The sequence below is a fragment of the Vigna umbellata genome, chromosome 8 (genome assembly GCF_029865625.1).
Source record: "Vigna umbellata cultivar VRB3 chromosome 8, Vumbellata_1.0, whole genome shotgun sequence".
Taxonomy (NCBI): domain Eukaryota; kingdom Viridiplantae; phylum Streptophyta; class Magnoliopsida; order Fabales; family Fabaceae; genus Vigna; species Vigna umbellata.
In genome coordinates, this window is record NC_142172.1 from 48,294,860 (window position 1) to 48,421,171 (window position 126,312).

At 32.2% G+C, this 126,312-nt stretch overlaps 19 protein-coding genes, 1 non-coding gene and 1 pseudogene across 38 annotated transcripts in view; 9 read left to right on the forward strand and 12 right to left on the reverse strand.

The window, feature by feature from the left end:
* The window catches only part of LOC124835041 (uncharacterized), a 4,539-nt gene extending 4,371 nt beyond the window's left edge, over positions 1–168 (forward strand). For all 3 annotated transcript variants that reach the window (XM_047309903.2, XM_088095691.1, XM_088095690.1), the window contains one exon: positions 1–168. This exon is cut by the window's left edge and continues 355 nt beyond it. The gene's annotated coding sequence lies outside the window, so the exon portion shown is untranslated.
* A 1,468-nt stretch (positions 169–1,636) lies between these two features.
* LOC124835033 (Nitrilase/cyanide hydratase and apolipoprotein N-acyltransferase family protein) lies at positions 1,637–4,334 on the reverse strand. The gene is made up of 9 exons (XM_047309887.2): positions 4,116–4,334; positions 3,850–3,986; positions 3,419–3,547; positions 3,174–3,232; positions 2,692–2,804; positions 2,519–2,611; positions 2,157–2,259; positions 1,957–2,039; positions 1,637–1,818 (listed from the first exon to the last, which is right to left on the reverse strand). Exons 1-9 carry the CDS (start codon positions 4,302–4,304, stop codon positions 1,777–1,779), a joined length of 948 nt encoding a protein of 315 aa, XP_047165843.1. The 5' UTR covers positions 4,305–4,334; the 3' UTR covers positions 1,637–1,776.
* Positions 4,335–7,234: 2,900 nt separating this feature from the next.
* LOC124835034 (uncharacterized) lies at positions 7,235–8,993 on the reverse strand. The gene is made up of 3 exons (XM_047309889.2): positions 8,777–8,993; positions 8,384–8,616; positions 7,235–7,978 (listed from the first exon to the last, which is right to left on the reverse strand). Exons 2-3 carry the CDS (start codon positions 8,485–8,487, stop codon positions 7,255–7,257), a joined length of 828 nt encoding a protein of 275 aa, XP_047165845.2. The 5' UTR covers positions 8,488–8,616; positions 8,777–8,993; the 3' UTR covers positions 7,235–7,254.
* Positions 8,994–15,498: 6,505 nt separating this feature from the next.
* Positions 15,499–17,414, forward strand: LOC148194856 (uncharacterized). Its single transcript, XM_088097812.1, has 2 exons — positions 15,499–16,243; positions 16,654–17,414. The coding sequence occupies exons 1-2, from the start codon at positions 16,164–16,166 to the stop codon at positions 17,189–17,191; spliced, it is 618 nt and encodes a 205-aa protein (XP_087953938.1). The 5' UTR covers positions 15,499–16,163; the 3' UTR covers positions 17,192–17,414.
* Positions 17,415–20,405: 2,991 nt separating this feature from the next.
* Positions 20,406–22,094, forward strand: LOC148194857 (uncharacterized). Its single transcript, XM_088097720.1, has 2 exons — positions 20,406–21,055; positions 21,434–22,094. Exons 1-2 carry the CDS (start codon positions 20,976–20,978, stop codon positions 22,020–22,022), a joined length of 669 nt encoding a protein of 222 aa, XP_087953846.1. The 5' UTR covers positions 20,406–20,975; the 3' UTR covers positions 22,023–22,094.
* A 4,181-nt stretch (positions 22,095–26,275) lies between these two features.
* Positions 26,276–31,624, reverse strand: COX10 (cytochrome c oxidase 10). The gene is made up of 7 exons (XM_047302040.2): positions 31,333–31,624; positions 29,252–29,381; positions 28,938–29,075; positions 28,660–28,793; positions 28,036–28,161; positions 27,440–27,543; positions 26,276–26,872 (listed from the first exon to the last, which is right to left on the reverse strand). The coding sequence occupies exons 1-7, from the start codon at positions 31,572–31,574 to the stop codon at positions 26,502–26,504; spliced, it is 1,245 nt and encodes a 414-aa protein (XP_047157996.2). The 5' UTR covers positions 31,575–31,624; the 3' UTR covers positions 26,276–26,501.
* Positions 31,625–34,412: 2,788 nt separating this feature from the next.
* LOC124828684 (transketolase, chloroplastic) lies at positions 34,413–38,205 on the forward strand. The gene is made up of 7 exons (XM_047302039.2): positions 34,413–35,043; positions 35,561–35,651; positions 35,732–35,837; positions 35,953–36,235; positions 36,339–36,487; positions 36,582–36,735; positions 36,977–38,205. Exons 1-7 carry the CDS (start codon positions 34,564–34,566, stop codon positions 37,934–37,936), a joined length of 2,223 nt encoding a protein of 740 aa, XP_047157995.1. The 5' UTR covers positions 34,413–34,563; the 3' UTR covers positions 37,937–38,205.
* A 938-nt stretch (positions 38,206–39,143) lies between these two features.
* Positions 39,144–42,886, reverse strand: THFS (10-formyltetrahydrofolate synthetase). Its single transcript, XM_088096999.1, has 5 exons — positions 42,568–42,886; positions 42,184–42,333; positions 40,607–41,782; positions 40,024–40,170; positions 39,144–39,721 (listed from the first exon to the last, which is right to left on the reverse strand). The coding sequence occupies exons 1-5, from the start codon at positions 42,727–42,729 to the stop codon at positions 39,446–39,448; spliced, it is 1,911 nt and encodes a 636-aa protein (XP_087953125.1). The 5' UTR covers positions 42,730–42,886; the 3' UTR covers positions 39,144–39,445.
* Positions 42,887–43,853: 967 nt separating this feature from the next.
* EDA3 (DnaJ/Hsp40 cysteine-rich domain superfamily protein) lies at positions 43,854–48,098 on the reverse strand. Its single transcript, XM_088095597.1, has 6 exons — positions 47,927–48,098; positions 47,722–47,801; positions 47,038–47,206; positions 46,469–46,561; positions 44,407–44,540; positions 43,854–44,313 (listed from the first exon to the last, which is right to left on the reverse strand). The coding sequence occupies exons 1-5, from the start codon at positions 47,988–47,990 to the stop codon at positions 44,410–44,412; spliced, it is 537 nt and encodes a 178-aa protein (XP_087951723.1). The 5' UTR covers positions 47,991–48,098; the 3' UTR covers positions 43,854–44,313; positions 44,407–44,409.
* A 2,918-nt stretch (positions 48,099–51,016) lies between these two features.
* On the reverse strand, positions 51,017–52,561 carry LOC148194858 (high mobility group B protein 15 pseudogene; annotated as a pseudogene).
* Positions 52,562–59,703: 7,142 nt separating this feature from the next.
* On the forward strand, positions 59,704–65,163 carry LOC124845731 (high mobility group B protein 15-like). 5 transcript variants are annotated; one of them, XM_088097442.1, is made up of 7 exons: positions 59,704–59,813; positions 61,177–61,380; positions 61,883–61,961; positions 62,512–62,674; positions 62,762–62,887; positions 63,965–64,359; positions 64,488–65,163. In XM_088097442.1, the coding sequence occupies exons 2-7, from the start codon at positions 61,211–61,213 to the stop codon at positions 64,830–64,832; spliced, it is 1,278 nt and encodes a 425-aa protein (XP_087953568.1). In that variant the 5' UTR covers positions 59,704–59,813; positions 61,177–61,210; the 3' UTR covers positions 64,833–65,163. The 5 variants fall into 5 exon arrangements, with proteins under 5 accessions (XP_087953568.1, XP_087953569.1, XP_087953566.1 ...); XM_088097443.1 differs by lacking the exon at positions 59,704–59,813 and adding an exon at positions 59,938–59,955; XM_088097440.1 differs by lacking the exon at positions 59,704–59,813 and adding an exon at positions 60,061–60,314.
* Positions 65,164–66,124: 961 nt separating this feature from the next.
* On the reverse strand, positions 66,125–69,283 carry LOC124819663 (leucine aminopeptidase). The gene is made up of 4 exons (XM_047291219.2): positions 68,166–69,283; positions 67,321–67,554; positions 66,736–67,062; positions 66,125–66,548 (listed from the first exon to the last, which is right to left on the reverse strand). Exons 1-4 carry the CDS (start codon positions 69,141–69,143, stop codon positions 66,258–66,260), a joined length of 1,830 nt encoding a protein of 609 aa, XP_047147175.2. The 5' UTR covers positions 69,144–69,283; the 3' UTR covers positions 66,125–66,257.
* Positions 69,284–69,370: 87 nt separating this feature from the next.
* LOC124819664 (protein TONNEAU 1b-like) lies at positions 69,371–72,781 on the forward strand. Its single transcript, XM_088095664.1, has 6 exons — positions 69,371–69,598; positions 69,731–69,863; positions 70,168–70,256; positions 70,346–70,465; positions 71,623–72,012; positions 72,143–72,781. Exons 1-5 carry the CDS (start codon positions 69,512–69,514, stop codon positions 71,626–71,628), a joined length of 435 nt encoding a protein of 144 aa, XP_087951790.1. The 5' UTR covers positions 69,371–69,511; the 3' UTR covers positions 71,629–72,012; positions 72,143–72,781.
* Positions 72,782–73,303: 522 nt separating this feature from the next.
* LOC124819665 (leucine aminopeptidase-like) lies at positions 73,304–77,049 on the reverse strand. The gene is made up of 4 exons (XM_088095663.1): positions 76,006–77,049; positions 74,465–74,698; positions 73,880–74,206; positions 73,304–73,692 (listed from the first exon to the last, which is right to left on the reverse strand). Exons 1-4 carry the CDS (start codon positions 76,981–76,983, stop codon positions 73,402–73,404), a joined length of 1,830 nt encoding a protein of 609 aa, XP_087951789.1. The 5' UTR covers positions 76,984–77,049; the 3' UTR covers positions 73,304–73,401.
* A 3,261-nt stretch (positions 77,050–80,310) lies between these two features.
* LOC124819662 (protein TONNEAU 1b-like) lies at positions 80,311–83,128 on the forward strand. Its single transcript, XM_088097884.1, has 8 exons — positions 80,311–80,520; positions 80,653–80,785; positions 81,099–81,187; positions 81,277–81,396; positions 82,261–82,394; positions 82,525–82,553; positions 82,637–82,793; positions 82,932–83,128. Exons 1-8 carry the CDS (start codon positions 80,434–80,436, stop codon positions 82,981–82,983), a joined length of 801 nt encoding a protein of 266 aa, XP_087954010.1. The 5' UTR covers positions 80,311–80,433; the 3' UTR covers positions 82,984–83,128.
* Positions 83,129–85,217: 2,089 nt separating this feature from the next.
* On the forward strand, positions 85,218–89,691 carry LOC148194859 (putative protein phosphatase 2C 38). 4 transcript variants are annotated; one of them, XM_088096131.1, is made up of 5 exons: positions 85,218–85,682; positions 85,973–86,510; positions 87,967–88,337; positions 88,926–89,162; positions 89,348–89,691. In XM_088096131.1, exons 2-5 carry the CDS (start codon positions 86,186–86,188, stop codon positions 89,585–89,587), a joined length of 1,173 nt encoding a protein of 390 aa, XP_087952257.1. In that variant the 5' UTR covers positions 85,218–85,682; positions 85,973–86,185; the 3' UTR covers positions 89,588–89,691. The 4 variants fall into 4 exon arrangements, with proteins under 4 accessions (XP_087952257.1, XP_087952258.1, XP_087952259.1 ...); XM_088096132.1 differs by having other exon boundaries at positions 86,161–86,510; XM_088096133.1 differs by having other exon boundaries at positions 85,220–85,682; positions 87,970–88,337.
* A 917-nt stretch (positions 89,692–90,608) lies between these two features.
* On the reverse strand, positions 90,609–90,768 carry LOC148194860 (U1 spliceosomal RNA). Its single transcript, XR_015781807.1, has one exon. It is a non-coding gene; the product is annotated as a U1 spliceosomal RNA (small nuclear RNA).
* Positions 90,769–92,565: 1,797 nt separating this feature from the next.
* On the reverse strand, positions 92,566–95,770 carry LOC148194861 (CDP-diacylglycerol--glycerol-3-phosphate 3-phosphatidyltransferase 2-like). 5 transcript variants are annotated; one of them, XM_088096138.1, is made up of 8 exons: positions 95,285–95,770; positions 95,092–95,189; positions 94,920–94,970; positions 94,706–94,819; positions 94,003–94,059; positions 93,828–93,913; positions 93,356–93,504; positions 92,566–93,003 (listed from the first exon to the last, which is right to left on the reverse strand). In XM_088096138.1, the coding sequence occupies exons 1-7, from the start codon at positions 95,652–95,654 to the stop codon at positions 93,381–93,383; spliced, it is 900 nt and encodes a 299-aa protein (XP_087952264.1). In that variant the 5' UTR covers positions 95,655–95,770; the 3' UTR covers positions 92,566–93,003; positions 93,356–93,380. The 5 variants fall into 5 exon arrangements, 4 of the variants coding, with proteins under 4 accessions (XP_087952264.1, XP_087952262.1, XP_087952263.1 ...); XM_088096136.1 differs by having other exon boundaries at positions 92,566–93,037; XM_088096137.1 differs by having other exon boundaries at positions 92,566–93,041.
* Positions 95,771–103,509: 7,739 nt separating this feature from the next.
* Positions 103,510–114,080, forward strand: LOC124839656 (Ypt/Rab-GAP domain of gyp1p superfamily protein). Its single transcript, XM_088096225.1, has 19 exons — positions 103,510–103,698; positions 103,779–103,934; positions 104,362–104,431; positions 104,636–105,283; positions 105,377–105,562; positions 105,661–105,774; positions 106,927–106,985; positions 107,210–107,276; positions 107,381–107,432; positions 107,536–107,628; positions 107,760–107,843; positions 107,962–108,362; positions 108,987–109,048; positions 109,528–109,597; positions 112,341–112,421; positions 112,506–112,607; positions 113,148–113,272; positions 113,529–113,646; positions 113,752–114,080. The coding sequence occupies exons 2-19, from the start codon at positions 103,885–103,887 to the stop codon at positions 113,905–113,907; spliced, it is 2,538 nt and encodes an 845-aa protein (XP_087952351.1). The 5' UTR covers positions 103,510–103,698; positions 103,779–103,884; the 3' UTR covers positions 113,908–114,080.
* A 214-nt stretch (positions 114,081–114,294) lies between these two features.
* Positions 114,295–117,612, reverse strand: LOC148194862 (Plastid-lipid associated protein PAP / fibrillin family protein). 5 transcript variants are annotated; one of them, XM_088096233.1, is made up of 11 exons: positions 117,248–117,461; positions 117,107–117,160; positions 116,910–116,984; positions 116,229–116,348; positions 115,817–116,008; positions 115,587–115,670; positions 115,401–115,493; positions 115,253–115,306; positions 115,079–115,158; positions 114,721–114,828; positions 114,295–114,556 (listed from the first exon to the last, which is right to left on the reverse strand). In XM_088096233.1, the coding sequence occupies exons 1-11, from the start codon at positions 117,458–117,460 to the stop codon at positions 114,475–114,477; spliced, it is 1,155 nt and encodes a 384-aa protein (XP_087952359.1). In that variant the 5' UTR covers position 117,461; the 3' UTR covers positions 114,295–114,474. The 5 variants fall into 5 exon arrangements, with proteins under 5 accessions (XP_087952359.1, XP_087952357.1, XP_087952355.1 ...); XM_088096231.1 differs by having other exon boundaries at positions 117,088–117,160; positions 117,248–117,390; XM_088096229.1 differs by lacking the exon at positions 116,229–116,348 and having other exon boundaries at positions 115,817–115,923; positions 117,088–117,160; positions 117,248–117,612.
* A 499-nt stretch (positions 117,613–118,111) lies between these two features.
* Positions 118,112–121,513, reverse strand: LOC124834447 (PRLI-interacting factor). Of its 2 annotated transcripts, none has more exons than XM_088096226.1 (3): positions 119,609–121,513; positions 118,627–118,810; positions 118,112–118,473 (listed from the first exon to the last, which is right to left on the reverse strand). In XM_088096226.1, exon 1 carries the CDS (start codon positions 121,201–121,203, stop codon positions 119,650–119,652), a length of 1,554 nt encoding a protein of 517 aa, XP_087952352.1. In that variant the 5' UTR covers positions 121,204–121,513; the 3' UTR covers positions 118,112–118,473; positions 118,627–118,810; positions 119,609–119,649. The 2 variants fall into 2 exon arrangements, with proteins under 2 accessions (XP_087952352.1, XP_087952353.1); XM_088096227.1 differs by having other exon boundaries at positions 118,627–118,822.
* Between the last annotated feature and the right edge of the window lie 4,799 nt (positions 121,514–126,312).

Sequence of the window (126,312 nt, forward strand, 5' to 3'; positions counted from 1 at the left end):
TTCATAGTTACCAACATCTGTGAATGAGTTGGTTTTTTTTTTATTGTTGCTCTTTTTCTATAGTTTCTTTCACAGCGTTTTTTCTTTACATATATATGTCAAGTGTAAGATCGGACAGAAAAATTAAAAAATATAAGGTTCCGTTTTCCCCAATTCCTCGGGGAATCATCTTGTTACTGATTGATGCTCACATGAAAATTAGTCTCACATGAAAATCACATATTGAATTAGAAATAAGTCAAGTCAACTTATTTTTTAATAAACCAGAAATTTTGTAATCTTTAGGTAGATTAAGTACTTATCTTACTTAAATATATTTTCTTTTTTTAATTTATTTTATATATTTATTATATATAATCAAAATGTATAAACCATAACTCATTTATTTATAATAGTACAATTTAAGTGTTTATTTCTTTCACAATATTTCTAGTGAAATTAATGTGTCAACCTAATTGAACAAACAAATAAATTAAGAATCTGAATAATTCAATAGTTGATAAACAATAATATAATATTAAAAAAAACAAATTATCATCTCACATAATCGAAAAAAAACAATTTTAGTAAAAAATGAAAAAAATAAATAAATAATTATTTACGGGGTATTATAGATCTAACTTATCTCCAATTTGATTTATATATATCCATATTTTTGAAAAAACTTTTTTTTTTCAAAGCAATTGATTCAAATAGTTCTATCGTGGTATTCTTATTAAACAAAAGACTTAATTATTTGTTTGGTCTTTATTTTTTGACGGAAAATTTCTAAATTAACCCTTATTTAAAAAAAAAATTCATTTGCGTCTTCATTTTTGAAAAGTACTTCAATTATTTTTTTTTTTTAAATTACTAACCACAATAACATCCTTTTTTTTTATCAATTAGTGATAAATCAATATCTTAACTTTAATTTAGCTTTTAGATATGTTTTCTGATTCAAATTAGTCATATTTTTTTTTTAAAAATGAAATAATATTGTTTCTATACAAATTGAAACAATTAACCTATTATATCAGAGTATACAGATAGAAAAATTAAAAAAATTATAAATTGATTTGCAACATGCATTTTAGTATTTTTTTTAAAATAACCTAATGATAATGATAATATTTTTACAAAAATTAAAACACGATTGAAAATGAAGACCAAGTGGATCATTAAGTCTAAGGAAAATTAATATCTTTGAAGCTCTGTCCATAGAGTTTTTCTATCACACGTCATGTAGTTGAAAGTCTATAAAAGAATAGATAAACAACAAATCAAGAAGAATGAATATATTGAAAATCAAAGTGGCAAGCAGACTTTTTGTATTTATTCTTTCAACAGAGGACGCATTCGTAACTATCACCAATTATATAATTAAATAGTTTTTAATTTGGCACACGAGGAAACAAAAAAACGGTGATGGAAACTACGTCGAAAATACTAAATCATGTCCAGATTTCTTCCAGCACCAAGAACACATGCAACACCATTCTCATTGTTAACATTATAATATCAAAAACTTAAATAAACATACACTTTTCTATTTTTCTAACAATATAATTAAACTTGCAATGCACACTATGAATCTAACCTCAGATTGTGGAAAGAAGTAATAGATCCTGTGAAACATGGAGCATGCACAAATGAATAGAACATAATAAGGCACTTGCTTACTTATTACCACAAAGTCCAAAATTCAATATTTGTATATACCATCTTTAAGTCTACATACAAATAATCCCATATTTTTAAATAAGTAATCCTTGTTGATGGTCCAAATAAGAAGAACTATAGAGATGCAGCTTTCCAGAAGTCAATTGGCATCCTTTGCTGAACCCAAAGAAAAAGTGTAAGCATAAGAACATAGTAATAATGGTACTTACAAATCAAATTTATGCAATGCTCACTACTAGAATCCATGCCTGCATATAATAAGTTCATGGCTACAGATACATGTTAGAAAACTACCTTGTCAATTGGCATTTTCTCTCTAACTGAATCAACAAGTGATAAATCAATATCAGATACTACAATGCCTGTAGACAAACGATCTGAAAAAGGAACACAAAGCCAATCATGGAATTCAGCAAACTTTGGTTTAAACAAAAGAAATGTTGGTACTGCAAGAAACTACATCAAGCAAATTTTTGTACTGTAGAGTTTTTTACCTGGTAATCGGCCAACAATTGTCCCCCATGGATCGATGATTAATGTGTCACCATAGCTTTCTCTTTTATCACCATGTTTTCCTGTTTGAGCAGCAGCAATGACCTGATAGTTCATTTATCAAACCACATTTATATAAGAAAATGGAAAGAGAAAAGAATAGTTTAAACATATTTCCTCAAATAACTTGCAAGTTTCTTGTTCTAATCATAACAAATGCATTAAAGCAAAAAGAAAAGCTATGAATATGGAAATTATAACTGGTTTGTGTGAAGAATTTAACTTGTTCAATCCAATGATTATACCTTCAGCACACTTCAGCTGATGGAAGGATAGTATGTTAAATGCAAAAATGAATTCTTACATAACATTGAGTCTCAATTGCACGGGCACGAAGAAGAATCTCCCAGTGTGCAGCACCTGTAACTTTAGTGAATGCTGAAGGTACCAACAGTACCTGCATGTTGTAAAACGAATGAAAATCTTACATTCTAGACAACCAAATTTAATCAAGAAAGTCATATTTCCACTCATTACCTGAGCTTCATGTTGGAAACGTAACAACTGGTACATCTCAGGAAATCTCAGATCATAGCATACACTTAGCCCCAGACGCCCAATAGGACTGTCTACTGCAACAATATCATTGCCTGAAAACACCAGGAAGATGGATTTTCACATGAAAACATCATCCTTCATTGTTCATATCATACTAAGTGTGCTTATCTTCTCTGGCAAACACTCCCCACTCCCAGTTTCACCACAAAAAAGGACTAATTCTGCTCTCCATTTTCAGTAAGAGGAAATGAAGTTGAAGGAAACAAATATCACATACAATTGAAGGAAAAGTGTATAGTTGGAAATATAATCAGAATCACATGACTAATACTAATCATGTTCCTTGTTTTTTCACTTGTTCTTTTTAGGAGGAAGCAGGCACATGAAAATTTACACTCAGGACTAAGCAAAACAAAGGCTCGTTAATCTTCAATACTTAGTAGAGAGAGTAAATATCCAACCTGGTTCTGTAAAACTACTTTCTTTATATACCCTTCCACCAGGAACATCTACATCAAACCTTTAAATAAAATAAAGTAAAAATTAAATATCAATTGTTTATACAGCCACAATAGCACAAACAGAAAGCAGAAAATTTTCTCAATTAGGGAGGACGTACCCACACAAACTATATATATATCTAGGAGTTGATAAACAATCATATACATTATTAATAGTTGCAAGTATTATGAGTCACCGATCTTACAGGTGTATCTTTCTATAAGAGCTTCTAATTTTCCCAGTCTCATCTACTATAACGTGAGTATTACACAAGTGTTGAGGATCAGATCCTTTCTCTTGGAAGCCTCCAAGTGACAACCAAATGCTGGATTCTCTGTAGTGCATTAGAACATGTAAAGTATTCACATTTTCCACAAAAATGAAAAAAAAAAAAAAGAGAGAAGACAAATTGTTCACACCCATGAGGAGTCTTAAAGTGGATTAAGAACTCAGAAAAGCTAAGTAAACTCTACTATGGGTGACCTGGTGCCCTCTGGAAACCATCATGTTGGTTACAAAGGCCAAAGGCCCTACAATCCTCAATCAAAGAGGGTTTGCAAACAATTGGTTGTTTGGATGAATCACAATTGAAGAGTTGAAATATGAAGAAAATGAAGAGATGGGTATAAGTATGACCTGGCCAAAGAGCAATACTGGTTCATAATTGGTCCATCCAATGGTTGAGCAACACTAACACTGTCCCCATCCTTGGTACCCACATAAGAGAAAGCCTCAGGAAAGCAAAGCAATTTGGCTCCAGCTGAAGCTGCTTCCTTTGCACACCAAACCCAATACTCAGTATTCAAAAGAAAAACAGTACAAAGGAGGATATAAAATAGAAGAGAAAAATATGAGAGAAAATAAAGGGAACCCAGAAAAGAAAATATGGAAAAGAAGAAAACTTTGACAAGGCGAGAGCAGGTGGCGAAATTGGCGGCGAGGTCGCTGACGGATGTCATCTGGGCCGCTGCAACTCGGAGTGAGTTAGGAGAAGGCATGGCCATTGTTGTTGACGGAAGTGAAAGTGATGATTTGATAATGGGAGAGGCGAATCCTCCAATAGCACTCGTTTGCACACAATGCATATGCATTACATTATGTTACAACATCATACATCAGCCAATTCATCGGACAAATATCTTTCCATATATACTACTTCGTATGTCTTGGTTCCAGAGAAATTCCTTTTTATTTTATTTTAGAGCACTGATAACAGTAATTAAATTATTTTCTTCTTAAATGTATTTTTTAAGGTTGAAATATTAATTAGAAGTTGAAAAATCAAATATGAGTATTATGAAATGGAGAAAATATTATTTTTTCTCACAGTGGTTTGGCAAAGAATAGCCTTTGTTCATTATTAACTTTTATTGAAAACCTAATTTACTGGTTGTCCTGGTTAAGTTTTCATTTCTCAACTGTATCTCTTATTGCAAAATTCCATTTACACATCTACTTTTTGTGAGATAATATTAAATGATAATCCTATCTGCTTTAATCTTAAAATAAATTTTCAGTTTCTAAATAAACCTTAACTTATTTTATATTTTTAATAAATAATAGTACTTCTTTTATTTCGTATTAAAAAACATCATATTCTTTTATTTTGTTTTAAAAAGCATCATATTGTTTCAATTTTTTTTAAAAAAACCACAAAAATTAAAATTAAAATTTTTATAATATTGAAAATAATTTTTTTTAGAAAAAACAATAATTTAATTATAATATATAAAGATATTATAAAATTATAGTGTTACACAAAAAAATTATCTTCTATAAAAAATTTAAAAACTCATCTTATCTCTAATTCATGTGTGATCTTTATATATTCTCTCGAGACATGTCTCGAACACAAGACTATATATGAATAATCTAATATCGCAAAATGACACTAGATAACATGATAAACACGTCAAACAATAAATCTTGTTATGGTATACTTAAAACCTATGATTATGATACCTTTTATTAAGAAAATGAATTTTTAACTTAAAACTAATTTTACAAAACTAACTTATGGACTAATCAAACATAAATTTCTTACTAATTTAAGCATTTTTAACTTCAACTATCAAATGCAAACATTATTTACATATGGAGAAACCATTTTACTTAGAAAAATTGATCCATAAATTTCAAATATGGTAACATCTCATTAATGTTAAAAATAGGATCAAAAATATCATTTGAAGACTTACTTGCTTATATAAAATTAAATTTGACTCATTGTATAAGTAGTAAATAGCTGAATGTCTCCAAAAATACTGACACATAACTATTATTATACTTAGAGATGGAGAAATTAACAAGTACATGACTCTCATATTGTGAGACACTTGGAAGGTAATTGATAGAATTTGTACAGAGACAACAAGACAAAAAGAGAAGGATAACTTGATCTTACTTTTTTTCTACATCAATTATTCATGTATGATATATCAAGTTGTTATTCCTAAAATAGTGTACCTAAATTCATATGTATTTTTTTTGTACGTGAGCTCATGGATCTCTAAAAAAGAAATATTTAATTATTATCAAATTATTCATAAATATTTAATCTCACACACAATATATAAATAATATATATTAAGTCTTAAGAATTATAATAACATTGTGAACTAAGAAACTCAGAAAATTAGTTGGCCATAATCTACCATGTAGGTTTTATTAGAAAACTTTATAAAATGAACTATAAAAATCTAATTTATCCATATCTATACACTTTTAATTATGTGATTTGTTTGTTTGTTTTTTAAAATTTTTTCTCTTTTAATCATGTGATTTTCTGTATTAAGATGGTATGACAATATTTCAGTAAAAAATAAAGTGTTTATTAGTCACAGCTAATGAAATCCAAAAGGAAAACATACAAGCTCAATATAATAAAAAAAAAATTATTGCAAAACAATACAAAAAAGATATCATCTAAAACTCTAAAAAAAAAAATACACGTGTTACGATTTAAACTCACAAATACAAATTAGAGTTTGCAACATTTTTCCGAAATCATAAAGTTTATACTTGTAATTTGCAATGCTAACTTCTTTTAAACTAAAAACTTGTTGGAATATAATTTAGAGTAAACAAATCCTATAATTAAAAACACGACTAAAAAAATATAATTTGTGCCATACTCATCAATACCCGTAAAATTTATCTGTGGCTTAATAATACGAGCTTGACCCAAATTTAATTATCATTAATCATGATTTTGACCCATCTATTAAACGGTGTAATATTTTGTAATTGTTATGTATTTTAAATAAAAGATTAACAAAATATATAATTTTTATTAAACGTTATATAATAATTTTATGTAAAAATAATGAATTTTATTTATTTTATCAAAATTTTTTAGAATTGAACAACATTAAAAATAATTAAACAATTCTTATTTTAATATATTTCTAAAAATACATATCACCTCAATTTTAAATTATATAAACCAAACATTAAATAGTTTTATATTGACATAAATTTTTTAGATATCATATATATATATATATATATATATATATATATCAAAAGGAAACTTTCAATATAAACGATCACTTTCTTCTTTTCAAAAAAATAAGATCCTCTAAAATCATATTACATAATGTAACATGTGGAAAAATTACATCCCTACAAATTTATCCAGTCATAAGCATATATAATTTCTGACAAAAACTAGAAGTAGCTGTTTTTCCAATGAACCAGTGAGTAAAACATAGAACTTGAATAGAAGGCAATTGAAGAACTTTTACATTTGATTATAAGGAGAGGAAAAAATATAAACGTCAATCAAACACTATATACTTGGATTTTACAGCATAGCTTTTCCAAACCAAAACATTTCTAGTGTTATTGATGTGTATGAGTCATTGTTCTGATTCTGTACTAGTTACTCTAACAGCTTTATTATCTGGTTCCTTTGTTTCTTGCTATTTTTTCTTTATAATCTCTCATACATAACGAAAACAATGCTTTCTATTTCTTAGATGGTGGAATGCAACATATATAATATAGTAATAAGATTGCATAAAATTGAACAGAATTTATTTATGTTCTGTAATACCCATTTACATTACATCCATTGAGCTTGAACTTAAGAAGCAATGGCCCCTTTGCTGCCATGTCAACATTAGCTAAACCATCATATGCATCTTCTCTCCAACCTTTTCTACATGAACCATCACTCCCTAGCTCAGGCATGGAGATATTTCCATAAGGCACTGTTTGCTGATATTCTTCAATCACTGTTTCTGGATAATAAAACTTGTTCATCCTATGGATCTCCTCTAAAGTAGTGTGCCGTGCCACTGCTAAAATATCCACCATGGAGCGTTTCTTGCATCTCCCTTTATGCCTTCTGCATTTATCTTTTACTTTCTTCGATGGTGGTGGCATTAGTGGACTTATTTTGTGAGCATGAGTTGAACTTGGGAGATTACATGTGTATGCTGTCTGAGATAAATTGGCAGAAATGTTGCAGTTTTGCTGATTTCCCTCTTTCACTTTGTAGTCACAGTCATTTTTTGTAGTTTGTGGGTGGTAATCATATTCAGCTTTGCAGGAATCAGCTTCTTTTTCATCATTATCATCACTCGATGAATGCATCAAGTTAGGACTATCTTTGAGTGGTTCGGTAAGTGAAGTTTGGCTTCCAAATGGTGGCAACACCTCCTTCTCCTTGAGACCATGTTTAAGACACAATTGCAAGAACTTCTCATGAAATGGCCAGTTTTGAAAGAAATTTCTGTGACGAGAAGCAAGAACATACTGTCTGCAACATAATTTATAATCTATCATCACTGAAGAAAATAATTACTTCTAGTCTATTTCCTCTTGTGTTTCTCAACAACTAAATCAAATTAGCCTTAAACAAACCTTTCAAAATCTAAACACAGTTTTCATTAAATTCGCAAAGGGAAATGCAAAAGTCAAAAGCAAAAAGAAAATGAATATTGATGAACAGAGAATAATCATAAGCTTAAGTTGTGTACTTGTGCTGGAAATATTATAAATAACCTACAACACACATGTGCTTCACACCTTACAACATAATGCAAGAGATCAAAATAGAACATGCAATAATGAATATATCAAAGGAAGAAAAGAGATTAAAACCTTATTCGTTATTTGAAATGCATAGGAATGTTTATGGAAACTATTTCAAGCACATTAGTACCTTAATGAGAAGGGTTTAACACCATCTCCAAAACCCGTTTGTCGTAGCAGAGATTGCGGAGCCGCAGGTAGGTTTCGGTTTTGGTTTTGCTGCTGAGACATCATTCAGTACAAATATTGCAACTTTGCAAGTGGATCCCAAACTAATCTCTCTAAATTAATATTCAACCAAAAATCACGAAACCCCAGTTCGTGTCTATGAAAAAAGCTCCATAAAATGACCACGTGAAGTACCTACGACACACAGAAACAAAAATTAGAGACTCAACCACAAAATCTGCATGTGGGTATGCAAAAGATGCTCAATTTATGGGCAAAATAAAAAACAAAACGAAAGGGACGAAAGGTGAAACTCTTGAATGAGTTTGTGAACGAAACACAGAGTCCGCTAAACCTTGAAGCTTCAGAGGAAAAGAGAAAGGGAGAAATGGGTAAGGTAGGGTTTGAAGAAAATGAGTATGGCGAGACGAGAATCACGATTACAGTGTTCGAAAAGAAAAGAGAGAGAAAGTAAGCGAAGCGTGAGGAACTGAACTGTCTGGGAGGAAAGAAGATTGTAATGTGGAATGGTCTCTTGGTAGTGCTGTGTTGATTTTTTCACTTGGGTTGGTTTTATTTTTGTTGACTTCATCTAACTATTGCTTAACGACTAATAGTGTAATTAAGAGAGGGTTATTTTCGTTAATTTCAATTGGGTTTGCCTCACTCGCACACTCAAGAGTTTTGGTGGCAGTCTCCTTAAAAACCCCAAAACAGGGCATCTATTTAAAATTGAAAATATGGAGATTTACAGAAAATTAATTGGGTCAAATATAAGAGGAATCTATGTAGATTTTACAATCTGTCTGTAGCTGTTTAAATATAACTAAGGGCAAAAGAAATTTTTTCTTAGTTTGCAAATAGCAAGAAGTGGTAAAGAGTATCAGTGTTGAAACCAACTTCTGCAAGAGAAAGTACAACCAACAAGAATCTCAGATTTACCTCTTTAAGAGAAGGAAGAAAGAGATACCCATGTGCTAGATCCTACCGTATCTATGGTGATTTTATTTACGGGTGAATTTAATAAAGTAGAATATAGCATATTTTGGAATTTCCAATGCTTTACTATTTCAAATATTCTATCATAGAAGAGATAGAACTTCAGGCCAAATGTAGCAAACTTGGTTCAGTTTTAGCAAGATCTGCATCCTCTCTAGTTTGTACATGGTTGTAATTAATTAAGTCCCATTTCTGCAATAAATTAAAGTAGATTGAAGGGTAAAATGGAAAAAGTCTTGAAACAGAAATATATATATCATCAACTTCATAATTACCTCAAAGCTTAAGCAACGTATGTTTCTCTTTTTTGTTAAAACGGCATTATTGTCTTCGTACATGATTTGTGTCACTTGATTCATATGTTCGATGTTAATGTTGTCTGTTTTTAGTTCATTAACAGATGTAGAATATGTCGAAAGCTTTGCAGATTTAAATATTGAGCACTGAGAACGGCAGTTCAGGCTTCATGAGCTTCACATGGCAAATTTCTTGTTTTTAGATTTTGCAATATATGCATGTGTGGAGTATGATCATATATTTGCATGCATGTGTTGAAATGTGATTTCAAAGTTATTGCAAAATGTTTCGTAGGTAATAATGCTGAGAGATCTTTCGTTCAAATTGTGATATCACATTGCATGAGATTGTGATCATAGCATTTGGAGTACAAAACCATAAAGAATACCTGAGAAATTTTCTTTTAATTAGTCACAAGAAAAAGAAAACAGTACACGAGGTCGTTTTATGGTGTTTCAGTGAACCAGATACATCATAAAAAAACTAAAAACCAGATAAAAATAAAGAAATAAATAATGCAGAAACTAAATACATATTATTATTATTATTATTTCAGTAGGATCTGTAGCTAGCTAATGAAATACATGCATGCATGTTAACCAATACTCCAAATCGTTGAACTCAGTACAGAGACAACTGGTTTGAAACATTCTTATTTTGTTTGGATCCTTTCTGTCTCATTATCAGTTCAACATTGTCTTGTTCAAATCAATCCATATATATACCAGAAACATAGCAGAAAGCAGATATTCAACACTTTCAACTAAATTAAAGTAGAAATACGTACTCGTGATCATAATAGTCTTTGTTAGCTATTTACATTTTCTTTTTGTCTTAACTATTCATTTTTTCAGGGAAAATTAAGGTGCTCTGACTAATCCAGAGTTCATAGTTTGCGCAAAAGTTGATTTCGTATGATTAACCTAACACAAAAGTTACAGTTTGGTTGATTTATCAGAGTGGTCCAAGCTTGAGAATTTGATGGCAAAATCACTTCAAATATCAAAATTTTGTATAGAATTGAATCACATTAGTTGTTTATGGTAGTGTAAAGTGTAAGTCTAAATCGTACATTGGATAGAAATGAGAAACTAGAGCAGTGTACAAAAACGAAAAACTCATTAACCCTTTGCCTTAAGGTTTTAGATAAAGAGTGATGTCGATTTCTTATATAATTGTCTCGGATGTTATTGATCTTCCTGACAAAGAGTATTCAAGTAAGTGAGTTCCGTTAAGACGAACTAACTCAAATAAAACTGTCTCTTACGAATGTTTTATTCTTTTATATTCAAAATAAACACAAACCATTTCTTTTATGTTCTAGGCTTTTCCACTCTTTGAATCCTTTGAAAGTAAAAAAAGAAAATTATACGAAGAAAATGAATCAAGACTTATCTCGAACGTTGACCCTTATAAGGAAACTCAGAAATTCGTTTCTCGAATATATTCTTTGGATTCCTGTGCATATATATCTAACACGAATTTCTTAATAAAACAAGACAGTTTATTTAAGTTGTTTTATTTAAGGTATGAAAAAAAGAATAAAAAAAAAGCATAAGAAATAATTAACTAAGATTGGTGGGTTAAACAAATAACCTGTTAAATGATACTCAATTTTTGCATACTTTTGATGAATACATAACCTGAAATTAAATAAAATAAGTAATTTTTTAAACTCGTTGTCCTAGTTTTGATTATTTAAAATTTTACACAAAGTTTAAAAATATTAAAAATATAATATTCTTATCAAAAAATAAATTAGAGTGTTAAAATAATATGTTTGTCTTATGAAAAATATGACCCAAAGTAATAAGTAAAATTCACAACACAATTAGTATTTGTCAATTATATAAAAGTAAAATTCACACTTTAAAAATAGTAAAAGTGTCAGACAATTTGGTAGCCAATTTAAGAGTCCAAGTAAATGGGTTGACCAAAAAAATTACAAAATAGACTAAATCAACATGAAAGAATTTGTGGTACAGATTAAATTGGAAAAGTTTTTTTTTCCAATACTTAAATTTTAATATATATATATACACACATATAATTTAAATTAATTTAATTTTATTATACTTTCTAAGTTGATCAAAATATAAGAATTAGAAAAAAAATTGTAATTCTTTTAAAAATTTAACTAAACTAGTTCTATACAAATTTTAAAGTTAAATACGTTTTTTTATTTTGAAATTATTTTTAAAAATTATATTTCGTCTTTAAAAATAATCTATACATTTATTTCGACGTGAAAAACATCCTCGTCAACAAACGATATATAAACGTATTTTTTAATGTGTCGAGTTTCATGATGAATTATAATAAAACTTTTATATATAATTTGTTAAGAAAGATGCTTGATATAGCTTTCGTAAAATATTTTAAAATCATCTGAAAATGAAAAATATATTTAACTTTAAGTTAATTTTTATTTGAGAGTAGAAGAAGCCAATTAATTCATTTATGTCCATGAAGAAATTCTTATCCAATCCAAACAATTTGCATTCCTAACGGGTTGTCTAATTAATTAATGTTTATAACATAGTTTTAATTATATTTAATGCATTATATATTATTTAATACTTAATGATAATAATGCCATGTTCATAAATTGCTACATTAAATATACTTACTCCCTAAATACCTTTTACAAGAGAAATTGGAACTTTGTTTGAGTTTCCTGTGCATAAAACTCAATCTAAAATATTTCTTATAAAAAAATCAAACTAAAATATCTGAAGAATTACTGTTTTTTTTCCAGAAAAAATACTTTAGATTATAAATTATTTTTTAAGTTCAGTAAATAGAATTCACAAATTTTCTTAATGTAATAAGTCAGTTAGTTGAATTTATAAAAATATTTTTTAACACATTTTTTTAAAACTAATATAAGAAATATTTAATAAAAATACATAAGTCAAGCCCATGAAATTAATAAAATATTCATATATTTTGAAATAGATAACGTCAAAAATAATATTGATGTGTGGTGAATAAGAAAAACAATTTATAAAAAATGGTAAAATTAATATAATTTTGTTTCACTTAATTTTAATATTTTAACTATCTTTTTTATTTATTTACTTTTATCAACAATTTAAACTTTTTTATTTTGGTTAAAATAGACCACTCGACTATATCTAATTCGATCTATTTCAGGTTAATTATAAACCTTTTCTATTTTAAAAGAAATAAAAAAATTAATTAAAATTTAAATAAAGTTTTGGTATTAATAGTATATCTTAAAAATATATAAATTGAGTGAATTGATAAATCAATTTATTCAAATTCAATCTAAATAAGCCATATTCTTCATGGATCATTCTCAAAATTAGACCCTATGGATTTTTTTTTATTTTTATTTTGATGTTAACAGTTTCTCTCGCAAGAGGGGTAAGCCAAGCCTCATAAAACTTCTCTTTTTTATTCACCTGTCAGTAATAATGGAGCAGACAAGTATCAGATCACTTCTCTTTTTTTTGTCTCAATCAAAATTACCAAACGAACAAATACATCAGCCTCATAAAACTACATATAAAAAGGTTACTGTGAAATTTAATTAAATTTATCTTTATAAAATATTTAAAATTTAATTGAGATAATAAATTTTCACCTTTTTTGGGCTGATACTCTCTTTTTAACTTTTTTTTATCAGAGTTATAGTAGAATAATATATATTTACAACACACATTATAAAAATAGAATTATTATAAAAATATGTATATTTTTTATTTAAAAAATAAAAAATAAAAAGTAATAGTATTAAATAAATAAAAAATTTGTGTATGTTAAAAGAATCTTTTCTCTCTTTTTATTATTATTATTATGCATAAAACATAAATTAATTTATGTTATCCATGTGAACATTAAACATTTTTCCTTAAACATTTGTTAGCTGATGAACATGACTCTCCAAAAGCAAGACTTTGCATTAATTTGACACCAAGATAAATATTGTGCCTTTGAAAAAGTAATATACACTCATTCAATTTTAGCTCACAGTAAGCCCAGCATATATATATATTTATATATATATATATATATATATATATATATATATATATATATATATATATATATATATATATATATATAGATATCTTAACAGCGACTGAGTTGACAGTATTATAGCTTCAGAGAAAGGTCTTATGGAACCTTACCGGAGCCACTGAGAAAGAATACTCAAAAACTACACACACACCAAAGTATTGTACTTTTGACAAGAAATTCCACAAAAAATGAAGTGGTAGTATGACAGAAAAAAATTAAAATAGTAAGCAAAGATATCACACATCTTTGTGTATTCTAAAAAAAAAATGGAAATAATATACTCTCCTTCTGCTATACACACACATATTTCTACTATATATATTACTAATTAAACTCGAGCACGATAAATATATCTATATTAATAAATATCTTTTTCTTTTCCTATTGGGTTCAATTCAAACCAATTCGTTTGTATGGATGTAGGAAAGCATTGCATTTTTAGGTTTTCTGCAGCAAATGTAAATAAGTGCCATGAAAACATTCCAATCTCTCTGTGGGAGTTACATAATACATACTGAAGTAGGGCAATGCATGCTTCTTATAACTATGACTATTCATTGCACGTAAAGATCCTCCTGTAATCATAATTGTTATTTTATCAGATTCTTACAATTTTAGTTATATGTAATAACGCGTTGCAAAATGTACGAGAGACATTCAGAATCTGGTTTACCAGAAAAGTCTTAATTTGGCAGAACTAAGGAAACGAGGTAGTGTAATGTTTTTTGTGGCAATATATATGTATATATATATAGAGAGAGAAAGAGAGAGAGAGAGAGTTTGTCTGGTATTTTATGTATCCAAATCCTTCATTGTATATCGTTATGCATTGTGTTCAACAAACTTACTCATGCACTCATCAGATTATATATCTTTATACGCTCACCACCTTTACACACACATATTCATAGACAGGCACTTTATAAAATAAGAAAGCCACTACACATGATTTTGAATTTCATTGTCAACATTATACAACGAAGGAAATTAATAGCTTTGGCATCGATAATTTTACATTTAGTGTATATATTTTTCCTTTGCCAGTTCTTTGCTTTAAGCTATGTTGGAGACTTAATTACCATAAAACTGAAGTAGCTACAAGTGTTGCTATAGTTAAACTGCACCAGATTTTGCTAAATTTGCTCTAGCCTGCTATGTTTTTATGATGCCAGAATGATCTGAAACCAAAAAGCATTGGAATTAGTTTTCAATGATTGGTTATATCTATTTTACAACTAAATTTTGTTGGTTATGAAGCCGTTGCCAACATGCAAAGAAAACCAAGCATTGGATGCAGGATATCATTTCATGTAGCCATCAGTTAATTCTTAAAGAGGGATGGTACTTTCTCCAGCAGAGGTTGGATTCTGCATACTGATATACCTCTGCCACTTCTATATCTGCAGTTTCAAAGCAAAGCATTTGGAACCTGCTTTTGCTAGCAAAAGCTAATATATTAGATAGACAGATTGTGAAAGTTATACAGACCAAATGTGAAATTAGTTTTGATCAACATATATATATCATACATATAGACAATTATGACCCAATTCATTTTCTGCAAATTGCCTCATTTTGCAGTTATAATAGTTGAATTTGGCGCGTAAGGATAGAAGTGATGAGTGCATCAGGCTTTATGATATGCCAAGAGGGTGCCCTGTTTTGTGGTTATTAAAGAGGCTTAAGCATGCCACCAAAACTTTAGTTTAGTATGAATATATAGCAGCAGAAGCAAACCCAATTAAATATTATTAAAAAATAATAAAAAATAACGCTCTCTTTATTATTAGAAATAGTTAAAAGAATAAAACCAACCCAAACGAAAAGGTAGACGAAAAGGCTTATAGAAAAAAAGAAAGAAAGAAACAAGACAACAATAGCTAAGACACCATCCTACAACCTCGTTTCTTCTCAGTCAGTTCCTCATGCTTCGCTTACTTTATGTCTCTCTCTCTTTATCTTCTCTTTCTTTTCAATCACTCAAATCGTGTTTCTCGTCTCGCCATGCTCGTTTTCTTGAAACCCAAACCCTACCCATTTATCTCTCGCCATTTCTGTGACCCTTTCTGTTCCTCTGAAGCTTCGAGATTTCCCTCGTTCTGCCGTTTGTTTTCCTTCAACAACTCTATACGTTTCATCTTTTGATCGCTTTTCTTGTTCTTTTGCCCATAAATTGAGCATCTTTTGCGTACCCACACACAGTTAATAACTACTTTTGTTTGCATATGTCATAGGGTATTGCACCTGGTCATTTTATGGCGTTTTTCTTCGACACCTTACGTGTGGCGTTCCTGTGGTCATAGGCATAAACTGGAGTTCCAGAATTTGTACTTAGATATTAATTTAGAGAGATTAGTTTTTGGGATCCACATGCAAAGTTGCAGTCTTCCAGGTGAGTGATGTCTCAGCACCAAAATCAAAACCAAAACCTACCTATGGTTCCGCAATCTGGAGCTGGTGTTAAACCCTTCTCGATAAGGTACCAATGTGATTGAAAATGATATACGATAAACATTGCTATGCATTTCAATTTATGAATGAGAATTTACCTTTTTTTCCTTTAATGTTACTATTCGTAGATTGATCTCTTCAACAGCATCGTGTTGATTATTGTAGATTATTTATCATCTTTCTAACACAAGTACAACCTAAGATTATGATTAATCTCTGTCCATATAAACTCCTTGTCTTAATTGTATGCCTTTGCCTTTTGCATTCCCCTTTGTGATTTTTATTTTCTACCTTGAACAAGATTAATGTAATTCCCTTTGTGAATTTGATCAAAATTTAGATTTCGGAGGTTTCTTTAGTTGTTGAGAAACACGAGAGGAGATAGACAACCAAAAACTTAGTTTCTTGATCACTGATAGATTACAAATTATGTTGCAGACAGTACGTTCTTGCTTCTCGTCACAGAAACATCTCTCAAAACTGGCCTTTTGAAGAGAAGCACTTGCAATTGTGTCTTGAAAATGGTCTCAAGGTGGAAGAGCTGTTGCCACCAATTGAACCAGGCAAAACATCACATGAAAAATCACTCAAAGATTGCTCCAAAATGCACTCGCCAAATGATGATAACACCAAAGAAACTGATTCTTGCAATGCTGAAGTGCTGCAAGACATTGATGATCAGTGTAACTTGAAAGTCATGAACCACTTGATATCACATGAAGAGGGAAATCACTCAAATCATAATAATAAACGCAGAAGGCGTAAAGGGAAATGTAAGAAACGTTGGATGGTGGATATTTTAGCCGTGGCACGGCACAGTACTTCAGAGGAGATTGATGAGATGAACAAGTTTTGTCATGCTGAAACTTTGACTGAAGGATGTCAGCAAGCAGTGCCTTGTCAAAATAATTCCATGGCCGAAGCAGTGGATGAGGATTCGTGCAGAAAAGTTGGAAGTGAAGATCGTGTCATGTAGTGCAGATATAACTTTCATATAACATCAAAGGTTCATCGCAGATGCAATCTAATTAGGAATGGAACATAAACACTGCATCACTGTTATTTCTTTTAATATTGCAGAAAATTACTGAGACAAATATGTTAGCTTGATCATGGACTTGCATTTTATGATAATCTGTTTGGATATGAAGCGAAAATGCAGCCTAAACATTTTCAAAGGGTGATGTTTTTTCTTGGAACAGTTGCGTGTTATATATGCAACAGTGCTACCAAAAGATTTGCATAATTCTTAATTTCATGATATAAATGTTATATTAATTCAGGAGTGATTGCAAAAAAGTATTTGGTGGCAAATTCAAGGTATTGTTAAGAAGATTTTAGCAAGTTCAAAATAAGATCTTTTACTTGAATCATGCAATTAACTTATATGATATTAGCGTGAAGAAGTTCGTTTTAAAATTACTTTTATGAATGTATATTGAAAAATATATTTCATTACTTCTATTTAACTTGAAGATTTTTCCTTTGAGTATGAAGTAAAAGTAATTAAAATGTACTCGAAAATCTTTTGTTTAACAATAGATTTTTAAGAGATAAAGACTAATAATATTATAGAAGTTGAAGATCAAGATATACAAGCTTTTAAAAATTGCATTTGGTAATGATTTAACAAGTTGAATAATTATTACACTTTATTTGTTTGTTTATTTTTTTTTAAAATATAGTGTCATAAAGGACTCTTTCACTCATATCTGTAATGCAGTCTAATTTGTGAATTATATTCTTTTGTGGTGATTTCCAACTAAAGCAAACATTGTTCAAAAACAATTTTTTTCATGTTAATATTAAATATGTGTTCTAAATGCTGATAATAAAAAAATATGTTTGCTAAATACAGTGTAGTCTCTTTTTTACCATAATACATATGGACATAGATAAATTATTTGTTTGATAGAAATTACAAGTATAATTTATTAAGGAGACCATTCTCTTCGGCGTAGGATAAATACGAGATAAAATTACAATTACCATTTCAAACTAGTGTCGTTTAATTATCATTTCTTAAAAATAAACAAGTTGCATTTTGTAGTTTTTATTATTTTAAATTAATCATATATATGTTGATACTTATAACTATTTCATGTTTATAAATTTGGAATGTCTAATTAATGCAAAAAAAAAATTATATTGCATTTCTGAGTACGTTTTAGTTATTTTTTTTTTCAAACCATATGATTAATTGTATTTACTATATTTATTTTTATATTAAATACGCTTTAATATATTTAATACGTTTTAATAGTGTGATTACTTTGAAAATGAAGAATGAATTAATTGGTTTGAGTAGCTATATATGTGGTGAATAAGTTCACCAAATTTATTAAATCTTTATATTTAATTTATCAAACTTTTAAACATTGAATATTCATATTTAATATAATAATTTAAGGAAAATAATTTTTTGACATCATTTACTCAAGTTGACAGTTTATTTTCAGAGGTATTTTGACCATTAAAATAAATTATTTTTATATTTATAAAGAAAAGAAAGATTGGAAGGTTAGATGTAAAAATAATAATTTAAAGTATCTCATATATGTCTTAAAAGAACCTTTTAAGGTTTGACCACACAATATAAGAGCATCCACACTGTAGAAGTTATGCAGTTACAAAATTAAAAGTGGAACTGTAAGAGAAGGAAAAGGGTTGTAAAGAACACTCTAGAATGATGTCAACAGAAAATTTTAGTATTGAAAATTCCTTGACATTTCTTCTATATAACGATGATAAAATCAATATTTATACTTTTAAAAACCAGTTATTTGAGTCCTCATGAATTTTCAAAAGAAATGTTATTAATTTATCTTAAAAATTAATTTTAGGTATAAAAAATAGTTATTTGAGATTCTGAGAAGATTGAAAGATTCACAAATATAAAAAACAGATATAACACATTGCTGAACATGACACAACTAAGACTCTGCATTAATTTGAGAACCAGAAAGGATTTATCCATTAACGAGAGCCATAACATTTCTCTCTCTCTCTCTCTCTCTCTCTCTCTCTCTATATATATATATATATATATATATATATATATATATATATATATGTGTGTATGTATGCAAAGGATAAAAACCTCTTCTCTCAAAAGATTATAATAGTATGTAGAGTGTTTTCCATGTAACCTCTCTCTATATATGTCATTATTGAAAAAAGCCATTGGCTGATTATAACTTATTCATGCATAAAGTTCAACATTTTCTAATTTCATTGTCAACATTGTAATGAAAAAGGCTAAGCACAAATGGTAAAATATTCAACAAAGGAAATTAATAACTTTGACATCGATCAAACAGTTGAAAGCATCCATTACATTTGGTAAATCTTATATCATTTGTCTCAGTCCTTCGCTTTATCATATATCAGAAATTTGTCCAGTGTTGCATAACCTTTAACCACTTCAATTTACTGCAGAATAGTTGAAAACTTATTCACCACTTAACCAGACTAGGTCCTCCAAATCTTGATGCAACAACTACACCAAGTTCTGCTAAAATTTGCTCTAGCCGGTTGTTTATGATGTCAGAATATATATTGTATTGATCTGAAACCAGTCAAACATAGGAAATTCGAAATACTAACTTATGTCTGTTTTATGGTTAAACTTAAGCTTTTAAACTCAAAATATGAACGTAAAATCATCATAAGATATAGGATAGGATGTCATATATCACATGTAGCCATCACTTAACGTTTACCTTTTTAAAGAGTGAAAGTCTAAACTATTTACTTTTTCCTTGGAGAGTTTGGATTTGGTAAGTCAGAGTTTCACGTCGAATAAAAATGAAAAAGTAAAACATGTATAAACGGAAAAGTTCTATTAACTAATTGTCTTAAAAAAAAGTGAATTCCGATTGGAATTATCTTTTCAATTCCTTTAGCCATTTATGATCTTATTCATTTTCTGTAAATTGGCACGTTACCAAAATTTCATAGTTGAGTTTGTGGCATAAGAATAGATGAGATCAGTGCACTCATGGTTTAGGATAAGTCGAGTTTAAGAGGATGCCCTGTTTTGTGGTGTTATTTAAAGATGCCACTAAAGCTTTAGTGCAGTATGAATAGCAGCAGAAGCAAAAAAAGTTCACTAAAAAAATAATAAAAAGGCCTTCTTTTTATTACTCTATTAGAAATAGTTAAAAAATTAAAGGTAGAAAAAAGAAAAAGGCTTGTAGCGAGAAACAAACAAACAACACAACAACAACAATAGCAAGACAACCTCGTTTCTTCAACCTCGTTTCTTCTGAGTCAGTTCCTCATGCTTCGCTTACTTTATATCTCTCTCTCTTTAACTTTTCAATCACTCAAATCGTGTTTCTCGTCTCGCCATGCTCGTTTTCTTGAAACCCAAACCCTACCCATTTATCTCTCGCCATTTCTGTGACCCTTTCTTTTCATTTCAAGCTTCAAGGTTTACCTCACTCTGCCGTTCGTTTCCTTCTACAACTCTCTCTGCGTTTCATCTTTTGATCTCTTTTCTTGTTATTCTGCCCATAAATTGACCATCTTTTGCGTACCCACATGCAGATTTTGTGGCTGTCAATATCTAATTTCACTTTGGATGTGTCATAGGGTATTGCACCTGGTCATTTTATGGAGTTTTTTCTTCGGCATCTTATCTATAGAATTCCTGTGGTAATAGGCCAAACCTGGGATTGCAGGGTTTGTGGTTAGATATTGATTGAGAGAGTTCAGTTTGTGATCCACATGCAAAGTTGCAGTCTCCCGAGTGAGTGATGTCTCAACACCAAAACCAAAACCAAAACCTACCATTGGTTCCGAAATCTGAAGCTGGTGTAAAGCCCTTCGCGATAAGGTATGTAATTGAACAATTTATGAATGAGATTATACTTTTTCCCTTCTATACTATGTCATCAATTATTGCATGTTCTAGTTTTAGGTTGATCTCTTCGATTGCATGATGTTGAGCTTGTAGAGTGTGAATCATATGATGATTGTAGATTATTTATCATCTTTCCAATACAAGTACACGAGTTAAGATTATGATTATTCTCTGTGCATAATTAAACTCCTTTTCTTGTTTTATGTTTGCCTTTTGCATTTCTCTTTGTGAATTTTATCAAAGGTGTGTTTTCTTTAAGTTTTATGTTGGAGGTTTCTTTAAACGTTACAGGGAAATAAACAACAAAAGATTATTTTCTGGATCACTGATACATTACAAATTGTGTTGCAGGCAGTATGTTCTTGCCTGTCGTGACAGAAATATCTCTCAAAACTGGCCTTACGAAGAGAAGCACTTGCAGTTGTGTCTTAAAAGTGGTGTCGTGGAGAAAGAGCTGTTGCCACCACTTGAACCACTCAATGGTTTCTCCAAAATGCATTCTCCAAATGATAACAACAGCAAAGAAACTGATTCTTGCAATGCTGAAGTGCCACAAGAGTGTAACTACAAAGTCAGCAACCACCACCCTTCATCACAGCCAGAAGAGACATGTTCTCTCTCAGGTTCTACTAATTTTCATAATAACAGTCCGCCATTAAAAACAGTGAAATGTAAACGCAGAAGGCGGAAAGGGAAATGTAAGAAGCGTTTCATGGTGGATATTTTAGCCATGGCACAGCACAGTAATTTAGAGGAGATTGATGGGATGAACAAGTTTTTTTATGCTCAAACTGTGGTTGAGGGATGTCATGAACAAGCTGTGGATGAAGATTCATGCAGAAAAGGTGGTAGTGAAGATCATGGTATGGCTAATGCTGATCATGATGTCACACCAAAGGGGTTATTGCTTCTTAAGTTAAGCTCAATGGATGTAATGTAATTGGGAATTGAACATAATATAATAGATTCTGTTCAATTTTATTCTATAAAATGATTATTGTTCACTGCAGAATCTCCTCTGACATTGTCAGGTTAAACCATGAAGGATGCAGTACTATTCCTTGTGCTTATTTTAGGAGAGAAATTCTTACATTGCTAATCCACTCCATATTCATTATAAAGTAATCGTTTATATCAGCAGGATTTTAAGGTTATTCTGCAGAAATTTAGTGATAAATATCTTGTAATCTGGTCACAGTTACATTACAGACTTACAATCACCCCGAAAACTTTGATATCATAATCTTTACTTAGAAGAATTTTAACAGTAACAAAATCATTGCATGACGGGGTCATCACAAATCTTTGACCTTTCCTTCTTGGATCCGGTGGTGAGAGTCTCGTTCAAATCGCAAAATTACGTTTGTACTTGATAATGTAGAAAAAAAAAGTGACACACATTTGTACTATTTTCATTAAACTTTCCTCGCCTTTTAAATACGTGTAAATAGATCTTAAACCAAATACAAATAATAAAAATTAAAAACAAAATATTAATTCACTCAAAATAAAAATAACTACTTAATCTATCCTTATCTTATATGAACAAAATAAAATAATATTGTACCTAAGTAAATGGAAAATCAAAACTATTCATCTCTATTTTATCTCTATCAAAATAAAAATAAATATTACTAGATCTAAACTAATAAAATAAGACTCAAACAAAATTATTAATTAACTCTTAAAATTTAAGTTTATCCTAACAAAACTCTTTCATAAATTCAAACTTTTCATCCTTTATTGGACTTTCCATGCGCATCATCTCACACCATGTTTTCACTCCTGACCGATTTTCTCGGCCCCTATTCCCTTGTCCTCCACCATACCAATTATGTTAATCGATTTGTTTTTCATTATCATCCTAAAAATTACTTCGACCACGTCCACCTCGTCTTTGGCCTCTTCGTCTTAGGCCTCCAAGACCGCGACTCTGAGTAATTCGAGTTTCATTCGAGTCAAATTGTGTCTGTTGTGCTTGCTTGGTAGGTTCAACTTGAACATACCAACTCTTTCTCCTCTGTTCGTGGGCTTCTAATGACCCAACATGTTCATCCACAGTGAGAATTGACAAGTCCTTTGATTCTTCAGTGACGCACACGATACTTTCAAAATCTTTTGTGAGGGATCTCAAAACTTTTCCCACAACTTGGTTAGGTGGCATTTGTTCTCCATTCCTGTCGAGTTGGTTGGCCACTTTCTCCACCCGAGTTATGTACTCGGTTACCTGCTCTTTGGGCCCCATCTTCAACTATTCAAACTCCCTTATGAGAGCTTGTATTCGGACTTGTCTGACATTGTTGTCACCTTTATACGCAACCTCCAAAATTTCTCAAGCTTCTTTTGCTTATTTTGCATTAGCTATTTTCTCGAACCCCGATTCATCAACTGCATTGTACAGAAAGTACAAAGCTAGATTATCTTTCACCCGTGTTTTTTTCAATAGAGAAATTTGGGTCATTGTCTGATTTTCATCTTCCGCGAGTTCATTGTACTCGTTCTTCATTATGTCCCATACATCTTGGTACTCAAGAAGAACCTTCACTGCCGACACCAATTGTCGTAATTCATCTTTTCCGACAATTGTGGCACACTCGTTCCATTGACTACTTTCATCATCTCTCTCACAAAACACTCAACCACTCATTATTTTCCTTCACGGTACACTCAAAGCGTAATGTTCTTATACCACTTTATAGAAGAAAAAAAAATCTTAACACACAAATAATTGGACTCTTCAATTCAGTGTGATTATTTTCATTAAACATTAGCAACCTTTAAATAGATACAAATAGAGTCTTGGACGGGCCAACTACAAATAATGAAAATTAAAAACAAAATATTAATCCACTCAAAATAAAAATAATTACTTAATCTATCTTATCAATAAAATAAAATAATATTCTACCTAAATAAATAAAAAATCAAAACTATCAATCCCTATTTTATCTCTATCAAAATTAAAATAAATATTACTAAATCCAAACTAATAAAATAAGACTAAAACAAAATTATTATAATATATATATATATATATATATATATATATATATATATATATATATATAAAAGTCAATTACAAAAATTACAAAAATACGTTTGTGCGTAATGTTGTGACGTAAACATTAAATAACTTACAGAAAAAATCCTCAAGACGAATATAAAATCTAAAAATATTAGAAAAAAAAAGCTTTTTACATTAAAAAAATAGAAGAGGCATAAATTCACAATCAAGACCTTGCAAATAGGACTTTGATGTTTGTATGTAGACCAAGACTTTGTTATAACTTTGTTGAATTTTCACAAGTGGTATATATTTCCTTTTGCTTTTCTTGTAGAGCATTCATCGCAAACCAATTCGTTTTTTAAATTAAAATCAAATTAAGATAATACCAATCTAGTTTAGTGTATTTTTTTAAGTTGAAATCATATTATTAAGATTATACTATTTTAATTTAAAATGCTTTTATTTAAATCACTTTCACACGACTCTAACTTAAAACTGTTTTGAATAAAAACTGTCTTCTTAACACGATTTTGATACATTATTTTATACAATCAAATTTTATTCAATGTCTCACTTTATATATATAAATTATCATATGTTATAAAGGTTGAATTCCAATCATTATTTACAGATAAAATTATGAATATAAAAAGCAATAACTTATAAATATTGAATTAATAATTCGTTTTATGAATAGATATAAAAAGGTTTGCAAAAGTTATAAAAATGTAATTTTATGTTATTATTTAATAAAAAATTATATGTTTGTACATTTATAATTTTTTAAAATTTTGTAAATGTTACCATTAAAGAAAATTTTAGTTTATTGGAATTATAAAAGAGAATTTATAATAATTTAATTCATCTTATTAGTCTAACTATTGAATATTTTGCTGAAAAAAAAAACATTAAATATTTTTTTTTAGTAACTATCAATCTTTTCTCAATTGATCTTATTCCTTCACTTAACATGAGAACAACGCCTTAATATTTGTTATAAGAAAAGAAAGTTTAAGTATCAAAAGACATTGATACATGGTAAACAATAAATATTAGTTATATTTTTCTTAAAAGGATTTTGCTTCCCTTCTGAGACTATTCATCACTTCCAAAATTACAGTTTTCATTTAATTGATAGTAATTTATTTCAGCTTTAGTATCAGATTAGTTGCTTAAAGGGTGTTATCTCATAGGTAATGTTCAACTTTTTTAAATTATTCTTACATTATTCATTTGTCAAAATTCAAATATTACTTATGATGGTTGTTTTAGTTTGGTGGATGTTACTCAAATATGATGATGTGGGTTAGTTTGTTCAAATATTATATATTCATGAAAACACTTGTTTTTAATGGTACATAATTAATTTAGATGCAAAAGATGATTAATTTAAATAAACAATCATTTAAAAAAGTAAAATAATAAAATAATTATTTTAATTTAAAAAATAGTTAAATTTAAATTGAGGATTATTTAAAGATAAAACTAGTAAGATAATTATTTTAATTTAAGAGAACGATTATTTAAAAAATAAAAGTAGAAGTAAAATTGTATACGTAGAAAAATCATATAATAATAGATGAAGTAATTTTATGAAAAAATTACTGTACAGATTTGTTTGTTAAAAAGTAATAAGAACTGTGTTCTGAAATGATAATTAGCTCAGTTTAGGCTGTTGTAGTATATAGTCTGCGAGTGTTCGTTTATTGACCTGCTCAACCATGATTTTCTTAAGTTTTGATAATAAAATAAAAAATAATATTATTATATTAAATAATTAATAATTATATATAATATCATTATTCTTTTGAACTTTACTTTATAAATAGATTTTGAGTATAATTTAACTTTTCTTTAATATACATACTTTTTTTCTTCTATTAAGAGTTATAATATCATATGTTTTGAATACACATTTTTTTTCTTTATCTTTCCCTTAATCTAGTTAAACATATTTTAAAGACAAAATCATGATTTTTAAATATAATAATTAACAGTAAGAAAGTTCTTCATATATTTATCACAAATTTTGAACTCAACAATGACATTTAGATATCTTCTAGCAATAAATAATGCTCCCTATAAATATATTACTGAACAAAGGAAACAACTCAAATGTCATTGTTTGGATTGAGAACTGATAACAAAGACATAAGAGATTAGAAGCAAGTTTTATCCACCCAATCGCAAAAGAATAACATTGAAATAAAAAAAACAAAAAAAGATTGTATATACACTGTTGTATATACACTGTTCGGGAAGCAAATTCTCATTTATTTCAGATCACAGATGCGTCTGCAATTTTCATGGTGTAGAACATTAAACAAGGTTAACAGCTTAAACACCAATAAGAATACCGTTTCAATAAATTTCTCAAATCAACCAAACAAAACTTGGCCCAGAAAATAGTTATCAATATGAAGGAGCAGGCAGAAAGGGAAATGGAGCAACAGAGGCATATGCTACAGGAGGACGTGATTCAGTCCAATATGGACGCTTGGCCTTGATATTCTGATTATCATTATTATCATCCAATTCTAATGCTTCCCCAGAAGATGCAGATTTCACAAAACCCTTTGCATTGTCTTCTAAGAATTGTTCGCCATTGGAGCGACGGTGAATCAGAAGCCCAGTCATAAACACGGGGAGATAAAGGAGACTAGCGTGGAACATTCTCCTTGCTTTTTCTCTGGTACGGTCTCTATAGAATGAAAATGCTGCAGCGCTTATTGCAAGTGTAAGTACCGTGGACTCCAGACAAAACCATTCAGAAGTCACGCCCCCTGTTCAAGGTGCAGAAACATGACCGTCAACATTCTCCTTACGACAAAAAAATTCATATTAAAGGGAGAGTGAAAACATTTTACCATTTCAATAGTCTTTTTAACTAAAATCTACCATAAATTATCATTGTATATCCTCATTCTAATAGATTCTTGACATAGGATTAAGGTTTTCAGCTTTTTGGCCAAGTCAGTGACACAGGCATCAAAAGTTATTTAACAGAACAAGACACTGAATATATTGTCAGTTTTTTCTGTCTGACCCCATGTCCACAGACGAAAAAGGTTTAAAATTCTTAGATTGAAAGGTATATTCTTGTTTGGCTTAAAATTATACTTTTTTTTATTTTGCAAATTACAAAATATTCAATAATACATATAACTTTGTAAACAACAAAGGGCAGAACTTTATTTAAAGATTTCTTGAGAAGTTTTCTACTACAGATTAGATTTAAAAGGCATCCGTATCCTGCCAAAGCATTCAATCAATACCAAAATTAAGATTAAAAGTCTCAACAAAAAAAAAATCAATCAAGTGTTTCTAGAGAAAGGAAACATTTAACTCACAATCATAAGCCAAGAACCCCAAAGGGATTAGATATATAGAGTTCCTTAAGGCCACCAATGCTGTTCTCCGCCCAGATGCATCGGCAAGAGAATACATCTTAAACCTAAACTTGCAACACAAAACGCACACATGCCAATATGTAAAGAATAGTGTACATAGTTTAGAAATAAGTAACTGGAGGAGAAATATATTAAGAGTGTGGTTATTTCACCACCACATGCAGCAATCAATGTACCAAGGTCCATATTTAATGAGGCACAAAAAGAAGTAATTTGTAAGCTAAATGCTAATATAAATTTGGAAAAATTAACTTGTGATTCTCTATACTTTCTTTTAAAAACTGTCTTGATCCTTGTACTTCAATTTGTGATTGGGTCCCCATAACTTCGGAAAAAAAAAGTTGTTCTCTTGAATCGGATTTGATATCAGAGTCATTCAGTTCTTTTTGTTTAACAACAGCAAGAACTTTAGCTTGATATTAACTAGACAAACAATACGAACACCTACAACTTTAACAAATATATAATTGGGGGACACCAAAATAGTTGTATGAATCAAAATTCCACAATAAGCAAACGAAGATACAAGAGCATACCCTCCAGCAGCATAGTCACTGCGACACATATAAGCTAGGGCCATAAAATGTGGTATCTGCCAAAAATACAAAGCAGCTGGAAGAATCATTGCATTTAGTGAAATGTCATTAGAAGCAGCAGCCCATCTGAAAATCAATAACAAAGAGGTGATGGAGGGCAGAAAATAAACCTGTACATGCCTATGCACATGGTGAATGAAGTGAGATAACACTAATAAAGAAACAATAACACACTAATTCCAATTCCAAAAATTTGAAGCTCGTTTTCCAGTAGTTAGGTATTGAATTGCAACATATCACTCATTAACACCATTTGACTAACAATTTTCTATTCCTTCAAGCAAATAAGTAGAAGACAGCAAACACAGGGGGTTAAGCTTTACAATTAATCTGTGCCAATTAAACTACTAATACTTCAACCAATAGAAAATCAATAAATTGATCAGATAAAATTCTTCTTTGGCAATGGAATTGAGTCTCGCCATATCAGTCTTGTGTGGAAAACCTTAACTTCAAATGGATTTATTTTAAACGAAGTAAAAAAAAAACCTAATAGTAACATATTCCTCGAGCATTCTGAAGTTCACAATACATAGGAAGGTATATAAACAGTACATAATTTACCCCAAAAGTGGTGGAATAGCGCCAACAACAGCTCCCACCCATGTATTTACATGATGAATCTGCTTCAAGGGAGTATACACAAATGCATACAGGACTAGGTTGGAAGCAGCGAGCCCAGCAGCTAACATATTAGTCTGGAATAACCTTGTCATAAATTTTCAATATAAGTCTCTCCACTCAAAGCATATCAAACATTTGATAAGAAATCCATTCATAGTGTTACAAGTTATACAAGAAAAGCATACAACGAAGAATGTAAGCAAAATTTGTTTCAAAACCTGTGTTGCTAGCAGAGCTGTACCCGCTAATCCAACAGAGGACGCCCAGCCAATTGCATGAGGCTTTGTGATTCGTCCTGAGGGTAGTGGCCTTCGACTCGTTCTCTTCATTTTAGCATCATTATTGATCTCAAACACCTAAAACAGACACAACTATATTTAATAGATCTTGTGTTGACAAAATATCTAAGAGACTGTAGAATATTCTCTTGTATTCTCCTACACTCTAAAACAGAAGTACTAAAAACCAGAAAACAAATTAATGACAATAGACAATTTAGATTAGGATAATCTCCTCTCTTCCAGGAACCAACCTGATTCAAAGAGTTAGCAGATGCAGCAACCATCATGGTACCCAAGCAAGTCCAAGAAAGTGCTGAAAAATCAACAGCACTACCGCTCCCCAAGACAAATCCAGTCCCAGATGTTGCAACCACAAGCATGCTAGAATTGAGTTAAAAATGATTAGTTAGAAAGGTTGTTTGTTAAAAGAATAGAGTCATACTAGTGAGGATTTATTGTGATAATTTTACAATGGTTTTCTTTTTAAAGAATGATAAATAGTCGAAAGGAACAAAACACATGGATTTGAAGTATTCATCAGTAAAAGAGGAACTACAAAAATAGAGTGTCAATTGAACATATTATTATAAATTTAATGATAGCAGATTCGTTAACTACAGGTTTACCACCCATGACATTCATTGGCCATGTTGAAAGAATGGATAAGTCCTTGTTAACAATTTAGTTTGGTGTATGTATATACATCATGGTTGTAATGCTTATAGTGTTTGACACTTGTGATTTCTATTATAGATGTTTCTGTTTATTCTATCATTCACATTACCTGGTATACGTTATTGTTTTATTTAGTGAAGTGACAAAATGTATCTTTGAAAGGAGATTAAAGATATCTACTACAATTTCATTAAAGTTAAGTTAGATGATTTGTGATACATGGAAGGAATCTTCTAGCTTAAGTCAATGAATGATAATGAATGTATAGTGTGCACTTAAAGTTTAATCTTCAAGTCATTACATGAACCAAGTGGGAGAATGTTAGATTATTTTAATCTAATATTGGTACATGTAATTTATGGAATAACTTCCATGTGAAGGTTTCTAATGTGATGATTATTAGATTATAAATATATTAAAGTTATGGGAATTGTTGTAGAGTTATTAAAATCATTTCCCTCTCTTCTCACTTCATTAAGGGTATATTATGGTACTTTAATAAATATTTCAAAAGCTACCTAGAAGTTACATTACAATTCTTCTGTGAATGAGAAAGTTTATGTTCCTGAACAAAGAAAGGCAAGTACTTTGACAGAAGAAAAAGTCATCCAGGCACATTCTATATCATCAAGAAAGTCATCAAAGGAAGTAAGAAAAAAATATCCATCCAGAGATCTTTTACAATGGATGCAGGTATGTTCTTGAACCCTTCTAACGATATAATTTTGTGAGAATCATAGATCCTAAGGTCCCTATGAAATATTTATTATACATTCCAATTCAATTCAAGAAACTACTCTATTTTATAAGGATATTTTATAAGGACCTGAGAATCTATGATTCTCACAAAATTATATTGTTAGAAGGGTTTAAGAACATACCTGGATCCATTGTAAAAGATCTCTTGATGGATATTTTCCCTTCTCTTACTTCCTAAGAAATCTTAAGTGGACGAGTACGATTACACTCATTAAACCTCGCATCCATAGTACTAAGTCCAAGTATGATTACTTTCGTTATAGGGTTCTCATAGGTACTTAATCCCAGGAGAGTTATGTCTGGTTCGTGAGACTGGTTTTCCATGAGAATCCGACTTTTATGGAATATTGTTTCCCACTTACATATGACTAGTAGACTTAAGACCTCCAAAACCCCTCCCTTGTTGGAACTAGACATCTTGAGGATAAAATTTTACAAGATTGAATATCTATACGTCTATGATAGTTCAACAGGCCAAGAAAGAGTTAGGATATCTTAGAGGGAATTCTTGCACTTTCAAGGCAAAAGTTGGCCCAACTTCCGGGAATTTCTATCGAGGGAGTTAAAAAGGGCGGCTACACCATTTCAGACAACTCGTCAGGTAACAAGCCTGATGTTATCTTGATTGGAACTGGTTCTGAGTTGGAAATTGCTACTGCTGCTGGTAAAGTGAGGATCTCCAATACAGAGAACGAGGCTAATTCATATCCTCTACAAACAAAACGATTCCAGTCCACAAAATCTTCTTCTAATGTTCTTGGAGATTGAGATCGTAATTCTATATCCTAAATCTAAATAGTAATTTATTTGCACAGATACATACAATTAAAAGAAAAAAAAACAACAGGTGAGAACGCAAAGAAAGCATGAATAGGAGTTGAATTGGTGGAAAAGAGACCTGAGACGAGCCTTGGAGAGCTCCCAATAGCACCTTCCATAGTGGCGGCTCAACGATGCAAAATCGGTGGTAGCTTTGGAAGAGACATGAAGTGCAGTTGCAGAAGAAGTGATGAGATGAGGATTCGAAGAGGAAGATAAAGATGAAGATGAAGATGAACGCGCATAATTAAGGTTGTGAGAATAAGAAGATTTGAGTAATTGGGAACAGAAGGAGGATATAGAACTCCTCCTCAACATCATTGGTTGCACCAGATTGAAACCAAAACACCAGAAGCACTCTCACACGTTCATAGCACACGCTTTTTTTCTAGCTTTAATAATTGGGCTCACCCCGAAGTACCACAGATCAATAATTTGGGCTTCGTCATCATAATGGGCCAATGGGGCTTACTTAAGGCTTTGGAGCCCATTTCTTCCTGCACCTCTATAATTTCAATGTTCTTCCATCAATTTGTATTCCGATACAGTACAGAATATAATGTTTTGTATATTTGTTTGTATTCCAGAATATAAAAAATGTTATTCTAAATTGTATATTATAAAATCCAAAATGAAAAATATATTATAAATTGTATATTTTAAAATATAAAATTTAGATTTTAAACTGTATAATCCAAAATTTATGTAAGTGCAAGAAGAAATTTATGAAAATAAAGTGATTAATTATTATTTTTCCGTTATCTCTGAAAAGTATATTTGCCACTCATAGGTGGTGAAGATTTGTGGTTCTCCTTATCTAAATATCTAAACAAAGAGGATAAACACACTCTGTTTTTAGTTTCTTTTTTCTTTATATAAAAACACAAAATTTTCTAATTCCTTCGACGCACCTATCATTCATTCAATATGTAAAATTTAATCAATCTAACACTTAAATTCATTAACTCAAAACTTTCAGTTAGCTGTTAGACTACTTAATTTCATATTTTATACAAATTACTAAGTGGCATAATGATAAAAAAATTATATCTTTTTGGTCAATTTAATTTATTTTGAAAATGAAATCAATTTTAGAAACTAAAAAAAAAACTACACAAAATATAATGTAATATTTAAAATTTTATATTAGATAAATTATAACTCGTATTGAATTTAATTTATTTTAAGAAATTAATTTTTAAATATAATTTAATTTTATATAACCACTTTATAACATCTTACATTATTTATTATTTATTTATTGTAGATTTACATTATTTTTTTATAATTTTCTCAAAATAAAAAGTTTTCATTGTTTGTAAAATTTAGTGATGTCAAAATGGATTGTAATATGCTAGCCAACCCTGCGAACCACGAGTTTGAGCCGAGTTGGGTTTGAAAAAATGAAACTTTTTTTATGCAGGTTAGTTTTCAACTCGGCTTACTTAGAATCTGCCTCTCCGAAGAACCTGTGGTGAGTCGGGTTGGCTCAACAACTCACCTAATTTAATTTAATTATTTTGTATTTCGATATTATTTGTTAGCATATTTTTATTATATTGTAGATGGTAATAAAGAAGAAAATGTTTGAAGAGAAAAAAATATTATAGATTTATCTATTCAATACTCTAATATTATAAATAAACAAGTGATACAAAAAATATCAATATTAAAAACTTATTTGTTTGTCTTTTTTTTTTTATTTTGAATTGGCTGTAGAGTTTAACATTATTTTAGTCTGAAATTTATTTATATTTGAATTTAAAAAATTTGTAATTTTTTATTTTAGAAAAACTTATAGTTAAATTAGTTAGTGAACCAACCCGTTTATAGGTCGAGCCGAATTCGAATTTTTGCAACTTGCTAATAAGTGAGCCAGATTGGGTTGGCTCACTAAATAACCACCCCGTGATGAGTTAGACTAGATCGAGTAACATTATCCGTTTTAATAATTATAGTAAAACTGTTGTAATAATATTTTAATGTTTATAGAATGTTGTAATAATGTTTTATTCTCTAGATTCATTTTTTAAAAATTCCATTGTTAGGAGATTTTTTAAGTGGAGGTAAAAAATATAATTCAACCTCAAACTTTTTTTTTAAGTAAATTAATGTCAGAGTTAAAATGAATTTAATAATATCATTTATATACACATGTAAAAATATATATTCTATTATATAGTATAATAATATGTTGTAACTTTTTATATTTAAATCAATTTTATATCATATTCATTATCATGTTACTAGATAAAATGTATAATATATAGTTTAATATTATTATTAATTATAATCTATTTATTAATTTTTTTAATTTTAAAAAAAATTATAACGTCCAATAAAATAGTACGTAATATATTGGGATAAAATTTCAAACGCCACAAAAGAAACATGGAGTATAAAAAAATAAAATTCTCAATATCTTTTTATAATTACTATATATAAAAAATTATTTAAAAATATAATAAAAAGTCTATAAAATTATTATTCATAAATTTATCGCTTTAAAAATTCAAATTAAATTGTTTTATTTAGTTTTGATTCAGATGTACATAATATATATTTAGAAAATATGTTTAGCTAATTAAGAAAAATTAAATAGGTTTATTTAGGTATAAATGTCAACGTCTTGTATTTCCTAAGCAAATAATAAAATTTATTTAAATCTCTATGAAAGTCTATGTTATTAATATGTTTTTATAATTTTTTTATTAAATTAAAATTACTTAGATTTATGATCGATTAAAAATTAATTATATTTTTTACATTTAAATTGGATATATTTTTTTGAAAAAAAGAAGACTCGTGTACTTACTTTGCTCTACAAAATTTGATTTCATGAGTTTTTGAATGAATTATCCTGTGAATTTATCATGTGTCAAACCAAAGCACGTAACGGACCAGAATATTAATAATGTTGGAAAATAATTTTAGATGCATGTACGCAGACATGAATTATTGTGGAAAGGATGAAAATATTTAGAGGAAGAATAAGATGGGAATATACTATTAAAAAATTAGAAAAGATGGAATAAAGTATAATATGATGGTATAAATTGTTATCCTCGAAATTATGAAGAAAATATGAGAGGCAGAGAAGTGGGAAGAAGATAGCCAGAAGCATAGGCTAAGATTGTCCATAACATGTGGACCGCAAGAACAAGGACTCTATAGATCATCAACACTTTCTTCTTCTTCTTCTTCTTTTTCATCACTTCAACTACTACTACTACTACTACACTCAACAGCCACTCACCTAAGTGGCTCATTTTGACTTTCATTTTTCTTCCACTTTTGAACCTTAAAAGCTATGGCATCCTCATCCTCTCTGCATCTTTCTCAGGCCCTTTTGGCCCCTGCTGTTTACCTTCATGGCTCTTCTTCTGATCGTCTTTCACTCTCCTTCCCATCATTCTCTGGCCTCAAGTCTCATCCTCCATGCAAAGCAACCACTTTCTCTGCAGCTTCACGTAGAAGGGGTGCTTCCACCAGTGTTGTTCGAGCCACTGCTGTTGAGACACTGGACCAGACCACTGAGGTTTCTCTGGTAGAGAAATCCGTCAACACCATTCGCTTTCTGGCCATTGATGCAGTTGAAAAGGCCAACTCTGGCCACCCTGGTCTCCCCATGGGCTGTGCTCCAATGGGCCACATTCTCTACGATGAAGTCATGAGGTACAATCCCAAGAACCCCACTTGGTTCAACCGTGACCGTTTCATTCTGTCTGCTGGACATGGCTGCATGCTCCAATATGCTCTTCTTCACCTTGCAGGCTATGACAGTGTTCAGGTTGGTTCCTTGGTTTTCATTTCTTCGCTAGTTTTTTTAGTCCTTTACTATTCACACTGATTTGATTTTGTGACTGAGAATTTTGATCCTCCTGCTATCTGCATTTGTACATTGTGTTGCTTCACTCTGCTCTTGCAATGTAATTTAGATGAATGATCACATTTTATCATATATGCTAAGTTCGTGAACTTTTATGTTAAATAGTAAAAAGTCATATCTGATATGATTTTTTCATTGATTGATAATGTGAAAATCGTTGGACTCGGTGCAAGAAAATTGAAGTCATGTATGTTGTTATCTGTATCTAAACATAATGATGAATTGATTGGTGGAACAGTTTTGAGTACTTTGGAATTCGCATAGCATTTGTTGTTAACTCTTTTGGTAAGTTGTGAGGTGGTGTATGTATCTTAATATTCCCGAGAATAAATGACTTTTGATGGAAACATAATTTTAAAGCTTTTGAAGTTATGCGATCTTCAATGGCTGAATGTATTGTTTTTGGGTTACGTAATAGGAAGAAGACCTGAAGAATTTCCGACAATGGGAAAGCAGGACTCCCGGACATCCTGAGAATTTTGAGACACTTGGAGTTGAAGTGACCACAGGTTAGATGTTTCTTTAGTTTATGTTATCATAGTGAGCCTTTTTTGCTGAGTTGTGTTGCTTATCCTCGTAATTTGTTTAGGTCCTTTGGGTCAGGGAATTGCCAATGCTGTTGGATTAGCACTGGCTGAGAAACACTTGGCAGCAAGATTCAACAAGCCTGACAATGAGATTGTGGACCATTACACGTGAGAAAACTTTATCTTGTTCAGTGCACACCCTTCTCTCTACACTGTGATTTATGCACCTTGCAATGCCTGTTGTGTTGTCAATGAGATTTTTTCACTTTATTTGCTCTTGCAGGTATGTTATATTGGGTGATGGTTGTCAGATGGAGGGAATTTCGAATGAAGCATGTTCACTTGCTGGTCACTGGGGTCTAGGGAAGCTTATTGCATTTTATGATGACAACCACATTTCCATTGATGGTGACACTGAGATTGCATTCACTGAGAATGTTGATCAACGTTTTGAAGCACTTGGATGGCATGTGATTTGGGTGAAGAATGGAAATACAGGGTATGATGAAATCCGTGCAGCCATCAAGGAAGCAAAGGCTGTCAAAGACAAACCAACTTTGATTAAGGTTAGTTACATGACATGATTGAAGCAAAAACAAAGCATTTTGATATGTTTTTCTTTGGGGTATTTTATCAGTTTTCTTTTCATCTGTGATTACTGTTTCACAGGTAACCACTACCATTGGATATGGTTCTCCAAACAAAGCTAACTCCTACAGTGTTCACGGAAGTGCATTAGGTGCTAAAGAAGTGGATGCTACAAGGAAGAATCTTGGATGGCCATACGAACCTTTCCATGTACCAGAAGACGTTAAAAAGTGTGGATGAGGAGTTAGAGATGTGTTGTTTCCTATTAGTATGATGAGATTTCAGATCTAGAATGTAACTTTCTTTACTTTTTTTTTTCCTTAGACATTGGAGTCGCCATGTCGCTGATGGTCCCAAACTTGAAGCTGAGTGGAATGCCAAGTTTGCTGAATATGAGAAGAAATACAGTGAGGAAGCTGCAGAGCTGAAGGCCATTTTTACTGGTGAATTACCAGCTGGTTGGGAGAAAGCACTTCCTGTGAGTAAAATAACAAACTTCTATTGCGGTATATATGATCAGTATAGTTGCATTGCATGATGCTGGTGCCCTCATAACTAGGAAAAATCTGATTTTTTCCATGATTTGTTATAATCATTACTCTTTCAAGCTGCATCTTCATTCAAGCATAGCCTTCAAAGTGTTAACATAAAATAAAACTTGAGTTGTATCAATTGTTTGTGATTATTGACAACCCTTCTGATTTGATTTCAACTTGCAGACATACACTCCTGAAAGCCCAGGTGATGCTACAAGAAATCTGTCTCAGCAAAATCTAAATGCCCTTGTTAAGGTTCTTCCTGGTCTGATTGGTGGAAGTGCGGATCTGGCCTCTTCCAACATGACCTTGTTGAAATCGTATGGAGACTTCCAAAAGGGTACTCCTGAAGAGCGAAATGTTAGATTCGGTGTTAGAGAACACGGAATGGGAGCAATCTGTAATGGCATTGCTCTTCATAGCCCGGGATTCATTCCATACTGTGCAACTTTCTTTGTCTTCACGGACTACATGAGAGCTGCCATAAGGATTTCTGCACTGAGTGAAGCTGGAGTGATTTACGTGATGACTCATGATTCCATTGGGCTGGGAGAGGATGGACCAACTCATCAGCCAATAGAGCACTTGGCAAGTTTCAGGGCAATGCCAAATATTCTGATGCTTCGTCCAGCTGATGGCAATGAAACTGCTGGATCATACAAAGTTGCAGTGGTTAACAGGAAGAGACCCTCAATTCTTGCACTTTCAAGGCAGAAGTTGGCCCAACTTCCAGGAACTTCTATAGAGGGAGTTGAAAAGGGTGGCTACACCATTTCAGACAACTCATCAGGTAACAAGCCTGATGTTATCCTGATTGGAACTGGTTCTGAGTTGGAAATTGCTGCTGCTGCTGCTGAGGATCTAAGAAAGGAAGGGAAAGCTGTGAGAGTTGTTTCTTTTGTTAGCTGGGAACTTTTTGATGAGCAGTCAGAGGAATACAAGGAGAGTGTTCTTCCTGCTGCTGTATCAGCTAGAGTTAGCATTGAGGCAGGATCAACATTTGGATGGGGAAAGATTGTTGGAAGCAAAGGCAAGGCTATTGGCATTGATCGATTTGGAGCAAGTGCTCCTGCAGGAAAAATATACAAGGAGTTTGGTCTCACCAAGGAAGCTGTCATTGCTGCTGCCAAAGAACTTTCCTAGATCAATTTCTTGAGTTTCTTTGATCTCATCTAAAACTTGTGGTTTTCAGTGGTGGCTTTTGGTTACTTTTACATTATTTCTTTTTTCAGATGCCACTTTACCCACAGTAAGGAAGATTAGATTGCTCTTGCATGTCACTGTCTGTCCGAGGAGCCACTTACATTAAAGGATCAGTTGAATTAATGAACTTGTATGAATTTTTAACAACTATTTTGGCTTGTGAGTTTTGTCTGTCAAGTAGTTCAATAAGTGAAGTGATCCTCACTCTAGCTCTTTCTCTAATTTTCTTTAAATCAAGAGAATCGGGTTCAAGACATGTATAAATCTTGACTCTTGAAACCAGATTTATGCAATGTTCTGAAAGCCAACTCGATTAATGATTCTATTAATGATCATACTAGTTCAACGGGTTGATCTAACATATAATTGTATATGTATATGATTAACATAATTTAAAATTTATGTTCTGGGATTAACATTTAATTTATGATTAACATACTTCTCTCTTCTTAATCTCTTTCTAAATATAAACTCAACCTATTTTAACTGTGTCCAGTCACATATTTGATGAAACTCAAGCTAAATCTACGCATAAACACTCCTAATTAATTTTGTTTTAATACTAATGTGTAGGTACCATTAACAAAACAAAAAAACTGGAGAAAGTTGTGTTTAATTTTTGCGTTTTCAGGTAAACGAGATCAAAATTTATGTATGAATATTTATTATCATATTTTCTTCCGATAACAAATCAATGACATCATTCACCAAAATATGAAAATAATATTTAAATTGCGAAAATATTAAGTTAAATAGAAACATATTTGAATTCACATCTTTCTTTAAAAGTTGAGTACCATGTACAAAAATACCAAACAATTGATCACGCAAAAGTATAAAATCTAGAAAATAAAAACATTTCTTTGACGAAATGTGGATTTATATAGAAATCATAGTGAACTGTGAGCAAACAACATCAATAAAACCGCATTTCATTAATGCTTCATTGGTAACGAGAAAAGAATAGCTGAGGAAGTGCAAGAAAAAAAAAATAGATGAAAAACTAGTAGTAGAAGAAGAAAAATAGATGAAAAATAAGTGGAAAAAAAATTACTATTTAACTTAATTAAAAACTGATCAGTGCCACGCTTGTATAGTTTTATCTCCTCCATTTATACCAAAAATACCAGTGACCACATTCTCCAAATGATGAAATTTAAACTTCTCCATTTGTACGTGATTTCAGTGTGCATAACAAGTATCAGTCACCAGGAGTTTACATCAATTCAATTGCATATCAGAAAAACATACAAGAAAACAGATATAAAATTCTCTCCTTAAATTATTTATCTCATTCATACAGACCCCCAACCATGCAAACAAACATGAAGAAAACATCAAGGAGGAATGCTACTGCCACATGACATTGATGAACATCACAAAGGGATATGTAAATGAGATGAAGAAAGCTTTTGGTATGCCATAGAAGCATGGCCTCGTTGTTGAGGTTTATGAGAGACCAGTGACTTTTCCAGTTGTTGTATCAATATCAATGTCATAGAAGCATGGCCTCGTTGGAAGCCCTGGCATTGTACTCATTGTTCCAACTAAAGGATAAATAAAGCCAGCACCTATACTAGCTCTTACATCCCTTATGGGTAAGACAAACCCACTTGGAGCTCCTTTTGCTGCAGCATTGTCTGAGAAAGAATACTGAGTCTTAGCCATGCAGATTGGAAGACCAGAAAATCCTTGCTTGCTATACATCTCAATCTGCTTCTCAGCCTAGTTTGATAAAAAGAATGTCACACATTAAAAGGTAAAAAGAGAAGTCTTTTTCGTTAACAAATAAATAGGTACATGCAATAAGGATTAGGTAAGAACAAGACTAAAACATAGTGGAGTTGTAGTTTGTGCAGTCCTTTGATGTGTAAGGTTTGTCTCCCTTGTCTTTAAGGTTGTTTCTTTTCCCCTAAACAAACTTGCACCAGGATAGAATTATGTCCATGGTTTCTATTTAGTGTTTTATTTGGTCGTGCCTACTTCAAATGAGTTGCTATATCTAATATGTAACGAGATGAGATCACCTGCTCAGAGTACTCAACGCCACTGGCTCCATATGACTTTGCTATTGCCTCTATTTTCTCTTTTATACTCAGATCCAAGGGATACAGGAACTTCAATGGCTGTGTCACATTCTCACAAGCTTTTTGAACTGCAATGCCCAGGTCAACCTGAATCACGACAAGTCATACCTTAGCAAATAGAGGACACCATTACCGAATGATACCATGACTTGTATTATGTACTGTGACAAGCATGTATAGAAACTAAATTGTGCTGCTAATTGTATCCATGAAATGGTTCCATTTACTTTAAATCTGAAATCTAGGAATGGGATGGATTTAAGTATGTGCTGCCAGAAGCACTACTACTTGGACATTTGATCCAACACAGTTAAAAATCATGAGGGTAAGAATGCTCAATTGTTTCAAAGACCAAGGAAGCAACTCAGAAAACAGTTTGTCTATCAGGAGAAAAATTAAAGACAGCTCAAAGCTAAATTTTACATTCAAATATGCTGCCACAAACAACTTAATCAAAAGTGATCTATTGTTACTTTCATCTATGTATGCTCAAGTGTAAGACAGAGGAAGTTGATGCACTTACAGCTCCTTTGCCACCATGTGCGTGATGGGAACAAATTACAGCATCATAAGCTCCAGCAGCTAAAGCAGCACTGCGAACCGCATTTAGCTCGGCTTCAGTGTCAGTTGAAAACTTGTTGATAGCAACAACAACATTTACACCGTAAGATTTTGTATTTGATATATGCCGTGCCATATTCACACAACCAGCCTCAACCAGGGCAACATTTTCAGTCAAATATGCATGATCAAGAGGTTTTCCAGCAACAACAGCTGGCCCTCCACCATGCATTTTTAGTGCCCTTACTGTTGCCACAATGATTGCACATTGAGGTGTCAAACCACTATAACGACACTTAATGTTCATAAACTTTTCGGCTCCAATATCAGCACCAAAACCAGCTTCAGTAACTACAAATCCACCTGGTCCAACCAATTTCAGTGCAATCTTATCAGCCACAATGGAAGAATTCCCATGAGCAATATTTGCAAATGGACCTGCATGAACAAGAACAGGAGTTCCTTCCAGGGTCTGCATAAGAGTAGGGTGGATGGCATCCTTCATTAAAACTGTCAAGGCACCTCCAACACCTAGATCATCAGCAGTGACAGGGTCACCACTCTTGCTATTTCCAATAACCATTTTCCCAAGTCGCTCTCTCATATCAGCTAAGGATGTTGTCAGTGCCAAAACAGCCATTATCTCACTAGCAACTGAAATATCAAATGCTGTTTCTCTTACCATTCCTTTCTCATCAGGTCCCTGCCCAATAGTAATTTTTCTCAAGAATCGGTCATTGATGTCCATTACTCTCCTCCACGTAATAGAATTCGGGTCAATATCAAGCCTTGCAAATTTATTTATTTCTTCTGGTGTAAGATCATCTGGATTGGTCTTTGAAATGCCAAGCTTCTTAAGACGCCTGAACATGACATCACTGAAGCTCCTTTTCCCTTCTTTATTTGGAGGGCACAGTCGGTTAAAAAGAGCCTTATCCGACTGTGTTGACTCGTGGAAAATCCGTGTATCAATTGCAGCAGCTAGAAGATTGTTTGCTGCAGTTATTGCATGAATATCTCCTGTTAGATGGAGATTGAATTCATCCATGGGTATAACTTGGCTATAGCCACCACCAGCTGCACCTCCTTTAATGCCAAAAGTAGGTCCTTGTGATGGTTGACGAACGCAGGTGACTACCTAACAAAAGGAGATCAGATGTGATTACATATCCAGCATAACTTTGACATGCAATTAAAAATCATAGCTTGTTCCAATATTGTTATCTTGGGCCCTCACAACCACTGAAATTCTAAATGGTGAATGAACAATAAAGTTTTTGTTCCAGTAAAAACAATAGTCTCACATCATTAGGATTTGAGTTCAAGAAAAGTGATCAAAGTAAAAAAAAAAAAAAAAGATCATCAATCTGATCCAAAGATTGTAGTTGCAAGCATAACTTTTGGGAACAAAAGCAATAACATCGGAAGATATCCTAATGATAGAGTTAAGAGACTATAAAAACATCCAGATTCAGATCGGTATAAAATCAATAGGTAGCATAGCACACTGCTGTAAGTATAGAAAGAGAAAAAAGTTACCTTTTTATCAAGAAAAGCACCTAAAGCTTGACAGAGCCCCACTGTGGTAGTAGATTTCCCTTCCCCGAGAGGAGTTGGAGTAATGCCTCCGACCACAACATAATACCCATCTTGCGATCCTTGAAGCTCATCAAGAACTGACAACAAAACCTGTGCATCCAAATCACTCTTCAGCCAAACTATAAGACTAAGATCATCACATCAATGCATTCAACCAAATTATCCACACAAAAAGAACTAAGGCATACACTGAAGACCTTTTCTAGTGTACCTGAAGAGTGGCATGAAACTGAAATCTAACAGAAAAACATGATCGCACACATACCATCACAAAGAAACTAATTGAATCGTATTCCTGTCACTCAAATCTGAATGGTGAATTACCTTGGCCTTGTATTTTCCGTAAAGATCATAGTGATTGGGACTGAGGTTGAGGTCTTTGGCAATCTCGGATATGTGAACTGGTTCAACGGAGTTAGCAATGTCTATGTCCGCAGGAACAGGGGACACAACCTCTAGCTTCCTCACTGTGGTTGAGGAACTCATGGTATTGAATTGAGATTCAGTTTTGCGCAGAAACAAGGATTCAGAATCCAGAAACTAATGATGTTTGACTACGATAGAGAAAAGCCAACGTTGATTTATTATGTATCTTGATTATTATTCCTTAAATCTTATCTCTCTCACACTCTGTTATACTCATTTGTTTGTTTGGTTTTTATTCATTTGTTGTTTCGTATTTATTCATTCTCTACCAGTCATTCTCTGGAACAGACAAATAAGCGTTCCATACGAAAAATTCCCAATACATGGTGTGTGATCGGGAAAAAACACTGAAAAAAAAATCAATTTAAATTAAAACTAAAGTTAATAAAAATGGAGATTTAACTTTTTTTCTAAAAGATATTTTTACTTATTTATCTCTAACTAAATAAAAAATATTATTTGTGTTTTTTTCTGTTTATTTTCTCTCTCACTCTCTTAATCTTCCCTCTTTTGTAACAATTTTTTTTAGTTTTTGAAAGATGATTTATAGACAATAAAAAAAAATTCTCAGATAATTATAAATTTCATATTTTACTTTTTTCCATTGCACTCTACATTAAATGCAGAGATATTTTAATTTTAATGCTTTCACAAGAGACCAAATTTAAACATATGTTCTTATAAAATCATCAAACTCTCTGTCACTAATTCACTGTCATTTCATTTCTACTGTCTTTATAAAGATGTAAACTTAATTAAAAATAGCTGAGAAGTAAAGATATAATTAAAACATTATTAATATAATTTAAAATTTGAACATAATAAATAAATAAATAACAGCTTTTTTAAAAGCAAGTATCTAAAAACAAATAAGTTATTTTCAAAATATTTAAACATATAACATTATTAAAAAAAATAATATGCAATAGTGTATCATTATTTTAGTAAATAAACTTATTTATTAACAATCTTAACTCATTCATTAATATCATTGAACTATGCAGTGGTATTGTTAACAAAAAATATTCACCAAGAATTATATTTTTTAGGTTCAGTGGAGAGCCAAAAACTATTTTATATAAGTCCAATTTATTCTGACTATTCGTTTGTTTGTTTGTTTTTTTCTTATCAGCATTCTGACTGTTCGTGACATACTCATTAATTTTTTAAAGTACTATAATAAATTTGAAAAAAGTTATAATCTACATATTATTAATGAGTCATAATATTTAAGGTCTTTAAGAACTTATTACCTTAAGTGTACACTATTTGCATAAACATTTACAGATTTACTTGGGAGCTGAATAGGAACCTAAATAGCTACTCTTGCTGGAAGTATTTGCTCGATGTTTACATAATATACGGGTCTGGCAACTCAATACAGTCCACACGAACATGACGATGGACATGGACATTTTTATTACAGAACCATGTAAATTATAAGGTTGATAAGCAAGCCGATGATGGTTAGAGTTCTGTAATGCATCTAGACCAAAAATAGAAGCAAAAAACCCTCAGCAACATGTTCTGTGCTACAAGTTGATTTACCAATGCAGTCACTGGCTTTGTTAACCGGTGAAGAACATCCCAATCATTGCGCCAAAAAGCAGCACTGGCTGGCCTCAGTTTTGCTCAAATTTACGTCTGAAAGGGATGTAGTACAGTGAACAACGGCAACAGAAGATTAGTATTGAAGACACAGAAAGTTTACCAAGAAGCATGACGCAGAAAGTTTACCTTCTAAGAGTTTGGAATTAGCCGTCCGTTATACATCTTATCAAGCAGTTTCCGTGCATCGGGCCTCCTCAGGAGACCTTTATTGTTTGGCAAACCGGTTCCTAAACAAACAGGGCAGACAAGCTTTCCTCGACCTGTAGTTTATACATCTTATGTTAATGATCAATCATACAAGTGAACTCCGCCTGTGGCAATACTAGAGAAACAGTGTTATGTTTGGATAAGGTAAAGAAAGGGCAGGGAAGAGATGAGAAAAATGACCCGACCAACCCTAGCTTGAAAGATTCCAGATAGAGGTAACTTCCCCTCTTTCCCTTCCCTCCCCTTCCTTGTCCTTTCCCTCCACTCAACAACTTCCATATATAGCACAAAAGCAATAAGTATAAAGTGTGCAAAAGAACATGGATAAAATCTTCATTATATATAATGAGAGTGAGAGGGATCTTTCAAGCTCTCTAGAATTATTTTTACAGTTTCAATCTCAAGACAAGGCAATATATTTCATGCAAATTAACAGTTGATGCTTGCAAACTTCCTATACAAATCTTAGGAATATAATCATCATGTGGATTTTACGTGAGCTAATTAACATATCCAAACATTTTACTAGCTAATTAACATCTCCAAGATATTGCATGCAAATTAACAGTTGATGTTTGCAACTTCCTAGTACCAATCTTAGGAATATAATCATCATGTGTATTTTACGTGAGCTAATTAACATCTCTGAACATTTTACTAGCTCGTTAAACAAATTATTTATACACACTTAGAAACAACACCAAGCAACGGGGGACTCGCTTATATATAGAACACTTGTATATAGAACACGAATAAAAAAGAGTTCTTAAGAGAGAGAGAGATCACAGATGAGTTTTGTACACTTCCAATTCCAAGCTTACATATATCATTTGAACATCATAAGAGCAACTTAACATGTGCAGACATTTTGCTAGCTCACATAACAGATGATTTATAAACAGTTGAAAACGTCAAGGCAAGCAAAGTGGTACTCAATTACATGTACAACATAAACTGAGAAAAGTACTAAGAGAGGGACATCTCATCTATCATTCTGGAAAAGCTTGGACATCAAGCTTAACTTGGTAAAGAGTATAAGACGCAATGACATGCTTGAAAAAGCGATGACATGCTTGAAAAACCGATGATTCTTTTAAACTTCCAAGCCTACAATTATCATTTGTCTACTAGATGAGCATGCTAACATCTCTACACATTTTACTGGCCCAAATCAAAAGATCATCTACTGAGCATATCTAAAACCAAACAATGTGGGCACCCATATAAATACAAAATAAATAAGAAAAGGGATTGAGAAAGGGGAATCTTATCATTTTCCGAACTCACAACATTAGTAAAAGGTGAGATATTATTACATTACATGAATGAAAAACAAATGATGTTTGTAAATCCAAGCAAACAGCACAAAAGATGATTTATAAAGACATGCAATTGTGTAAAACCAAGTAATGTGGGAGTTCTGAGAGAGGGATCTAATAATTCTGCAATGATTTAATATCGAGCTTACAAAGCAGGTTAGTAAAAGTGTGAGATTATATGCATGAGGAACAAATGACTTCTATAAATTTCAAATTACAAGCTTCTGAATATAATTTGTACATGAGCAAGTTACAAACCAACATATTTTTCCATGTACTTTCTTCCTGCAAGTCTGGGAGGGGTATGTTTAATCCTTAGAGACTTGCCACAAAAAGGTCCCTGAGAACAACGTGGTGCATATCATGCCTTTGGCTGTTGATCATGGTTCCAGGTCCGTTTATGGTTCATTATTTGGTCTTTGTTGACAACCATTTATAGACAACACCCTTTATTTCTTTAATTATCCCATCCCCTGCAAACTACCTCTCTAATAAAACTAAAAAATGGCTAACTAGTTACTGATCGGATTCCTAGCAGCAAAGCATGTCAACAAAAGCAATTCTGAACACCAACTTCAAAAATGATTGGAAGTAAAACATGCCATTGTTATCACCTCTAGAAGCTAATATAAATGGGGTCAAGTAGAAAATGGAGTTCATACCATAACAATTTGGACACTCAGTAAATTCGTAAACATCTTTAGCTCGCTTCCTGTTTAGAGCTTTCCATTTTCCTGTACCACCACACATGTCACCTAAATGAAAAGGTAAACATCATATGTATTAAGAAACATCCACTGGTCTCATGTTGATAAAATTGCAACATATACATCAGAAATAACATGGAAACAATCTTCAACAACAATTAATCACATTCTATTCACCAACTGGTTTTAGTTAGCAATCATTTAACTCATAAAATGTCTAGTTACCGAATTTTTGAAATGGGAAGCATAAGCATACACAGCCAAAGTCCTATAAAGATCAATTTGTCTCAGTATTTCTATTTGTTTATGGTCATGCACTCATCCTCAGCATCTTCCACAAACAAGGTTCAACTCCGCCAAGATATATAATTGCAGAAAATTTTATTTCTCTTATCAGCAGTGGGAACTACTAAATAAGCTTCTAACATGGAGACATGCTATTATGGATTATGTCCTATTAGTAAATCCAGATAATGCAAACAAGAGGAATGAAACATAGAAAAAGCAATTTTATCACAACTTACAAAGCACAGCACCACTTCCCAAACAATTTCTGCACACAGGTTTTTCCATCATTCCATCCACAGCATTTGCCTTAGAAACAAAAATAGGTGCGGCACAATCACTGATCAACACTAGAGTTGAACACAAACCCGAAAGACAGTGACGTCTGGAAACTGGTACTTGAAGTTCCTGCATGAGAGGAAGAACTTTCAATTGGTATGACTTATGAGATGATTCGGGGGAAACTAAACTACCAAACTACAATTACAGCAAAGTCTTTGCACAACTTTGAGGTTTATGTCATACATTCATTTCTATTGAAATAATATAGCAAACTTAAGCAACATGCTCCCTAAAATTTCGCAATTACCATGCGTTCATGATCATAATCAATCCCGTGTGAAGCAAAATCCTTAACCACAATTAAGAATTAATCAAATTCAACTAAGCATTGTGCGGAAAATGGTTACGAGTGGTGCCATACATAGTATAATTTCTCCAGGCTCACTAATCAAATAATCATGGCTATGCTTCACTAATGGCTTGATCTCTCATGTTCCATAAACAGAATGTCATTACTCAAAGTTTCGACCCATAATGCAATGCAGACGTACAGAATATACGAGTAATTAGTTAGCAAGAGTTATTCTTATTACGATTCATCGGTTAACCTCGAATGATAAAAACAGGTCTGTTTGTTTCACCTTTGAGGAGTGGTCTGTGTGAGCGGAAGCACAACTGTCATCTTTATGGCTAAGGTTTGATTTAACCACATGAGTTTTTCCTGAAAACAACACAACTTCAATTGAGAATTCAAAGAATGAAAGAAAATTCCATTAAAAAAAGCTAACTAACTTAATTTTGCAATCTCAAATTCGAATCAACACATATATAGAAGAAAAAACTGACTTCGGTATTGTGTTCGAGATGAGATTGAAAATGGAGGAAGGCATCGAGGAATAACAGACTCCATGAAACACACACCTGCAACTGCAACTTCTTGCTAGAAATGGATTGATTGCTATGAAAGAAGACGAAGAGATAAAGATTTGGTTTGGCGCGAGTAGGGCAGAGAGGACCCAATTGATAGGTCAAAATATCCTCCACGTACTCCTCCATCTCAAATCTCTAATCTAAAATCATCATCCAGCTTCAAGAACAAACTTAATTAATTAAGTTTAATACCAACTTCCTAAATTACTTATTTGATACCAGAAAACACAAGCGTATATGTGTTTAGTTTTTCTAATGATAAAAATTTATAATTATTAAAATAAATATAAATATTTTTTATAATTTTATTATACACAATTTTTATTTACTCATGATCAATGAACATTTTAAAACCTGTAAACATGTGATATAATTAAATGAAATAAATACGTGTAAGAATGAGAAAATGATACATGAATAAATAAATAAATAGTGGTGTATAAATATGTGACGGATATTAAATAAATATTATTAATAAATATCTATAAGTAATAGGTGAATAATTTTAGTTACCAAATTATCTTTAATGATGGGTAGGTAATTATTGGTAGTAAATTTATAAAGAATTAAATGATAAAACTAAAATTACTAGTAAAACATATTAATTATTGGAAAATTATTTAGAATTTCATTTTATCTATTTATATTTTTTATGTTGATATATCATTGAAAATATTCTTTAAAAAGGTAATTTTTAAAGTGTATACTTTGGTACATTTATTTGAAATGATGAATACGAGGAAGAGTAAATTAATAAATTTGAAAGAGAACAAATGATGAATTTAAGTAGATTTTGAGATAAGGTTTGTTTTGTTTTGTGGAAAGGATTTGGAGGTGAGAGTGTTTGAAGTTGGGAGTGATGTTTGTAAAAATTTACAAATGATTTTATTTATATGATAAAAAAAGGTTTTAATAAATTAAAATATAAGATTATTATTTTGCTTAAAATTTAATATATATCAATAATAATCATATTTATTATTATTATTTATTATTTTTATTGATTATTATTACTTATTGTTATTATTATTATTAAAAAGTAAAAACAAAAAATATATTATTAATGAAAAGGCAAAATAAAAAAGAAAAAATCTTTTCTTACTAAAATTAGACGACAAAACAGGTTAGTTTAACTTGTTTGACTCGATTTGTTATTGAATTACACAACAATTGAAAAGTAGTAAAAAAAAAACTTTTAATGACAACTCAGTACATAACCCTCACTCTTGTCGTTTTTTAAATATTTTTTTATTTTGTAATTTATTTTTTATTTTTTTAAATTTATTTATATATAAATATAAATGAATTTGTTTTCAATTTAAAATTTATTTATTTAACAGAAACATATTTAATTATATAAAATATTTTTTAAATTTTTAATTGATTAGTTAATATTTTTGTTAAATAAATTAAAATATTTATTATATTTATATGTTAAATTAATCTATTATAATTAATATTTAAAATTTAATTTGTATATGTTAATAATTCAAATTCGAAATGTATTATGTGTTTACACTTTAGAAAAATATAATATATAAAAATTATTTTTTTAATTAAAAAAAACAGTCAACCAACCAAACTGGTTTGACTTCTATATAGGTCCGTCAAATTGATGGACTGAACTGGTCAAGCCAATTTGGGCCCATCCCATTTTGAATTGGCTGAGGAGCTGGTCTATCGAGTCGAATCTGTTTATCTCTCTTAATTGGACTTTATGTAGAATTGGTTTCCTACCTCTTTCCCTATTTTACTTTATCTTCAATAACACAAAGGAATTGATTCCCTCCCAACTCCACTGATCACCCATTTATAGAACCACCGACCAACCACCATGGTCACCACCGCAAGCGACTGCTTCAAGAATAACACCACGCTCTGCATACACACTTTAACAGATCACACAGATGAAAATAGAACATTTTTCTTCAAGGCATGTAAATGTGGTTGGACGCGAAACCAAGGTCATGCAGCAACGTAGATGGAGATGTGATACACGTATCCATTTGCAATAATCCCTCTCAACAGTAAATATGCTAAAACAGATGGATTTGGTTGGACGTGAAGGTACTCAAATATAATTTAAAAATAATAAGGCATGATAAAAATTAAATATAAACTTATATATAAATGTAGGTCCATGCACCCAGTAAAATAAATTAATTATTATGATAATTACTTAAACAAAAAAGGGTAAAATCAAGCATAATAACCAACCCGTGAAGTTATCATTGACATGAATGAAAGTCATGGATGAAAGTTTGATTATTTTATTTTCATTTCTTAAGTTAAAATTCATTATCTTCGTCATCCTCGTATTCACGGGTAATAGATATACTTATATTTATGTCACTCATATTCATCTAAATATTAATTAAAAAATTTAAAAAAATGAAAGTCACAAAAAACGGCATTACAAAGTACACATGGTTAAAATGATACACGCATTATTGAAATAAATTACAATTAAATAAACATCAAATAAAAAATAACATGACTGTTGAATAAGTGTTAAATAATTATAAAGAACAATAAAAATATCAAATGTTTATTCTAAATAAGTTATCAAAGTGGATTAAAGAAAAAATAAAGTAAATTTTTTATATCTCCTAACAAAATTAAGAGTATTTTAATAATTTAAAACGTAGAAGATATAAAAACGAAAATATATAATGAGATAAGGACAGAACACATGTATATTACTTGTTCCTACTTTTATATTTAATTTAGGATAATGACACTTTAATAACATTTTAACATCACCTACGTGTCATCATATAATTGGTCCAAAATTATTTCAGAATCAATAATAATAATAATCATGAACACCAACATAGATCAATCACAAAATAACATGTAAATAGTATTAAAATGTTGTCAAAATTGCCAAAATATCATTATCCTTTAATTTACTCAAGTGAGTTTTCTTTTGAACCCAAATAGTTTGTTTCAATCTCCATTCCTATACAAGGCATTGAATTAATATCAAAACCTCTATCTGCAGCTTTATAAATCATCTTCCAAGTCTTCTCCACTTGAATTGCCTTTGTTGGTCTCAACTTCATCCAACATGCCTGTGTCCTGTTTGGGCGGCCATTGTCGAAGTGGCACAGCATTAGTGATAACTGGACCCGTTTTCAGTTTCTCCAAATAATCCTCCATTTCTACCATGTACCTTTCTTTATCCTTCATAGCCATCTCTTGATAAATCTTCAGGACAGACAAACTATTGCATTAATACAAACTTTGAGGATGTTTTTACTTAGATGGTGATTCTTTTGATACTTGTTTTGTTTATCATAAATGAATACAAGAAGATGCGTATGAACATATACATGCTGCACAAAAGATAATGTACATAGATAAATTGGATATATCATACTGGTAGCTAAAAATACGTGAGAGTAGACTAGATATATTATAATATATAACAAAAAGTAAGTTATAATTAGGGATGACAATAAAATTTGTAATTATAGATATTGGCGGATAAAATTCGTAGTGGGTAGTTTCTATCCACGAATATTTATTACTCGCGGGTAACGAGTAGTAGATAATATATGTTTCTAAACGGTGTGGGTATTATACTATAACCTCTGGTACATGTTATCCGCAAAAAATAATTTATATTTTTTAAATTAAATTTAACTAAAAATAAAATTAATTGATATTTTATTAGGTTAAATTTAATTAAAATTAAATTTATATTTATATTTAATTTTATTTATATTTTATTTTAAAATATATAAAATATGTTTTTTTAATTTTTTAAAAATATTTTATTAGCGGGTATCCGAGATTATTCAAGGGTAGCAGTTAAATTTTCATTTTACGAGTCATGTTGTGGATAAACACTATCCGACCCGACTCATTGTCATCTCTAGAGTCATGATAAATGGTTCTTATTATAACATATTTTTTTGCTACGTTTAGAGCTGTCAAAATGGGTTACAACCTGCGAACCAACCCGGTCTACCACGGGTTCGGGTCGGGTTGGGTTTGAAAACATTGTATTTTTTTTATGCGGGTCAGATTTCAACCCGGCTCATTTAAACTCGACTCATGCGGATTGATCTCGTGGTGGGCCGGGTTGACCCACTAATAAATGAGTCGGATTGGATTGACTCACTAATTGATCAACCCGTGGTGGGTTGAACCGGGTCACACCAGATGATCATGTTATAATGTGTTTTTTTTCTACTGCATTATAGTGTTGAACATACTTCGTACCATTTTTTGGGATACTTTTAACTTTGACCAGAGTTGACCGATCATTCTAGGAATCTGTCCCTCCTTTCCTTGGTGAAGTGCCTTCAGTGTTGCATGCTGTTCAGCATAGAAGAAATTGTAGCCATTTCTGCTATGTTTTGGATGAACAGGAACTTTCTTTTTGGTGTCTGATTTCTTACTTCGATGGGATGTTGGCAATGGAGTGTGCTGTGGCACTTCATAAAGTATACCTTTCAGTGTCTCCGAACCCATTCTCACTGTAACTATGTACCCACTTTCAAACTTCCCATCAATGACTCCGATCACTGAAGATGCTCCCATTGCTGAGACCAAAACATAATATATTAAACAACATTACTCATCAAATAATCATAAGAATTAAATACACTCACTTTATTATAAGTTCTCTAAAATTCACACAAAAAAGACAAATACAAATTATAGTCCTTCTGGTAAAGATAAAGCAGTTAAAAAAGAAGAACACCCATCTTATATATCTATCTATCTCTACATTATATATATATATATATATATATATATATATATATATATATATATATATATATATATATATATAATTGATTAAATTATTATATTGGTAGTTAACTGACAATTAGTTTACATTAGTCAAAATATTTACAATATCTGACTGTGTGGTTGACTGCAAGTCATAAATTGCGAGTACATTTTAATTAAATTTATTAAAAAATGTACAATTGTTGTTAATTAAAATAGAGTAATAATTATGATTGAATAATTTAATAAGAAGATGAATCATTTTCAAAGCAACCGGTCGTATGTTTAATTAAATCGTTCACAATAGGTGACAAATCATATTTTTCAAATATTTGAATAAAAGGTTTTTTCCTTCAAAAGTTGAATGTTTTTATATTATAATTAATAGTTAACTATTTTTTTTTTCAAAGACACGTAAAATAATAGTGAATAAATAAATAAGACATTTACATTTGAATTTTGAACCCATCATTTAGTTGCTTAAACCATAAAAAAAAATATACTAAGAAAGACTTTGACTTGCAGTGCTCAAATGTTAGGGACAAAAACAAATTTGACCACCAGATTTTGGCGATTTGAGTATAAGATGATATAAGATGAGAAGTTGATACATAAAATTCTCATTAACAAATGAGGTTATATCTCCATAAACATTTTTTAGTATCTCATCAATCATACTTAATAAGACACTATTACGTATTTAATCTTATTATTTTAAAAAATGTTAAATTATTTTATAAGAAAATTTTCAAATAATTTTATAATATTATAATCACTATCACATTTGACATCTCAATCAATTACACTAATACTCTAAAATTTATAAATTCTAACATTCCAAAAATTATAGTATGAAACTAGACATCACATAATAATAAAATATAACAGTTATTGTAGGAAAAATTATCTTACACTTATCCTCAAATAACCAAGAAATTTAAAACTCACAAAATCCTACACTGATACAAACCATAAGAGCAGACCGATCGGTCATACAAGAGATATATCAACCGAACGGTCATATCCTAAGAGGTTGAAGACTCCTCGCTCAGCACCTGCTACAGAGAACTCTCTTCACACTCTGCTCACACTCACATGGTGATCATTGCAAAGACGTAGACGACCGAACGGATAATATTATGACAAGACAGGAAAAATAAGGGTAAGCTAATGTAATTTAATTGTGCAAACATACATACATTTCATACAAGTACAACCAATGCAAATACATATAAGCATACAAGACCGAACACTATACTTCATGCATAAACCGAACACTTGACTTGACCATCCGGATTGTATGAATATGTAGCTTGAGGCCGTTCATGCACCCGGGTGGTGTAGTAACTGGAAAACCATCAGCTGACACCCGAGGTTAGTCCATTATAACTCACCCAAGAACATATGGGCTAGGACCTCCTGCCATTCTCACACAATGCCTTACCCATCTCTACTTGAGAATTGGTAATCATCAGAATATCAGGATGAACTCCGTGAATTTCACTATCCATATTCCTACTATAACACCACTTTGATACACTTTTCACTGATACAATTACCACTTCAATACACTTTTCACTAAGACAGTCCTCCTTGGAATTCTCTTCCACATTACTTGAAACATATAACTTATTTGAATACCAATATAATTTCTCATACATAGTAGATCAATGCAACTATAATAAGCAATCAGAGCCAAACCATGAAATCAACATTTTAAAGATAAAATAACATTTCATAGATGAAGACCGAACGACCAACAACACAACCCCTGACTACGACCGAACGGAAAAGATCAATATAACCTACGAACATGACCGAATGGTCATTTAACGAGTAAGGCTCAAACATGAGCCTAACACAGTTAAGGATCGAACACTATAATTAAACCGAACACTATAATTAAACCGAACACTACCAAAACCGAGTGCTCACCTAAAAACGAACCCTCTCGACCTAGACAGAATACTCTGCTAGGACCAAACACTTATTGTAAGACCGAGCGGTATTTCAGTATCCACAGAACAGGACCGAACGGTAAAGCATGCCCGAACGATCATTAACAAGTACGGCCCATTAGGGTCGAACACAGTTAAGACCGAACACCAATACCAGACCGAGTATTAGTGCAAGACCGTCTGGTCATTAACTGAAAATTCTACAGAAGCAGACCTCGGTTAAGACCGAACACAAGAGGAAGACAACTCACACCTAATACCGAACGGTCATGAACTGGTAAGACTCTAAAGAGACTGAACCTAGTTAATGACCGAGCACATGAATCTGGCCGAACGGCCAATCAGCGCATGGTCGATCGGTCAACATCACATGTTCCACGTTCTGCATAATTCTGCATAATTATGAACAACTCCTAACTTTACCAAAACTGAATATTTTTCCAACTTCTAATTCCCCAAACACGAATCATATTCCTTTTTACACCTATCCAAGGATACCTAAACCCTTCTAACATTATCCTAAAGAATCTCTTATCAGATTTCATCCCAATTCCTGCATAATCACAACTAAATGACCAAAAATTCATTTTTATACTTTTGACACATTATAGGAGAACTTAAAGGTTCTAATAGTTCTAAATACACTTGTTCAGACTCTTTCCACTGACTAATTTCACTCTCGGTCCCAAACTCTCATTTTCACTTACTCACTTTCCCAAAACCAGAATAGATCGAACACTTATGCAGAGACTTCAACCAGTTCACAGGTTTCATCATTCATCAATTCAACACAATCCAATTCATATACATGCAACCATCCAAAGAGTAATTTCATACATAGAAAATCATAATTAAATTAACTAGCATTCCTTACCTCTTAATTGGACCAAGAACTCAACAACTGCAAAACTTTGCTCACAACACCAGAAAATCCTAGAACCACCTATAGCTCACCGATTGATGAGAGAGATCAACCAAAAGACCAAGAATAAGATCAGAAATAAGAAGAGGAAACTGATGAACACATACAACCAAAATCGTGGCTTGCATTTACTCAAAAGTTTCAGAATTTTCACAAGAATGAAAGAGGACGAAACTTACCAACAATAAACTCTAATTTGATTGGTGAAAGAGAAAGCCCTTGATTCCTAGATTGCTTAAGCACAATTTGACTGCTGAACATATAGAATGAGATAGAAGAAATATAGAGAGAACGAGGAGAAAAGATAGATCAAAAGGTTGGAGAGAGATTGTGCATGCAGAGAATGAGATGAATTTTTGAAACTTTTATTTATATATGACTCTGAAAACAAAGCGTTCAATTCTGCGCATACACTTGTCTTCTCCAATTTCTTAAATTTTTCAGTCCTTACATAAATCATTTGAAATCACATAAAAAATTATTAAAGTAAAAATATATGAATATAAAACATGTGGGACACATTAAACTAATTGTAAAAATATAAATAAATTATATTTATTTATGAGAAAAAAACTTAAATCACTTATATTAGGATATAAGATTAAAAATTAAATTAACTAATTTATCAATATAATTTTTTTTGTCATAAATAAAATGATAAACTTTGATCTCCATGTGCTTAAAAAATAAGCCCTTATATAATTTCTTTAACAACCCAAATTTCTTCTGATATATTTATTAAATACCTAATAATCATAAGGATATGTGTGATAATAATAATTGGAGATAAATTGATTCATCTTACAATTCTTATAACTAGACAACATTGTGCTTCAAACTACATTTAAAATAAATTATAAGTACTTCAAAACATAAAAATAAGAGCTTAATATAAGTTTTTTTTTTTTAACTAAAAGTTAAACGGATTCCCTGATATATTCCTATGTTAATATTTCGATTTCTTATTTCAACTCCGGTACTCATATCACTATTATCAACTTCGATTTTTTCTCCTGTATATATACAATATATATATATATTTCATTCTCAAAACTTAAAAAAAAAAAAAAGAAACCCCCAAACCCTTGCTCACCTCTCTCATTCCTCTCAATCCTTTCTCTTTCATCTCTCTCACTCCAACCTTTTCTCTGTCATCCCTACTGTAGCCCCAATTGAAAATATCAGAAATACTTGCCTTTAAACAATTTGCATTTGTAAAGAGGTGAGTCATTGACATATTCAGCTTCAGGCAAAGGTTCATTCAAGATCTCTTCAATTTCACCATCTTCACTAATTTCTCTAATTTCATCATCTCCATATGTTGAATCATCATCTCTAAAAAAAACCCTCCAGGCCAATTACCAATTCTTTCGGATGTCAATTATGCTTGTGAAAATTAGATAAAATTATATACGACAAAAATTATAAAATGAAAACTCATTATAAAGTCATTTTTTGTAAGAAATTGTTTAACAACGAGCGTTTCTGATTTTTTTCAGGCCAATTACCAATTCCTCTGATGTCATTATGCTTGTGAAAATTATATAAAATTAGATAAGACAAAAATTATAAAATAAAAACTCATTATAAAATCATTTTTTGTAAGAAATTGTTTAACAAGTATTTCTAATTTTTTCCAGGTCAATTACCAATTCCTTTATGCTTGTGAAAATTGGATAAAATTAGATGAGACAAAAATTATAAGATCAAAACTCATTATAAAATCATTTTTTTGTAAGATTGTTTAACAGCAAGTGTTTCTGATTTTTTCAATTGGGACTACAGTAGGGATGACAGAGAAAAGGTTAGAGTGAGAGAGATGAAAGAGAAAGGATTGAGAGGAATGAGAGAGGTAAGCAAGGGTTTGGGGGTTTCTTTTTTTTTTTTTAAGTTTTGAGAATGAAAATTATTAAAATACCCTTAACTTTAAAACTTAGAATCCATGATATATAAGGATATTTTTGTCTACTAAAACCCGGTACACATTGCTAAAATGTACCAACTGAAAAACAGGCGTACGTGCGTTAGCAAACCCCTATATATATATTATATATTATGATCATTGCATATGAAAAAAAAAACAAGAGACACAATTACAAAGGTAAGTTAATTTTTCAAAAGCATGAACTCAGTTAAAACAAATCATATCTTATTAAAAAGGTTGTCCAAATAAAACTTTGAAATAAAATAAAATTTGTAAAAACAAGCTAATACACTTTTAAAAAATGATGAAAAATAATACACCACAATTAGTGACTAATCAAAATAAATATAATTAAGAATATCAAAGTATACTTGAGAGGAAAAAAATAAATTTTTAAATTATATTGTCTCATTTCTTCGTGTATCACAACTTGATTATTCACTCAAAGTTTTCTTTAAAGGTCAACATAAAAAAAAACTCACCTAATACATTTATAAAAAAGGAACTTAATATAAAAGTAATAATAACTTATAATAAATATAATAAAAACAAATCTTTGATGAAACTTCTTTGACTTAATCATTTTCTTTTCTTTTTTTCATTTAAACTAATCCATTACTTTACTTCAATAGTTCATTCAAGAGAGTTTATTAATTTATATATTGCTTATTTTAGAAAAGTATGTAATATATTTTTAGTAATCAATAGTTAAAAGCTCTATATAAGTTTTTTATGGATTTTGGGCAAGGAAGAAACAACATGGATGGATGGAGGTTTTAATGATACATAGAAAGTGGACCAATTATTCCTTCTTCATAGTTTTCTTTTCTAATTTTAAATTCATCCCATGATTGAGCATGATTCTATTTTGGTGTGTAAAGTCTTATTTTCAAAAAGTAATATTTTTTTGGATTCTCAAATATAGATGGGAAAAATGTATAATTATATGAAATTTAAAGTTTCACAAATTTTCAAGATTGAGAAGAATTAGTCAATTTATATTTAATAAATAGGAAACCATTTAAATAATATTTTTTTTATGGTTCCTAACATCACTTCGGAACTTTTTTAATAATGTATATAAAGTGTTTAACTTCTTTTAAAGCCTATCTTAGTTTTTTTTTTTATCATAAACCTGGTTTAATTCCCACACGAATCATATTTTTTTTAATAACATTTTTTTAATAATGTCTTTTTACGTGATGTTAAACATGTGAAAAGAAAAATTATATTTTCATTAAATTGTATATATATATATATATATATATATATATATATATATATATATATATATATTAGTTTAGTAATATATTTGTCAAAAATCATACTTGCACTCTCTTTAAAAGTTATTGTTTTCTTTCATTATACTTTATTTTGTTGATTAAAACATTTTCAATTTTTCTTATTAATTTAGTTTATTTCTATTCTTTAGAAGTTTATTTTAAAGGAAACAATTTAAAAAAAATAAATAAACGAGTAATAACTATACTTTTAAAACGTGATCAAATATTTGAACCGAAAATCGAAATATTACTCAATAAAGTCAAATGATTCTGTTAATTTCATATTCAAGTGATAAAGTGCACCTATAATATAACCGTTATGCAATCGTGTATTAGCACACGTACAATAATAACCTAGTTAACTTTTATTTTATTCTTTTTATTGGATTAACTATATATATTTTTTATATTAATAATCCATAAAAATAAACTCTTGGTTATTTTTTAAAGACTAAAGATAAGATTTAAGGCAAATAAAATAGAAAATATTATGTGGTGAGCGTTTCACATTCTGCAAGTTGTTAGAGATGCGGTTGAGGCCCATTTCATTCCCTTTCAAAAATTCTATATATATAAAAAATTATAAGGATTATTGTTTATTTTTTTACTGAGAAAATTTCAAGAAGATGAAAGGATTATTATTGTAATTATTATTATTTGAATACAAAATAAACCATTAACTTCACATGGAGTTAAATATATTTAGGAATGTAAAATTGAGTGAGCAAAGACAGAATCACCCTTTGAGTATGTGGATGAATAAAGAAGTGACGGAGGGTAAAAGAGTGATTTGAGAAATGGGTATAAAATTCGTAGGGTTATTATTTTTTCTTCTTCACCATCGAATTCATTCATTCATTGGCACCTCGGAATCTATTTTATAATAACAGTGCCATTATTATTCTCTTTAAAAAGCTTCTTCCTTGCTGTCATTTGCATGATGAGAAGATGATGATATCTTCTGATATTGGTAGATTAACCCTTACATTTATAATATCATCATATATTATTACTATTTTTATTTTCTCTTAGTCTTTTTTATATAAACAAAACCTGTAGTTTCATATTTCTTTTCTGCTTCTGGATTTGCATCTTGTCATATTCTTTTTAATGTAAGTCACGGTTATATATTCTCTTTATTTATTTTTATTTCTTTTCAACTTCTTTAATGAAATATAATGCAAGAGAGTTGCACACTCACACAAAAAGATACACACTTTATTGTGATGGATAATGGATAAATGATAATCTTTGCTTCTATAGGAATTTATATATATTTTTTTATTAACCTCCATTAGAGGGTGGCGAAATGCAAGAAGGACAAGAAATCCGATTTGAATTTTCTTTGGAAAATTGAAGTTTGCGATACTTTTTGGTATTGGAGGGATGAATTTGCTGGCATGATGACATCAACCCAAGAATTCCCTTTTATCCTGAAACAGTATCAAATTATAGAGAAAGATCAATTAAAGTAATGACTTGTTTTATGCATTGCGTATTTATGTATGGAAAAAATTGGTTTGTCAGGGTTATGTTTATACAGAGATATAGATGCATACATATATACATATTTACAGAGAGAGATATTGGGTAATTGCAATAGAATAGAATACCATCCTATTCTACCGATGTCAGGGTTCAGTTATAGGCTATATAGGTCTGTGAACAGTGCCTGGGGTTTGGGAGAGACTAGAAAGGGACTTTGTAGAGCGTCTTTATTACCAAAGTCTAAAAAGGTTTTTCTTGATTAGCCACTGTTGTTTCAAAGACCAGAGCCCTGAGCTTTGTTTGATGGGTTCTTGCTGTTACATCCTCGGTAATCTGAGGGAATTCATGGCTGTGTCACAGCTTTTCTGTACTATAATACCCTTTTCTTGGGCTTTGTATCCTCCTTCTCACTGCAAGTTATTTCACCACCACCCCTTCAGCCTGTTGTGTGTCCTCCTATCAGGGTTCGTGGCTTGTTTCAGTCCTGAACCTCCTGCTGCACGGTGATTTTATTGGCTTCTTTCTCTTTATTTTTCTAATTTATTTTTTATTTTTTATTTAATTATTTCATGGGACAATTTCTTTCTGCTTCTTCTTATCCTGTGAACTTGTCTGTTTCTTTTCACTTTTTTGTCTCCATTCTTTTTTCTTTGTTGTTGTCTGCATGTAAGCCATTTCATTTATCATTTATGTTTTTCCTTTTCGTATCTGTAAATGCTGCTGGGTGATTTTCAACGTACCAATGCTTCTGTTCTCGCTTTGGTTCCTTCTTTTTCTTATTCCCCTTACCCCCTTCCGCTGTGCTATCAAATGTTAAACTTGCTGTGTTGTTGATGGTGGGGCAGGAAATTACTGAAGACTGAAATTACCAAGTAGTTAATGGCATCAACATCTGGCGTTGGTAACAGCTCAATACTCATCAAAGATGTAGCTTCAAACTTTCGTGCATATCCTCCTCCTCTAGCAAAATATGAGGAAGTTGTAGACAATTCCCAGCTCTTCATGTTTACCTTGGAGAAGCTTCACGCATCTATGGGTACCAAATACATGTAAGCTCCCTGGATATCATTTGGTCGTTACCTGTATATAAGTATTTTCTTTATTTGCTTTATAAGTGTTCTTACGTGCGAAAACTTTGAGCCCTCCATAAACTGTAAGAGAGGGTGAGTTGGCTGGAAAATCTGTAGAGGTGAATTAGTAGAGCTTGTTCTTGGTTCTTTCTGAAGATTGGAATGCAAACTTTTGCCATATTCCTGGCATCGTGGTCTATAGTTATCTGTATTGATTTTGAGATTGATATATCTGATGATATTTTATGGTTCTACCTAAGAAATCTTAGCGGCATTCTTTGTTTTATCAACGAGTTTATAATAATGATGATGCCACAATGTCTGCAGCGGGGCCTCAGCATATAGTTTGTAGTTTCTGGAAGAACTTTGCCGTCCTAATTAATGTCTTTTAATTGCACAACTTTGAAGATTCAGAAGGCCTGGGGCCCCTCCCTTAAATACCATTTTTAGTTACTTTTATTGCGTTTGAAATTTGTTGCAGGATTCCTACTGTTGGAGGAAGAGAACTAGATTTGCATCGCCTCTTTGTTGAAGTGACTTCCCGGGGAGGGATTGCAAAAGTAAGATTTGATCATAACTCCCTTTATTGCTTTGCTTTTCCATGTCTTACAATTGCCGTGCATGTCTAATGTCTGTGACTGGTGAATTGGAACAAGACAAGTTTTCTGGTAATAACTTTATAGGTAGCCATTGAATATGCACGAAAGCTGGCTGAAATGTTTCCGTTCTCAATGTGTCAGTGAATCTTGTGAATTTCCCTTTTCATTATATTGATGTTTATCAAGGAGGCTCAACTTTCTTTTAATGTTCAAGGTCATTGTATTGTTCGTGTGAATAACGGTTTCTATGCTTTTGTAAATTTTGATTATAATCTAGTTCAATTTATCTTGTATTTAATATTTTTTCTAGAGTGTTCTCAGTTCAAGATTATGATAGAACAATGTCGTGAGAAGTTTTTGGGTATCTATTGTCCTCCATACTTCTATAGCTATATTATGGTTTGAATGGAAAGAACGCATTTTTGTATGATATTCTAGCAGAAAACTGTGAATTATTTTCACTATTGTGGTTGTAGTGCTAAAAGTTATAACCAGTTCATCTGTCTTGCAGATAATTAGAGAGAGGAAATGGAAAGACGTAACTTCAGTCTTCAATTTTCCGTCAACAGCCACAAATGCTTCTTTTGTGTTGAGGAAGTACTATGCTTCACTGCTTTACCATTATGAACAAATCTACTATTTTAAATCCCGGGAATGGGACCCTACTGCTCCTGGTAATTTCATTTAAACCACATTGTTGGTTTGAACTAATGTTAAGGGTGGGTCCGTTCTAATGTAAAGTCTTCATTTCTCTTTGACAGATGTTTTGCAGAACCAATCAACCCTGGCAGTTCCTCCTCCAAAAATTCAGTTTCCACAGTCTTTGCCAGAAATTCAACCAGCCGTCTTTCAACAGTCAAATGTTAATGCTGCTAAATTGCCTGAAGGTCTTTATACTTTCTTTTTGTTTTCCCAAAACAATATTAATTGCTGATTACAATTTACTAAGCAAAAGAAAAAAAGGTTTATCCTGGTCATGGTAATTTTAGTCTTACAGCACTTTTTAAGACTACACTTGGAATGATCGAAAATGGTGGACTGGAATAGAATGAAATGACACCGGTATCCATTTTTGGATTGGCTAGAGCAAAGTAGAATGGAACTTAATGGGATATTCCCTCAATTTGGGGATATTGGATGGACCGATTCTAATTCTCACCATTTCGTCCAACTTTTAAACAATAGGAAGCAAAATTTACTACCTTCTCGTGTCCACCATAAAATATCTAATGAATGGTATAGTAATTCTATTATTTTTACCCCCACTTTCCTCAACTCATTACTGTATATCCAAACATGACCCCCTTTTTTTTTCATGAAATAGTCATACTTGAGAGCAGGTTTAGAGTTGGTGTGAGCATGATTAAGTACCTAACGTTTTATATGCATGCTAGGTGCCACGACGTGGTTTACCAGAAGCAGATCTAGTGTTTTATCTCCTTTTGAGATTTATGTTCTTTTGAGATTTATGTTCCATGACATAATATAAATGAGCATTGTATCAAATCTCAATGCCCATTTTGTGCAAACTGGAAATTGTTTTCTATATATTTTGAAAATTTGTGGCATATTTTTATGAGTTTGCGTTTATTTGGCTCACTTGTATTGATTTGGCTATAATATTAATTTGTATGAAATATCATTTGCAAAAGGGAGATCTCTTATAAAAGTATCAGATTTACGGGAAGTTAACCACTTATTCTATTACTAACAGTTGAACTTGTCTTTTTGATTTGGCCATGGTATTAAAATTGTACTAAAGTTCATCTGCAAAATTGTAATCTCTTGCAAACTAATGGTTACAAGAAGTTGACCAATTTTTATATTACTAATAGACTTGAAGTTGCACTTGTTTTTTTTTTTTGTATGGTTTTTTAATGATCATCAGCGACTCCATGTCTTTTAACTAGACTGTTTGATTATTTGATAAGTAGTAGTAATGCTTATTCTCTTGTGGTCTTCAGCAATGACAACATCTTCGGCTGGATCTCCAGTCATTGGGGTCATTGACGGGAAATTTGAAAGTGGCTATCTAGTTACTGTCACGATTGGTTCAGAGAAACTCAAAGGAGTACTTTATCAAGCTCCACAGAATCCTATACTGCACGCATCCCATCATAGTGCCCCAGCTAATAATACCAACGCTTCTTCTTCAGTGGGTGTTCATCGTCGGAGACGCAGGAAGAAATCAGAAATAAAAAGAAGAGATCCTGCTCACCCAAAACCTAACAGAAGTGGGTACAACTTCTTCTTTGCTGAACAGCATGCAAGACTAAAGGCACTTCACCATGGAAAAGACAGAGAGATTAGTAGGATGATTGGTGAACTTTGGAACAAGTTAAAAGAATCAGAAAAGACGGTAAGTAATTTCTTTGATGTATCTTTTCATGCATGATATAAGCTCATTACTCATGCATCTTCCTTTTGTTTTTTTTCTTGTGTATTGTGTAATGTTATATTAATGCACTGAGTTTAACTGTCCTAAAGGTTTATCAAGAGAAAGCCATGAAAGATAAAGAGAGGTACAGAGCAGAAATGGAGGATTATAGAGAGAAACTGAAGATGGGTCAAGTTATCAGTGACGCTGTGCCCCTTCAGCAACGACTTCCTGAAGCAGATGCAGACATGTTGGATGTTGACTTAAAAACGGATGAAGCTGAGGCAGATTCGCTTCAAACTCCAGAGGAGAGTAGTTCCGGTGGAAGTGATTATGAAGATTATAATAAGACTGCAGAAAGAGGTTTTGATATGGATTCATTACCTGTAATAGGAATGGGTGCAGAAACAAGCTATTTGGGTTCGGAAGATAAGTCATCCAAAGGGGGTTTATGAGCTTGTTTATGGGTGAGAGGATTAGCAGGCACTGACTTTTAGCAGAGACTTTCTTACATCATAAACTAGAAGCTGAGATATGAGATGCAGTGGAGGTTTGAGTTAGGATTAAGTTGCAGTAATTAACTGTGAGTGAGTTTTGTCATTTTCATGTTTTTAACTTCAAGTGGTTCATGTTGGCATCATGCTATATGCAATATTTCTAGTGTACATTTGGCATGTTGACATGGATCTTGTAGCTAATGATAGAATCCAGAAGTTCGCTCAGTCACTCTGTTATTAAATTGAGCGTGACCAATGAATAAAATGTTGCCTACCTAATTTGTACTTATTCTTTTGGTCACTGGTTCTCTGGATGGAAAGCTATTCAGTCAAGAGACTAAGGATAAGGTGCGGAAGCTATTAGTTCTCTGATTATTGAACTTATTTAGTGGTTAATATTTCAGAAAACATGCCTGGAAAGTTATATAATCTGGTGCAAATTAATCTTCGAAAGATGTAATAACTCTCTTACCACTAACGTGATTTTACTCAAGTATGCCATTAGTTTCAGAGGAAAGATTGGTGCCCTCTTTTTGTATTGTTCCTATTTTAGCAATAATTACACTTTAAACAATCACCACTTAAACAATTGTTTCATTCCATCTCAACTAGTGTATGATAATATGTAACTTTGTGTGATAATTTTTTTATTTTAAAGTATGTTAACAAGTGTAATTATATCTAAAAAGATCGTCCATTATCTAATGTTTAAATAGAAGTGAATTATGGAGAAACATCTCATTAAATCATGTAGACTTGTCAGTTGGAAATTAATATTCGTTGTTTCAAATTTTTAATTAATTTTTATAAATTAAAAAATTAAGGTAATGTCAAAAAAGTCTCATCAATTCAATCGCTCTTTTATAAATTAAAATTAAAATTAATATAAATGCATTAATTTTGAAGAGAAAAGAGAGATTACGTTGTCAACTAACGAAAGATAGTAATTATGATAAATTCTTTCAACGAGTCTTATTAACTAAGTAGTTATTTGAAAAATATCTAACAAAACTACTGACCTTATATTCTTAAAAAAAGGGTGATTTTAAGACATAAAATTATAAATACTCCGACGAATAATCCTTTCTCTCCTAAGATAGACAAACAAATCCTCAATATAATGAAAATTCTTTAATCTTCCGTAATATATAAAAATCTTACAGGAGAAATCTCCATCACTAATTTTTATGTACTCTTTTTCCTCTCCACATAACCCTATACCAATGGCTGAAATGCTTCAAGAAGAAGAATTACGAAAGAAATTCTCGTTGCAGTAGTTGTTAAAGTGTCAGAATGAAGATAAACCTTATTTAATGTAAAGGAGCACAGAAAAAGACAACATGCAAACGTCCAAATACATTAAAAATCCAAGAATTATTCCTTCTACAGATTCTTGGAAAGTATGGCCTCAACAACACCTTGAGCAATCGGATGGTACCCCTCACGGGCTTCTGAAAATACTGTTTTGGCAAATACTTTATCATCTTCGTTCCCACTCACAAGAGCAGTATAAAGTGGACGAAGATACTTCCCCCTCCCAACTTCTTTTAATGTTTTCTCCACTTCATTGTAGTAAGTTTTGCATCCGCATGAAATGGCCCTTTTGAGAAATGCCACCTTTATCTCGTAATCTTTCGACCCAGATAGCTTGTAGCGTGAGTCCAAGTCTACAAGCTGCATGGTGACATGTATTATACAAAGAATTATGATGAATAACACAGATAACATGTGAAATCAAGAATATGGTTGTTTTGAACAAACCACTATGTTCCATATTATACAGAATAAGATGTTTATCCCAATGATGTTACCAAGGAAGTGAAGAAAAAGACCACTAGGAATCTGAGAAAACAGTATTAACCTGAGAAGCTTCAATCGGTTCCGGCAAGTTTTCCAAGTAGAGCTCCCACTCCTGACTTTGCCAATCAGCGACTTCATCTTCCCTTGGCATCCTCCCATTTATGAACTCATTTGCCAGTGAAACAATCTGTTTATAAATAGTTGAATCAGGTTCATAAGCATCAGGAGGAATTCCAGTACCTTCCGTCCACAGCACCAAGTCAATCTGGTTCTCTATGCCAGGTATGTTAGCTTTAAGGAAGTCAAGGAATGTTTCAGTATCAATTGATTGGAACTTGAAGGTAGCAATATATTTCTTCAGAAACTCATCGAATGCAGGTCTCCCAACCTGTCCCAATCACACCACAAAAGACTCAGTTCCAACAAATTAGGTTAGGTTTAGCCCCAGAATGACAAACAGACCATGCACACATGTTACAACCAAACATGAGAAGAGAAAAAGAAACAGTCGCAAAGTATGAACATAGCTTAACAATTAATGCTTATAGTTAATGCAGAATCTCTGCAAAACAAAAACAAATATCAAGAGGTATATGATGCAAAATGGGCATGTCACATCAGAACAAGAAAAAACAAATTCAGATACCTGTCGTTCAATGCGCCATAAGAACTGGAAACCTTTCTCATATGGAACCTGAGAATACACATCATCTGGGTCAATTCCTTCCTGATTATTTTTTAGCTTTGTAAATTCCAAGTTATCCTCGAACCTCTCAACATCCCCAACCAAACCCCTCCAACCAATTCCAATGTTCAATGCGGCTATTTGTTCTCCTTGTACAGCCTCCACAATCCTTCTCTCCGCATAAGTAGTGAAGCCCTAGAATCACAATCAGGTATGATTTCACCATCACAAATTCAACTTTGCTTAGAGAAACCACAAAACAATTATGTTTATGGATTAAAAATGCAACATCTAGCACCAGAACACTATTTGTTTCTCCGTTGCAACTTGCCGAATACGGAAACTAGAAACAGAAAAACATAAGTCTGTCTTTACACGATTTTTATTATTTTAGAAGGATGAACTCAACGAATTGCTCTCTAATTAGGCTTTCACTTGTCAAACAAAAAAGAAGAAGGCAGGACTTGAAAGCATAAGCACAACAACAAAAGTACTGATGTGTAATTAAGCCATTGTAGGATTGACTCTAATTAGAATGAATTCATGTTCTGATGTTGTTTACTCTAAAAACAATTTAGCAGTACATATATAAATTTTTTACCCACCTAGAATTGCTTTAATCAAAAGTCAATCCTGGACCCAGAAGAGCTATTCAATGTCCACTTATATAACTCCGTTTAGCCAATATGTCTGCTATTTTTTGGTAAACAAAAGTCAATTGGAGCCACTAAACAAGCTGATATTTTAGACATCGCAACACGATTTTTCCGATGACATGACATGAAACCAAAAACCCAGTAAAATACCTCGTTCAACCAGAAATGTTCATTGTTCTTGTTAGTAATCAAATTTCCAGTCCAACTATGAGCAAGCTCATGAGCCACAACCTGCGCCCCGGTCCCATCCCCCTTAACAACAGTGGGCGTCAAGAACACCATCCTTGGATTCTCCATCCCCCCATAGGGAAAACTAGGCGGCAAAACCAACAAATCAAACCTCACCCACTCGTACGGTCCGAACAGCCTCTCCCCTTCCCTGACCATCTCCTCCGTCCCGGCGAACTCCGCCGCCGCCGAGTCCAACACAGAGGCCACATCCTCCGCGTACACCCTCGTCCTGGGCCCCACCTCCCTATTCCCAAGCGCCCCGACAGCGAACGCGAAGAGGTAAGGCGGCACGGACTGCTCCATCTCGAACTCCTCCACCACCCTCCCTTCCGCGCACCATGGAGAGGGGGTAGCGACGTCCAAAGCGTCGTCTTTTTTGGGCGAACGACGCTGGACGTGGCGCGCCGCCATGACAGCGGAGAGCTCCGAAGGGATGTTGAGGCGCGCGGAGTAGCATATCCGGACGGCGGGGGTGTCCTGGCAGGGGAAGACGGAGCGGGCGTGGATGGCCTGGCATTGGGTGTAGGCGAAAGGGTGGGACTTGGCGAAGGTTTGGGGTGGTAGGAGCCATTGGAGTGCGGAGGAGGAGGGGGAGGTGGAGTAGGTGATGAGAAAAGAGGAGTGATCAGAGAGGGTGATGGAGAGCTTCGACCCTTTTATGGGGTCCGGCGAGGAGAGAGTGAAGGGGAGAGAGGCTCTGCTTGTGGGGTCGATCACGCCATGGATGGTGAGGGACCTCGTGTCCAGGGAGAATGGCCCCTGGTGTGGCCTTTCCAGAAGGAAGAGCCCGGAGGCGTGAATGGTGGAGCTCGAGAAGTCAAGGTACAGACTCAGGGACACGTGCTTCGTCCGTGGCTGCGATGCCTCCGTGAACGAGTGAGGGTCAACCGCTGCCATTGCAGTACCTTCAAACTCTCTGTTTCTTAAAGTAAAAGTAGAAGCACCGACTACAATTTCCTTCTGCTTTATCACCTGTATAAAGTAGCACCAGAACAATTCGATTATGCTTTAAACTTAATTAATTAATTAACTTTAACTGAAAGGGTTTTAAAGAAAGCGGCTGGTCAAGCCCAATGAAGAAGTGGGCCTGGGCCGTGGTAGTAAAGAAGCGAGTGGGCCCATAGTTAATCCACACTAACGTGACCAATGATATCGTGAATATTTGCAATCGGGCACGCGCACGAGCAGCACAGAAAGAGGGAAAAGAAGAAGTAAGGAAGGAAAACAAGAGTTGGGTGTGGTAATTGGTTGAGAGAAGAAGAGAAATGGACGACTACACGAGGGAAATGATGGACCTGAAGACACTGGTCACTCGCACTCTCGAGAAGAAAGGCGTTCTCGCCAGGATCCGTGTACGTAGATTCATGCACACATTCACTTTCCCTCGCTTAGGGTTTCTTCTTTCTAATTTCCCACCGTCGAGATCCATTCAATTTTTCCGCAACGGGACTTAGGGTTTTTGTTGCATTTCTTTTTTGTCTCAGGCCGAGCTCAGAGCGAGTGTGTTCGAGGCCATCGAAGAGGAAGATCGTGTGATTGAGAAGGACCAAGGTCTACCTCCTGCATTGCTTGGTAGCTGCAACGATCGAGCTAAACAGCTTCACACTTCTCCTCCAGGTTCCTTTCTTCCCGCCTTTTTCTCGATCCCTAACCCTACTTTCTTGCTCCTCTTTATGCATTGCAATCTTCTAAGATTCCCTAGCCGTGTTTTTACTTTACATGCCTGAATATTTAACCAGCTTCCGTTAGTCGTTCCTCTGCTCTTAATACTTCTGATCCGATTTGCCAATTGTACATGAATATTGGCTTCCTATGGTTAGTTATATGTGGCCATAAATGAATTTTTAGGTTACCGTGCAATGAAAATGAATGCACCGCATTAGTACCTATGTTTTGTTTAAATTTAGTATTTGCTGTGCAGGTAGGCTCCTTACGGCCATGATATGTGAGTACCTTTACTGGGCGCAGCTCAATCACACACTAAAAGTTTACCTTCCGGAATGTAATTTGGTAATTAACTATTTTTTATGTTTCCATCTAGTTTGTGTGTTAATTTAATTTCCGTTATAAGGCTTTTGGCTGTTTTTTCTTATTTGCAGGAAAAAGACTTTTGGAAGACGGAGCTTAAGGAGTTTAGTACCAAAAATGGTTATGGTCTCAACAGAAACAGAGATAGTCCTCTACTCTTGGATGTGCTTGAAGGATTTTTGAAGCTTGAGGTTTTTCAATCAGTTGCTCTCTATTTTTTTTTTCTGTCCGCCCTTTCCTTTTATGTAAACGGTTGGTTGTGTAAAACAGAAGTTTGGGGACTGTTTTGAAGTCATTTAGGACTTCTGAGAGGTGTTAAACCAATAAAATGTGGTGCATTATGCAGCAGAGTAGTTGTGAGGGTGTGGTTGCATGGTTTTATGTGTAATTTAGGGGTTTGAACTAGTGAGATTGAAAACTAGAAGGTCTGGGCTATAGGTAAGGTTTTATAATCTGTTTTTAAGTCTATTAAGACTTGTTTAATCTGTAAGTTGCAGAAAATTGGTGGAGAAAGGTATAGAATTGAGTTTGAGTGGTTGAAAGTAGCTAAGTTGGCTTGAGATAGCAAATCTGAGTTAGGAGAGTGTTTTTCAATGTTGCTCTGTGCATAGAAGGTCCTAAGGAACATTAGAAGTTGTGGGGAAAGTGTCCACGGTAAGGTTAGATGTGTATCATGTACTGGTATGGCGATGAGGGGTAGTTTTCTGGCTTTGAGCGGTAGTTTTCCAGTGGTTCTGGTGCTAAGGGGTAGCTTTTGGGCGCTGGGAACTATTGCACCAGTTTTGTTTTTTTGTTTTTTAGGTTTTTGGAAATATTAAATTTGAGGTTTCTGGTATCAGTTTTGGACGTTTTTTAGGTCGTTTTGGGGGGTTTTGGATCCTTCCGGAGCTATTGGTGAGGGTTTCGAAGTTGTTTTCCTTACCTAATGTGGGTATTAATATGTGATGAAGAAAATTGTGTTATTATGTTACTTCTGATGAATTGTAAGAGCTGTTTTTGGTTGTTTATTGTATCCTATAATAGTTATATACTGTGAAAAATTGGGATTTTACACGTGACATAATAGAAATGAGCATTGTCTTTTTACGGGAACTTAACCACTTATTTTATTACTAACAGTTGAACTTGTCTTTTTGATTTGGCCATGGTATTAATTTGTACTAAGTTCATCTGCAAAATTGTAATCTCTTACAAACTAATGGTTACAAGAAGTTGACCAATTTTTATATTACTAAAAGACTTGAAGTTGCACTTGTTTTTTTTGTATGATTTTTTAATGATCATCGGAAACTAGGCTGTTTGATTATTTGATAAGTAGTAGTAATGCTTATTCTCTTGTGGTCTTCAGCAATGACAACATCTTCCCTGGATCTCCAGTCATTCGGGTCATTGACGGGAAATTTGAAAGTAGCTATCTAGTTACTGTCACGATTGGTTCAGAGAAACTCAAAGGAGTACTTTATCAAGCTCCACAGAATCCTATATTGCACGCATCCCATCATAGTGCCCAGCTAATAATACCAACGCTTCTTCTTCAGTAGGTGTTCGTCGGAGACGCAGGAAGAAATCAGAAATAAAAAGAAGAGATCCTGCTCATCCAAAACCTAACAGAAGTGGGTACAATTTCTTCTTTGCTGAACAGCATGCAAGACTAAAGGCACTTCACCATGGAAAAGACAGAGAGATTAGTAGGATGATTGGTGAACTTTGGAACAAGTTAAAAGAATCAGAAAAGACGGTAAGTAATTTCTTTCATGTATTTTTTCATGCATGATATAAGCCCATCATGCATGCATCTTCCTTTTGTTTTTTTTTTCTTGTGTCTTGTGTAATGTTATATTAATGCACTGAGTTTAATTGTCCTAAAGGTTTATCAAGAGAAGGCCATGAAAGATAAAAGAGAGGTACAGAGCAGAAATGGAGAATTATAGAGAGAAACTGAAGATGGGTCAAGTTATCAGTGACGCTGTGCCCCTTCAGCAACGACTTCCTGAAGCAGATGCAGACATGTTGGATGGTGACTTAAAAACGGATTAAGCTGAGGCAGATTCGCTTCAAACTCCAGAGGAGAGTAGTTCCGGTGGAAGTGATTATGAAGATTATAATAAATCTGCAGAAAGAGGTTTTGATATAGATTCATTACCTGTAATAGGAATGGGTGCAGAAACAAGCTATTTGGGTTCGGAAGTCATCCAAAGGGGGTTTGTGAGCTTCTTTATGGTTGAGAGGGATTAACAGGCACTGTCTTTTAGCAGAGACTTTCTTACATTATAAAGTAGAAGGCTGAGATATGAGATGCAGTGGAGGTTTGAGTTAGGATTAAGTTGATTAACTGTGAGTTAAAGTGGTTCATGTTGGCATCATGCTGTATGCTATAATGCTAGTGTACATTTGGCATGTTGACGTGGATCTTGTAGCTAATGATAGAATCCAGAAGTCGGCTCAGTCACTCTGTTATTAAATTGAGCGTGACCAATGAATAAAATGTTGTCTGCTTAATTTGTACTTATTCTTTTGGTCACTGATTCTCTCGATGGAACGCTATTCGGTCAAGAGACTTAGGATAAGGTGGGAAAGCTATTAGTTCTCAGATTATTGAACTTATTTAGTGGTTAAGATTCCAGAAAACATGCCTGGAAAGATTGTTGCCCTCTTATTGTATTGTTCCCTATTTTAGCAATAATTACACGTTAAACAATCACCACTTAAACAATTGTTTCATTCTATGTCGGCCTTTTTAACTAAATAGTTATTTGGAAAATATCTAAACCTTAAAAAAAGGTGATTTTAAGAAGTAAAATTAGAAATAAGCCGACGAATGATCCCTTTCTCTCCTAAGATAGACAAAAAAGTCCTCAATATAATGAAAATTCTTTAATCTTCCTTATTATATAAAAATCTTACAGTAGAAATCTCCATCACTAATTTTTATGTACTCTTTCTCCTCTCCAGATAACCCTATATCAATGGCTGAAATGTTTCAAGAAGAAGAATTATGAAAGAGATTCTCGTTGCAGTAGTTATTAAAGTGTCAGAATGAAGATAAACCTCATTTATTGTAAAGGAGTACAGAAAAAGACAACATGCAAACGTCCAAATACATTAAACAATCCGATAATTGTTGCTTCTACAGATTATTGGAAAGTATACCCTCAACAACACTTTGAGCAATCGGATGGTAAGACTCACGGGCTTCTGGAAATACTCTTTTGGCAAATACTTTATCATCTTCGTTCCCACTCATAAGAGCAGTATAAAGTGGACGAAGATACTTTATCCTCCCAACTTCTTTTAAGGTTTTCTCCACTTCATTGTAGTAAGTTTTGCATCCGCATGAAATAGCCCATTTGAGAAATGCCGTCTTTACCTCGTAATCTTTCGACTCGGCTAACTTGTAGCGTGAGTCCAACTCTACAAGCTGCATGATGACATGTATTATACAAAGAATTATGATGAATAACACAGATAACATATGTGAAATCAACAATATGGTTGTTTTGAACAAACCACTATGTTCCATATTACAGAATAAGATGTTTATCCAAATGATGTTACCAAGGAAGTGAAGAAAAAGACCACTAGGAATCTGAGAAAACAGTATTAACCTGAGAAGCTTCAATCGGTTCCGGCAAGTTTTCCAAGTAGAGCTCCCACTGCAGACCTTGCCAATCAGCAACTTCATCTTCCCTTGGAATCCTCCCATTTTTGAACTCATTTGCCAGTGAAACAATCTGTTTATAAATAGTTGAATCAGGTTCATAAGCATCAGGAGGAATGCCAGTACCTTCCGTCCACCGCACCAAGTCAATCTGGTTCTCTATGCCAGGTATGTTAGCTTTAAGGAAGTCAAGGAATGTTTCAGTATCAATTGATTGGAACTTGAAGGTAGCAATATATTTCTTCAGAAACTCATCGAATGCAGGTCTCCCAATCTGTCCCAATCACACCACAAAAGACTTAGTTCCAACAAATTAGGTTAGGTTTAGCCCCAGAATGACAAACAGACCATGCACACATGTTACAACTCAACATGAGAAGAGAAAAAGAAACAGTAGCAAAGTATGAACATAGTTTAACAATTAATACTTATAGTTAATGCAGAATCTCTGCAAAACAAAAACAAATATCAGGAGGAATATGATGCAAAGTGGGCATGTCACATCAGAACAAGAAAAAACAAATTCAGATACCTGTCGTTCAATGCGCCATAAGAACTGGAAACCTTTCTCATATGGAATCTGAGAAAACACATCATCTGGGTCAATTCCTTCCTGATTATTTTTTAGCTTTGTAAATTCCAAGTTGTCATTGAACCTCTCAACATCCTCAATCAAACCCCTCCAACCAATTCCATTGTACAATGCGGCTATTTGTTCTCCTTGTACAGCCTCCACAATCCTTCTCTCCGCATAAGTAGTGAAGCCCTGGAATCACAATCAGGAATGATTTCACCATCACAGATTCAACTTTGTTCGTAGAAACCACAAAACAATTATGTTTATGAATTAAAAATGTAACATCTAGCACCAGAACACTATTTGTTTCTCCGTGGCAACTTGTCAAATACGGAAACTAGAAACAGAAAAACATAAGTCTGTCTTTACACGATTTTTATTATTTTAGAAGGATGAACTCAACGAATTGCTCTCTAATTAGGCTTTCACTTGTCAAACAAAAAAGAAGGCGGGACTTGAAAGCATAAGCCCAACAACAAAAGTACTGATGTATAATTAAGCCATTGTAAGATTGACTCTAATTAGAATGGATTCATGTTCTATGTTGTTTACTCTAAAAACAATTTAGCAGTACATATGTAAAAATTTACCCACCACCTAGATTTGTTTTAATCAAAAAGTTAATTCTGGACCCATGCTAACTATTCCATTTTGAAAGAAAGTGAGTGAATGAATTTAAAAAAGATTTGAAAATAAATTGATTATTATTGTTTTTAATGAATTTGGAAATGAGTAAAAATAGATTTCAAAAAGTAAAATTTATGAAAAGTAATATAAAAAAAAGTTATTTAATTAATCAAAATTAAAGATTATCAAAATATTAATTGTAATAAAAAATATAAAATAATATTCATTAACAATATATTTAATAGTAAAAAATATTTTAATTAGTAAAAAAGAATAAAAGTTAAAAAGAATTAAAATAATATTTTAGAGTTAAATATGTTTTTAGTCCCTAAACTATATGTCGTTTCTGGTTTTCGTCCCTCTTTCAAAGTAAGGTACAATTTGGTCCTCATTCTTTTCGAAACGTTCGTTTAAGTCCTCGAAAACTAAACACTGTTTAACCCAATATTTTATTTAAGTAAAATAAAATTACTTTATTTAAAATTCATCAAAATATTATTTTAGAATCGAATATTTCTACTGATTCAGCAAATTATGTTTGTCATATACAAAATTAAAAATTATCAAATTATAAAAAGATAAAGGTGGAATTTCATATTGAATTCTTTTAAATTTTGCATATCATCGGATGATAAAGAAGTGTTTATCCTGCAAATCATACAACTACTTCAAAACGAAATAATTTTTTTTTCAATCCATTTGCAAAAATTAGTTTAGTGAACAAAGCCTTGTATAATTACGTTAGCCAATAAGTCTGATTTTTTTGGTTAACAAAAGTCAATTGGAGCCACTAAACAAGCTGGTATTTTAGACATCTCAACACGATTTTTCCAATTACGTGACATGAAACCAAACACCCAGCACAGTACCTCGTTCAACCAGAAATGTTCATTGTTCTTGTTGGTAATCAAATTCCCAGTCCAACTATGAGCAAGCTCATGAGCCACAACCTCCGCCCCGGACGCATCGCCCTTGATTACAGTGGGCGTCAAGAACACCATCCTTGGATTCTCCATCCCCCCATAGGGAAAACTAGGCGGTAAAACCAACAAATCAAACCTCTCCCACTCGTACGGTCCGAACAGACTCTCCGCTTCCCTGACCAAATCCTCCGTATCGGCGAACTCCGCCGCCGCCGAGTCCAACACAGAGGCCACATCCTCCGCGTACACCGTCGTCCTGGGCCCCACCTCCCTATTTCCAAGCGCTCCGACAGCGAGCGCGAAGAGATAAGGCGGCACGGACTGCTCCATCTCGAACTCCTCCACCACCCTCCCTTCCGCGCACCATGGAGAGGGCGTAACGACGTCCAAAGCGTCGTCTTTTTTGGGTGAACGACGCTGGACGTGGCGCGCCGACATGACAGCGGAGAGCTCCGAAGGGATGTTGAGGAGCGCGGAGTAGCGTATCCGGACGGCGGGAGTGTCCTGGCAGGGGAAGACGGAGCGGGCGTGGATGGCCTGGCATTGGGTATAGACGAAATGGTGGGTCTTGGCGGAGGTTTGGGGTGGTAGGAGCCATTGTAGTGCGGAGGAGGAGGGGGAGGTGCAGTAGATGATGAGAAAAGAAGAGTGATCGGAGAGGGTGATGGAGAGCTCCGACCCTTTTATGGGGTCCGGCGAGGAGAGAGTGAAGGGGAGAGAGGCTCTGCTTGTGGGGTCGATGACGCCATGAATGGTGAGGGACCTCGTGTCCAGGGAGAATGGCCCCTGGTGTGGCCTTTCCAGAAGGAAGAGTCCGGAGGCGTGAATGATGGAGCTCGAGAAGTCCAGGTACAGACTCAGGGACACGTGCTTCGTCCGTGGCTGCGATGCCTTCGTGAACGAGTGAGGGTCAACCGCTGCCATTGTAGTAACTTCAAACTCTCTGTTTCTCTGTTTCTTATCTTAAAGGAAAGATGAAGCACCATAACCATATCCTTCTGCTTTCTTATAGGAAAAATAGAAGCACAATATCCTCGTGCTTTATTACTGTATACCTACTACAATATCCTCCTACAACAATATCCTCCTACGACAATATCCTCCTACGACAATATCCTCGTGCTTTATTACCTGTATACCTACAACAATATCCTCTTACAACAATATCCTCGTGCTTTATTACCTGTATATAGTACCGACAATTCAGGATTTTTTTTTGGTTTCATCCTTTGGAACATCGCTCTTTGTGTAGTATCGTATCGAGAAGGTCCGTAAATATTCTCCATTAGGTCTCTTATTATGAAAAATTGAATTAATTTAGGTCTTACCGTCCATACTAACACCTTTAAAGGAGATGACACGTGTCAGTTCGTGGCTTTTTTGAATTTTTTAATTATATTTTTATTTTTTTTATTTTTTTATTTTATTTTTTATTTTTTTAAAAGTAAAATTTAAAAATGTCACGTGTCAAACTTATAGTGTGCCACATGACAATGACAGTGTGTCATGGCACTGACAGTGCCACATGTCATTGTTACGTGTCATTGCATTAGTCTCAATTTGGTCCCTGTATTTTTATTATGTTGCAATTTGATCCTTGTATTTTCATTTTGTCTCAATTTAAGTCTTAATTTTAAAAATTAAACAATTTTTCCCTCCTCAAATTCAAACAAAGTTTAAATTGTATATAAATATTAACAAATTTTGTTTAAATATATACAAAAGATATATATTTAAATATATACAATTTAAATATATACAAATTAAAAAAAAAGAGTTTAATTTAAATATATACAATTTAAAAAAAAAGAGTTAAAATTGAGGAGGGAAAATTTAAATATATACAATTTAAAAAAAGTTTAAAAATACAAGTGCTATGCTATGTTATGCTATAAGGGTTTAAAAAAAAGAGTGACATAACATGTTGGTGTTATGTTATGCTATTTAAATATATACAATTTAAATTTTGTTTGAATTTAAGGAGGGAAAAAATTGTTTAATTTTTAAAATTAAGACTAAATTCAGACAAAATAAAAATACAGGGATCAAATTGCACCATAATAAAAAATACAGGGACCAAATTGAGACTAATGCAATGACACGTGGCCTGACAATGACATGTGACACTGTCAGTGCCATGTCACACTGCCATTGTCACGTGGCACACTATCAGTTTGACACGTGGCATTTTTAAATTTTGCTTTTAAAAAATAAAAAATAATAAAAATATAATTCAAAAATTCAAAAAAACCACGAACTGACACGTGTCACCTCCTTTAACGGTGTTAGTATGGAACTAACGGTAAGGCCTAAATTGATTCAATTTTTCATAATAAGGGACCTACTCGAGAACATTTACAATACGAGGACCTACTTGAGACGATCCTACAGAAATAGGGATGTTCGAAAGGATTAAACCTTTTTTTTTTTCCTTCTGACATACCAAAGGTCTCGTTTTAAAAGAGAAATGCTCACGCACTTAAATCTTTTATATTGTTTTTACTCATTTTTTTCTTAAAAAAATATTAAAATTTACGCTTTTATTATTATTTTACTCTTCTGTACAGTGTCAAATGAATATAAAACTATCTCATATATTATTGCTTCGTTTTAAAACCATCACACTTTTAAGTTCATTTAACAAAATTATAAGGATAAAATATTCAATAAATAAATTTTTGTATTATTTCTAGAAATAAGAGTAAAAAGTAAAGAGAAATGATGTCAAATGAACGTAAAAGATTTAGGTGTAGTAGAGACTCATTATTTCATTTTAAATTATGAATATGGTATTATATGCTTTAAATTTATACAAGTAACACGTTTTTTATTAAGTTAGAATTCTGTTTATAAAAAACATTTTGGTTATAAAAAATTATCCATTACTTTTTAAAAAAGTCTAAGTTGAAATTTGTTTGCTGAAACTTACTTATGACTTATGTTTTAATTTTTCTTACAAACGTAGGTTAAAATTTGATTTTTGGAAAATTGAATTTTAACTTTTACTTTCTAAGGATTTTTACAAAAAGTATATTGAAAATCGGTTTCCAACAAACTGAATTCTTACTTCTATTTTGAATTTTTTTATAAACATAGGTTAGAATTTGGTTTTAAAAAAACCAAATTTTGACTTTTATTTTTAAAGAACTTTTAGGAAAAGTATATTATAATTTGGTTTTTAGAAACTAAATTCTAAATTTATTTCTGAAATATATGTTGTAATTCGTTTTTTCTGTAAATTGAAATATGACTTTTGTTTTTTGGACTTTGCCTATCTTACTCCTATTACCCATATAATATTTTTTCTATACATTGAAATGGAATAAGATGTTGTTTATGCACTCAAAATTGATGCTGTTCCCACATGAAATTGAATAGAGAAAGACAAGAGCTTCAACAAGAGAAAGGAAAGATCTTTAACCTTGAACAAGAGAAAGAAGAGAGCTTGAACCCCAAAATAGAGAGTGTGGAGAGAGAATGTGTTTTCGTTTGTGAGAGACAAACGAAAGATAAAGGAAAGAGAAATGACTGAGAATGATTTTAGGTTTATAAGAAAGAAAGGAAAAAGAAAGCATAATGGAGTGGAGAAAGTCTAATGGATTTAGAATAGTTTCAAGTTCAATAAAATAAAAATTAAATAATAAATTACCTCTAAAATCTATTATCCAAAATCAACTTCCTTTATTAAATAATCATTACTAACAAAAGTCAAAATTCAGTTTATTGATAACCAAATTCAAATCTCCCTTTTCATAAAATTCACTCAAAACAAAATTCACATTTCAATTTAGTAGAAAAACAAATTACAACGTACATTTCAAAAAAATAATATAGTAAAAATAAACTTAGAATTCAATTTACTAATAATCAAATTCTAATATGCTTTGCATAAAAATATTTAAAAAAAACAAAAATCAGAATTCAATTTTCTAAAAATCGAATTAAAATATAAGTGAAAATTCGATTTCTCAAGGACCGAATTCCAACGCTTTTGTAAAAAGTAATGCATAATAAAGCCAGAAATGCTACTTATGTAAATTTAAAACACAGTATACTTGTAATTTAAAATGAAACCTGTGTGCTATGACAGAAGAAAAATCACAATTATGCTTTAAACTTAATTAATTAATTAACTTTAACAGAAAGGGTTTTAAAGAAAGCTGCTGGTCAAGCCCAATGAAGAAGTGGGCCTGAGCCCGGGCCGTAGTAGTAAAGAAGCGAGAGGGCCCATTGTTAATCCACACTAACGTGACCAACGAAATCGTGAATATTTGCAATCGCGCACGCGCACGCGCAACACAGAAAGAGGGAAAAGAAGAAGAAAGGAAGGAAAACAAGAGTTGGGTGTGGTAATTGGTTGAGAGAAGAAGAGAAATGGACGACTACACGAGGGAAATGATGGACCTGAAGACACTGGTCACTCGCACTCTCGAGAAGAAAGGCGTTCTCGCCAGGATCCGTGTACGTAGATTCATGCACACATTCACTTTCCCTCGCTTAGGGTTTCTTCTTTCTAATTTCCCACCGTCGAGATCCATTCAATTTTTCCGCAACGGGACTTAGGGTTTTTCTTGCATTTCTTTTTTGTCTCAGGCCGAGCTCAGAGCGAGTGTGTTCGAGGCCATCGAAGAGGAAGATCGCGTGATTGAGAAGGACCAAGGTCTACCTCCTGCATTGCTTGGTAGCTGCAACGATCGAGCTAAACAGCTTCACGCTTCTCCTCCAGGTTCCTTTCTTCCCGCCTTTTTCTCGATCCCTAGCCCTACTTTCTTGCTCATCTTTATCCATTGCAATCTTCTGAGATTCCTTCGCCGTGTTGTTACTTTACATGGCCTGAATTTTTAACCAGCTTCCGTTACTTTACTAGTTGTTCCTCTGCTCTTAATACTTCCGATCCGATTTGCCAATTGTGCTTGAAAATTGGCTTCCTATGGGTAGTTATATGTGGCCATAAATGAATTTTTAGGTTACCGTGCAATGAAAATGAATGCACCGCATTAGTAGCTATGTTTCGTTTAATTTTGGTATTTGCTGTGCAGGTAGGCTCCTTACGGCCATGATATGTGAGTACCTTGACTGGGCGCAGCTCAATCACACTCTAAAAGTTTACCTTCCGGAATGTAATTTGGTAATTAACTGTTTTTTGTGTTTCCATCTAGTTTGTGTGTTAATTTAATTTCCGTTATAAGGCTTTTGGCTGTTTTTTCTTATTTGCAGGAAAAAGATTTTTGGAAGACGGAGCTTAAGGAGTTTAGTTCCAAAAATGGTTATGATCTCAGCAGAAACAAAGATAGTCCTCTACTCTTGGATGTGCTTGAAGGATTTTTGAAGCTTGAGGTTTTTCAATCAGTTACTCATTATTTTTTTTTTCCATCCGCGCTTTCGTTTTGTGTTGATATATCTAGAAAATGGTTCTTGTTCTAGATTGTGCTTAGAGGGATTTTGGATCCTGATATAGTATAGGAATCAAGGGCCGGTTAGATTGAACATTTGCAGGGAGCCTTTATTGGAAATATTTGGCACTTTTCAAGCTAGCAGGCAGTTTCCGTGTCTTATGCCACAGTTTGTAGTACTGGGCTATCTCCAAGCCTTGTTGCAATAGGAGCTACGTAGAAATTTTGCAGGGTCTTCTGGTTAGATTAATTTTGATTTTAAGAATTGTAAACTTTATATATTGAAAATTTTGTGAATTCAACGTTGTAGATTTGGAAAGGAGATTGTTCATTGCAGTTAAGGTTGAAGAGTAATGATACATAGGCTAAAGTCATGATATTCCTTCCTCACTATTATTATTAATTATAACTTGGAATTTCTGACTATAGGTTGCATCAGTATAAAAGTAGCCTTGATTGAGTTATTACCCTTCTGCTATAATCTAATTTTCTGGGTGCCTCTTCTTTGATTGAGTTGTGCTGTGCTCGTGCTCGTGCAAATATGTGATTATGAGGACAAGCTAATGTGTTGAAAGAAAAAAACATGGCAGATTTTTGCTTAAAATGGTGTAGGTAGTGTTGGCTACTTTATGTTGATGATGCATGATAGTATAGTGGGGAAATTTCGTTTGTCATGTGCAGTGTTTGAAGTTAATGATACGAAGCCCTTGGTAGGCCATTTTATGTGCAAAGCACAGTTAATACATCATAGAATGCTGCAAATGTGTACTGGCTTTTGTTTAATCGTGTGGTGAATATGCTTCTGTAGAATTTATCCCAATCAAGGGCTAGTGGTAGGAGATATACCGCTTCAGAAACCGAGTCTTTACCAAACTCAGAATCACGGAATTCCCGTAGGCATTCTTCCTCATCTGTTGCTGGTGGCTTACCTCCACTAGGAAGGTGCATAACTGACCTTATTTCTCTACAAGTTGGTCTTGTATTACTTTATTATTTTACTTATTTATGTTTGTAGATGTTCTCAACTTCATTTCTGGTAGACATTTTTTTATAACTCACCTATTTGTTGCAGGGCTGTTCCTTCATCCCAGGCATCATCTGGTGGGTATTTTCTGTAATTGACTTTTTTACCTTAAGTTATTTGCGTGCTTGAAATTTCCCTTAATTTACACTCTAGCATTCAGATAGAAGAGGTGGATCTTCCATGTCTGCCTATAGGAAAGATGAGTACAATTGGCGATATGACAGTGATGAACTTGCCGAGGACATAATTCAAACATCAGGTGCATTGGAAAATCTTCAATTAGACAGAAAAGCTCGGAATCTAACATCTTCTTGGCGGTTGGTCTTGATGCAACTCTGATTTTATTCTTTTGTTACCAAGCACAAAGCATTTAATATTTTAGATTTTATCACCCTCTGAATGGTTTGTCTAGATATTAAGAAACATTAATGTTTTGTGATTGTCTTTGTTTGCAGACACGCTGGTGATGGAATCAATGAGGACGATGGCAGGGTTGATCACGCGTAGGGACAGACATTGCTTGCCTAAGTGCAATCTGCTTCCTGTATTTTACTGTGTATTCTTAGTTTTCTGCCTCTGATGATGATTGAATGAGCCTAATTTGGTGTAAGATCATTTAATTGTGATGTGCTTTAGTGTTTTTTATGAGCTATTTTTCCTCTAGAATTTCCCCTTTCGGCTATATTTGAGAATTTTATTTAGTTTCCATGATTTGGGCTATAATGCTTTAAGGCCATATATTTTCAGCATCTAGTAAAATATATTTGCTGGAGCTAGATTCCAAGGCCCTCCCTTATATGTTGTGTCGATTGCTTCGGCGATGCAAAAGTATGACCCTCTTTTCTCCTTATTGAATACAAGGACTTTTCATGAGAAATGTTTATTTATTTAATTTGGGAAATTTTGATTGAAAGTCATTTTTAAAAACTAAACATGAAAATTTACCTTTTATCTCCAAATTTCACATAAGTTTTATCCTACTACCTTTATTTACCCTTCCCTAATGTTTAGCTTTGATAGTGTCTGATCTGGTGCCTCTTGTGTAACTGTTAGTAGCGTATCTCGCACGAATTTCCTTAGTTGTAAGGTAACTCTGGTCACTAACCAAAAACTCGACTGTAAGATTGTATTGCTTTAGTGTATATTACAACTCAGAATATTGTATTACTTTAGTCTTGAACTATTGCTAATCCTCTAAAAGTTGTTCGTCAAAAGGATTACATATTTTACATACCAAAACCCAACAGTATAACTTACCAAGAATTCAACATTCTTTACACTTTTTTCCAAAATGAACAATTCAACATAACGCAGTCGTGTACTATGGCGATCTTACGTTACAGTGATGGCTGTAATTGTGTTCACTAGGTAAAATATGTGGTTAATATGCTGGGAAGTAAGTTCAACAACCAATAACTAAGGGTTAATTAATTGCAAGTCTCTCTTTCAGTTTTTTCGAACAGGACAGGCAAATGATGTTTATATTTCTTGAAAATTAATATTTTATTTTATATAAACTTCTCTTGATTTATATAACAATGTAAGTAAGGTTGTTCAGAATTGTGTTTAAAAAGGAAAAACGGAATATCATATCATTAAATTTCTGGAATTTTTCGTATATCATCACATTTATGGTTTCTGTGCATCGTGGCCAGGCAAATCATATATATTTAATGATTCTAAATTATTTTTAATCACATGATATATAAACATAGATATCTGAATCCTCAGAAAAAAAAATGCAACGCCATTATTGTGCAATAGCAGAAACACGAACTACCAATATGCATTTTTGTTGTATTATTGTATTTTATTGAACTAAGCAATCTAAATTTGTAGGTGTGGCAACTTAATGCTAAAAATTTATGAAATTTCAGCTTTATAATACAATCTAAAAAGAGTGAAAAAAAAACTTGTTCCAAATTTTTTGAAACCTTTTTCAATTTAGTGATTAATCAAATGCTGACAAAATTATTGAGTTTAGTACAATCTACTTAAACAAAATTACCACAGACATCTGGCCAACTTAAAAAATAGTCTCGAAAAAAAAAACCATACAAAAATTACAAATTCATACAATTGTATATAATTTTATGACATTTTTTTTCAATTAAAAATAGCCTTGAAACTCGTAAAAAAAAGGACTGGAGACTTGTCAAAAAAAGGAGATACAGCTGTATAAAATGAGAAAAAACAAAACTATTGCGGGAGAAAATTAGAAGAGAGTTTGAATTGGAGATCATAGTGTATTTTAATGACAAGAATGTAAACCAAAATAAATTATCAATTTTAAGTTTTCTTATACAGTAGATTCTTTTAGTTCTATATTATTTAATGTTTTCATACTATTTTTATTTTGTTTTTATTATTACTATCCAAAAATTATTTTAACTAAAAGCTAAAAACAAAAATGAATATCGTGTTTATGTTGTATCATGATCAAGCTCTTTTAAAATAATTCCTTATATATATTGTTATTGTCGGTATAAATAATCAACGGTAAAAAGTACTTAATACGATACAATTACTTACAGTTTCAGATAACATAACTTGTTCCAAAGAGAAGAAGATAACTTATCAGATGCATGAATATATTTACAAAGAAATTACAAACATATTTGTTATAAGCAGTACCGAATATATTCTATAAATAGTGTTGTACTTTTTTAATACAAGAACTTGACCCGAGGGAGGTATTGTGTTTAAGTCAAAGATATTTTCAAAAATAGAAAGTGTATTAGAGAGTGAGGGTCTGGGAAACGCTGGGTTCGTTAGATTGTCTGAAGAAAAGGTTGCAATATACTAAGTTAAGAAAATGAAAGAGAGGTGGAAAAGTTGGTTAGTTGGCGGTCAAAGTCTAAACCCCACCAAGGCAATAAAATTTAGAAAACAAAAACTGCCAACCAACCCCAAAAGCCAAAAGCCAAAGCCCTTTGGAAATTCCTTCCACCACCAAACCAAACTCACTCATTTTGTTCTTCTTTTCTAATTCCTTTTTTATGGCTACAAACTTCATGGAATAAGGAAAGGAGAAGCATAAAACAAACCAAACCATTTCCCCCCTCAAACCCCTGTCTCCCTTCCAAAACTACAATTAAAGCTTCAACCTTTTCACCCCAACTAATTCCAATCCTTAAAATTCTCACTGGGGTTTTAATGCATATGGAATTATCAAGATACTAAATTTCCCGACATATCTATCCAAGGTACGATGAAAAGAAATCTGTTACCGTTTTTTGTTTGTATGAGTGCATACATATATTTGTTCTTGTGTTCTGCAATTGATGATCAGATAGAATCTTGTATGTGCAATTTTACGAGCTGCCCATGTTTCAATTTTGTTGTTTCTTTCTAGTAATGAATGTTGATGGCTCTTGGTTATTGTTCAGTTTCGTAGTGTGGTTGATGAAAACTCTTTTTCTCATTCTGGGTTTGTTTGATAGATAGTTAATGAATGGGGTATCTGAATTGATTATGATCTCAAATCGTGGTGCAGGTTGTGGACACTGCAATTTTCGTCTTTGATGGTTTCGAGTTTTATGTATTATGGTGTCAGTGTTTCTTAATTGGCATTTGATTTGTGGAGGTTGTGAGTTGGGGTCAGTTACGTAGATGGTGTAGATAGGAAAGTAGGCGTTTTGATATTGTCATTGACTTTGATTTGATGAATTATTTGTTGGTCAGTTGTGTGTGTGAGACTATGTAAGGGATGGTATCAGCTACAATTAGGCGAATTGTGTCACCCTGTTGGAGACCATCTGATACGGGTGAAATTTCTGGTAGGCATGGAGATTCAAGTGGGCGTGTTGATGGTTTGTTGTGGTACAAAGATTCTGGAAGACATGCGCATGGTGAATTCTCAATGGCAGTTATTCAAGCAAACAAATTGTTGGAGGATCAAAGCCAACTTGAATCTGGCCCCTTGAGCTTAACTGAGGGAACTCCTCTTGCAACTTTTGTTGGTATATACGATGGCCATGGAGGTCCAGAAGCTTCCCGGTTTGTCAATGACAATCTCTTTAAAAATATCAAGAGTGAGTTTTTCTTCACTCTGCATCATAAAAATATCATCAATTTTGTCTTTAAAATTGCAATGATCGTCGTTTTGATCCCCAAAATGGTAAAATGCTCTTTTGGAGTTTGTAAACTGTCAATTAACATAGTCTGTGTTCTGATGTCATGTAATGCTGCCTGAGCTGGCATGTTAAACATCTTTGTAACATCTACTTTGGCTCATTTTGATGAAATTTACCCCTTCTCTCTTTGTCTTCGCCATTTTAAAACCATTTTTTTCACCTTCACCTCCAAAGTTCACACCATTCTTGCCTTCCCATGTAGTGACAGTTTTGAAGAAACAATTTGTTGTGCTCTCGTTGTTGATAAAGATGAGAATGCTGTGAATGGGGAGATTAAGGTTAAAAAATGCTTTTTGAATGGAGAAGACAAAGAGGGTTCAAATTCTTCAAAATGGTTCATCCAATTTTTGGTCAATTTAGTCCCTCTTATGTGGTGGATCTGTGCCTAGTAAGATCTTCCATGGACACTTAATATGTCAATTCAGTCCTTCTAACAACTGACAGTTTATAATTTCTAAGACCATTTCATTCATGTAAGAGAACAAATTGACCAAGAGTACAATTTCAAGACCAAATTCGTGACTCACTTCGAAATTTTATGTATGTGCAACATGTACAATTTGCTGCTGTTGGATTTTCTTTGCACAAGTTCAAGCCCAGAAATACTGTTTTAAACAACTTTGTTACTCTCTGTTTTGATAAACATATATTTAGTAAAGAGGGTTTTTGCCCTTTTTTCCCCACTAGTAGGAACTCCTTTTCCGTTGTCCACTGAAAAGGCCTTGCTGTAAATGGTACAAGGCCTCATAGGATCTTTGATTGAGTGTTTTAATCCATGTAACTGAACTGATTGAAATAAGGCTTAGTTGTTGCTTTTTGTTAGATTGGTAAGAACCATGTTATGTGCATTTCTTCAAATGATATTTTTTTTTCAAGATTTGTCATTTTATTCTTTGTGGAATCTCCAGTATGTGGCATATAAGGGAAATTTATTTCAATAGGAATGAATCTAGTATATATCCATCTGATCATCGCTAATTAAATTTGTTTTCAAACTATGTCTTTGGATACTGCATGCCTTTTAAAGGCAATGTGCCCTGACTTGATGGAATTTTTTTCTGCTAACCTGGCTTTTGATGGAAGTCCGAGTATATTATGGTAGTTTGAGATTATTGTTAACTTCACTCGAATGAAGAAATCCTGGTTCATTCCTGATACTGCATAAGCATATGAACATCTCTTAAACTTCAACCATTGATGGATCTACGAATCCCTTTTATTCCTGAACTTTGCCTGTTAGTTATTGACTTAAAACATTTACAGTTAGCAGAAAAGAGGGTGCATTGTTGTCTTCATTCACTGTGAGTTTTAGCTGGTTGATCTGTTTTACTGACTTAATGGGTTGATCTTAAAGCAGAATTTTCTTCTGAAAATGATGGAATGTCAGCTGATGTTGTCCATAAAGCGTTCTTGGCAACTGAAGAAGAATTTCTTTCTCTGGTAGAGAAGCAATGGCTGCATAAGCCCCCTCTAGCGTCAGTTGGATCTTGCTGCTTGATAGGCCTAATATGCTGTGGGGAGCTCTATATTGGAAATGCAGGAGATTCTCGAGCAGTACTAGGTAGAATGGATGAGGATACAAAAGAGATTAAAGCTATTCAGTTATCCGAGGAGCACAATGCTAGCATAGTATCTGTCAGAGAAGAGTTGCGCTCGTTGCATCCTGATGATCCGCAGATAGTGGTTATGAAGCACCAGGTCTGGCGCGTGAAGGGTCTGATTCAGGTGACTACTTTCAAATTTTATCGCTGGTTTCACTGTGCCTATTCAATGTTTGTGTTAATGTCTTCTGCAAATTATTACTCAGTGTCCAATTCATGCAGTCTTCTATCTATGTTTTGGTTGGTTTTGTTTGGATCGCAATTGATCTTTTTCTAACTTTACTTATCCCTGGCAATACGTCTAATTTCATAATGCAACTCAATAAAAATCATCATTCTCTGACTTCTTTGTATGTAATGGTAGCAGGATTTGATATCAGATATATGTCTAGTTTCGGATTATAGAATATCAGGAACCTGAATTGAATTTGACCATCATTGTTGGTTACATAAGTCAGACTATTGTTGAAAGTCTCAGTGAATTCAGTCTGTCTTATTTGCTAGTACTTTTATGTCCTGAGATAATCTTTCATTCTGATCAAGTTTGTTTTCATTTTCCCACTGTCCAAATTGAAACATGCTGTTCACTATAGGTTTATTAAGTTTCTTGTCAATACTCCAACCACATTTAAGGCTTCCAATCATGATTATTTGATGGCACAGCCAACATGGAATGAAGATTGTGTTAATCTGTTGTTTATTTATATTGTAGATTTCAAGATCCATTGGTGATGCCTACCTAAAGAAGGTAGAGTTTAATAGAGCACCATTATTGTCAAAATTTCGACTCCCGGAACCCTTTGAGCAGCCAATCCTTAAAGCTGAACCAGCAATACTGGTACAGAAATTGTGTCCTCAAGATCAGTTTCTCATATTTGCATCAGATGGGTTATGGGAGCATCTGAGCAGTCAAGAAGCAGTTGACATTGTCCAAAGCTGTCCACGCAATGTAGGATTCTAATTTACTTATGTTTCCTTTGCATATATAACTGTCATCTGAGGTCTTAACGTTTGTTACTTGTTGAAACATTTGATGTTCATTGATTTGAAAAAATGGACTGAAACAATGAATTATGAGATCTTGGTGGCCATTTTTTGGTATAAAAATGTATTGAACAGATTATTGTGATACAGGGAGTGGCAAAGAAACTTGTGAAAACAGCACTATGTGAAGCTGCGAAGAAAAGAGAAACGAGATACTCAGACTTGAAAAAGATTGACAGAGGGGTGAGGAGACATTTCCACGATGACATCACTGTTATAGTTTTGTATCTTGATTCAAATTTTTTGGCCCGTGCCAATTCTCGTGTACCCTTGGTTTCTATCAAAGGAGGTGGTGAAAATGGTTATGGTATTGGAATTATAGATGCCTAGTTCAGGAGTTTTGGCACCATTCCTCTCTTGGATTTATTTTCCCAATGTATATGTATATTTCACCCCTGCACCTGGGATCATACTAATACAATCTCTCACAAACACACTTGCTCCTCTACTCTCTCAATTACCTCCAACTTATTTTACCACTTGAGACTCACTGGGTCCCACAATAACACATGCGTCATGTTTTTCTAATTATTCAAAATAATTTATGTATGCATCACCAGTTTCATTGTTGTAACTGTTGCCACATCCAAACAACTTTTATCTGTCGGGAGAATTCAGAAACTAAATTTCTACCACGATGTTAGAAATTTAAGTGAGTTGATGAATCTTACACGAGTTGTGAAGTTTCTTTATGGAAGATGGGAAACCCACAAAAGTAATGATAGAGAATTTGGATGAAGAAAAATTATGTAGACGTAGACAAATAGTTTAACTTGAAAGTGTAAATGAAATTACTTGAACCTGCTGTTGCAAATCTAGAAATTGCTTCACTGTTTTAACGTTTATGCAAGTAAAAGCACAAAGTGTCTTTCCCCATAACAGAATAGAAAGAACTCTAAATATTTGTAAAACTCCTATTGAAGATTAATGCCAATTTCATCAACTTCATAATTTCCTTTGATCATAATATTTAATCTTTTCGAAAACCTGATTCAAATTAAGGTAGGAACAACTATATTGTCACCACAATCACATAAACATAAGAATCCCAATTAGAAAGTACAGCAACCAGAAATGCTGATGCTGAATAAAACTAGAAAGTAACAACACAGAAGCAACCTAATAAGCTAACATCAGAAGGCTGATGCTAAATAAAACCAGAGAATAACAACACAAGCAACTTAATAAGATAATATCAGAGTGTTGATGCTGAATAAAACCAGAAAGTAAAATGCACACCAATAAGCTAACATCAGAGTGCTGATGCTGAATGAAACCAGAAAGTTACAGTACCTAATAAGCTAATATCAGAATGCTGTTGCTAGATAAAACAGATCTTAGGACTGAAAAGTAAGGGCCGCGCGAACGCAGGCCCCCTCTACCACAAATTATGACGTAGATTCTGCCACTTGGGCAGACCTTAGAACAGCACCCTTCTTAAGTGCAATAGAAGTCACTGTCCTAGACTATGGGCCTTCTTGGTCACCCATTAATCCCGTCCAGGTAAGTATGTTACAAAATCATAGACACTTTTCTTTTATAGAACAAGTTCTATACTGCTCGTTTCTCTTTCAGCGATGTGGGGCTTAAAACCCTATTTTTGCATCTTCCAAAACGCAAATACATACCTTGTTTTCAACACAGAATACTAAATTATTTGAAAATACCAACTTGTAACAGCAAAGTATAGAGAAAATTGACTATAATGGCTTGCACTTGGTTCCACAGAATGATTGTTCATTTAGGCACATCAGCTGCAAAGTGCAATCTTATTTTGGGGTTACAAACTTAAAAACTTCAATATTTGGAAGAGAAATGACTGAATTTGTTGTAAGGTATAATCAACAGAGTATGCATCACGGATGTCATTGTTGTTGATCGGTCAGGAAATTCAGAAACTATATTTTGACTATGATTTTTAGAATTCAAGTAAAATGAAAGTTTTGCAATAAGTAAGATAAATAAATAAAAAAGAACTCATAAATTTAATATCTTAAAATTTTGAATTATAAATAATATCATAATTTTTATATAAATTTGTTCGCAACTTGTTCAGGTCAAATATCTTTACTTTCTGTCTCTCTGAAGAACCTCACTAGTTGTGAACCTTCTAAATGGAAGATGGGAAACCCAGAAAAATCAAATTCCTACATATTAATATAATAAAATAATTTCAAATTGGAGACTCTGAATTAAAAGGTAAAAATAGAGAATTTTGAAGGAGAAAAAATTATATTGACATTGTTTAACTTGAAAGTGTAAATAAAGTTTGAACCTAGGATTTCTTCACTGTTTCAATGTGTATGCAAGTAAAAGCACAACTAGTGTAATTATATATATATATATATATATATATATATATATATATATATATATATATGATTCGTGTAATTCTAATTTTACAATAAAACTGTTGAAGCTTCCATAAAACGATTTTATAATATATAAAATAGATATAAATGTCTAGAATTAATTAGATTTAAAAACTTGCACCTAACAAACACAATTGCAACTTCAACTTAAAAAATATTTTAGACTAATTTAATTTGGTATATTACAAAATGTATTTTAACTTATGTTTCTATCTTCTTCAATTGAAAGAAAAATACAGATGAATACACCAATTTGTCAAGGTCAATCTGTGTATAGTAACTTCTCCACAAGCCTATTATTAAATGATTGATATTTGTTTGTTTAACTATTGAGCATGCTTAACTCCATTTTTAAGGTCTTAAGTATCCCTAATTGAACATTAAATGTCTTAGCACTAATAGTTTGATTTTGAACCTTCAACTTTACCTGTGACTCAAGTAATTCTTATAAAAAAAATACAAAAAATGTATTTAACTCAGTTGGAAAATGAAATAAAGATCTTTAATTTATATCTGAGCATTTGAGAAATCATTTATCAAACAAAATTGTAATTCATTCCACACCTTAAACATTCTAGCTTCGCCTGTATAAAGAAGCTAAAAGCTCTAGTATTAAAGATTTCATATACACAGGTAATACGAAATCTTTAATACTATATTAAAATTATAATATATAGACTCAGAGTATAAACACTAATTTAAATATTTATTTGTACGATTAAATCACACTTTAACCGTCTTTCTAGTTGCGTAGCATAGCTTATGAATCTTTGTATGCAAACACTATATATTTTGTTTCAATCTTTATACATAAATTGATTTTAAAAATATTCTCTTGTATTAATTCTTCTTCTTAACCTATCAACAAAATCTGATTCATTTTGATTTTTTTATATATAAAATGGTACTAAAAGCTCATGTGTCGAATCGTTCGTGTGTTGTAAGGATTGAATTCTTAATAAAAAAAAAGTATACACAACTAACAGACAGTTATAAAAATTTGATATCATCTTTATATTCTTGTAAAGATCAGAAAAAAAAACTCATGAACCCTCAAATTGTCTGAATTTTCATTCCCGCTGAATTTGTAAGTTTTTCTTGATCCGATCTTTCAATGAATCCAATAATTGTTGTTGTCAAACATTCACAATCGATTATAAAATCACCGAGCCACATGCTTCAATGAACCAGTGATGCTGATATTTGAGGTGATAGTGGAAGCTTGCATGTTCAATCTTTTCTATGCATGCCCACTAGTCATTATCTTGAACATTAATCTTGAGGCATAACCAGGCAAATCGTCAACAGCATCTGTGATGGTGAAGAAATCCACCAAATCATGTTTATCACTTCCCACATTATTTCATCTTTTCGCTGCACCAAATGTATTTGCTAACTTGAATTTTATCTGGCTATTCACGCATCGTTAGATAAGAAAAAGAAAATGAATAGGTCAAGTATCATGCATTAATTCCAGCTGAATTTTCCCTGCTCGTAATTCGTAAACTTACAATGACTCTAAACTGTATTTATCTTTCCTAGGGTGAAGGAGGACCAAAAAATATGCAGAAAAATATAAGGGAGTAGGAGAAATGGCACTGTATGGGGATAGAAATTGCTTAGAAAAAAAATTACATTTACATGACTAAAACTGCAAAATACACTTTTAGTGAAAATGTTAAATGTTTGCTGGTATCAAAGCCAAAAGAGAAGTACGTGGACGTACTTGAATACATGGAGCAGCAGACGTGCTACCTCAACAACACCCTCCAAATTTTCTTCATGTATACAACCAAAGACCATAAGGCAAGCCCTGCTGAAGTATAAAGCAAACCAACACCAGAGCCAACTAAAATGACAGCTCCTCCTCCATGGCTGAAAAGAAAAACGAGAACAGAGATTCAAACTCAACCAGTTCATAATAGCTTGGAATAACAAATTTTGGGGGACAAAAATGAAAGTTTATTACATAACCTGACAATGACATGCAAACTTATAACAAATTAACACCTGAAGAGACTTTTCAAAAACATGTAATATTAAGCATTACTGCATATAGAAAGCTTAGAGATAAATATTAGTAAAAGGTTAGTAGAAAATCAAGTCGTTTGGAGATGAGTTTTTCACCTAATGTTTCTTTACCATAAAAAAAATGTAATGATAATTGGGCATCCACAGAATGTAAAAATTTCAATGACCTCAAGTCCCGGGTCGCAAGAAGGATTGTTAATGCTGTCATCTGTGAGGCTGTTTTCCACTTCCCCAAGTTATTTACAGCAACAGCCTATCATTTAGAGTTTCATGATATAAGCTCAAAATGTTGTGCTGATATAATAAGGCACTTGATTCTGGTGTTCAGGAAGTAAAACAAACCTCTAAAAGCTTGCTATCCTGGGAAGCAGCCCATTCCCTGACTGCAGACATGGTTATCTACATAGCAAATTATGAGAGAAAATTATAGTTGAAAACAAAAACAAGGCCAGTAAAATAGACATGATGTTATGCTTTAAACACAAAAAGGAAAGACAAGTGAAAATATGACTAATTATGAATCTCGATCAAATAAGTTTTTGAGGTTTCCTTGACATATAGTAACAACATGCTACGGAATTTGCCAATATTTTACACTCAACTATGACAAAATGATGGACATAATTAGACCGTTATAGCTTCGACCAACAGAACTATAAGTAAGAATACAGCTGCGTATCTCCGATCTGAATTCTCCTTGCACACATACATCATGACCTTCATAATAGTCCTATGTTAAAGATTAGATCTACATGATTTCCAAGAAAACAAATAATTTAACCAAGCCTTAGGCCCGATAGCTTCATTCTATACTGTGCAAAATATGGTTACTAATAGTTCGGATTCAATTAGAAATACAACAAACTTGTGCTTCATACACATGTTACAAAACAAACATCATAGAACAAATGACAGCCAAGATAAGGAAAACGATATTCAACTGCTATGAGTTTGGACTTTGGTAAAATGCAAAGGGCCCTCGTTAAGCACCCTTAACCAAAACCTTTTAAGTAAGCCATGCCTTAGAAATCACGGTACGCCTTACCTCTCTACCAATTATAGCAATTGCAGGTATAGTCAGCAGCCACGGTGCTTGTCCAAACACACCAGCATCCAAAGGTCTAGTGCACAATAAGACCAGCGTTGCAGCAACCATAAGCTGCATTCAATTCAATCGACATTATTTTACGTTCAGTCAATAAGAAAAGAACTTGAATTCATGAAGCATGTTTGTGTGAAATAAGAGAGGAAAAAAATACCTTGTCAGCTACCGGATCTAAGAATGCCCCGAATGAAGATTTCAACTTCATCTACATGGCAAATCGATGATAGTTAATAAAATAGTAAGGATTGGCTTATAACTTGAAACGCTGAAAACAGAACAATGTGGTGGTGTTTGGATTCAATTCGCATGGAATGAGTAAAGAGTACCTTGCGAGCAAGATAGCCATCAAGCCAATCTGTGATTGATGCAGCGACGAAAATACTCGTAGTAGCAGCAGTTCCAAGCCAACCATCCATGTAGAAAGCTACACACACAAAAAAACATCACATTCACGTCAGACTACAACACAAGTGATGAGATATAAATATACAAAAGGGGGCAACAAAATACGAAACGCACTAGCAACAAGAAGTGGCACTGCGGCGACACGACCCAGAGTAAGAATTGTAGGCAGAGTGAGCAATTTGGAAGATTCTGGTTCTGGCTCAGGCTTAGACTGAGCTTGAAGTTGAGGTTGAGGTTGAGGCTGTGGTGATGGCACGGGCGAACCTAAATCCGTGACAAGACCAGCTCTTCCCAAACATGGCAATTTGTGTGAACGTGTAAACCCTAGGATTTGGTTTTTGGAAAGTGAAGGAGAAGGAATGTACCTGCGGCGGTGTTGGGTTGGGGTTGTTCTTGTGTTAGGGGTCCATGAGAGGGGTTTGGTTTTGGTGGCTGTGCGAACGTAGATAAAAGCACTGGTGCTAAGTTTAAAGCCCGACATCATCGATCACCGATCACTTTGTTCTTTCTGACGAATGTTTGGTCCGAATTTCTGTTATGGTTGGATCACACAGAAGAGGGAATTCAGAATTCGGAGGGATTCGCAGTTTCTAGTTGATGTTTTTTAGAATGGAAAAAAATATTTTTACAATTACTTTTTTATACATTTTCGTAAAACAAATATCTTTTTCTATTAATTTATTATTTATTTATTATTATAATAACATGCATTAAATTCAATAAAAATAGACAATGTGTTGTGTTAAAAGAAAAATTATTAATATATTATTACTCTTAATTATATTAAAATTTAATTAAGGTTTGAACTCATCAAATCTTATTTCAATTAACATTAAATTTATTTGGATTAGTAAGTATTTGAAATTTATATATTTTTTATTGGGTATTTATAATTTAATTCTTTTAATTAGATGATATGATAATTATTTTATTACGTTATTTTTTATTTTCATGTATTAAAACATGTAAAATTTAATAACTGGTATAAAAATATATTACAGTAATATAAAATAATGAATGATTTTTATTTTTCTATAATATGGATTGATTTTTTATTCGTGTAGCTTTAGACAAGTATGAATAAAAATAGAATAACTAAAAAGTAATTAAACTTTTTAAAATATTTATTGTAATTACCAATAAATAGTCTAATTCAAAATAAATAAATGTTTTAGCAATTAATTTAACTTCTTTTTACAAACTATTTAAATAGATTTTAGCAGTTATTATTTAGTAAAGATAACAAGTTAATAGTCCATAATACAAAATCTATCACCTATAACACTAAAGCTGAAAAAAAAATCTCAAATATGTTGTATGTTAAACCTACTCCAAAAATAGCAGCCAAAATTCCCAATACTTATGATCAAAACAAAGAACAGCACATAATACTTACAAAGAAAATGAAAATTAAAAAAAAATGTTTTCACAGACTATCTATACCTTAGACGAGGGAGTTTCATATTTTGTTTTAAGACACATGTACGAAGATGAAAGAAGAAAAAAAAGTATTTAAAGTGACTCAAGGGTTTATTCCTAAACAATGGGAGAGAAGTCAATGCGAAAGAAATAACCAACAAAATTCTATTTATTTTTTTATTTTCTTATGGTTTTAAATAAGCTAAAATAATACTTTTATGTTGACTTGAAGGCAATTTATATAACGTTATTAAAATCTGTATTATATGTGACAATGATTTCTTAGCCATGCTACTTATAATTTTTAATTGGATTATTTAAGATATCAAGTATCATGTATTGATCTCAAGGATTATAAAAGGTGAAATCTTTAGTCAATTATAGAGTAATGTACACTGGATGTGAGATAGTATGTACTATGCCTCTCACACTAAAGTATACATGTTTTTAACAACCATGTCGTTTACTAAACTGATTCGTCAGGGCTGGGAAAAATAATTGATCTCTACTGTACTGTAGTTAATTATATTAAAGAAAACCGATCCACTTTTACTAAAAATTCAATATACTATTTTATGATCTAGTTTTTAAAAATTGAACTTATAACATTTTCGATTGAGTTAACTGCGAAACTATAACTAATATTTCTTCTTCTCTAGTTCCTGTACAACTGCTTCGTCTTGCCAAGAAAACATTATTTAATAATAAAATATTAATAAAAGAAACCGTTCACATAAAAAATTAATAATGACTTTTTTAAAACAAAATTTTTTTATCACAGATTTTTATATTTTTAAATAATATTACTCTGAGAAATAAAAGTAAAATATATTTTTTTAAAATTTAATTTTATTAAATGATTAAGTAATAGAAATCACAAAAGAAAAAAGACTATATAAAAAAATAATACTTTAAATATATTATATTCTTTAACATATTATTAAATATGTAAAAATATGTTAAAAAAAACTTTTAATAGAATTAAAATGTGTATAAGCCCAAACACTAAAATAATTATTTATTTTAAAAATCAATTAACTTTAAAATAAATATCAATATTATTATTTTTAAATGATAGTATTTTACAAACTAAAACTAAAATATATTTTTTAACGTTAAATTTTATTAAATGACTATATAATGAAATATCATAAAAAAATAGTAATATAGAAAAAATAATTAATATTATAGAAATATCAAATGACAAAAAAATTAACAAAACGTTTATTACGAGAAACTTTTCTAATATCATCTTTTATTATATTATAATAATTAATAAATATTAGTTTAATTTTTACATAATAAAATATAACTAATAAATAATTGATTAATAAAATAATTTTATGAGGCAACAAAATAAATATAAATAAAAAATTATTTTAAAATAAAATAAGTAGATAAAAAGATAAAATAAGTAGATAAAAAGATAAAATAAATTATATACACATATAAAACAAAAAAATAGAAAAAAAGATTAAAAAAAATAAATATAAAAGTAAAATAATATTCATGAAAAAATAAATATAAATAAAAAACAAAACAAAATAAAACAAATAAATAAAAAATAAAATAATTTCCATACACGTATAATAATAAAAGAAATATAAATAAAATAAATAATAATAATATCAAATAATTAAAAAATTAATTTGTAAGACACTTATGAATAAAATAAAATAAATATTAAAATAATTTTTTAGTATTTTTTTTTATGTTATAGTAGATAATAGATTTTTTAAAAAACATCTATCTAGAATCAAATAAACGAATTCTTCAAAAATATTTAAAGAAAAAAAATGTTAAATAAAATATATTTATAAAATCATAATATTTTTTAAGTAAAATTTAAATATTTTTTATTTAATAGAACCATCGGTTAAAAACTTCAAGAACATACATTGTTATACTTCTCAATTTTAATTAAAAAGTTACTTTAATAATTTATTTAATATAATTACCGCGTTGTTTCAGGGTATTAGACGACTACCATTTAAAAAATTTAAATAATTAATCATTTTATAATAAACTTTTATAATTACAGTTGTATGTGTTTGTGGCGGTTCAAGAAAGTGGAAAAGTTTGAAAAAGAGTGCTTAATAAAAACTAGGACAGTGTTAAAATTAGTACAATTCAATTTAAAATTAGTATAGTTAGTAGTTCAGTTTAGTTTATATTGTAGTTTAGTACAATTTATTATAGTTTAGTTCAGTCCAGTTTAATAAAACAAAAGACAATTCAGTTCAGTTTGTTTGAACTGTTTTACAATTCAGTTGAGACAAATTAGTTTTTAGTTTAGTACAGATTTTAGTAATGCAGTACAGTTCAGTTCTATTTGCCTACTCCTATTGCCGATACTTTGTTTACCTACTAGAGACGTTTTTGCGCATGACAACTTAACCAAAAAAAAATATGCGTAGTTTTTCATAAATAATCGTTGGCATTTGAATCAATAAATCGACTATTAATAAAATGAGATCCACGATAAGTAAAATATTCATATAAATATTATTTCAATTATAATTTGACTTTACCTTTTCTATTAATTCAAAATTTAATAATAATTTTTAACTTAATCATCCAATAGTCTCATACAAACATCCTATATATACGATAGAGGAGAAAAAAAACTTAAATGACGGATATAAATAATTGAAATCTGAAGAAAAACTTTACAAAAAGAAGTATAGTTTCACGGGAACAAAATTAATTATCATATTCAAAATATTATTTATTTTAAAGACCTCATAAATACATATATTTAAATTTCTTTTATTTTTAAACTATATTTAACTATTAAATATAAAAAAAATTCCAAATCAGCAACTAAATATGAGTTTACAGGAACAAACTCGAAAAAAAAAATTAAAAATATTAATATACTGAAATAAATCGTTATTAAAGTCTAAGAATAACCATGATTAATCTTTTAAAAAACAATAAATTTTAGAATAAAATTCTATAAAACTAAAAACTAAATGTTGTTGAAAAACAAATTGAAAAAAAAAACCAAAAAGCTAAAGAAATTTAACCATACATTTTAAAAGCAACACATTAAATAACTACAAAATAGTTTTAGATAATGAAATATTATTTCAACTCCAAACGTTACACAGAATTTTTAAAAATCCTTGCTTTTTATGGGTGTGTATTTTTGATTTTTTTATTCTAGCATTAATATGCATTAATCATTGTCAAACTAATATTTGAGCACACGTATAATATTATTTTAATATAATTTACTTTAAGTTATTATTTCTTTAATGACGCATTTTTATTATTAATTAACTGTTATTTTACATGAAAATCAAACCAAACAACTATAGCCATAACTTTAAGAAATCTCGAGATAAGTTAGAAAAGAAACATACCTAGGGATCCGAGAATAATAATTGTGATCATAACGTGGCATTGTAAACATCTGACGTGACCTATCCACTTTTCTTTTCTTGTTAAATGTTTTTTTTACAAGTTTTACTTGTCAGAATAGTATTTAAGGATAATCATATTTAATAATTTTTTAATATTATTTACACGTTATTATGTGATTTAAAATTATTTTTTAATTAATAATAATAATCATAAATACCAATAATCAATAATAACAATCATAAATATTAATATAATCAATCACATAACAATACGTAGACACAGTATTAAAATATGATCAAAATATCATTATCTAATATTTATAATCTCCAAAGGAATGCAGATGACAATTTTAACGGAGAAAATTATATAATTAAAAATTATTATAATTAGATTTGCTATTAATATTATATTAAACCGTTCTACATGTATGTACGTTTACTTATATGTTTGTCATCAATGAAATCTAAAAAAACATTTAAATTTAAAAAAATTAAAAAATTTATGTTTGACTTTTAGAAAAACAAAAATATATGAAATTCTTTTCTATAATTTTTAGAGGCACACGTTCTATACTTAAATAATTACTCATTCATATTAGTTAAAATTTTAAAATTTGTATATTTCTTTCACGATCATGTTAGTATATTTGTTTATAACGAGAATTTAAGTTTCACTAATGAAAAAGTGAAAAAACATTAAAGTAAAAGATCATTAGTCCATTATTTTTAAATTTCTAATAGAAAAAATATCAATTTTTTATGCAATTGAGTTAAGATGTTATTAATGTTGTATTTTTTTTATAAACCTTCTCAATAGACCAAAGAGTATATATTTATACAAAATTCATTTATTTATTGCATCTATTTATGTTTGATAATAATAGAGAATACTTAAAAAAGCAATGATAAAGTGAAATGTATTTACATTTTGTATATATTATAAGGATAAAATATAATAAAAGAATGAGTTTTGTATTTTTAAAGAAAAATAATAATAATATTAAATTATTAACAGTATTATAAAATAAATGTTACACTTTTTCTCAAATTTAAGCAAGGTGAACAAAATACGCATAAAGTGATGTGTGGTGGAGGTGCGTACAGTGGTGCATTACACACATCACGGCATGACCAGTGACGTGCCGACAGCCACGGAGGGATGAAATGGTAAATTCACAAGTAAATGTTTCAATTTTTTATAAATATAAATATTAGACGAAAAATAATATTAGAAATGAGTTTTTTTAATAGAAGAAATAAGTATCATAGAACAGTAAATTCAAAATTATCTTTTACAAGTTCATTAGAACACGCAAGTTTGACTTTGTACATGTTTTATTTTAAAAAACGTAAAACAATGGGAAGATGACTAGAAAAGTTCGTTTGCTTCTTAAACATTATTGGTTTTATATATTAAACATTTCATCCCTTAAACATAATTTCAAAATTAATATTTCATATATATATATATATAGATATAGATAGATAGATAGATAGATAGAGTTGGTTAGAGAATGTATATGCCATGACTAAATAATAAAAAAATATGTATAACTCTTGCAATAAATATTTTATAGAGATTAACTGTATAATGTAAGGCTTTCTATAATTGAAATAAACTTATTTATTTGATTTTTCTTATAATTAAAATTAGCTTAGATATTTTACTTAAGTTTTGTTATCCAATATTAAAAATTGATGAATACGTTGACTAACTTAAATTATATATGTATAATATTATAATTATGACCAAAATATTCATTTATTTTACTAAGCTCGTTATAAAGATATTAATTAAAAACTATAATGTCAATATAAATATTTGAACAAATAAATAGATTAAGTATCAAAATTATTTAAAATATTAACTTAAAAACAGTAAACAATTGTGATAAAAATATAATTACAAAATTAATAAATTATTATTGTTGGTAAATTATAAATTAATTTACTTCTAATGTACTCAAACTTGTTTTGCTTATAAGTGAACACAATTTAATATGACCCATTTAGAAAAGAATTATATTATTCTAAATCCAACCCAACGCTCGGAATCTTGATTAGTTCACATATTTGAATACATTTAAACATCTTTATAAAAATATATATAATTCTTAAAAATAAGAGTAATTTTACTAATATTATCTTCAAAAGTACTTCTAACGAATGATCTGAATAAAATTATATAATATCCAAAACAACGCAATCGCAATATTAAAAATAGGGTTTCTTCTAATCAGGAGTGGTTCTCTAGCCAATATTTTATTCTCTAAAAATTTTCAGTAGTACAATAAATTACTGAATACTTGATAAGTTGATTTAATTTGAAATTTCAATGATTTCTTACGAGGCGTTACACTAGTTTAATTTAATTTGAAAATATTTTTGACGATTTTGCATTCAAGAAAATATCTTGAACATCTAAAAAAAAGGAAAAAGAAACCATGCTCGGAAAGATTTAAAAACGAGTTTTGGTATATAAATTAAATCGATTAAACTTCTTAGCTTGATTCCTTTTAAAAAATATTTAACTTCACGAATACTATTTTTGCGAACACACGATGCTGATATATTGGGTTAAATATGTTTTTAGTCTTTAAACTATTGACCGTTTTTTATTTTCGTCCCTCTTTCAAAATAAGGTATAATTTGGTCATCGTTCTTTTCGAAACGTTCGTTTTAGCACCCTTAAAAATTTAGTCCTCATTTAATCAACAAAATGAGGACTAAAACGAACGTTTTAAAAAGAACAAGGACCAAATTATACCGAGACGAAAACTAGAAACGACCAAGAACTAACAACATATTTAACCCTGCTATATTTATATTAATATATTTTAATTATAAAAAAAAAACAAAAAATTGCTTTGTAAATTGTGAAACGGTTTATGAATTAGTTTTCTCAAATTTTAACACTTTATAACGGTGTTATACTATTTATTAGGCTGTTTTCTTTATGCATTATTGAAATGATGTTAGTTAAATCTTTTGGTATTCAATAGCCTCAAGGGACGAGAATTTGGAAATCGTATTCTCGGCATTCAATAACCTCAAAAGACGAGGGATTAAGGAATTAATATTTTTACGTATTTTATAAACTTATCATATAAATACAATTTCTATCTTCACACCACACGTTACAAACAATCCATTGATGAAAAATTAAAGCGTCTAACTCTTCAACTAATCTGCCCGAGTTATTATATATCTTTGATATTTAATTTTGATATCTGTAATTTTTTATAATAATAATAAAAAATCCTCCATAACAAGGACGGCTTTAAAAATATTTGTTGGCCATTCCACAACCCAATCGTATTCTAGAAAAAAAAAATATATCGAAAATGTTATATTATATGGTTTGGTGTCGGTGTTGAAATTATGGCAGGCGGTCCACCCGAACCGCACCACATTTTAGGTTAATAAGGATATATTAAATGAATTATCATCATCATCATCATTATTATTATTATTAATATTATTATTATTATTATTATTATTATTATTATTATTATTATTAGAAAGGTGAAGTTGATTAGGAAGAATTAGAACCTGGTCAAAAAACTGGAACAGCAGTTTGATTGTAGATGGATGAGGAAAGAAAAGTGAAAATGTGAGGAAGCGAACTGAACGATACCACACCGAACCTTTTTAGCTTTTGGAGCGCTGCGTGAGTGTATCACGCAGCACATGTAATAATAACGTGACGCCATTTTCGCTCTCTTCTCGCTGAGTGTGCATGTGCTCTCTCTCTCTCTCTCTATATCTCTATATCTCTATTGTTTCTCTCTCTTATTTTCTACTCTGCTTGTATTTTGTAGCTTACTGCCACTAGCTTGAACAGACTAACTGCACAAATACGCATTCGCTTGCTCGAATTCGAGGCGAAGAAGATCTTGTTCTCACCTTCGCCGATCCAATCTGCAAATGAAGCCTAACAAAATCGTAAACCCTCTCATAACCTTCGAACACAAGAGGTATTTTCCTCCTTCATTCTCGTTTTATGTTAGATCCGTCAATTAACGCTTCATTTCACTCTTTCATTTGCTTTCTAAATTGGCTTGGACCACCACGCGACTTACCGTTGAATTATTGTTTTTTTTAATCGAATTAGTGGACTGTGGAGATCGATCTTGGTCCTTTGAGTTTGAGTTGACGCCGGTTGCGTCTTGTTTTTTCTTCTTTCTAAGTTTGTTACTTAGTAGTGAGTAGTGAATAGTGATAATCGTTTGAGGTAATCAATGCGGATTGCTATGGAAGTGTGTTGTGTGCGGAATGTGTTGTCGTTTTTACTTCGGAGTGGACGTCTGGCGATTTGAGTTGTTTTTTTGCTTAAATTTGTTGCTAGAGTCGTACTTATTGTATGTTTGTTTTTGAAAATTAATGCGTGTTTGGTGTGAACAGGGATGCCTATGGGTTTACTGTGCGGCCTCAGCACCTGCAAAGATACCGTGAATATGCTAACATATACAAGGTCTTGTTATGCTTTGGATTTATGATTCCAGTTTAAGCGTTTTAAGGAAGGATTAGGAGAATGTTGTGAAGTAAATTTTACTTCCAGTAAAACTGAAGAATTCGACTAAAAAGTATTCAGATGTCATTTGTGCGCTACCTGTTGGTGGGAATTCTTGCTACTTGATGTTGTTCCAAGTGTAACACTTTTTTACTGCAATTTCAGGAGGAAGAAGAGGAAAGGTCAGATCGGTGGAGCTTGTTTCTTGAAAGACAGACAGAGTCTACTAAATTGGCCACAGACGGATTAGTTGTTGGGGATGGTGAGAAAGTTTTGCGTGATGAAGTTGCAGAGCCAGAAGCTGATCCTAGCTCGGAGAAGGGTGTTCATGAAGCAAGCAACCGGATACCAGATGATTCTGAGAATGCAGCTGAAAATGATAGTCAAAAGGAGGTACCAGCGACTGAGGAGGCAAAAGTTCACAGAGTCCAGTTGTGGACTGAGATAAGACCAACTCTACGAACTATTGAGGATATGATGAGTGTTCGAGTAAAGAAGAAAGCCGGGTCAGTAAAAGATGAAAGGATCAAGAAATACATTTTAAAAGATGACAAGATTATTGAAACTGAAAAGTCACCATTGCATTCTGATGATGTTAAATCACCAAAAGGACTATTAGAGGAAGACTCTGAGGAGGAGTACTATGATGTTGAGAGGTCTGATCCTAGTCCAGATATGCCTCTTGCTGATGGCACAAATGCCTCTGCAAATGGTATTACCACTGATGCTGCACCACCAGAGGCTTCGTTTCCTTGGAGAGAAGAGTTGGAAGTTCTGGTTCGTGGGGGGGTACCAATGGCCTTGCGGGGAGAGGTATTCATTATATATTTGAGATTTGCGTTTCTTGCAAGGCTTATCTTATTTTTGGTTTGTTATCATACCCTCTTGTTTGTTACTGCATTTCAGCTTTGGCAAGCTTTTGTTGGTGTAAAAGCAAGGAGGGTGGAGAAGTATTATCAGGATCTGCTAGCCTCGGAGAGTGATTCTGAAATTAAAACTGATCAGCAAAGCTTGCAGTCAATTGACAGTAATGGGAAAACAGGTGGAGATTTTGTACGTATGCCAGAAAAATGGAAAGGGCAGATTGAGAAGGTATTTGCATTTGATATTTCGACCTCACTGTTCTAAATACTGTGACATTAAGTATAAGTTTCTTGTTAGAAGTCTATAATTATTTCTTGTATGTGCAGGATCTGCCTCGAACATTTCCTGGTCACCCTGCTCTGGATGAGGATGGTAGAAACGCTTTGAGACGATTGCTTACTGCATATGCTCGACATAACCCCTCAGTTGGTTACTGCCAGGTCCTTGCTTATACTATTTCCCCGCCCTCCCCCCCCTCCTTTTTTTTTATAAAATCTGTTTTCCCTTTCCGTCAAATATAACGAGTGTTTATATTAAACATATGTACGGCTGACAAGACATAGATAATTGATTCAAGTAACTTGTAAGTTAATGAGATACCACGGTCCAATGAATCAACAACAACAGACATCTAGGTTACCTTATTTACACCATTTAAAAAAAAATACAAATTGCCTGCTTGAATTTCATCACTTTTAAATGATGAGTCAAGGATTCCGGTGGCAACTTTAAGAAAATTCCTAAGTCTTGCAAAGCCAAATTTGCCACTGATTTATCCTGCACTACTCTCTGATGTAAAACACTCGTATAATTTTATGAAGTGATACTTTGGACCAATCATTAACCTTTCACGCTTTCACTTCCACAAAATGTACTGTTGGTTTTTGTGTAGTTTTTGACTTTGAACCAACGTGTTTCTCGAGGCTTGTACTTGATAATATGAGTTGAAGATAGTCTGTGTAACTGGTACAATACAGTATTGAATCAACTAGAAGAATGATTTATTACTTTGAGAGAAAGTACAAAAGCTGTTCATGGTTACTAACTACAAATGAATGCTGTTCATTTGTAACCAATAACTGAATCTGTAACTACCATCTGAAAAAGAACAAACTAGATATTACAGTTGGAAAAACATATATCTCTCACGTACAGAAATAGCATACTTGATAATGATATCCAAAACACAATGTCTATTGAGAAAGAAAGACCTTTTGGTCTTGAAATATGTACAAAGCACAGCAGGACTGTTTGATACATGTGTATTCTCTTACTGAAACCTTTTATTGAAATTGTGAATTTATTTGAAGAATTGGGAACTATTTTTGTGCGTAACACCTCTGGCAATAGCTGTTTAGAGGTGCATGCCTGACTACAGTTGTAAATTGCCCTAATGCCTTGCAGGCAACTTTCACATGTATCAGTGAAGTGATGTGCATGATTCATCAATAGTAGTGAGCTGTCCTGTCACATAGATACTTAAATAGTTTATGCTCATCAGTTACTATATGCACTCTCACATGTACATTTCATGTATTCTCATGACATGTATAGCCCACTGATTTAACTTGTTGAAATAATTTATATTGCAGGCCATGAATTTTTTTGCTGGCTTATTGCTACTTTTGATGCCTGAAGAAAATGCCTTTTGGTATGTCCCTAAATGACTGCTTGAGTAGATTTAGAGAGTATATGGTGAACTTTTCAAAGTAAATTATGAATAGAGCATCATTGTTATAACTGTCGAATGTTTGGTGAGCATTGCCTTCAAGGAATGCCTGACCGATTGCTTTATGGTTGCAAGGCATCTATAGCCGCTATTTGTTTGCAAATTGAATAGATTTATGTTTAACCACTGATTATGGTTTTCCTCAGGACCTTAATGGGCATTTTAGATGATTATTTTGATGGCTATTATTCAGAGGAAATGATAGAATCTCAAGTATTATTTCTTTACTTTATATACTCTTGATTAAATTAAATATTGTATATAGCTGTTATTAAACATTAACATATATTCCTTAAAATATATTATCATTTTATCAGGTGGATCAACTTGTTTTTGAGGAGTTGGTGAGGGAGAGGTTTCCCAAATTGGGTCTGTATACTATCTTATTTCATTGTCTTTGAACTCACCAAGTGAGTTTTGTTTTTAGTGTTCCGTTTCTCAATTGATATTTTCTTGTGTACCTAATTTGCAGCCAATCATCTAGATTATCTGGGAGTGCAGGTGGCATGGGTTACCGGTCCTTGGTTCTTGTCCATTTTTGTGAACATGCTTCCTTGGGAAAGTGGTCAGGTTTAATGTTCTATCTATTGAGTAGTGTAGCTTAGTCTTATTTGACAACGTTGTCATTGTCAAATGAGCATTTCCATGCATTTGTTTGACCTTCCTTCTCATCTATTGTCATTATTTGGACTTCAGTTCTTCGAGTGTGGGATGTGCTTCTTTTTGAAGGAAACCGAGTCATGCTCTTTAGAACTGCAGTTGCTTTAATGGAGTTATATGGTACTGGCTAAAAAATGTTTGTTGTTTCATACTATATAGAGTATTATTGGAAAAAGTAAACTAGCAGTGCTTAAGCCGTACATATATTAGCAGATCTTAAATTTATAGTGTCTCGTAGGTCCTGCATTGGTAACAACAAAGGATGCTGGAGATGCAGTTACTTTACTTCAGTCATTAGCTGGCTCCACATTTGACAGTAGTCAGCTTGTATTGACCGCTTGCATGGGTTACCAAAATATAAACGAAACTCGGTTGCAGCAACTGAGGAATAAACATCGGCCTGCTGTAATAGCTTCTATTGAAGAAAGATCAAAAGGGCTTAAAGCTTGGAGGGATTCCCAGGGACTGGCTTCAAAGCTATTTGGTTTTAAACATGACTCTAAAACAGAACAATCGACCGATATGCAAGTGCTTGACAGCTTATCTCGTACAGAATCTGGGTCCACTAATGCAGATGAAATTCTAATTAGTCTGACTGGAGAGGGTGAGATAGATTCTGTTCCAGATCTTCAAGAGCAGGTCATTTTTGTCTTTCCCTTTTACCCTTCTCACTTTCTATTAGTCTGTGATATGGTTAATGGTGCATTTACTGCTACTATATATATATGGTTCTCAAATTACTAACGCTTAAGTTAAAAAAATCAAAGTTGATAAAGTCCTAATATTACTTTTGGGTACCCACTAATGACTGCATTTATCTTAAATGACCCCTTAAAATTCAGTGCGGTTAACAGGTTATTGAGGAGAACTTTGGTTGTCCTAACTGGTGTCTAGTTCAATGTCTATACATCTCTTATCAGAGTTGCACAGGGTTTGGTATAACATTGTTAATGCTACATGTTTCGATATGGTTGTTGGTTTTGTTTTACTTTGCAACACCGCTTATTTATTATCACACATCTCATTTTGAAAAATTTAATTTTAGGAAAACAGTAAAGGGATTACAACCTGCAAAACTAGGACAGTGTGATTGTGAGACTTGCTGTATGAATTTCTCCATTCCCCTCTACTCCCTCTTTTTCTGTAAAATAAAAGTAGGTTGAAACCTTTATTATCAGTGAATGCCCATCTACCCCAATCAAAAAGGTGAGGAGCTAATTAATTATAGCATAGCATTATTCTCACGTTGTGAACTCCATGCAGGTTGTCTGGTTGAAGGTTGAACTTTGTCGACTGCTAGAGGAGAAAAGATCATCCATTCTTAGGTACTTGAAATCTGAGTTTTCTTGCAGTCTTACAGCTGTTTTTCTTTTTTCCCTAACTAGCCTACTCTAAATCTTATACCCAGTCTCATAAAGTATTGACTATGATATATAATTATAAAATTAGTACTTCAGTCTATGTTATTACAACGGTTGATTTGATGTGCTGCGAGCGAAGTTTAAATTTATAATTTCAGTTTCAGACATTTTTTAATTTGTTTAAAATCAATCTCTAAATTTTAGAATTTACATTATCTCATTATAAGGGTTATAGTAAACTATTCTATTTTCATTTCATATTTCATACAATGTATCTGTGCACATGTGAATTAATGCACAGATGAAATAATTCTCTCCATTATAGTTTGTTGTTTGGGAAAATTCATTTTAAGGCTCTATTAGGCATGGACACAGTGATTGATAATGTCAATGGATTTTACGCATATAGCATTTAGTCCTTGAAAGTTCCTCCTTTTTATCAGGGCAGAGGAGCTGGAAACAGCATTAATGGAAATCGTCAAGCAGGACAATAGACGGGAACTGAGTGCGAAGGTAAGTCATGACTGCACATGGGATTTTTTGCTTTCTCATCACGCTGTTATTGCCAAAGTTACTCTACAAGGCAACATTTTATTATGAAGTTCTTGGAAATTGTATTATGCAATCACATCTTAAGGCTAATAGATGAATTTTCTGAGCGAGATCTACATATAGACTTTCTTCACAGCATAATAAAACAGAATACCGGTTCCTTGGTTCATGCAACCATTTAATTAAATAGTACTAAACTAATGAGTAATGAGGTGCTAGTAGTATCTTATTGTTTATTGATATCAAAGCTGCAGAGAGTTTTCCTTTCTATCCTTCCTCTAAAGTTGTTCTGAGTTCTACCCATTGCACAAGAGACTTTCCTCTCCCATTTAACAATTAGAAGTTGCTCAGGAAGAGATTTGCACATCCTGAAATTTGCTCTTACAGCCTGGACTTTTCCAGGCCAAAGGCAAACTGATTTTTCTTAGGTATTGTGGATTTCACTGTTGTCAGTTTGCAGAGGAATATTAACTGTAGTAGGTAACACATCAGAAGAAGAAGGATCCTTAAAGTAAAAGGAAGACTCATTCAAAGTGACATATGCAGAAATAAAATAGCAATTAAGAGAAGGAAAGATACACTTATATCCTTTTTGTGATTGAGTAAATCCTAAAAAAAACACATTTATGTGATTTAGGAGATAACTTATCAAAGACTAAGACTAAAATTATGAATAAAACATGTAAACTCAAACTTTAATTGGTAAGGGATGTAGAGATGCATGAGGAAATAAAATAGAATGAAGAATTTTGTTATTTAAAATTGAAGATGAGATGTGGTTAAAAAAATAGTGGTAAGAATAGCATCATCCCAAAAATGTTGAGGAACCTTTCCATGAATTAAAAGTGAGTTGTTTCAACAAGATACCTATTCTTGTGCTCAACCACACCATTTTGTTGAGGTGTATAAGCACATGAAATTTGATGAAGAATGACATGAAAAGCCAAAAAATGTTTAAAAGAATAGGAAACGTATTCACGATCATTATTACTTTGCAAAGTTCGAATAGAAATCCAACTAGTTTTAATTTCATTATAAAAGGATTGAAATATAGAAAATAACTCAATGATTTTTCTTTAAAAACAACCAAGTGCATATGGAATAATCATTAATAAAAGTAACAAAATACTGAAAACCTAAATTAGGCTTGACAATACTAGGTTCCCTAATTTCAAAGTGAACTAATGCAAATGGTGACACAACACAATGTGATACACTACGAGGGAAGGAACTACTACAATGTTTCCCAAATTGACATGACTTACACAACAAATTAGATAAATTGGACAAAATGGGAAAAAGTTGCTACAATTTGGCAAGATTGAAGAAGAGATAGAGACTCCATAAATGTGTCAACATGTGTAGAAGGGTGGAGTTGATAAAGGCCATGAGATTCACATCTAGTGCCAATTATCTATCTTGAACTCCGGTCCTGTAAACAAACAAAACATTTGGTAAAAGAGATAACACAATCAAGAGAACCTAATGGATAATAAGTTAAAGGAGGACCCAAGTACATAAAGAACATTTTCAATGGTTAAAGATGGAAAAATATTAATACTACCAACACCATGAGATAAGACCCTAGACCCATTCGCCATTGTAACCATAGGTAAATTATTCGAAGAGGATAAAGAAGAAAACAAAGATTTGTTACCAATAATGTGATTTATGGCACCTGGGTCAAGAACTAAGGTCCAAAGGAAGAAGGTTGAGTTAAGCCAACAAAAGATTTACATGTGTGTGCAACAAAAGTAGTGTGGAATTAGAGTTGTGACAATCCTCATGGAGAGAGAAAACCCCTAAAAGAACAAGGTTCTCCAATCAAGGCAACAAACACATATTCTGAAAGAGGAGAAAGGGGCAACTTCAACGCAATTGATCGTTGTCCAAATGATATGATCTTTGTCCAAGAAAGAGTGCACTCGTTTCTAAATTTGATTCCTCCTGTAAAAACAAAGAAAATCAAAGAAGAATGCGAAAATAAGACAGAGATGGAGATGCCACAATCTAGCATATTAATAAGTCAACGAAAATTCGCTACAAACAAAAATTTCAATCTTTGTTAAGAACCAATGTTCTATGATAAGAACCAAGAGAATTCTTTCTCAATGAATTCAAAATTCAAATATTAACTAGTGATAAAAATATGTTCTTGAGGGCTTCAAAGACACCTCTCATGTTCTATTATTTATATAGATAAAGAGTTGATACAATAGAGAGATAGAAGGTCAAGTCACTGTCCTAGACTGTTAGGTACAATGATTAGAGATAACCCAACACACTACCCCCTATTTTAGTCCTACTGACTACACTAACAAGTAGACAACTATCAATAGCTTTAGGCTCTAAATACCACGTTGAATATAGTAAAACTAGGTATAAGATTAATCTCCCTTATGTCTAAAACAGACATTGGTAATATATTTATAATGAAAAATGATACAAGTATATATGGCAATCAAGCATATATATGATAAATAGAAGATATGGTTAGAAACAATATAAAACAATATCAAAAGTTTATGTTTTCATAATTAACATAAAACGCAATATATTTAACAATACAGAATTGAGTGAAAGGGATTATGTGATTCTAATTTGCGAACTGTTAGCATCTGACAACTATAGATTAGATGTCCTCTAGGTTGAGATATAATTTGTTATTGAGAATTTAAAGCATGTAAATTCTTATTTTCTTCAGGTAGAGCAACTAGAAGAAGACATTGCTCAACTTCGGCAGGCACTTTCCGATAAACAAGAACAAGAAACTGCTATGCTTCAGGTATAACTTTTGTCTGTCTATATTCATTATTATTGAGATAAAATATACTGTCTCTTTCTGTGACTGAGAGTTTGCTGCCTATAGGTGTTGATGCGAGTGGAGCAAGAGCAGAAGGTGACAGAGGATGCACGTCGATTTGCTGAGCAAGATGCAGCCGCACAAAGATATGCTGCCCAAGTCCTTCAGGTTACCCATTTCCCTGTTTCATACTGTATCTGTCTAGTAATACAATCTATTTACCTATCTATCTCTCTATATATATTAAAAAAGCATAATCTGATTTGGACATCATTGTATCATAGTGGCTGGCGATAACAGAATCTTTGATATATATTAATTATTGTGGCATGGGCTATACTTGACTGCCTCCAGTTGGAAGAAATTGCATCCTATTGTTACATTTTAGTCAAATAGGCCGGATGTAGTTGATCATGTTTGATTCATTTTTTTTTTTTTTTTTTTTTTTTTTTTTTTTTTTTTTTTTTTTGTTTGCGGTGGGGGAGGTGGTGTTTGTGATTGCACTGTACTTGTTGTATTAAGCATTCTTTGATTCAGCTCCATTTCCTTGTATAGGGCCTGTTCTGAAGACACTGATATTTGTAAAATTCTATTATGGTCATCTATGTCAAGACCAATGCTTTCATATACTGCTATATTATATTTTGACTGGCAAGTGGTGAATTTTGGTACCGCAACATCTCACAGTGATACATATTATACTGGCAGGAAAAGTACGAAGAAGCAACTGCTGCCCTTACTGAAATGGAGAAGAGAGCAGTTATGGCAGAATCTATGCTAGAGGCTACACTGCAGTACCAGCACGGCCAAGTTAAAGTGCTGCAATCTCCACGGTATATTTAATTTTTAAGTTTTTGAAATATCTATATGGCACGTACAGTATTTTATTTTTTTTTGGTTTCAACATTGTTTTCTATTTATTATTTTTATTTCAAAGTTTTGTCTCCACCCACCAAAATAAAGCAGCTTTCTTTCCTATTTGAGGAAATGTCGAAAGGTGCAGTGGTAAATGTTGGAAAGGAAAATAAATGTTTGAAATTACTTATGCACTGTATGACGAACTTGATTTGATGTCATGTTGATTTATAGATCACAGTCTGAATCCCCAGTATCGAGAAACAGTCAAGAGCCTACAGCGGAAATCCCTGCTAGGAGGATAAGTTTGCTTTCTCGTCCATTTGGACTTGGATGGCGTGATCGAAACAAGGTTGGCTTCATCAACCATTGTGGAAGACACAATGTTTTATCAAAATATTACACTTATACGATCACTATTTTGTAGTTGATAACCTGAATGTGTTGTCTGCAACAGGGAAAACCCTCTAACGAAGAACCAACTGAGGGAAAACCCTCTAATAACTTAGAAGAGCCAGCTGAGGGAAAGCCCAGCGTTGAGGAAAAAAATACGATCTACCAACAAGAAGGCATTAAAGTACAGGATGAGAGTAGGAGTGAAGTCATTGCCTAGATTTTCTGTATGTCATTCTCAAAACGGTTTGACGAGTAAGAAGTTAGTTCCTTCTTCCTTGTCTGTAATTTTTGTTTAGGTTGAACATATAATTTCATATTCATTAATTGTTTGTTCTTTATGATGTCATCATAGAATAATAGTAATTGCAAAGTGAACGGGTTTATCTATAATCGAAACTTTCTTGTGTGCGTGCGTATGTTGAACCTGGGATTCCACGGTTGTTCCATAGAGTATATTGTATGTTCGGATAGAGGACTGATAAAAGAATCCAGCGTGGACTGTTGAAGTAAACCGTTCCTATTTTTGGATAAAAGAAGATTATATAATTAATTTTTTCTATGAACATTAAATTGAAGAGTATAAAATCTTATCAGAATTATAAAATCCCCATAACGGCACTAAAAAGAATTAAAGCCGAGTTGAGACAAAACGTTTAGTGAACATTAAGTATATCCTTATTTGTATTTAGTTTACGATGCCAATAACAGTTTAATTCACAATCGATTAGTCTTCACTTACAAAACCTCTCATACTTTTAATCCTTGTAGACAATAACATGTTACTTCATCTCAATGCATCCGTACGAACATGTACGAAAAGAATATTATTGTATCCCCGGCTAACTCTGAGCTTTTCGTCGCTGTATCTGCAAAGGAAAACTCAACTATTAAGGGATAGAGAGAAAAAGCCAAATCTACTCAGTTTTTAGTTTTTAAAAGCTACTTTATAAATGAATTTTCGAAAACTTAAGGGAGCTTTTTGGTTTAAAAATATATACTAGATGCATTAACAAAGAATATGCCATCTTACAGAAGCTCCAATATAAACTTGTTTTTCACTTCTAGGGGATATCCGAATGGACCACCAATTATTGCTGCATCATCCATGGTAACGTCATACAGTCTGGAGCCAGTTTTTCTGTCAAGTTCAGGGAAAAATATTTAAGCATACATTAAACATTCCCTAGTTCTAATATTATTTCTGTTCTCTCAATTCTTGAACTTTAAGCTTATCCCTATCCATGGCTGAATCCGAAGGTTCTCCACTGTTACTCTACAGCCGCCACCGAAGGATGGTCCCTTCATTACCACTACATACCTTCAAATTTTCTTTGTTTTGAGAATCCTCTCACATGAAAAATAGTGAACATGAAAAAATAGAAACTTACACGAAATTTCCAGTCATGGAAAACTTAAGCCCAAGCAAGATATCAACCAGGACCTTTATTCTTCCATCCTTCCTGATAATCTGCAAGGCCCATCATTATATATACAATCTGAATATGTGAGGCAGCATATGTGGAGAACAGAGGTAACGTAAAGGTGCAAGATGAATCTGATACCTGCTTACCCATCAGCCCATTGACTGCATTCTCTATCCAACTATCTGTTACAGTCTGCAGGTAGTAAATTGTTTAATAGGAAAAGACACTTTGCAACAAAAATGTACACATTTTAATGAGCTTCAATCAGTATTGACAAAAAAATTACCTGTGAATTCCACATCATCTGCCACTCACCCTCTTCTAGTTCTGGTTCTTCTTGACCACTGTTCTGCTTTAAGGAAATAAGTTCGTCTATTGCCTGTTGGAATTGAGAATGTCAAAAACATTTACAATTGAAATATCCCAGTTGTGTTTATAAAAACTATATAAACAACTAAATCAGCTTTCTGACCTCTTTAATACCCTTCCCTGAGGAAATGGCTGTCAACAACTTTTGCCTTGGTTCAGTTTGCTTCTGTAACACAAATGTTGTTCCCTGCACTAAAGATATGTTGCTAATAATTCTCAGAAATATAAAAAAATATAGAAATACTTCCATGTTATTGACAATTAAGCACTTTACTCGAGGAACGGAATTAAAAGACTACTAGAACGATGTTTACACTGAAAATGCCTAATCACCTTATTTCCTCTCGAGATACGAAGGTTTCCCGAATTCGACAAATATGTGGTGTCTAACCAACCTTTTGCTTCATCTCCAAGTAGCTTAAATGGAACTGGATATGGAACTTTAAACGGAAGAAATTTAAAAGAAAAAGCAGCTCTGTCAAACCTAAAAAGGATTCTTTTTCCATCTTCAATTGAAGCTGCCGCCTATGTAAATTGAAAGACATAAAAACAAGAACTAAAATAACTAAGGCCCTCTTTAGCACGATTAATTTACTAATATGAGCTATAGGCAAAGCCTCTTAAGCTACAGGGCCTAATGGGTGTTATGAAGTTACCAAGTGTTATAAAAATAGAGTAAAAAGTTAATTTTTACTCAGAAATGAGTATTAAATTTGTAACTTCAATTTAAGTTATTTCGTATTACCTCCACTTTGAGCTCACCGATAGCATCAGAAAATGACACAATATTGCATACGCGTGGATCATTTGTTCGAAGATAAACCTCTTGAAATACACTAAAAAAGTCAACCCCTACGAAGGTTCTCTGAAAGAGCAATATAGAAGAATACCACATTGAGACACATCATCAAGCAATTTACAGAGTATGTCTTGAACAGGTCATGTCACTTTTTCTGGTTGTAGCTATTATCAAGACGAGGTGAATTTCAGTTATATGCTGCCTTCCCGTTAGGGATTTAACAAAATGTCTATCAATATCTATGAAGAGTGTTGGATAATTACCTAATGACATGGTCGTTCGAAGAATCAAAGATAAATCCATGTATTCCAAGGTGAGGATTCTTTACACAAGGTTTGTCTTTCAAAATAATAACATAATGTTTAAACGATGAAACGGTGAAAAATACTCAAATTGAATTTTTTTAATACGATCTAAATCACACAATCAACAACAAATTCAATTTAGAAAAAGGCTGAGTGAGCCAACAATTGGCTGAAATGGCAGACAGTTATAAGGCCTCGACTTGTGTATTTTTTTTTGTTCAAAAACCCTAGTTACCATAATTAAAGCATTAGGTAATAAAAACATAAATCGAAGCCAATAAACCCTTATTGCGATATCCAAGAAGCAAAGGCGTGTCGGAACCTGAATAGGCGATGCTGTTCCCGGTCTTGTGGTGAAAATTAGCTGCCAGCGACCCTCGATCAAACTGGAGTTTGTCTGCATAATTTAATTTCATGGATCAACGGAGAAAGACACGATAATGGAGAGATTGTTTACAGATATTTATAGAAAGAAAAAATAACGATGAGGAGAAAAGTACTGAAGTATTGAAGACGAACCGGATCGGGTACACCTCCCAAACGTTCGAGGACTTGAACAGCACGGTCAACAGCCTGATAGAGAAAAAGAAAAAGGAAGAAAAATGAATGGTGAATGGTGAATTGGGAAAGGAATTGAAGAAAGGTTGAAGAGAGTGCGACATTGAGCTGCTGAGGAGAAGAAGAACGTCCGCGTCCCTGGATGCCAAGAAGCGCTTCGATGAGTGAGTTCTCAGATTCAGTAAACGATATCTGTTCAACACGAGAACACCCAAGCACGAAGCGATCCTTCAATGGCTTCGGAGAAACAAAAGATGAAGGAGAAGATGGAAGAATTGATTGGTGAAACCCTAGATTTACGACATTCAGAGCCATTATTATAGTTGCTGCATTCATAAGAGAGCAAGCTCGAGCTTCCCCCTTTTCTGTTATGTGCCCAATAGCTTGGCGCCAAGAGCAACTTGCATACGTGGCAAACCAGCAAGGAAGATATAGATAAAATATCGCTTCACTGCACCACTTCCGCTATCCACACATCCAGATCACTGCACTTAATGTTTCTTACAAAGCCATTCATTTTTATTACACAATATCTATATGGATATTCTAAGTACAAAAAATATCTACGACTAATTTATTTAATCTTAAAATGTTAAATGTTATAATCTACGTATATAATATAGTAACTCGTTTACGTTTGATGTTGTTCAAAGGGATTTTATAATAATGATTAAATAAATCGTCTTTTAAAAATCGTTTTCAAATGAAATATTTATTTCCTTGCATATATGAACTATGTTTTTTCTTTCTCGGGCTACTCGACCCTTTTATTTCACAACCGAAATTGAATAAAAACAGCGTAGCAAAAAAACCAATGTTTTATCATCTGAAACTACAGTAAAACACCATTCTTAATGAAGCAACAACCAAAAAATTAGTCAACACTTTAAACACAGAGAGAGAATCGAATGCGACAGGGCTTAAAGAACGCTTAAAAGAAACACTACTACCGAGCAGGGTAAAGAGTAGAAAAACAACATCAACATTAACAACAGGATGAAAAGGCAGGTTAACCATGGATTCAACATAATTGAGTATTGGTACGCGTTAACAAATATTTGGAAAATTTGCAGAGGTCAAACCAAAACACACGAAATCAACTCCTTCGCCGTACAAGAATCTCCTGGACACGTGACATGCCAAGTCCAACTAGTGGATCGGAATCTGCAGAAAACATGTAGCAGTTGAAGTGGCAGCTGTTACGTTTATCCAATTCATAACTAGGAAGAGATGGCTCTAACTCTTACTACCATGTAACTACAAAGTTAGCCACATACACCTATTTTACACCTTTTGTCTTGTATGACCTTGCAGTAAACACTACTTACCTGTAAACACAAGAAACAATAGTTAAATTTATATATATATATATATAAACGACAAAAATGATCAAGTACACAGCTCGTCATTGTTTTTAATGGAGAATTAAGAACTTGAAGTTCAAGGAGAATAGGAAAAACAGAAATATTAAGAGAAATTACCGGAAAAAGAAAACCTTCCATTCTCGCTTTTGAAGTAGAACCCCTGCTCCTTTTTCCATCTGAACCCTTATAATATTAAACCACTTCATCATCACCATCAATCATCAGCCATCCAATTCCCTGGGGAAGTCCAGCGCAGTAGCAATTCGAACACCAAAATGCGAAACTCCCTTCGTAGTAAAATCTGGCAGAAATACTGCTTTCTATCAAACTCAAGTCCAAAGCCACCAAAAAATTAAGTGCATTACCACCTAGTTTCACACCAGACTCGATAAAGTAGTTCTCACATTTACCACATACTTATGCTACAGCAATCACTCATACTTATTTTATAATTACACGACAATGTGTTGTAACAGAAGGCTATAAACATTCCATTATGAAAAACTTCCCTCGTTAAACGGATTGATTCTATTCAGCATTGTCCGATGAAGTTCACCGTGATAAAATAGTGAAAATCTTGAATATTTTTAATAAAAAAAAAAGAAATTCATCAAAAGAAAGTGGGATAAACTAATCCTCCTAAACAAGAGGAAACGGAAAAACCAACAAAATACACAAAAACAATTGCATGGAATTAACTAAAAATAGAATCAGTACACACTAATCATTAGTTCTCCTAAAAAATTCACAGGTTCTTTACATGCTTATAAGAACGCTTTGGAATGTACTTTAATCCCTTGTGTACATTAAATAAACCTGCAAACTTAAGGATCTCTCTTACTATTTTACGAAAAACCTACCCTACTCTGAAAGGAAAAAGAAAAAGAAGGAAACCCAGGTTCTAGCCCTTATGGTCCTCATTAATGTCCACGAGATATCACAACGAAGAACAAAACCAGTAGTCCTCCCAGTCTTTCATTTTACCAAACCATACAAATTATAAAAAAAAAAAAATAGCGACAAAATAAAAGCAAACTGCTAAACTACGATCTACAAATTCCAACATTTATGCATTAAAAAGTTGTAGAGTTCATTTTACTCTAGCCTTCCCCTCAAAAGCATTTAGATGAACAAGTCGTGCTAACACGAGACAGGTAAGTCATCATCTCTGGCAGTCTCTGAACTTGTTCCAACTACTGGACTCTTGCTTTCATCCTTTTCATTATTTAAGTCCTTTGTATTTTCATCCGTTGCTCCTTGACTTTTTGATTCATCATTTCTGTCCTGCATTTCAAAATCACCACTTTCTTTGTTATCCATTACATTATTTTCTTTTGCCAAAATTTTATCAGCCGAACACTGTTGTGTCACTCCTTCAGCCTGCAGCTCGTCCTTTTCCTTCACATCATCAAACACACAGTCACTCCCCAATTCATTACCTCTGACACCATCCTTCTCCGCAATAGCCTCGTTTGAAACAGACCCTTCCATAAAAACATTATCTACACCTTCAGCCTCTGATACTCCATCATTGTTCAACTTAGCATTGGCTTCAATACTTCCATCTCTTACACTGTCCATCACTGAGTCAACCATCACCACATTGTTCTCAATTCCCATAACCGGAACATCAGATCCACCCTCACTCTCATTATCAGACCCATTTTCCACCACTTCCTCATTGACATCTTCCACAGCTTGGTTCTGCCTCTCAAGATACATCAACCTCCTTCGCAGGTCGCCCAACTCTCTCTCCATCAGGAAAAGACGCTCCTTCAACGTCAAGTTCTCCTCCTCCAACTGAGCTATATGGGAATCCTGATCATCAACCCTATTCTCTAACACATTATTGTAATCCACTCCGTAATTAGGGTATATCATCTCAAACCGACTCAAATCGTGATCCAGCCTCCTCTCCACCTCCACATGCTCCTCCACATCACTCTCACTCGAGCCACCGTCGTCGTCATCCTCGTAATCATGAACATCAGCCTCATTCCCCGGTGATCGAAGCCTAATCAGACCCTTCATTGACCCGTATCCATCAACACCCCACTCCTCCTTCGCCATATCACCCAACACCTCCCTCGAGGGAGACAATATAGGCGTGGGAAGCACTGCGGGGGTCACAGGGCAAGGTGACACAAGAGATGCTATGCCACCGGACTTCTTCGCACGAATGATAAACGATGTCGTATTCCTAGGGGCGTAGGGAGCAAACCTATTATTAAACTTCTTCTTAGGATAGAACTTACGCGCTTTTAAGCGATTTTGCGATTGCAACTCGTTCAGCGTTGGGGGCTGGTAACCGACGACACCGGTGTTCGGAACACTAAGAGTCGAGATTCCACTGGGATTGGGTTTTTCCATTCTCCTAGGGTCCTTGCGTTTGTCAGTGACCTTCTTCCCCTTCCAGTTACTCCGATAATTCGGTTTCATAGGGTTCTGGAACTTCATGCTTGGGTCCAGAGGAGGTTGCTGAGACCAAACCTTGTACCCGCGATTCATCATCGGAGGCTGGGACTGGTTCATCATAATCTGTGATGTCTTCATCTGAGGCTGCGCTTGTTGATTCATTCCTTGATTGTGCGAGTGCATCTGAGGCTGCGACTGACCTATTATCTGCACCTGATTCATCATCTGAGGCTGGCTCATCTGGTTCAAATTCATCATCATCTGCGATTGGTCGTTCATCGCAACGAAAGTACGAAACCCTAGGCTTAACGTTGAAATTACAAACGTAACGGTCAGGAACAAAAGTACAATCGCCGATCGCGAAAACAGACAGCGGAAAAAGAGAGACCGAAACCCTAAATTCCTTTTATCTCAAATTCGAAAAGGATAATATTAGGGTTTGATCTTTAAGGGAATCGACCTAAGGCTGAAATCGTATTCCTCTTTCGAGATTTTCACGAATCTGAAAGAAAACCCTGATTCCGAGTTCTTGATTTTCTTTTTCTCGAAAATTCTTCTATTATCGCAGAAAATTTTGCTTCTGTGAGGTGTTTCTTCCAACCGAAGAATATTATATAGTGGGACAGGAGCGTTTCGACGGCTAGATGTTGATTCCAGTAGTGAACGGTTTAGATTATATATTCGTGGTGAACACGTGTCACTCGTCTCCGAAAAGGTCGATTCTTGATTTCCCGTTTCAAGGTACCACTGCTAAGGGAATTTCAACCTTGCCCTTTTATGTCATTTTCACCCTCATGCATTATGTGTACTTTCGGTAATATTTAATTTTACAACATTAATTATGTAAAACTATTAATTAATTACATATTTATTGTATTGTTAGTTGTTACTAAATTTCAAAAAATACCTAAAATTAACTATACATGTGTTTTGTTTATCATGGCTTTTAAGCGCTAAAATAATTTATTTATTGGTGTTTAGAAATATTTAATATCATAAAAATTGAAATACTATATCAATACCAAATATTAATAAGAAGATTAAATTAGATGCCTGGTAACTGAAATAAACCAGCCAGTTAATTTTCAGCCACATTTAATGATTAAGGTAAAGTAGAATAAATATTTTATCATTTTTCATTATTTGTTTGTCAAATTCTTAAGTATAATTTCCTCTAAAATAAATTAAGAAAAAAATCATTATTTTTTAGGTTGATTAAGAAATTTAGTTACTACTATTTAATGTTATTTATCGTATTTAAAAAAACCTTATAAAATTTTTTCCGTTAAAAATGATATAAAAATAGAAGATAATTAATTAACAAATATTTTTGAAACAGTGTCAGTCAGATAAGATCAAAAGTTGTTGAAATTTGTTTTGTATTTGTGTATTTTTTTTTTTCAACTTGTAATTGAACTAGTCCAATGCAAATCTATATTGATCCACTGCAAGTGTTTTTATAGGAAAAATTAGTTGTGTCAAAATTTATTTTCTTATTATGCAATTACATTAAATATTAAGATAAAAGAAAAAAGTATTTATAGCGGTATTATCTAAATCCAGTAAAATTGAATTCAATTTCTAAAAAGTAAATAATGATAAAGGTGCGTTAAAAAAACAATATAAAAACACATTTGTGATATAAAAACAATATATATATATATATATATATATTAAAAAAAATAATCCGATTTAATAACTATTATTATTAATTTTATGATAAATGGGTTTAAGGAGGTGGTGTGATTAATGTAATGTTTGGAAAAATTTAACTTGGCCTTAAAGATGAGTTAGAAACAAAGGGTTGGAATTAGCATAAAAAGGGAGTGTACTTAGAAAATAAAATGAAAAACACCTTCTCTCTTATGGGAAGTATACTGTTGTGGTATTGTTGTCGTGTTGCGTGCTTCCAGTAGTCTCTGTAAATTAGTAATTTTGATAGAAGAGTGTAAAAAGGTAACGCGTGTGTTTTTACTGGTATATATAAAAATAATTCCTATTTTGATATGTACATTTTTTTTTCAATTTTAACATTTTAAGTAATCATTATTTAAACTATAATTATTGTATTTTTATTTTTATCTTTTAAATTATCTTTAATTTACATTTAAATTATTTTATAAATTAAAATAATTATTTATAATTTTCTATAAAATAATAATTTTAGAATTTAATCAAAATTTGTTAGAATAAAAAGAAAAAGTGGACATGGATGTGTTTCCATTGGTTAAACATGATGAAAATTAGGTAAAAAGTTTGAAATCTTATCAAAGTGGTATTCTTATTTTGTGTATTAAGTGGTTTTATTCTAAGTAATTTTTTTTAAAATTTATTTAATAAATGCTTTTCAAAAATCATATTTTGATTTTATTATTTTAAACTTCGTATCAAATATAAAGATGATTAGAAATACAATATCAACATAATCCCATGTAATTTCGATTCAGTATTTTACAACAAAACATAAAAACATGGAAGTGTTGTTTTGAGTACTATATTTTGATGAGAAGGAGCTTATTATAATGTTTAGTTTGGAAAAGAGATTGATTTCACACTAAAAAAAATTAGAATGTAAATGATACGAGATTGATGATCATGAGTTAGATTAAATTAATATATATATATATATATATATATATATATATATATATATATATATTTTTTTTTTTTGACTTTAAGTTCCAAGGAACTCCTTTTATTGTTGTTAGAATTCAAAAATCTCTTAATATAATTCCTCACGAATGATTATTTTTCACCATTCACAAAGTGAATGATTCATTTATTTTAATTTTTTATACTGACATGTGATTATTCAACTACTCATTAAATATATAATGAATATTCTGAATAAAAATAAAAATGATTTGTACCTCTTGAGATGAAATAACTTTATCTTTTTTGTTTAAAGACATTTGACGTGAAATGTCATGACTACATTTTATCCAATAAAAAATATAACATATGGATAGAAAAATCATCATTTTATTAGCTTTTCGTTCTAAAATTAAATACGTCGTAAATATCCTTAAATAATTCATACAAGATCATATGTTATTTAGATGTCTTATGAAAAACTCTTTAAATTGTTGAATGTTCAAAATGATAATATTTGTGCTATGATTTTTTTTTTAATATCATTTCCTCCCTTTTTTTTTTGTTTATCTTTCATTTTCTCTTCTCTTTTACATTTTTCATTTGAAATTATTTTTTCCACTAAGTCATTGTGTTTGTTTTTTTTCTCTCTTAATTTTTATTTCCCTAATTTTCTTTTGTTTTTTCTTTTCCCTTTCATCCCAGGCACAACATTATTTTTTAAACACTCGTCAAACATTTTTTCTTTATTTACATGATATTTATTTTATTTTCTTTACTTTCCTTCTTCTCTCCTCTAACCATTTAATAGAAATTCCAAAGTTAGATTTAGTTTTTATACACCAATTTACATTATTTAATGGTTTTTTTAATATTGATCTCCAAGTTTGTATTTGTTTTTTAAGATAGTTTTGTATAATGAATTTGTGATGATTTAAAAGAAAAATAAGGTTAACGTGAGTTTAGATCAAAGAAGAGACTATGAAAATTTAATGAAATGAGAGAAACGTCTGTGAGAGTTACAATGTAATATGATGAATTTGATAAATTAAAAAACATGTTATGATTGAACAATTGCTGTATTATCATTTGTCACAAAAATAATTTAAAATGAAATGTAAAAAAAAAAAATGAATTTGGTATAAATTAAGTTGAAATAAAATATGGATGATTACTTTAAATAAGATTAAGTGATGAATTTAATTTAAATAATCATCACTAGTCATACATTCAATTTCTAATATAAAATAATTATAATTTTTTATATCTTAAATATATTTATAATTCTTCTTCCTGATTATATTTCGACAGAAAATAGTACACACCATAATAAAACATTCATATAAAAATTTATTTTAAATTTCAAAAGCTAAAATTATAATGAAACACGAATTTAATATTAAATAAACTATTTAGAATAATATCTGTCTCTCAATTCGACAACATGTAATATCAATAAGGTCAATTAAGAAAAAAAAATTGCTCACATTAATAAATATTCCTTTTAATTTTTTTATTCAGATAACATTTCCGTTTTATTTTCTCTAATTTAAATACCCATGGGATTAAACTTGTTTTGGAAAAAAAAGTAACAAAACAAAATTACAGCCTTGAGTGAGAAAAAAGCATGATAGATTAGTATAACAAAATTAATTCCATCATACTTTTTTTTTAAGTTATAATTTCACCTTTAACTTAAAAGTTATATTTGTTAAAGCAAATCAAGCTAAATTAAGGATCCGTTGTCCCTTAAAATCATGTTTATGGATTAAAGTTATACTTTGGTAGAAATGTTAAAATCCTTCCCTTTTTATTGCCTTTTTTTATTTATTTATTTATTTTACATTTGTTAGAATATTCTTTACATGTTCTCTTTTACCTTTTCTTTTCTATCAACTTTACGTTCTAGCTTGTTTTTCTGCTTTGCAATTCTGTACAAAGTTTACAACTTTTACAGCTTTATACTTTATGTCTTAATTCCTCAATCTTATATATTCTATTAAACTTTCTACCAATTTATCTTTTTTATATAAGCAAAATGACTTTTTCTTTTGAACTTTAACGATTTAGATTTACATTAATTACTCTTAAACTAAGAACTTGATCACAATTGAATCAGAATTCAACTAATCTTATATTTTTTTTTCACAGCAGTCTCACATATAATAAACTTTAAAACCGTTGCAGGTTTAATAAAAAAAATGTACAAGTTATAAGTTTTTTCAAATAAATAATATTTCTTAATTAGGCTTAGGATGAAAATTGACCATTTTCATTACATACTTTAATTTAATTGCTTTAAAGCTAAAATAAAATTCAACTATTAAAACAAACAAGTTGAAGCTGGAGCATACTTTTCTTCACCTGTATTTTTTAAATCAAACTCAATTATCAAACCGTCGTAGCTAATGTGAACGTAGAGATTTTACGTAAACTTAAAATAAGTATTTTAAAGCAGCTACTTATTAAAAATAAAAGATAAAATTTACTATTAATATAAATTTAAATCTTATCCTATTGTTAGTAATCAATAGAAAGAGTTAAACTCCCCTTAACGTATCTATTATTGTTTACTAAATACGGGAGAGTATCCAAATCATGTTAAAATAAAAACAAACAAACATAAAAAGAAGATAATTTTACATATTTTTAATAATCACTTTTTAAGAAATAAACAAAAAAAAACTCACATCTTAATAAACAAATAATAACTTTTTTATTAGCAATTTGACTAGTGAAATTAAAAGAAAATATTAAATTTCTTGTGTCAAAGCAGAACAAAGGAATAATAAAAAT

Bases quoted from the DNA above. Each gene is read 5' to 3' on its own strand.
- LOC124835033 (XM_047309887.2), bottom strand. From the start codon at position 4,304: ATGCATATGCATTGTGTGCAAACGAGTGCTATTGGAGGATTCGCCTCT. The intron at 3,987-4,115 runs GTTTTCTTCTTT...TGGTGTGCAAAG, and splicing joins CCTGCTCTCGCCTTGTCAAA to GAAGCAGCTTCAGCTGGAGC. The intron at 2,612-2,691 runs GTAATGAGTGGA...TACAACATGCAG, and splicing joins GTTTCCAACATGAAGCTCAG to GTACTGTTGGTACCTTCAGC.
- LOC124835034 (XM_047309889.2), bottom strand. From the start codon at position 8,487: ATGATGTCTCAGCAGCAAAACCAAAACCGAAACCTACCTGCGGCTCCG. The intron at 7,979-8,383 runs GTACTAATGTGC...ATTATGTTGCAG, and splicing joins GTTAAACCCTTCTCATTAAG to ACAGTATGTTCTTGCTTCTC.
- LOC148194856 (XM_088097812.1), top strand. From the start codon at position 16,164: ATGTCTCAGCACCAAAATCAAAACCAAAACCTACCTATGGTTCCGCAA. The intron at 16,244-16,653 runs GTACCAATGTGA...ATTATGTTGCAG, and splicing joins GTTAAACCCTTCTCGATAAG to ACAGTACGTTCTTGCTTCTC.
- LOC148194857 (XM_088097720.1), top strand. From the start codon at position 20,976: ATGTCTCAACACCAAAACCAAAACCAAAACCTACCATTGGTTCCGAAA. The intron at 21,056-21,433 runs GTATGTAATTGA...ATTGTGTTGCAG, and splicing joins GTAAAGCCCTTCGCGATAAG to GCAGTATGTTCTTGCCTGTC.
- COX10 (XM_047302040.2), bottom strand. From the start codon at position 31,574: ATGATGTTGAGGAGGAGTTCTATATCCTCCTTCTGTTCCCAATTACTC. The intron at 29,382-31,332 runs GTCTCTTTTCCA...ACTCAATTCTAG, and splicing joins CTCTCCAAGGCTCGTCTCAG to CATGCTTGTGGTTGCAACAT. The intron at 26,873-27,439 runs GTGAGTTAAATG...CACCTTGAACAG, and splicing joins GGGGTTCTTGGCTTATGATT to GGGGCGTGACTTCTGAATGG.
- LOC124828684 (XM_047302039.2), top strand. From the start codon at position 34,564: ATGGCATCCTCATCCTCTCTGCATCTTTCTCAGGCCCTTTTGGCCCCT. The intron at 35,838-35,952 runs GTGAGAAAACTT...TTGCTCTTGCAG, and splicing joins GAGATTGTGGACCATTACAC to GTATGTTATATTGGGTGATG. The intron at 36,236-36,338 runs GTTAGTTACATG...ACTGTTTCACAG, and splicing joins ACAAACCAACTTTGATTAAG to GTAACCACTACCATTGGATA.
- THFS (XM_088096999.1), bottom strand. From the start codon at position 42,729: ATGAGTTCCTCAACCACAGTGAGGAAGCTAGAGGTTGTGTCCCCTGTT. The intron at 42,334-42,567 runs GTAATTCACCAT...TTGGATGCACAG, and splicing joins ACGGAAAATACAAGGCCAAG to GTTTTGTTGTCAGTTCTTGA. The intron at 41,783-42,183 runs GTAACTTTTTTC...TCCTTTTGTTAG, and splicing joins GTGCTTTTCTTGATAAAAAG to GTAGTCACCTGCGTTCGTCA.
- EDA3 (XM_088095597.1), bottom strand. From the start codon at position 47,990: ATGGAGTCTGTTATTCCTCGATGCCTTCCTCCATTTTCAATCTCATCT. The intron at 47,802-47,926 runs GTCAGTTTTTTC...TGTTGTTTTCAG, and splicing joins ATCTCGAACACAATACCGAA to GAAAAACTCATGTGGTTAAA. The intron at 46,562-47,037 runs GTAAGTTGTGAT...CTTTTCATTTAG, and splicing joins GGGAAGTGGTGCTGTGCTTT to GTGACATGTGTGGTGGTACA.
- LOC124845731 (XM_088097442.1), top strand. From the start codon at position 61,211: ATGGCATCAACATCTGGCGTTGGTAACAGCTCAATACTCATCAAAGAT. The intron at 61,381-61,882 runs GTAAGCTCCCTG...AATTTGTTGCAG, and splicing joins TCTATGGGTACCAAATACAT to GATTCCTACTGTTGGAGGAA. The intron at 62,675-62,761 runs GTAATTTCATTT...TCTCTTTGACAG, and splicing joins ATGGGACCCTACTGCTCCTG to ATGTTTTGCAGAACCAATCA.
- LOC124819663 (XM_047291219.2), bottom strand. From the start codon at position 69,143: ATGGCAGCGGTTGACCCTCACTCGTTCACGGAGGCATCGCAGCCACGG. The intron at 67,555-68,165 runs GTATTTTACTGG...TTGTGATTCTAG, and splicing joins AACATTTCTGGTTGAACGAG to GGCTTCACTACTTATGCGGA. The intron at 66,549-66,735 runs GTTAATACTGTT...GTCACCATGCAG, and splicing joins AACCGATTGAAGCTTCTCAG to CTTGTAGACTTGGACTCACG.
- LOC124819664 (XM_088095664.1), top strand. From the start codon at position 69,512: ATGGACGACTACACGAGGGAAATGATGGACCTGAAGACACTGGTCACT. The intron at 69,599-69,730 runs GTACGTAGATTC...TTTTTGTCTCAG, and splicing joins GCGTTCTCGCCAGGATCCGT to GCCGAGCTCAGAGCGAGTGT. The intron at 70,257-70,345 runs GTAATTAACTAT...TCTTATTTGCAG, and splicing joins ACCTTCCGGAATGTAATTTG to GAAAAAGACTTTTGGAAGAC.
- LOC124819665 (XM_088095663.1), bottom strand. From the start codon at position 76,983: ATGGCAGCGGTTGACCCTCACTCGTTCACGAAGGCATCGCAGCCACGG. The intron at 74,699-76,005 runs GTACTGTGCTGG...TTGTGATTCCAG, and splicing joins AACATTTCTGGTTGAACGAG to GGCTTCACTACTTATGCGGA. The intron at 73,693-73,879 runs GTTAATACTGTT...GTCATCATGCAG, and splicing joins AACCGATTGAAGCTTCTCAG to CTTGTAGAGTTGGACTCACG.
- LOC124819662 (XM_088097884.1), top strand. From the start codon at position 80,434: ATGGACGACTACACGAGGGAAATGATGGACCTGAAGACACTGGTCACT. The intron at 80,786-81,098 runs GTTCCTTTCTTC...TTTGCTGTGCAG, and splicing joins GCTTCACGCTTCTCCTCCAG to GTAGGCTCCTTACGGCCATG. The intron at 81,397-82,260 runs GTTTTTCAATCA...ATGCTTCTGTAG, and splicing joins AAGGATTTTTGAAGCTTGAG to AATTTATCCCAATCAAGGGC.
- LOC148194859 (XM_088096131.1), top strand. From the start codon at position 86,186: ATGGTATCAGCTACAATTAGGCGAATTGTGTCACCCTGTTGGAGACCA. The intron at 88,338-88,925 runs GTGACTACTTTC...TTTATATTGTAG, and splicing joins GCGTGAAGGGTCTGATTCAG to ATTTCAAGATCCATTGGTGA. The intron at 89,163-89,347 runs GTAGGATTCTAA...ATTGTGATACAG, and splicing joins TCCAAAGCTGTCCACGCAAT to GGAGTGGCAAAGAAACTTGT.
- LOC148194861 (XM_088096138.1), bottom strand. From the start codon at position 95,654: ATGATGTCGGGCTTTAAACTTAGCACCAGTGCTTTTATCTACGTTCGC. The intron at 95,190-95,284 runs GTGCGTTTCGTA...TTGTGTGTGTAG, and splicing joins AGTGCCACTTCTTGTTGCTA to CTTTCTACATGGATGGTTGG. The intron at 93,914-94,002 runs GTTTGTTTTACT...TCTAAATGATAG, and splicing joins AGGATAGCAAGCTTTTAGAG to GCTGTTGCTGTAAATAACTT.
- LOC124839656 (XM_088096225.1), top strand. From the start codon at position 103,885: ATGAAGCCTAACAAAATCGTAAACCCTCTCATAACCTTCGAACACAAG. The intron at 103,935-104,361 runs GTATTTTCCTCC...TGGTGTGAACAG, and splicing joins ATAACCTTCGAACACAAGAG to GGATGCCTATGGGTTTACTG. The intron at 108,363-108,986 runs GTCATTTTTGTC...AACTCCATGCAG, and splicing joins TTCCAGATCTTCAAGAGCAG to GTTGTCTGGTTGAAGGTTGA.
- LOC148194862 (XM_088096233.1), bottom strand. From the start codon at position 117,460: ATGGCTCTGAATGTCGTAAATCTAGGGTTTCACCAATCAATTCTTCCA. The intron at 116,985-117,106 runs GTTCGTCTTCAA...TAAATTATGCAG, and splicing joins TGGGAGGTGTACCCGATCCG to ACAAACTCCAGTTTGATCGA. The intron at 115,494-115,586 runs GTCAGAAAGCTG...CAATTCCAACAG, and splicing joins CAGGGAAGGGTATTAAAGAG to GCAATAGACGAACTTATTTC.
- LOC124834447 (XM_088096226.1), bottom strand. From the start codon at position 121,203: ATGAACGACCAATCGCAGATGATGATGAATTTGAACCAGATGAGCCAG.